Source organism: Astatotilapia calliptera, chromosome 10, assembly GCF_964374335.1.
Source record: "Astatotilapia calliptera chromosome 10, fAstCal68.1, whole genome shotgun sequence".
In the NCBI taxonomy this organism is placed as follows: Eukaryota; Metazoa; Chordata; class Actinopteri; order Cichliformes; family Cichlidae; genus Astatotilapia; species Astatotilapia calliptera.
Window position 1 is genome coordinate 19,131,747 of NC_137431.1, and position 144,179 is coordinate 19,275,925.

Genomic DNA, 144,179 nt, shown 5'->3' on the forward strand with positions numbered 1-144,179 from the left:
GACAGATTTTGTATGATAAGCTTCATGTTATGGACGCACAGTTTGAGCACTCAGGTCGCATCAGAGCATCAGGCCGTGTGAGACCCTGCATCGTGACCTATGAACTTCTAACCTTTGCGATTTAATTGTACAGTTTGAGGAGCTGAATAACGTGACTGAAAAAAAATTGCACAGTGTTTGCCCAGCTTAATGCAGACTGCTAAGTTGGCAACACTGGCTGCAGGAGATGTTCACACCTGTGCGTCCAAACTGCAAATGAACCGCGCATGAGCGAAGCCGCTGCTCCCACACTGACTGTAACGCAGTCAGTTCTTCTTTTACTGTTATGCTGTTTTGTGGATCACAAGGTTTAAAACTACTTATAAATACACACACACACACACATAAAGTAACTCCACCAGAGTGCCTATTTGTCACTTTTGCCGGTCGAAGCCCGGATAAAGGAGCAGAGTTGGAATTGTGACATTAAAAACAATAATTGTGACATTAAAAACAATAATTGCAAAAAGAAATTTAATTTGTAGTTCTAAATAAATTCTAAATGCAAACCATTTTTGCTCACTTTATGTCTCTTCTCTCTCCAACAGCGTAGGTTACAATTACATTAGCATGATCAATTATGCAAATTAGGTGATGACGTCATTTAGCGACTTTTAGGACAACCAATAGCGATTTTCCTTACTGAGGAGTTGGCAACACTGCCTGCAGCTGAGGGAGGACTATCCTCCGCCCGTGAGCGCTTTAGCACGGGCGAGGTGCCCACGGCAGCACCGCTGCTTGTTGAGAGTAAGAGCAACATGCCCTTTCACGTCAAAAAGTCGTCATAAATAAGTCTCCAATAACACCAGAAAAAGTCGCCAGATTTGTCGCTAGTCGCTTTTTAGAAAAAAAAAAGTCGCTAAGGGGTCTGAAAATCAGAATCAGAAAGGGTTTATTGCCAAATGTTGAGCAGGTTTACAACATTAGGAAATTGCTGCGGTGCTTCAGTGCAAACATACTGTCATCAAAATATAAAATAAGAACAAGAATTAAAAGTGCTAAGTAGATAGATATATACATGATATATACATGAGTGCAGGTGGTGATGATGATGATGATCAGTGCTAAACATGGAATGATGCAATGAACACAGCGTAGGGTCATGTGTTAGTGGTGGGAACAGTCATACGGTTATTGTTCATGTGTCCAACAGCAGAGGGGAAGAAACTGTTCTTATGGCGAGAGGTTCTGGTGTGAATGGACCGGAGCCTCCTGCCTGAGGGGAGCAGGTCAAACAGACTGTGTCCAGGGTGAGAAGGGTCAGCTGAGATCCGAGCTGCACGCCCCAGTGTCCTGGAGGTGTACAGGTCCTGCAGAGATGGGAGTCTGCAGCCAATCACCTTCTCAGCAGAGCGCAAAACACGCTGCAGTCTCTGTTTGTCCCTGATAGTTGCTCCAGCGTACCACACAGTGATGGAGGAGGTGAGGATGGACTCGATGATTGCAGTGTAGAATTGCATCATCGTCCGTGTTGGCAGGTTGAATTTCTTCAGCTGCCTCAGGAAGTACATCCTCTGCTGGGCTTTCTTGATGACGGAAGTGATGGTGGGCTCCCACTTCAGGTCCTGGGTGATGGTGGTACCCAGGAAGCGGAATGAGTCCACAGAGGTGATGGGGGTGTCAGACAGGATGATGGGGGGGAGTGGAGCTGTGTGCTTCCTGAAGTCCACAATAATCTCCACTGTCTTCTGGGCATTCAGCACCAGGTTGTTGTGGCTGCACCAGGACACCAAACGTTCAACCTCCCTCCTGTAGGCAGACTCATCCCTGTCCGAGATGAGTCCAATAACAGTGGTGTCATCTGCAAACTTGATTAGCTTGACAGACTGGTGGGTGGAGGTGCAGCAGTTGGTGTACAGGGAGAAGAGCAGAGGAGAAAGAACACAGCCCTGAGGGGAGCCGGTGCTGATGGTCCGGGAGTCCGAGACATTCTTTCCCAGCCTCACATGCTGCTTCCTGTCCGTCAGGAAGTCAGTGATCCACCGGCAGATGGGATCAGGCACATTCATCTGGGAAAGCTTGCCTCGGAGATGGTCTGGAAGGATGGTGTTGAAGGCAGAGCTGAAGTCCACAAACAGGATCCTGGCGTAGGTTCCTGGGGAGTCCAGATGCTGCAGGATGAAGTGTAGGGCCATGTTGATTGCGTCATCTACAGACCTGTTGGCTCTGTATGCAAACTGCAGGGGATCCAGGAGGGGGGCCGTGAGGGTCTTGAGATAGGAGAGAACCAGGCGCTCAAATGACTTCATGACCACAGATGTCAGAGCCACGGGTCTGTAGTCATTTAGTCCAGTGATCCTAGGTTTCTTGGGGACAGGGATTATGGTGGAGGACTTGAAGCAGGCAGGCACATGACATGCCTGCAGAGAGGAGTTGAAAATGCCAGAAAACACTGGGGCCAACTCGTTTGCACAGTGTCTGAGGGTGGCAGGAGACACACCGTCTGGGCCGTGAGCTTTTCGAGCATTCAGACTCACATCTGCTTCCTCACATCTGCTTCATGAATATGAAGAGTTGTGGTGGGAGGAGGTGGTGTGAAATCCTCTTTTGTGTGGGGTGAGGAGGGGGGTGTTGTAGGTGAAGTGATTGAAGGTGGTGATGGCTCTATGGAGGGGGGAGAGGTGGGGGAATGAGTGTCCAAAGTGTCTCTATTGTTGGGGCCGTTGGAGGTGTGAAGGCTGCCTGATGGCTCGTCAAAACGGCAGTAAAAGTCGTTAAGGGTGTTGGCCAAGAGCAAGTCGTCAGTGGAGTGGGGGGTTTTAGGCTTGTAGTTGGTGATATTCCTAAAACCTTTCCACACAGAGGCCGAGTCATTCTCTGAGATCTGCTGCTGCATCTTCTCAGAGTGCTGATGTTTAGCAACGTCCACTTCTTTAGTGAACCTGTACTTGGCCTCTCTGTAGCAGTCCCTGTCTCCGCTTGTGAACGCCTTACTCTTTTCCAGCCACAGCTTTTTGAGTTTAGGAGTAAACCAGGGTTTGTCATTGTTATAACTCACCCTGGTGCGTGATGGCACAATGCTGTCCTCACAGAAGTGGATATAGGAGGTGACAGTGTCCGTAAACTCGTCCAAGCTGTTAGAAGCAGCCTTCATTGAGTCCCAGTCCGTAGATTCCAAACACGTGCGAAGCTCCTCCACAGCCTCGTTGCTCCACAGTTTTTTGGTCCACACGACAGGTTTGGAGAGCTTCAGCCTCTGTCTGTACGCGGGGATCAGGTGGATCATGACGTGGTCAGAAAGTCAGAGTGAAGCGCGGGGCACCGCACGATAGGCCCCGCTGATCGTGCTGTAACAGTGGTCTAATGTCCTCTCCTCTCTGGTCGGGCATTTAATATACTGCTTGTATTTGGGAAGCTCATGGCTCAGATCGGCTTTGTTAAAGTCCCCAAGAGCAATGATGAGAGAGTCCGGGAATGTCCGCTCCATGTGCAGTATCTGCTCCGCGAGTGCGCACTGAGCTGCCTGCGCGTCCGCATCTGGCGGGATGTAAACAGCGGCCAGGATGAATGAAGCAAACTCCCGCGGACAATAAAACGGTTTGCAGTGAATAAAAAGGTATTCCAGAGAGGAAGAGCAGTGCTGAGCAATCACTGTTACGTCTGTGCACCAGCCACTATTAATGTAGAAGCACACACCTCCACCTTTGGTCTTACCAGAGAGAGAGGCCTGCCGGTCCGCGCGCAGCAGATGAAAGCCCTCCAGCTTTAGCGCGCTGTCCGGGATGTCCTCACAGAGCCACGTCTCTGTAAAACATAAAACACAGGAGGAGGCAGGAGAAAACTTGCTAAATATAGCGACAAAGTCGCTAAGTTGGCAACACTGTTTCCGTGTGTCCGCTACTTTGAAATGCTTGGGCTGCTCTGCCCGCCACAGTTTCAAACTGGTCATGTGACTGCATGGCCACATCTCATTGGTAAAAAAGTACCAGAAACTCCACTGTCCTAGCTAATGTGTTAAACTAATTTTTTTTTTTTAAGTAACGAGTCGAATTTTGCAAATGTAGCGGAGTAAAAGTACCGTTTCTTCTTCATAAATGTACTCAAGTAAAAGTAAAAAGTATCGTGCAAAAAAGGTACTTTAAAAGTACATTTTTTTCAAAAACTAAATACTTGATTGTCATTGTGAAGCTTAGCAGTGACTCCTTGTGGAAAAGAAATTACTTACAATCCTGACAGGCTGCCTTATTCTACTGTACCAGCACAACAGAAAGCTTAACAAGATTTCAACAAGCAATTAAGGATGTTTAACGTGCATCACATATTTTAATCTGAATATTTATGAAGCAATTGTGAGTACTAATATGTTTATTTACTTGTTAATCTCTTTTATATTTATTACCTTATTTGTAAGACTTATTAACTGGTGTTATGGTAATAGACAATTTCAGCAACTAATTGTGTCTTTCCAATTTTCTTAACACTGCTTGTGTGTTTGTTTTCTTTTTATATTTACTACATTTACCACTTCTCTTTGAATTGTTCAGTTCAATATACACAAATGTAAATACATACTTCTGTTTTAAGATTTCAATTCAATTTTATCTATACAGTGCCAAATCACAACAACAGCCGCCTCAAGGTGCTTTACATTGTACAGTAGATTCTACAATAATACATACAGAGAAGAATTCAACAGTCATGTGACCCCCCCCCCCCCCCCCCCCCCCCCCTATGAGCAAGCACTTTGGCGACAATGTGAAGAAAAAACTCAGTTTTAACAGGAAAAAGCCTGCGGCAGAACCAGGCCCAGTGAGGGGCGGCCATCTGCCAAGACCGGTTGGGGTGAGAGAAGGAAGACATGATAAAAGACATGCTGTGGAAGAGAGCCAGAGATTTCTATGAGAGTTCTATGGGTGAGAAAGGTGACTGAAGAAGAAATACTCATCATGGGAATCCCCCAGGAATATACACCTATTGCAGCATAACTAAGGGAGGATTCAGGGTTACCTGATCAAGCTCTAACTATGTACTTTAGCAAAAAGGAACGTTTTTATATCTAATCTTAAAAGTAGAGATAGTGTCTGTCTCCCGAATCCAAACTGGTTCTATAGAAAAGGGACTTGAAAACTGAAGGCTCTGCCTCCCATTCAACAAGTAAGCCTGCAGTGCAATAGCGAAGTGGTCTAATGGGGTGATATGGTACTACAAGGTCATTAAGATAAGATGGGGCCTGATTATTTGAAACCTTCACTAAAGCTGTTTCTGTGCTGTAATGAGCTCTGAAACCTGACTGAAACTCTTGACTGAAACAGCTAACTCTGTTAGCTGATTGACAACTACTCTTTCAAGGATTTTTGATATGAAAGGAAGGTTAGAGTTTGGCCTATAATTAGCTAAGACTGCTGGGTAAAGACATGGCTTTTTAAGCAACATTTAAATTACTGCCAGCTTGAAGGCATGTGGTACATAGCCGATTATTAGCGATAGGTTGATCATAAGATTGAAGCATTAATTAATGCCAGGACTTCTTTAAGCAGTTTTGTAGGAATGGGGTCTAAAAGACACGTTGATGGTTTGGAGAAAATAACTATCAATCGTACTGAAAGAAGCTACAGATAATGTTATATCTATGAGATGATTATCAGTAATTTTTTTCTGTAATGGTTAAAATTTTATTTGTGAAGAAGTTCATGAAGTCATTACTAGTTAATGTTAAAAGAATGGTTTGCTCAACAGAGCTCTGACCTTTTGTCAGCCTGGCTACAGTGCTGAAGAGAAAACTAGGGTTCTGATTTTCTTCAATTAGTGATGAGTAGTAAGATGTTCTAGCTTCATGGAAGGCTTTTTTCATAAATCAGTAGTTTATTTCTCCAGGCTAAATGATGATCTTCTAAACTTGTGACACACCATTTCCTCTCCAGCTTAAAAGGTATCTGCTTTAAGCTTTGTGTTTGAAAATTATAGCATGACAGCAAGTACTTCTGATTTGATGCACTATTTTTCACAGGAGCTACAGTATCGTCATAGGTAGTGAGGAGGTAAAATTATAAACAAGATAATCAACCTCTGTTGGACTAGTGTTCAGGTAGCTACTCTGCTCTGTGTTGGTTCAGGGCATTGAAGATGATAACATCAGATTATATTCTTAAACTCAGTTACAGCACTTTCAGAAAGACATCTACCATGATGAAATCTACTCCCCACTGCTGTGTAATCAATTATTGTATATTTAAATGTTATCAGGAAATGATCAGATAAGAGAGGGTTTTCAGGAAGCACTTAAATGTTTAGTTTCTATGCCATATGCTAAAACAAGATCTGGAATGTGAATAAAGTGGTGGGTGGGTTCTTTTATATTTTGAGAGAAGCCAATTGAGTCTAAAAACAGATTAAATGCCATGTTAAGGCTGTCATTTTTAGCATATATACGTGGATGTTAAAATCACCCACGATAATTATTTTATCTGAGCTGAGCACTAAATCGGACCAGGAGTGACATGGCCACATGTTCTCCTTAAGTTGCTGGTTGTTGGAGTGGTATCCAAAAAACAATGTGGGCTTTATAGATAACTGGAAAACCTGGAGAGATGGCATCCATCCCACTTTGGATGGAGCAGCTCTCATTTCTAGAAATCTGGCTAAATTTATTAAACCCCCCAAAACATGACTATCCAGAGTTGGGACAAGGAAGCAGAGTCGCAGTCTTACACGCCTCTCTGCAGCTTCTCTTCTCACATTACCTCCCCAAAACCCCATCACCTTACAGACTGTGTCAGCTCCCAACCAGACAAAAGAAACCAAGATGTGCTTGAGTGTGGCTGGGACTGTACACAGGGGGCAGGATGAGTCCTTTCCAAACCACAGCTGCAGATTTATTGGGGAGGTAGCACACCGTATGTGCAAAAAATGACTTAAATATAAAAAACTCACAAAATCAGACAAGGCTAAGCATCAGGGTTTCAAATAAATTAAAAGTCTTTCTTGGTCTTTGGTTGATTAACCCTTTAAGACCTACCATAGAACCAAGTCCGCCAGAGCTTATCTATATATTTTTGCATACATTAGTGCTTTTTTTGGGAGCATTTCAAGTTGCTACATATCAATACAACGTTATAGCCCAAATTTTAATAATATGTATGCAATTAATCCATAGTAACTACATAAATTGCAAAAAAGTGCAATAAACTACAAAAAATTGAAAATCATTTTTGTTTTGTCTTTTACATATATTTCTAGTTAGAGAAATTTAAGAGGTTTATCCCTCAAAACTGTAAATATACAAAAAAGTTGAACAAAATAGTTTCCAACTACAGGAAACTTATTTTGAGTGTCTTCATAGTTTTGTTTTTAAGATACACCTATTTTTATGTACTGCAGCAAAAATGAAGATAAATGTTATAATGCAAATTTGCAAAAAAAAAAAAAAGAAAAAAAACCCAAACAAAAAGAAACAAAACGAAAAAAAAAACCCAGCATTTGCATCAAAATAAAGTATTTCCAGCAGTGTAACTTGAGTTCTAAGCATCCTTTCGCTTTTTATGTTTGTCACTTGTGTTGTTTGTTGGTCTGTTTAGTTTGTAAATGCTTTGTTTTTTAACTTTTCATTCTCTTTTTGGCTGATTGTGAACCATTTTGGTCAACACTGTTGTTTTTAAAATGTGCTATAGAAAATTGTTTTGATTTGATTTGATACACTAAATATGAGTACATATGTGTGTATGAATATGTAGTTTCTCAGTTCCTTTCTTTTGAAAAATGTTTTCTTTGCCTCCCTACTCAAGTATTCAGTTGGAGTATACAAATATACAAAAAAACATGTGAAGTAAACATGTAAATCTTAGTCTGCCTTGGAATTTAAATCTGTATATTATTCTAAAATAATAATAAATATTAACAGCTCTGGTAGCTTCAACTCAAAGTTAGCTTTTTTAGAAAAACGACATCGCAGTTTTAAGTGACTTAAATGTATCTACTATTTACAGTGTTTAGTTGTGTTATTTTTAAAAATTTGAATAATTTTTCATTAATGATTCACTGCTCTATTTACAATAATAAACAATTAAATGACATAAATTCTAACAGGTTCACACTGAAAAATATTCCAAATTAATTCATGACAATGTGACACACCCACCTGAATTTCTATTTCCACGCTGTGATAGAGGTGAAATATAAATAACACATCTCTCACAGTACAATCCACTTTATTGCACTGCACACTTGACAGAGTCTCGGGTGAGTTTAGTTTTTTCCACAGCAACAGTGAAGTAACTCATTATGGTTTGTTATATTCTGCTCTTTTTATGTTTAGGGAAAGAAATATTTGCAATGGGAACAGAAGATAAAACCACTACCATGTTTAATAACACATTTGTTCGGCCTGCAAAATTTTATCTCAGTGGGTTTTCCAATATCCCTCATATTAGATATTACTATGCCTTCCTGTGTTTTGTCTACATCATGACTGTTTTGGGTAATGGTTTTCTTCTCTCAGTTATTTGGCTGGTGAAGACTCTTCATACTCCTAAATACATGATTGTGTTCAACATGGCTTTGACAGATTTGTGTGGGAGCACAGCTCTCATCCCCAAACTCTTAGATACTTTTCTGTTTGACAAGAGATACATCCTCTATGACGCCTGTTTAAGTTATATGTTCTTTGTTATGTTCTTTGCAAGTGTGCAGTCATGGACACTTGTCACTATGGCATATGACAGACTTATAGCCATTTGTTTCCCTTTAAGGTATCATAATATTGTGACAGAAACATCAGTTGCTGCAATTCTGCTGTTTGTATGGATTTTTTTAGTGAGTGTAATAGCAACCATGGTTGGGCTTGTTAATCGTCTCTCATTCTGTAGATCTTTGGTGGTTAACAGCTTTTTCTGTGATCACGGACCAGTTTATCGTCTGGCTTGTAATGATACATCTTTAAATTACAACATGGCATCTGCACTTATCACTATACTCATCATCATTCCTCTTATATTCATTATAGCCACATATGTCTGTATTTTCATTGCACTGAGCAGGACTACGTCAAGAAAGGAACGAATCAGAGCATTAAAAACTTGTACCTCTCACCTGATCCTTGTGGTCATTTTCTTCTTGCCAATTGGAATCACTAACATAGCAACAAGGGCCTCCTACATCCATCCTAATGCCAGAATGATAAATTCCACATTGACACACACCATACCAGCTTTGCTCGATCCTATTATATATGCTCTGAAGACAGAAGAAGTGATGATTGCAGTCAAGAAGCTTTGCAAAAGAACTTATCTCAATTGCATGAAAGCAAAAACAAGACCTAGTAATCACTGCTGTATTAAATCATAAAAGATTGTTAGAGTAGAATAAAGTCTTGTGTTCAAAACATATTACAGTTAAAGTACTCATAAAAAAACACAATGGAATAGTCATACATTATTCCAGTTGTTGCGTAATCCATTGTAAATACAATTTAAATATGGAAAACTATGAGAAACATTTGCAGCGCTCATTCTATGGCCTTTGTATTAAAGAATAGGAAGAAAAATCAATAAAAACTTATTTGACTGTGTCCAACAGATTATCTGCTTATTTTTTTTATGTGACTACATGAACATGTATACTGAAAATACTTTAGAACACAAAAGTTGTTTTAAAATACAAAAAATATTTTTGTAACATTCTTGACGTGAGGTTGTATTTTAGCATTGATTAAAGTTTTCAAAATAAAACATTTAAAGAAGAAGAAGTGTTTAAGTGTCATTATGTAGGTGTATGGGGAGGAGGAAAGTTGTAGTGGGGAACTGAAAATATTTTGATCTAAAAATTGGGGCACTGCAGCAAGACGAAAGGCTACAACATTTTTTAATCAGGATTATGCAGGAGGAGTAGTTATGTTACATCAGTGGAGAGTACGGGATAGAAATAAAATGTCTTGAAAACTTGAGTATTATTATTATACATATTGTATATATTTCCTCTCTTTCTCTCTACACACACACACACACACACTCATATATATATATATATATATATATATATATATATATATATATATATATATATATATATATATATATATATATATATATATATACATATATAATTATGTCTTTCTGTGTTGTCTCTGTATTGTGACTGTTTGGGGGAATGGCTTCTTCTCTGCTGACTCCTGAATGCATTATTGCTGTTGGAAAACCTTGCAGTGACTCTAAGTATCCCATCGTTTCATAGTTCATAGTTTGGTGTGTGTGGGGACAGACAAGACAGACCAGACAAGTTGCTCACCACGAGTGGTGTGGAAAACTAATCAGAGCAAATAAAGAGGTAAATATAGAGCATAGCAGCAAACCACCATTCTTCAACAGGAGATCTGACAAGGTTAAGGTGCAGACTGAGAAGTAGCAGTGTGGGTGCGATAATAAACTTTGACTGTTCTACTTACAATCAGCTGTTCACTGTTTCACAATGTTTCTGCCACCATCTAGTGGTTTGAAATTGTACTTAACTGTATTAAATATTAAAAAAAACTCAAACACATTTTTAATATTGAATTTTTTTCTCTCTACTTAAGATAAATTTGTAGGAAGCTTGCCTTTAGTTCTTGGTCTGTGCATTTAGTGGTCTTCTATGGCAAACCTCTACTGATTGGCATATTCTGTCACATTTTTTGTCCATCACATCAACACTGTGGTGCTGTTTTTTCACAGGAAACTAAATGCAATATGTGAAGTGCATACTCTGTAAAATTCTAAATAAAGACTCTACTTTACAGACTCTATTGTAGATCGGTCAGCAATCTGCTAATGAATCTAAATCTTAAAAGAAGTTTATTGATACATAAAATATTGATACATAACGTAATTAATCAAACTTACCTTTCAGGGATTGTTGCAATTTCAAATTTACCAGCGTAACTCATGAAACCCTGCACTGTACACATAAATCCACTAGAGGGCACGCTCTCATCATAATACCAGGATTACTGTCTTTCACTGCATCATGTGAATCGTGAACTACAGCATAATGTGCTGATATAATTGTATACAGAAGAGTACAGAACAAATGGCACACTGTTTGAAGTGTATGTTTTGATACCCATGTTTAAGTTATTCCTGATGACCTGAAAAAAATGGTGACAGACATTACAGAATGATATGCTAATATTAAATAATGAGTGTAGATTTATTTTATATACACTCAACAAAAATATAAACGCAACACCTTTGTTACTGCTCCCATTCCCCATGGGATGGACGTAGAGACCTAAAATTCATTCCAGATACACAATATAACCATCCCTCCCAAACAGTGGTCACAAATCAGTCCAAATGTGTGGTAGTGGGCACATCTGCTATATTGAGATAATCCATCCCACCTCACAGGTGTGCTACATCAGGATGCTGATCTGACATCATGAGTAGTGCACAGGTGTACCTCAGACTGCCCACAACAAAAGGCCACCCTGGAATGTGCAGTTTTTTGCACTATTGGGGGTCTGGGGACCCAGAACCGGTCAGTATCTGGTGTGACCACCATTTGCCTCATGCAGTGCAACACATCGTCGCATGGAGTCTATCAGATTGTCAATTGTGGCCTGTGGAATGTTGGTCCACTCCACTTCAATGGCTGTGCGAGGTTGTTGGATATTCGTGGGAACTGGTACACGCTGTCGTATACGCCGGTCAAGCACATCCCGAACATGCTCAATGGGTGACATGTCCGGTGAGTATGCTGGCCATGCAAGAACTGGGACATTCTCAGCTGCCATCTGCCCTGAACAATGTGAACCATGATTCATCCGTGAAGCGCACACCTCTCCAACGTGCCAGACGCCATCGAATGTGAGCATTTGCCCACACAAGTCTGTTACGGCGACGGGCTGGAGTCAGGTCAAGACCCCGATGAGGACGACGGGCATGCAGTTGAGCGTCCATGAGACGGTTTCTGACAGTTTGTGCAGAAATTGTTTGGTTGTGCAAACCAATTGTTCCAGCAGCTGTCTGGGTGGCTGGTCTCAGACGATCTTGGAGGTGAACCTGCTGGATGTGGAGGTCCTGGGCTGGTGTGGTTACACGAGGTCTGCGGTTGTGAGGCCGGTTGGATGTGCTGCCATATTCTCTGAAACGCCTGTGGAGACGGCTTATGGTTGAGAAATGAACATTCAATGCACGGGCGACAGATCTGGTTGACATTCCTGCTGTCAGCATGCCAATTGCACGCTCCCTCATTGCTTGTGGCATCTGTGGCATTTTGCTGTGAGACAAAACTGCACATTCCAGGGTGGCCTTTTGTTGTGGGCAGTCTGAGGTACACCTGTGCACTACTCATGATGTCAGATCAGCATCCTGATGTGGCACACCTGTGAGGTGGGATGCTATATCTCAATATAGCAGATGTGCCCACTACCACACATTTGGACTGATTTGTGACCACTGTTTGGGAGGGATGGTTATATTGTGTATCTGGAATGAATTTTAGGTCTCTACGTCCATCCCATGGGGGGCAGTAACAAAGGTGTTGCGTTTATATTTTTGTTGAGTGTATATGGTAAATGGCCTGTATTTATATAGCGCTTTTCTAGTCCCTAAGGACCCCAAAGCGCTTTACATATCCAGTCATCCACCCATTCACACACTGGTGATGGCAAGCTACATTGTAGCCACAGCCACCCTGGGGCGCACTGACAGAGGCAAGGCTGCCGGACACTGGTGCCACCAGGCCCTCTGACCACCACCAGTAGGCAACGGGTGAAGTGTCTTGCCCAAGGACACAACGACCGAGACTGTCCAAGCCGGGGCTCGAACCGGCAACCTTCCGATTACAAGGCGAACTCCCAACTCTTGAGCCACGATCGCCCCATATATATATATAAGCAAATAAAAATTGTGTAATGGGTCCAATTTGTAATACCATGAGTTCACAGTGTGGCACGGGACAGTTTAATCCAGGACTAGAATTCTCTCATAATGAGTGTTTATGCCAAATGATATCAAACAGCTCTTTTTAGAGTTCATAAATGAATTTTTAAATCATGTATAAGAGGGTAGGAAGATTGTACACTAGGTTTTACAAGACACATTTTAAGAGGAAGAAGACCTATCCTCACAAATTATCCTGCCCTGTTTTACCTAAGACATGATTACTTATGGTTTATTGAAAGTAAAACTTAATCCTCTTACCATCTATGCTACTTTTGACTCATCCCATATTCACAGGGGTTGCGCACATGTCCCTTTTGGGAATATTTCTCAACCTGTCACAGTCCCAGCTTTTAGCTTGTTAAACTTGTTAAAGACTCTCAAAATGTGAGAATAAATGTATCCAAAGGTTTCACTTGTCTCTCTCCAAAAGTTGATTCTGTTCATCTGGACATAGCGTTTTGTGGGAGAAACGTTTCGTCACTCATCCAAGTAACTTCTTCATTCTCCTGGGTGAAAATCAAATCTCAGGACGTACTACATTGTACGGATCACATTAACTTGGTGGACCGACACATCAAATTCACCAGGGAGAATATGAAAGTGGAAGGTTAGCCTTCTTAGACTGTGAGATTTCCATCAGTAATGGGGGACATCTAAAAGCTGATGTGTACCGTAAACCTACACATACGGATCAGTATTTAAGGTTTGACTCTCATTATCCACTGGAGCACAAACTGGGTGTCATCAGGACGCTACAACACAGAGCGAACACCATCCCCACTGACACAGCGGCCAGGGAGGCAGAAGAACAGCACATCAAGAAGGCCCTGAGTAAATGTGGTTATTCCAGCTGGACTTTTGTCAAAGCTGGAAAGGCATCTAAAGAAAACTCCAGCCGATCCAGGAGAGAAGGACAACGGCTGCCCAAGCAAAAACCTGTAGTGATCCGTATGTGTCAGGAGTATCGAAGCAGTTGAGACACATTTTTTCTAAACACCGGGTCTCTGTGGCTTTTAAACCCCAAAACACGCTGCGCCAAAAAATTGGTCCACCCCAAGGATCAGGTCCCCCGACACAAACAGAGTAACATACAACAGTATGTATGTAACAACAGTGTATGCTGTTAAGTGCTAGGAGGATTGCCAGGATTTATACATCGGGGAAACCAAACAACCTCTGGCGAAGCGGATGGCACAACACAGAAGAGCTACCTCGTCAGGCCAGGACTCTGCAGTCTATTTACACCTACAGGCCAGTGAACACTCTTTCAATGATGAGGATGTACACATCCTGGACAGGGAGGAACACTGGTTTGAGCGCGGAGTCAAGGAGGCCATTTACGTGAAAAGGGAAAGACCATCTCTGAATCGAGGAGGGGGCCTAAGGGTACATCTTTCACCATCTTACAATGCTGTGATTGCAGCCATTCCCCAACTCTCTGTGAATGGTACTCATGGCCAATGATCAGTGGTCTTTGATCAGCAGGTTTTGGTCAGTGGTTGTTGTTCAATGGTCATGAGAATTTGCATAATTATGATTAAGGAACTGACCTCCCAGCCCATTGTTCCTTCAGTGGGCTGGTTTCAGTCATTATGCAAATGTACTGTTTATAAGATTTGGGGAAAACTGCAGTCAGCTGAGACTGAAGAAGTCACTTGGATGAGTGACGAAACATTTCTCCCACAAAACGCTATGTCCAGATGAACAGAATCAACTTTTGGAGATTTACTTTCCTGGATGATTGAGAATGCATCAAGACGCTTCACTTGTCTGTCCAAATATTTCACCATGAACCTAGCATAATGAAAGAAAGGGGACGAAAAATAATAATTAACACAAAGCAAAGATACAGTCCACCACTGTGCTGTGTAATGTATACAAGGCCACCCTAAACTCTAGCCAAAGACATCCGTAGAATGATACTCAATTTACAATTTAAAGCAACTTTTGAAGTAATGTGTTTTAATGCTCTGTAGTACACTTAAATATGTTAGCTGAAATTAATACTCAGCTAACTAATTGATCAAACTTACTTTATCTAAAAAAAACGTAAATTTTGTTACATTTGTAAGTACGACACTCGAGTTTGAATGAAACACTGAAACAGATCATGTGTTAATGATTGATTAATTTGGACAATGATGCTTAGTTAGATGAATTGGGGAGAAGTGTACATTTTATTTTTTTTAATGCGGAGTAAGTTTACATACTATAATTTGTGCACATTTACAATTGTAGGATATTTATTTTCAACTATTTCAACTATTATAACTACTGTAGTATTTAAAATGTTTTAATTTTATATCATATACATCTGTAACATGTCTCCTGCAGAAGAAAACAAAGCACATGTTTGAGACATATTGTTGTTATGGAGGAGTTTGAAGACTCACGGGAAAAAGGAGTTGACAGTAGACCATCATTGCAGAATCCTATAATCTACTAAAGTTAAGGCAGAGCTAATATCCAGCAACAGCAGACTCTACAAGCTCTACAAAGACTGATTTAGAATTGATTGTTATTTTATGCATTAACTTTAGTTAGTTTAGTTTTAACTTTAGTTCTGAACAGTGTCAGTGCTCTGGTTTTGATATCTTTGGTTTTCAAAGAATATACAACAGGATTGATACAAGGTGGGATGCATGAGGCCAGCGACAGACTCAGAACCCGCTGATCTGGATGAACAACACCCAGAAAAAAACCAACTGTGAAAATAACAATAAGAGGAATGTAAAATATAGCAACAAGAATGAGATGCTCAGCACACGTGGCCAAAGCTTTCACCCGACTGTCCACAGATTTCATCCTGAACACTGTGATCAGGATGCTGACATAAGACAGAAAAATGAAAGTAAAGGGGAAAAAAAGTAACAAAACACTGAGAAAGGAAGCTGCAAACCACTGCATTGTGTTATCATTACAGGCAAGCCGAAACACAGGTGCATAGTCACAGAAATAGCTGAACACTCTCACAGACCTGCAAAAAGAGAGTCGAGTCATTATACCTGTTGTAAATCCAATTACTCCCATAACAAGAAACCATGTTATACTGATAGTACAACACATGCTTCTCACAGTGTTGATGGAGTTTTGACGCAGAGGGAAACATATTGCAATTAACCGGTCATAGGCAAGTATAGCAAGAGCAAATGACTCCAAAGATACAAACACATAATAAACATACATCTGTAGCAAACACAAGTTAAATGGAATGAAGTTGTTTTTGATGAGAAATATTTTTATCATGCTGGGAATGGTACAAGTGTTAAGAAACAGATCAATAACTGCAAGGTTGACAACAGCCAAAAATTTTGGAGTGTGCAAACGACGAGTAGAAGCAATGACATAAATCACCAAAATGTTAAACAGCACTGTAACACCATAAACAAACACCAGGAAGATAAAGTAGACACTGATGAAAGGAAATGTCTCAAATCCAATGATATAGAAACCTGGAGGATGAATGATAGCAGAGCTGTTTAAAACAGCCCTTTGAAAAATCATAGTTGAACTCCACCACCTGTGTTTGAGGACTACCTTAATAGTCTAAGGAACAGAAAATCATATTGTTACGTTAAATTACAGGTACAATTCACATGGCAGTTTAGTGAGCACATTTGAAGTCATGCATGTGTTAAAGGAGTGAATGCAGCTCACCTGATGTTTTCTGAAAGGATTGGACAGCACAGGCTGCAAGCATGTGGCTGCATGTCTGACCTCTTTACAGCGAAATATATACAGTATTTCTACACAGATCTCATGAGGCGATGCTTACAACTGTACCCAATTATTTGCACTAATTTGATCCATAGAGAGAGAACTGTGGCTTACTTTGATCACCAACTTTTCTTTTCCTCAAAACAAACTCATTCTAATTAATGTTTTAATGTTTTCTAAGTTGAAGCGTCTCACAGGACTCATTTTAAAATGTGTCTGACCAAGTTGGGGAGTTGCTGAAATATTATTGAGGTTGTAAACATGGGAATAATGTTTCTTTGACCAAAAAGCCAAGGAAAGTTTCTTAACATTAGTCCAAACAACCTTGTTTATTTAACAAATGTCAGAGTTTTACAAAATGGACAAACTATTTGTTGCTTTTCTCCTCTTGTTTGACGAGGAATATAATATACGTATATGTAGAATGAAAGTCTGAATATATTGAATGAAAACGGATGTTAAGGAGGCTCTTGCACTATCCTGTGTTTATATATGTACGTAATATTTTACTATATACTATAGTATAATATTATATATGTGATGTCGTTCTATGAGAAATAGCACTATGAATAAGTCTACAGGGAAGCAGTTTCTAAGTAATTAAGACATAATTCTATGGAAAATGCTAATACTAGTAACAGGGTTCGGTACGGTACTAGAGATGATAAAATCATAGAAGTCTGTATGTATTGAATCTGTAGGAGTGCTAAATAAGGAATATGTGGAATGAAATCTGAATTTCCTTTTTATAAACTTGGTAAATAGACTGGTTCTTATGCTGGTTCTTTCTACTCTGAGTGCTCAGAGTGATTTTATACAAGTTGTCTCATTCACTGATTCATACAAGCATTTTTTTCTGTTCTTTTCCTATGTAAGTGTTTTCTATCTAACATTCACAGACATTCATACTGCAGTGGAGCAGGATACAAACCAGTGGAGAAGCAACTTGGTTTGTATGAATTACTGAGTGAAGTGTAAAAAATATATGTCCAAATGGGATGCTGAAAGAAATGCAGTTTATTAGTCTTTTGGGGGGAAAAAAACATGTGAAAAGAAGAACTATGTAAAGCTACACTCCCTGAGGCCTGTTCAACTGCCAGGCCTGGCCAAAGTTAAAAGAACTCATGGGGTCTCTGTATTTCAGCCAATATTTCCAGTGACTTTAGCACTAAAGCACTGTACACTCAGCCTTCTGACCGAACACACTGATTTACTCATGAAATTTAATCTTTTTTCATCAACAAGTTCCTCTTCGACCTGTACTCTTCAACCACCTCCTCCACCTTCACCTAACTCAGAGCTGTTGTTCATTTAACGTCAAAACTGAATAATACTTCACTTAAATAGGACATGAAGTAAATATAACTCAAATTTGCTTACTACTCATACTTAAAAACAAGGAACGCAATTAAAATGCAGGTCACAATTTTATTAAAAATGAAACCAAACTTTAATTGTGCAGATTCTGTGTGGAGTTTGCATGTTCTCCCCGTGTTTGCGTGGGTTCCCTCCGGGTACTCCGGCTTCCTCCCACCGTCCAAAGACATGCAGCTTGTGGGGATAGGTTAATTGGATAATGCAAATTGTCACTAGGTGTGAATGTGTGAATGAATGTGAGTGCGAATGGTTGTCTGTCCCTGTGTGTTAGCCCTGCGACAGACTGGCGACCTGTCCAGGGTGTACCCCGCCTCTCGCCCTATGACAGCTGGGATAGGCTCCAGCGCCCCCCGCGACCCTGAAAAGGATAAGTGGAAGCGAATGGATGGATGGATGGATGGATGTTTGGTAAATAAAAACGGTTAAGTGCTCTCTGAATATATAAATATTCCAGAACCCAGAGAAGCTTGGAGATTGGCGAAATATATATACATCAACAATTTTCCAACTAAATATATTGCTAAAGGTGCTGTTGACATGGAATTCTCAGCAGATGTCAGTAACAACTCATCCCATCCACACATGCAAAGCAACAAAAACCATAGATTTCCTTAAATTATTTGCAATAATGAGTAATGACAAAGGGAAAATGTACTGAACACGCTAACTGAAATTTCTTTAATATGTCATACAGAAGCCTTTGTGGACAATGACAGCTTTTAGACGCCTTCTGTATGGAGAAACTAGTCCCATGCATTGCTCGGCTGTGATTTTGGCCCATTCTTCTACACAAACAGTCTTCAAATTCTGAAGGTTGCCTCCTAAGAACTCTGACCTTTAGTTCTCTCCATATTTTCAGTTGAATTCAGGTCAGGTGATTGGCTTGGCCATTCTAGCAGCTTTGTTTTCTGTCTCTAAAACAAACAGAGAGGTCCCCTGGCTGTCCGCTTAGGTTCATTGTCTTGCTGAAGCTTCCACTTATGTTTCATCTTAATCATCCTGATAGAAGGCAGCAGATTTTTATAAAGAATGTCTCGTTACATTTTTCCATTCATCCTTCCTTCAGTAATGTGTCGTGTTCCAGTGCCACAGCCCAACACCATGATTTTCCCACCTCCAAATTTCACCTTCAAACTTCACAATTAGTATGATGTTTTTGGGGTGATATGTGCTGCCTTTTCTCCACCAAACATAGTGTTTATTATGGCATCCAAAGAGTTCAATTTTTGTTTAATCTGACCAGACTATATCCTCCCATTCTTTTACAGGCTTGTCCAAATGTTGTTCAGCAAACTGAAAAAGCACATGCAACATGCTTTTTCTTTAGTAATGGAATCTTGTGTCATGAGTGTGCATATAGGCCATTGTTTTCTTTGACACAATTGTACCTGCTGATTTTTTTCACTCCTCTGTGTGAAATCTTGCGGTGAGCACTTGGTCGTGGCTGGTTTATGGAGAAATTGTGTTCTTTCCACTTCCGGATTATGGCTCCAACAATGCTCGCTGGAACCTTCAGTAGTTTAGAAATTCTTTTGTAGCCAGTGCCATCTGTATCTTTTGGTGCAATAAGGTTGCAAGGGTCAAGGACTCATTGGTTTTACCCATGATGAGATGTTTCTTGTGTAGCATCAGTTGGGACTGAACCAGCTGACATTAATTTGCACAAAGTGGCAGGATTGCTTACTAATCACTGATAGATTGCAGCTGGTGTCAGGTTTTTTTGCACCTCCCTTTCGTCATGTGTTCAGTATCGTGTCATGTGTTCAGTACTGTGTCATTTCTAACTAATTACACATATTTTATGGACATCTGTGGTTTGATTAATTTGCATGTGTGGACTGGATGGGTTTTCCCGACATCTGCTGAGAATGTCATGTCAATAAATAAATAAATATATTTAGAAATATATTTAGAAAATGGTGACAAGTTCAATACTTATTTTAACCATTGTATACATATGGAGTGTTACTTATGATGTGACAGTTAGTTAGTTTAGTCACAAAATTAGTCTAGTTAAATTAAATGAAGCTTATGTGTAAATCTCCTTCTAACAAGCTCTCCTTATTGAAATAACAGATGTGAAATCATGATTGGTTCATAAAAAAACTTTCAAATTAATCCAAATTTTAAAACTTCAATATTCACATTTAAAGTTCCATAATTTATCACAATGCTACTTATTACCTCATAAAAATGGTGTAAGTATTATGAAAAAAATTCACACAAGCCACCAAATTAATAATATGAAAACATAATTAACAGAATAGTGAGATAGATGGATTTCTTAAGTAGTACTTTAAGTAGTTTAAGAGTAAAGACATCACAGACTTTGTCGCTCCTCTTCTTGAATGATGTAAACATTATAGACTCAGGTTTACAGCACATTACCCTGTTGTCAGCCTTCTTGACACTGATTCTCTAAACTAAAGGTTTCAAATATAAGGTATGGGGGCACAAAACAGCATAATCCAGCCAGGCTAGAACATGTGAAGGAAGGAAAAACATTAAAACATTTTCATATGATTAACAGCTTTTCCTATTAAAAAAAACCTCCCCTATTTCCAATCATGGTAAACCAGAAGAAGTAATAGATAAATAATTAAAAGACAGAAAAGTTCCTGTTTTTCACCACCTATAGATAACCTTTGTTTTATAAATACAGGACAGTCTGGACAATAAGGTACCAGAACTTTTTCTTTAACTCTACACATGTAGAAAACCAAGTCATACAGCTAAAATACCACCTTGTTTTCTTGTATTTAAAACTTTATACACTGAAATAAAGGACAGTTTCATTCATCTAGCCCATTTAAGAACAAAGTGCCCCATGACGTGAAATCAGTTTGACATTTCAAACTATTTCAGTCTATTTATTATGTTATGCATTAACTTTTGTTTTTCTGAACAGTTTCAGTGCTCTGGTTTTGATATCTTTGGTTTTCAAAGAATATACAATAGCAGCCTGTGCTGCTATTGTTCTGTGGTGTTCAAAGAGATGAGGCCTTTGCAAGATGTTTTTTTGTTTTAGAAGCCCTTCAGTCTCAGATGCCATCTGATAGTTATTGGGCTGCAGTTGGCACAGGTAACGGCCTTAATTTGGGACAAGGATCGTCCAGTGTCTTGACGAACAGCCAATTCGATCCTCTGGCTCAGTACTGGTGAAGTTTTTGGTTCTTCCACTTGACTTTTTTGTTTCATACCCCTTATGATCATTTAAGAAGTTCCAAATGACTGTCTTACTGCATCCCCCCTCAGTAGTGATGGCACGCTGCGAGAGACCCTACTTATGCATTTCAACAACCCGACCAAGTTCAAAAAGGGAACTTTTTTTTTGTCTTTCCCATCAGAACATCATGACAGTGTGACTACCTGACAGAAAATGACAATGAATCGACAGTTTTGCACAGACTTGGCATTTTAAAGGCACGCGTTCCTAAACTTTTGATCAGCTGTATTTTTTAAGTGGTCTTAAACTTTTGATAGGGACTGTACGAATACAGCTCACATTTTTTGATCCGTGCACAGATATGTACACAGTTGATCAGATATTTACGATTTGTGTGAAATTTGTCTCAAAACTCACATTGCATGTAGGACATGCACAGAAGTGTTTTTGACAGACTCGTGAAGCCGAAATCAATAAATTGTGCGTAAATGATCTTTTTCTTACAGGCTTTGATGCACACATTTGTAAAATAGTTTTATGTGTTCAAATTGCTTTGTATTTGTGTGATGAATTGCAGCACGCATTTGTGAATCCTCAAAAGTTACACACAAATTACTGCACACATTTGTAAATCTTAGTTTGTGCTTGTGGATCATGCTGTACACATTTGTAACACTTTTGAGGCAAATTTCTCTCCAGAGAACTCTTAATAAAGTCTTTATAACTCTTTTTTTTGGGGGGGGGGGTTACACCCATGGCTTGAGTTAATGTTTTGCTTGTGATGCTTAGACAGTGATTTCATAGAGGAAACAAAACTTTTTCATTTCAAAGAGTTTACAGACTTCATATCTGTGGCTTGCACAGTTTTGTATCTACCTAAAGCTAAACACCAAAGATTCCAAGGGTGTTTTATTGCTTTGGCTTGAAGTCATGAAAAATCCCAAAGTTTCAGATTTTCCGCTAAAAATGTATTTGTGGCAAGAGTCATGGTAATTTCATGCAACTATGAAAAGACTGAAAACAATCTTTTCATTTTTATTTAAAGAAAATACATTACTGACCAAAAATAAAGCGTTTTACCTGAAAAGATAACTTTCAAAAGCACTTTGATTCACAAATCACATAGTATGGCATCTCTTTACATACATACACGCTTAAACACAAGCTAACTGAAGTTAAGTGATATTTCATGTTGCCTATTAAATCCCAATTATCAGTCAGGCTCTAAATCACACACTTGAGACTGTAAGTAGGGATTTTATGATACTGCTAGAGCTTTATTTTCAATTCTAATGATTAAATTGGGTACAGTCTTTGCAATTTAAGGTTGTCAGTCAAGTCCCAAACACAGCACTGTATGTGTTTGCAAGATGTTCTGTATTCAGCTGGCCGCAGACTTGGTGGAGGGCGGCTGATGCTGCCTCAGCTGTTCTTTTCGGGCCTTTTGGAAATTCATCATGCAGTCTTTGAACGTCTGAACTTGGCTTTGACATGCTCGCCAGTCCTGATGTTCAGCCATGCATTCCTGGATGGCGTAGTGAAGCTCAGCGCAGCCAGTGCGCGATATCATCTGTTCAACAGGGTCATCCTCGTCATCTTTCCGGCTGCGGTCATGAGGTGAAGCCATCCTGTGTGAATACAACGTCCTGACTCAGTCACACTGCTGACAAGAATACAGGCTGTTTCTAAATAATGAGAACACAAAAGAGCTACTGCTCAGGCCTGTAGGCATCTTAAAATCTGTAATGTGAGAGATCTGTATCTTAGGAGTTTTATCTAATAATACAGTTGTTAGTTTTCGTCATTTTTATGAATTATTGTGGTTACTTTTATACATCCGCCCTTTCTAAAGGTCCTTTGTAACCTATACAAATGCTTTTTTGTTTCAGAATTCAGTGTTTTGACCCGAGTTGTGAAATATCAATTCAATATTTGCTGAGAAAAAGTATTTTTGCATCTTGTCACACGTTTCAGATCATCAAACAAACTTTGAAAGAAAGATAAAAAGAGTAAATACAAAATACAAAACTTTGATTATAACTCTTTTTCTGGTAATGTTTACCTGAGTGAAATAACACTGAACTCTTCCAACTTTAAATTAGTTAAGCAACGTTGGCCTAAACAGTGTCAGGCTACCCTGGACGTTTAGCTACACTGACGTTACAACACAGCTGTGCCGTCGTTTCGTGTTCCTGGACGACGCCTGTTAAACACCTATGAGGATAAAGAAACTACCCCTTGTACCTACCTATTAATTGTCTCTCGGCGAATGTCTCTATCGAGGCACTTTTGTCCTAATCTTCATAACTTCAGGCTTTTTACAACCAACCTGCACGGACGCTGCAGGGGGTAACATTTCAGTGACGGACGAAAGTGTATCAGTAAAGTACTTCCGTCGCTGGTGACTTTGGTTCCGCTGAGCAGCGAGAACGTGCACGTCATTGGTTTCTATCACTAATAATTAGTGATAATGCAAAAAAAAAAAAAAAAAAAGGTCTGTTTTCAGGGTCAGCGTAGAACTGCTGATATATTATATTATGACACACCATTCTAATTCAAATTAAAATGCATAATTAATGATACATTGATTAATGTTACTGATACATTAATTAATTTCTAAGTGAAACTCCATTCAGCGTTTAGTTGAAATGTCAGCTGTACAAATATGTACAATTGTTGGCAATGTTTATGCAAAGTTTCATCAAGATCAGTGCCCTTGTCTAGGAGGAGATAGAGAACACAAAAAGGGTTATCCTGTTTGCTATGATGTTGCCAATTAGTGTAACAAAAAAGACAAATGCTGGAGGGATAATGTATATTGTTGAGATACGTCTCAAAGACACAGAAGACCCCAAGGGAAAATGGCAAGTGAATAAGAAACACTCATGGGAAGCCCTCAGCAGCCTTGACCTATTGCAGCATAACTAAGGGAGGGTTCAGGGTCACTTGAGCCAACCCTAACTATATGTGTTGTCAAAATGGAAAGTTTTAAGCCTAACAGTTTATAGCCTGTTGGTTGACATGCTTGTAAAAGCATTCTTGTAAGAATGTTCAGGTATGTTCATAATGCCAAGGAGGAGCAGTAACCACCAATGATCCTAGATAAGCAAGTGAAAAGGGTTGTAAAGCCATTTCCAAACAATTTAGTCATTTGAAATGACAGACACTATTCAAGTAGAAAACATCCAACACAGCTACCAGTCCTCCCAGGAGTGGATGTTCCAGCAACTTGAGGTCAAAGAAAATGAAAAAAAAAAAAAAGCAATATTGCAGACTCTACAGGCCTCAGGTAACATGTCAATCTTAAAGCTGATGGCAGTATAATTAGAAAAAATTGTAATCATATATTTTTATATTATTAATAATGTATTAATATTTGGGGGTGGTCTCAAGGTCATTTCAAAATGACTTATAAAAGTATTCACATGACTCTGTGTAGGGAAGGGGAAAACAAATTACATATAAGTAATCAAGAGAGCAGGTATACCAGTCAGGAGCTGCTAAAATAGACTTGAAAAACTGGTCGTCAGGAAGTGCGAGCACCTCTATAAAAGCAGACATCTTGGCAGCTTTCAGGCCTGGTCTGTGTGTTAACACAACCCACAAACTTCCAAGGAGTGAACATCTCAGCAAAAAAAACAACAAAACAAAACATAGCATATTAGCACAAACAGCCTCATACTAACTATCAGCACGGTGGTGAAGGGGTAATGATTTGGTCTTGTTTTGCAGCCACAGGCAACCTGATGTCTCTGAGTACACAGAGGAGTTGACCATGAACTGATAAAATCATACAAAAAATGATTACTTTAAGTTATTGCTTCTAAACGTGGTTATATTGAAGTTACTGACTCATCAGGTGTACTTAGTTTGTTACAGAACTGGACAGAGTTCTGTACATTACTGTACTCCAGGATTGGATGGTACATTTCCTAATGTGATAGCATATAACATTTTATGAGTGATTATAAAATTGTGAATTTTCTGATCTGCCCTCAAATTATGAAAAACAAAAACAAAACTCAAATTTCTAGCGAAGTTATCACTTTCTTGTAAATTCTGTCTGCAGCACATGATTTATGCCAATTGCCACCACAGCAAGTAAGTGTGAGCACAATGTAATCTTTTGCACCTATTATTTTTCACAGTCATTATAAAGACATTATAAAAAGTGTGACTTGAGAAAGCGGGTCATTGTGTGCAGCAACTGAGATTACAGGCTTATCTTCTACAGCTCTTCAAAGACGAGATGACTATTAGACAATTAGAGGTTTACTTGAGCTTTTCAAGAACACTAATGAGTCATTAATATCACTCTACATCCTTTCCCTTTACACTGCAGCTTTAATTACATGAGAGCAAAACCTTCTAATGGATGCAGATGAGATTAATTAAGCCTAAGCTTGAACAGTAAAAGCTTTGTTTGTTACAGGCAAGGTCATTAGCCAGCATCCTCTGGAAATGACATCACAAATAAGGACTCATTAGTGGGGCTCCCAGGAGTCGAGGAGGCTGGAGAGGATCATTTTTGTCTTGAGACAGAGTTTCTCGTGGGTGCAGAAATCCAAGTCCTAATGGATCTGCATTCATTGTTAGTTTTATCAGGTTTAGCCATTTAGTCATTTCATACAGACGTTTGTTTGGGCAAAATTACTGTGTTTGTATTATTTATGCAAAAATAAAAATTACATAATATTATATTTCTCAGTGTGCTCAGGCCTCAATTTTAAACCAATTTCCCTACAATTTTGAGAATTATACATATAACTGAGATTAATTACAGTCATGTGAAAAAGAAAGCAAACTATCTTTCAATTCTAGGTTTTACCTGTCACTAGATTAAAAATATCATTTGATCCTTAGCAGTTCTTAAAATTAGGTAAATACTAACAGCAACTTACATTAATGATGGGTTACAAAAATTAAGCCAAAATGCAGAAGTAGTGAAAGCAGCAGAAAAACAAAGTACACCCCATGATTCAAGAGCTTGTAGAGCCACCTTTGGAAGCAATAAGCTGAAGTGGTTGTTTTCTGTTTGACTTTGTCAGTTTCTTGTTGTGGAAGAATTTTGCTGCACAGTTTTTTCAGTTCATTGGAGTTTAGGAGCATCCAGTTATCCTGAGCTCTTAAAGTCAAGGCTGAGCTCTGGACTTTGACCAGACCATTGCAACAGTTTTATTCTTTTCTTTTTCAGCCATCCTGTTGTAGACTTGATGCTGTGCTGAGATCATGACCCAGTGCCAGCAAAGCTGCCATGCTGGCCAAACAGCAGACCATGGCTTTGATTTCGAATGCCTACCCTTCTATGATTAGCAGCTCCTTGCTGCTACTTATCATCTTAATTCCAATGAAATAAATATGTACTTGGTTTTCCATCCATCCATCCTCGTCCTTTTATCCTTATCAGGGTTGTGGGGAAGCTGGAGCCTGTCCCAGCTACTATAGCGCGAGAAGTAGGGTGCAACCTGGACAGATCATCAGTCTGATGGAGGGCTAACACAGAGAGACAAACATTCACACCTATGGGCAATTTAAAATGATCAATTAACCTAATCACGCTAACTGCATGTGTTTGAACTGTGGGAGGAAGCTAGAGGACCTGGAGAAAACTCGTGCAACCAAGAGAGAAAAAAACAAACTCTACACAGAAAGGCCAGAAGTAGAGTCGAACTCATGACCTTCTTGCTGTGAACCAACAGTTAGTTTTCAATTACATAAATACAAATATAAGGTGTGACTAATGGGATTTGAGAACCCCATTGTGACAGTAAAATAAATTCTATAATCACAAAAATGATAATGATGATCATTTATACTGACGATTCACAAATGTTTGGTGAGGATTAAGGTGTATTTGACAACAGGAAAAATAAAAAAATGCTAAAATTTTCCTAAAATCTAATGTGAAACTCACAATAAGTAAAGGATTGGTGCTGAACTACAATTTCTATTATTTATATTTTGTATTATTTATCATTCGTACTCTGTTATTATGGGATGCTGTAATTATTACCTTCAAATGTCGAGGGTTTATTAAACAGTGTTGATGTTTGCAAGTCTGTCTCTTTGAAATACTTGCATTCCCATATCCCCTGCCACTTCTAATGAACTACAGAAGAGATTAATTAGACTACAGTGTTTGTTTCCAGTCAGGCCTTTAAGCTTCATTCCCCAGTGATGTTAAAAGAAGGGGGACTCATTAGAAAGACTCTGGGAGTTAAAGAGACACAGTCCTTTTTCATTTTTCCTCATTTAATCACTGATGATGAAATGATTCTGTTGTAAATGATTATCTTATGAAACTGTCAGACTCAAGTAAACACAGGTGGATCAGAGACAGGGCAGCTCAGTCTTTGACTAGTGAACTGACCTTAGCTAATTTATGCAATAAAACTGTGGATAATCCTAATTCAAGCAATCGTATGATGTTGGGCTTTGATTTAAGAAGGTTAATTGGTAAAAACAGATGAGTATATCTCCTGATCAGAGACATTGCTCCCAAATTAACACTGCCACAGAGGAGAGGTCCAACCCGTGTATGGGAACACTTTAGAACAGGGGTGGGCAATCTCAGTCCACGAGGGCCGGTGTCCTGCAGGTTTTAGATCTCACCTTGGGTCAACACACCTGAATCACATGATTAGTTTGTTACCAGGCCTCTGGAGAACTTCAGGACATGTTGAGGAGCTAATGTAGCCATTTAAATCAGCTGTGTTGGTTCGAGGGCACATCCAAAACCTGCAGGGACACCGGCCCTCGTGGACTGAGATTGTCCACCCCTGCTTTAGATCAATAACACGGGCCAGATGGCCGTGGGCCATGTGTTGTCAAAATGAAAGACATACTAATGTCAAAAAAGTTTAAAACGCTATCAATAGCTTAAGTATTATAAAGTAAGTATTTTTCATCTTTTGTGGTTCTAACTAGCATCATCTATGATTTATGGCAGACACTTCTCTAATTTCTCTAATCCTGACGTTGATTTATGATTCTTTTCACTCCAGGAGACCTGATATAAAATGAGCACAAAGATTAAATGAAACTGAAGCATGAAGCTCAAAAATAATTAACTTTCACTTGGGGGGATAACAGTCAGCCCAGGTGTAACTCACCCGTATTAGGCCCACACATTCCTTCTAACTCTGCTGAAATCAACACTTACAACAAAAGTTTACTTCAATGCATTGTTTGGGAAATGAAGGGTAGAAACTTGGACTTAATCACTGACGAGTACCACACATATAGACATTTTTCCACATGTAACCTAGAGTCAAGCGCAAAGAAAAGAAAAACAGCAGTAGGCTATTCAAAATTAACCAAATACAATAAAGAGAATCATTCTTTATATTTTCTTTGATGTTAAGAAAATAAATCTTAATTTTAGTCCAGTTTCTTTTGTAGAGCATTGGTGGGATGTAGCTGTTAGTGGTTAACACATAGCTAGTTAAATTAAGCTATAGCTTCTTATCTCGACTGAAGAAGTTTATAGCAAGACATATTTCTTCCTTAAATCTCTCCTTCGCATCTTTAAATGTTTGAACTTTACGATATTTTAAGCATTACATTTGACTTTGTGCAGGTGCATTTTGTCCAGCTGGCCACATGAGGATGCTAATTAACAGTTTAATGTCTGAGCTGAGTCTGAAGGATCGAGACAGATTGTTGCAGTCATAAATGCTTTTTGTGACTGTATTATAAGATTCTGAATGACCAGTGTGTTGTTATTGTTGAAACACACCATATTTAGCATTCAGTGTTTGCTCAAGGCTACTTGAATGAAACTGGCTCTTAACTTGCACAACTTTCATTTTTTTATAATTTTTTTTGAATATATATGTAAATGCATACAAATCCATTATACTGTAAAGGCATGTACTGTGGTTGTAGCTGAAATTCATGTTGTGATAGTTGGGTTGAGCCTCTACTGAGATCAAAGAGCTTTCTTTAATACATCAAAAACCTTGATTGACAGGCTGTCAGAGCTGATGCAGTCTCAGTCTGTCCGCTAACGCACCACGCACCGTTATGACTGGTCAGAGGATCAGCAGCTTCTCCTGAGTGAAGGACAGCATGAAATATTCACACTGCTGAGACTGCTTTTTTTTTTCTTTTACACAAGCATTTGAATAAGAAACACACACACACATGCGCACACACACGTACACTGACAGCTAATTAGCAGAGCTACTGTAGATGCTTGTGTGATGAATTGAAATGCAATTTAATGAGCGATCAGCACTCACTTCCAAGTAATTAGGATGAATAATTTTTTATATAGTAGGAGTTAAATGCTTTCTTTTGAGTGCCTCACTGATGAAAAACATAAATATTATTGTGACTTGCTGAAATTAAACCAAAGCCACAATGGTGAATTCTGCCACATTAAGCAGGAGAATTAGAAAAATACATCAAGTTGTTTGTCTGATGAAGTCAGGACTTTACACAAAATTGTTATTTTTTATTTTTTTTACATCACGGTGAAGCTTATGTAACTAGTGAATTTCACTAAATGTGTGGGCCTTTTAAGAAGGCCTTTAACTATTTGTCCTATTGAGGGTCATGTGAAGGTGAAAGGCAGTCTATCACAGCTACGACACACAGTGACACACTATTCACACCTACAGCCAGTTTAGAATCACTAATTAACTCACAATTATGTCACTGGACTGTGGGAGAGTGCTAGACAGGACCCATGCAGGGACAAGGAGAACGTGCAAACTCCACACAAAAAGTCAGCTGGTGGATTCGAACTCAAAAGGTTCTTGATGAGCTGGCACTGCAAAAAAAATTTATACTAAGCAATCAATGGCATAACTGAAAACTATGTGATTTCTATATAAGCTGAATTGGGAGTTTTATTTTTTAAGCATAATTTTTATGTGAACCACCCATTTTTTAAGCTCTAGTGGTGACTAGAGCATTTTCCACCATTTTTGAGATGTGAAAGATGTTGGTGGTCCTTGTTAACCAAATTATTGACTCTGAAGTGACCATCTGTGCCCCCGCTGGAAAGAAATTGATTGAAATTAAAGCGTGAAATCTAAGGAATTAAGGTTTGCCCTACAGTAAGGTCAAAACCTTTCCTCCTGAGCTCACTCAATACATCCAATCCATTTTTTCACTTATCCAATTCAGGGTTGCAGGGGGGCTGGATGACATTGGGCAAAAGGCAAGGTAGACCCTGGACAGGTTGCCAGTGTGTCACAGAGCTTATGAGACAGACAACTGTTCCCATCAACAGCAAATTTAGAATCACCAATAAACCTTAACCCACGCATGTCTTTGGACTGTGGTAGGTAGCTAGAGCTCACAGAGAGAAGCTGGGGGACACATTCAAAAAGCACACAGAAATTCCCCATGCTTGCTTTTTTTTTAAAGCCAGGACTGAAATTTGGAAGGATAAAAGGAGAAATCAAGGATATCTTGCTGCAAATCAATTGTGCTAACCATTGTGGTGCCCACATTGCTGACTATTTATTGTTAAATATTAAGTAAGTATCAAAGATTTATGGTCTTAACTGGTGTAAAGATCTGACAGCTGTACAGCTTGTTAAGAAAGAATTTGTTCTCTTGGTCAAACACCAGTCGACCTTTATCTCACCTAAGTGTTTCCAATGGTTTGTAAATATAATGCAGTGTGTTCAGGAAATTTAAAAAAGATAGCTGTGGTGTGTTTAGGGTGGGATTATTGGATCGTTTAATAATTATCTGAGATATACTGTATGCATATTAATTGTGTCTCATACTAATCACATTTTACTGTACATTAGGTTTATATATACAAAGTAAGTAATTCAATGGGATACGAGATACACTGAATTCCCTGTGAGTGCATAAAAAAATCAAACAGGACACAGTGACCCTGGACAAAAAAAATCGCTTCTGCTTCTCTGACTCCTGGGATTTTCCCAAATGAGCTCCATTTGTGATGACATTACTACAGGATGCTGCCTAATGACCTTGCCTGTAACAAACAAACCTTTTGCTGTCTAAATTTTGCCTTAATTAATCTCATAAGAACCTGTTAGGATTCCCAAACCTGCTCTCTAACAATTAAAACTGGGAGGAAATATTTGGGAAGGCCACTAATGATGTGTCATTAAAAAGTGGTCATTTAAAGTAAACATAGCCATTTTTAAAAGGCTAATTATACATATTAAAAGTGTATGTTACTCTAAATCTGGAGTCACATTTCATGTGGACCTTGAAAAACTAAAAGAGATGACAGATAGAAGCGCACACTTGCTCTGAGTGAATAATGAAACCTTTTGCTACATCTTTTCTACCGCTGAATACCAAGTGAAATAAAAGCTTTCCACACTAGGATCAAGAAGATATGGCAGTCTCAGTCCTATTACAAAGGCATTAAGCAGATGTTTGTCTAAAAGAAAGAAAGAACAAAAAACATCCTAAATTAATGTGCTTGATTTGTATTTATTTAAAAAACAGAATAAAATGTGCAACATTTTAATCTCGTTCTATTTTTTGAGCAAAATTTAATGAATTTTACCTTCTTGCTAAAAAAGCACATATGGTTCATGTATCTTACAGTGGAATTAACAGCATAAAATTACAGTTCAGGTATCCCAAACTAGGTTGATTAGAGGCTGATGACTAATCTTGAACCAATTCTGCTAACAATGAAATGTAACAGATTCATCAAGCACCAGTATGGCACGAGAATATTGAGTAATCTCCTCATTTGAATTATGCCTGTTGTCACAGCACATCTGTGCTTTGCTGTTGTTCTAATCCTAAACCTTGTGCATGTCATTATCATTAATGCTGAAAAAATGCAGCAGATATTGACCCCCAAAGTATACCTGACTGAAGTGACATGCTATCAGTCAGTCAGGTATTTCCATACAACTTAATTGCATCACATGAATTAAGATATACACTTACCAACCACTTCTTTAGATAAAACTATTCACCTGCTTGTTCTTGCAAACTTTTAATGTTATCACCCAATAACATGGCAGTAACCCAGTACATTTAGCCATGTAAACGTGGGCATAAGCATGAAGCTCAAACTGAGCATCAGAACGAGGGAGAAATGTGTAGTGTGGGATGAAAGGTGAGGTGGCTTTGCAGAAACTACTACTCCTGGGATTTTTTTCTCACAAGCATCTCTAGAGTTTACAGATAATGGCCTGAAAAAGAGAGACTTGTACAGTTTAATGCATTTTTAGCATATATATTATCAATTAAATAAGTTGAAAGGATAAAAGAAGAAATCAAACTTTTAGCTGCTCAGAGTTTTCACTTTCCTGTTCTGATGTTTGACCTTCCTCCACCTCACCCCCCAAACAACAGTAAAATTCACTCCCCTTCCATAGTTTGGAGGAAAATCCTTTCTGCCTCATCCTGTCCTCTGATTCCTGCAGTATGGACATGGTTGAAAAAGTGAAGCAGTAAGTCCTGCTGTTCAATACAAAACAGAGGGACTAAAATAAAAATTTCTGAAATCCTACTAAATCAAAGTTATGACTCTCAAATTGAAGAAACAATTTGAGGTTAATCACTTGTGGCGATAAAATGTGGAAGCTACAATTCACACGGGGTCACAAAAATTTAACAATAGATTGGAAAAATGTTGTCTTGTCTGAAGAGACTCAATTTCTGTCGCAACGTTTGGATGGCAGGGTCAGATTTGACATGAACAACATTAAAGCATGGCTCCATCCCGCCATGATGCATCTGTCAGTGGCTCATATTGGTGGCAATGGTGTAATAATGGTGTGGGGAAATTTTCTTTGCACACTTTGGGTCCCTTAGTATCAACTGAGCACATTTCAATGCCATGTCACAAAGCTCAAATAAAATGAAGTACTTTCATTATCCTCAAATGTCTTCCACAGTCAACAGATATGGCACCTTTGGGATGTTGTTGAAAAGGAGATTCACATCATGGATGCAGGAACTGTGCGAGGCTATCATGTCAATATGGACCAATAATCTCTGAGGAATATTTCAGACATCTTGTTGAATTTCTGCCACCGGGAATTACGGTCATTCTAAAGACAAAGTGAACAAAGCCTGGGTGTACTAAAAAACACTACCTATGGGTTTGAGTAGATAGCATGTATAAAACTCAGAAACAGGTAACAGCATGTCATTTTTTTCTGTTCAGTCATTATTCCACATGAGGAAAACTGCCATTCAGCACTCATTAAACACATTACCACTGAAAACCCCCTTTAGCTGCTGGACATTATAATAAGTTTAACTCGCTTGTGTTTACAGTCTACCCCAGTCTGCAGCAACATTGCTCCTTCCCATATCCTACAATCCTACAAAGCCAAACTGTTTCTCTTATATTCAAACAGAAGCAATCAATAACCAGTAATCAACAGAATACAAACTGGCAGACTCATCTCCATACACACTCAGCAGACCAGGAAACCAGTTTTACAGAGACAGGGTGCAAACATCTTATTTGATTGTGACTCATTGCATCTTGATTTTGTCACATCTAGTGATGCATTTGCAAAGCGAGACATCCGAATGCTCCTATGAAAGAATGACAGAGGTCATTTAAAAAGGTTTAGGTGCTCATGATTGAGTTAAATAATATTCAAAGATAACATTTTTGCTGTTTGGTCTCTCTTAGACAGCAGTTGTGTTTGGCTTCCCAGACATTCATATATAGAGCAAGGCGATGAGTCATCGTTTTGCATAAGGCAAGGGCATTTGTAGCCTGGACAGTAGAACTCTAATGAATCTTTTCTCTGTTCCCCTTTTCTTTATCTTTCTTCCTCTGTCCCTCCCTTTTGCTGGGCTCAGTTAAACCCTGTCTCTGCATCCTTACAAAGTCACTCAACTGGATAAAGTCATTTACCTGAATGAAGAGGAGCGGAGGGAGCGAATAGGCAGAGCGGGGAAGGGTGGGGGTGCAAGCGTACAGAGGTCTGATATTGTAAGCAGAATGTAGAAAAATGAAGAAACCAAAAAGAGGAGAAATGACGGGTAAAGAAAACTGAGAGCGCTGAGCTGTGAAGCAAGTCTGGATACTTTAATAAGACAAAATAAGATGTTTGTTGTTTCCACCTGTTTATTTATGGCCCAGGACTCCAGAAAATAGAAAAAGGTGATGGTCAAAGAGGCAGAGAGCACGCAGAAGAAAGATAAAGGAGACATAGTCAAGGTCGGGATTAAACAGAAATTAGGAAGATCATTGATTTATGTTGATTTCAGTTTGGAATAAAATTAATTGCAAAGGAGATTATATTTTGACTAAATGAAGTAGCAGGACTGATCATGGGGGATATAACTGTGAATATCATAGAAATATATGATCCCAACTGGCTCTAGTCAAGTTTGTGTGGGTTTGTACTTCTGGATTTTTAAAGGCACACAAGCCCAGCATTTAAACTGAAACCAGAAGCACATACTGTAAGTTAAGAAACTCAGTTTTGTCTCATTATAACATTATCCCCTATATTCCATCAGTCTTCCTTCATTATTATTACTGTTGTTATCAAATGCTTTGTGTTCTCTAATGTCTAAGAACAGAATTAGTTTGCCCAAAGGCAACCCCCCGAACCATTAGTCTGGGGATGATTTAGCATTTCATTAGCTTTTTCACATTTATTTGCATTTGTAAACAACGGCTTAAAATCCACACATCCATTATTCATATTCTGGACCTCGTAGTAACACCACAAAGGCCTGAAAAATTCAGACAGTGTGCTTTCAGCAATCTTGCATTTCATTATGTAGCACATTGTTATGAGATTAAGCCGAATCTCTAAGAACAACTAAAAAAATTGGTTTTGACAGAATAACAACACACATTTCAAATTATGGACTTTTATAGGTTGTTACTTGTCAACAGTGCTCACTTTGAATTAAGCCTGGATTCTTCATTTTCAGGCACAGTGGTAATGTTACTCCGGGGATGGCCTGCCCCACCACTTTCCCACAAACTGAAATGCTGGAGAGCAATAAAACATTCTTGGTCACCATCCTCCAACTTTTTATCTAATGCCAAAGATCTTAAAATGTTCATGAGTCCAGTTTGTCCTTTCATGACTCGATATACATGTAAGCAATCAAATCTACATGGTTACCATCTTCATTTTCGTGAACTCTGACAAATGCTAACGCACTAAACTAAGGTTTGTAAATATTGTAAATTATACGCGCTTGACATCAGCATCATAACAGTGAACATGTGAACTGCTGGTAGCTTTGAGCTCAAAGCGCCAATGTGTTTCAGTGCAGCCTCGCAGAGCCGCTGGCATGGCTGCAGACGTGGAACATGCATATACAGCACACAAAAGCTTTTATCCTTGAACACTGCTGTCCTGGTGATTAGCTTTATCACCTCAGACTTCATATGCAACATGACAGCGTATGGTACAGTGGCATGTCACGAAGTGGCACGGTGTCACAGTCTTTTGTTACGTAAAGGTGCGTCCTCCTGCTGACATAATAAAATGGCTTTAAAAAAATCTGTCCATGTATTCATTATCTAATCCCTTAACTGGAAGTTTACGTTAAACATGCAGATATTGTAATATTTTAATCTGTAGATGAAGACATAAATAACTGTAGCTTGTCTAGAGAGGGGGCCATCTGTATCACAGTGATCTGTCACTGCTTGATCCCTCTCTCCACCGGAAAGTGCTAATCATCACCTCGCTCCTTTTGTTAGAACTGTTCATCCAGTGCGGTGTGGATGATTCTAATTTTCTCGCCTCATTGTCTTTAATCAGGTGTATTAATCACATTTGTTATGATTTATGAGGGAGGAACAGCTGCTACACTGATTCCTTGGTTAGTTGGTATGCCCAGTACGTTGATTTACTCACTCTCTTACCTTCCACTAATGATCTGACAACGGAAAATAACCTACTGCTTGTTTAGAAATCCATAGCTACAGTTTGTTTTCATTTCATATACACACAGTGATCCACCTGGGCCCTCCCTCTACCTTGTTTTTCTTTAGTAATTGACCTTGACTGTAATGGAGACCTTTAGCTAAGAAGGTCGATCAGCCGTGAGCCATAAAGATACCGACTACCATGATCAGTCTTTACAGGTTATTAGTCACAGTCCTGATGTGATTAACACAACTGCACTTTTATGTCATATCTCTCCAGTCTTTCCCTCTAGTCCTTAAACCCCGATGACAATGTGACACCTCACTTTAGTTTGTGAAGTCACATGTTCTGCAAATTTCACCGGGAGCTTGCACACTCATTCAGAAACACAGCAGGAAAAAAATACATTTAATGTCTGACATAGTGCTGCATGAAGTCTACATTCCCTGACAGTGATGATAAAATGTACAGACACACTGCAAACTCATGATTTTTCTTTTTTTTTGTTTGGCTTTTTATTAATGTTTTGGTTGGTTTTCTATGCCTACAGGAATCACATGCACGGTTAAAATTGGTCTCTCTTTCACTTTTTCCACAGTTTTACTGATAAGCTGATCTGGTGTCAAATGACACACGTTCTTCTCTGAGATAAAAGGGTCTTCGTGAAAACATGGTGTGTAACATATTCCACAAACATGGCACTCCATAAAAAAAATGCCAAATGAGTTTCCTTCTCTGACAATATGCACTCCCTGGTAGATTAAAAGCAGTCTTGCTCTCTGCGCAGGTTCTCCTGAATGTAAAATATTAAGCAGGGGCCGCAGCTTTGGGTAATAACGCTGACTCAGCTTTTCAAATTGGAAATTTGATGGACCTTTACTGTGCGCTTTGGACGGTTACTGAGGGTAAATACTAAACAAGTGGGGCTGTGTAAGATAACACAACAGATGGAAAGCATTTCTGCTATGAGGAGATACTTATATACAATATGTACAACACTGCTGAGAAGATTGAAGTATTTAGTTGTGCTGGATGAACAGTTACTTATATTTAACTGCCTTTGGCTCTGTGCATCTCCCAGAGTGAATTCATGGGCTGAACGTGATGAAACTAGTTTTAAAAAACCATCAGTTGTAGTTGTGACAGGTCAAGGCCACAGTCTTTGATAAATAAGTTATCCTGGTAATATCGTCTGTCCTCACACTATGTAGCACTGGATTGATGTTTCGACTGGTTAAACAGCCACGTTGGCCAGTCTGGGGTCAGAGTCCTGCTCATAGCGGTAATGATATACCTCCATCTGGTCACGGCAGGCCTCTCTGATGTTGTTGAGCCACCGTTTGATGCCTCCCCGGTTGAGATAAAGTACCATCAGGAACACCACCCCGATGAGAGCCAACACTATACCTAGGAAAACATATGACACCGCCTCCAGGTTCTCGTTCATACAATCAACCTCCTCTCCCCGGAGCTTTTCCACGGGAATCCCCCTCTTAGCCTCTGGCTCGCTGCACAGGAGACGCCCTGCATCCAGGCACTGGGACGAGTTCTTCAGCCAGTAGTAAAACGCCTCCAGTTCACAGCTGCACCGAAACGGATTTAAAGACAAGTAGACGCGTATGCGCCTTTGTTGGTACAAACTGGTTACATTTTCCTCCCCGATGATCTCTATTGAGTTATTAATCAGCACCAACTCGTGGAGGTTAAAGACATCTAATCTCTCGAGGGGGATAGACGTCAGCTTGTTTCCCGCCAACTCCAGTCTGTGCAGGTTGCGCAAACTTTGTGTGTTGAGCGCATCTGAGAGCTGCGCGGTGGCCGCAGGAGAAACGGAGTAATTCAGGTTAAGAGAGCGCAGATCGGGTAATCCATGGAAAGCCCTGGATGAGATAAACTCCAACTGATTGTGGCTAAGATCCAACGAATGTAACCGGGAAAGCCCCAGGAAGGCGTAAGGTTCAATAGCCTGTATCCCGTTATAGGACAGAGAGAGTGTTGTCATTTCCAACTCCGTGCCGTTGGTCATGAACGCATCACGCTGTAAAGTTGAGATGTTACTCCCCGTAAGTGTCAAGGTGGACGTCCACTTTGGCACGTCTCTGGGTACCTCGGTGTAGTCCCCGTCACGGCAGGTCACCGTCCTCAAACCCCTGGTACAGATGCAGGACGACGGGCACGCGTCGTCCATCCTTACGGGCGAAAACAACAAACACATCACTGCTGCGTAATACAAACACCACTGGTTCCAAATAGAAAAGATACACTTTGAATTGTCCGAACTGTAAAAGATCCACATCTTCTCCCTCTTTCCCCCCTTCTCTCAAAACAGGAATATGCCGATGGGTGTTGCAAAGAAGGTGACCGATCCTCTCACAGGCGTGTAAAGTCGTGTCAGTCGGACGTATTGCCTTTACTTGGAGCAGACGGGATAGAAATAAACGGCTTTCTTCATTGTCACCTTGGAGTCGTGTTTTTCTGCAGTAAAGATGAGTTTTGTTTGAGATTTGCACGCATGAGAACGGCTGAAGACGGCCAAGTGTGAAGTGTGGCTGCGTGGAAAGCTTCTGATCCGCGCTCCCTTGGTGGTATTTTTGACGTCTGTCACAGAGAGGAGGGGCGGGGGCGGGGGGTAGAGGGGAAGAGAGAGAGAGATATGCACGGCAAGCTTAATGTTCTTCTGAGCCCTCTTCCTTTAGAATTCATTGTTTTGCTAAAAAGGGAATATGAAGAAGAATAGATCACATGAGTCCCTGAAAATGGTTGGAATCACTGGAAGGATGGACTTTAATGTTAATGTTAGCTTTTCTTCCTGAAGAAATACTCTCTTAAATGCTCACCAGTGAAAAATCCTCAATACCAAAAACAAAATATTAATGTTCATAACAGTAATAATCAGAACTGTTCATTGAATCCATGGAGCTCATTCTACAAATTTTAAATGGGACACTGTTTACCATTACTGGATAGCTGTACAGTCATTTATCTCCAAGGCTATTGGTTTTTTTCCCCCTCCCCATTCATGCTGTTTCCATTATTACATTATTATAGGCTTGAATTACATTTTGCATTCATTGCAAATGAGTTGCTGTAATTATGCCTGGGTAGTGCAGAATGTTTAATGGGGCCTTGGTCAGTTCCTTCCAATTAATCAATTTTCCACAAAAAGAAAACTCACTTTTGGAGAGTTGGTCACGCTCCCCACGTCTACAGTACAGAGTTGGCAAACAAATCAATAAGCCTGAATAAATAAGCAGCTCCAAAATCAGAGTTTTGCATTGGCCTGTGATGCTGGAGTGACATGCGGGACTGATCGGTCATTTTGTCTCATTACTTACCCAGAAACCAGAGGATGAAAAAACTGATGTTTACATTTATTTCTGGGACTAATGAGGATGAAGTGAATTATACTCTAATTACGCAGTAAGGAATCTGGAAACATTAGTCCTAGGGTACCATGGCAGAGTACATTGTTCAATGTAGCTTGTATATTAAGCAGAAACTGTGCAAATGTGCCAGGAGTATTTATTCTTCAGTCATAATTATGTGTTGGTCAAAAGGTTAGTTAATAAACAAACTAGAGCTTCAGCACCCTGGACAGCTCCACAGAGCAGTACTTGACTCTAAGGGATATTGTGTTGTTCTGTGTTCAAAAGGAAGTAGCCTAAGTTGAAATGATCAAAGGAAGGAGAGAACAGAGGAGGAAAGAGGTTTATTCCATTTTAAATGTTAAGAAACTAAAGATCTAAAGATGAGAAAAAGGGGAAAGTCAGAGACTGCCCAGGGGTCAGTAGCATGGATGCCTCCATACGGCAGAGCACTGCAGTAAGTTCTGTGGGCACAAACAAAGAAGGAAAGTGAGGGCAGGAAAAAAAGAAGAAGAAGAAAGAACTGGAGAGCAAAAGAAACAGAAAAATGACAAACTAGGGCAGAGAAAGAAAGAAACTCTAGTAGCATTCACTCTCCCACCTGCTGCTGTTTCTGTTCATTACATCAGTCACAAATTTACAACAACGGCCTATCAACAACATAAAAGTTTAAATCAAACTTTGGCTTTCTTTTTCTTCTTTGTGTGTGTTTCTGTTCTTATACAGCAAAACATGTATCTGTAATCTCATTTTGATTGTAGTCTTATCCTAACAGTTGGACTCTGGCTGCGGTGATGTGTGTTCACTGCTCATCAGTTCATCTCAAGCCACTGGATGAGACTGACAGCAGGGCTATACATGACTAGAATCTTTCACACCAGTCTTAGAAAGCCAGTTCTTCGTGGACTTGGTTTGACTCTTTCTCCAAACTGACGCATAGTTGAAACCACACTCTTGCCCAAAACAACACTATGCACTTTGATATAGAACTTTACATAAAATGAAAATAAGAGTACCAACTCATGAAAAAAACAAACAAACTCCAGTTTAAAAGTAAATCAGATTATCTGAGCAAAAGCATCTGCACAGAAATTGTGTTAGTGTAAATACAATCTATTGATTATGATTGATTTTTTACCCTAAGTAAATAAAATTCAGTATAATATTGGTATTGATCTTTCCTCAAACCTGACAAGAAAATTAGATTCTCAATTTGTGATTTCACTAAATTAAAAATTACTCATTTAAGGACAGTTGGAAGACTGGTGCTTATCACAGAGACCACAGCACCAGGGGGAGTCTGGAGCTGATTGTAGTGCGCTGTCATTCTCAAGAGCACTCCATCAGCAACAAATGGACACAACTGGTTATGGTGGGGATGTAAATATAGACAGAGGGAGAGGGAGAACAAGAAACCGAGACACAGAAACAACAGGGCACAACAAGATAACAAATGTTGGAAAATGGTCTTACTGCTGTTGCTGCTGATAAGCAGAAATTAATGTCAGGTTGTTTTTTTAAAACATAGCAGACAGTATTTCCTCCAAACACACAAGGACATCTGTTCAATCCTCCTCTTATCCTCTCAAGACCTCTTTGCTTCCTCCACAACCTGGGTGTCCACTCTATCTGCCAGAGCTGAGAGCTGATTTAGTGGTGGCTGCTGTTCACAGGCTGCTGCTGGGATACGGTGCCCTCACCATGCTCTTTAATTTGACACTGAACCTCGTAATTGATTTTCTCAAGGCTGCCCATCCCTATCTCCTGACTACAGTAAGAGAGAGAGTGTGTGTGTGTGTATCTGTAAACTTGAGAGTGAGTGACCAGTTTTGGTCTAATCCTCAGGTGTGTCATTATTTCTGACAGGCCCGGCACACGTGCCAAATTAGCAGAAGCTTACTGCTGTCCTGTGTATGCATTATGCAAATCATTGCACATGCTGCAATTACATTTGATCACATGCATTGATGACTGGATACTTTTTATGATCTTGAATTGCTCTGTTTATTCGCTTCAAATGGTTCCTGCATTTACTTTGTCATTTTGGATTTCTCCTTCATCCCACCTGCATCATCTGTCATTCATTAACCTTGAGTTAAGAGCCAACCTGATCTTTCCTTCATCCTCCCTCCAGCTGGCACATGACTGACACATGCCGGACTTACTCATAATTACATATTATCCAAATAAGCCAAGTAAAGGACACAAGTGTGTGTATCTAAAGCAGGTGAGCGCTGTAAAAACAGTCCACTAAGCCTGAGGGTGTCAGTTGGTGTTAGGTGCTTAGATTTCCTATCATGACTCAACACAGCGTCTCATCACATCAAAGACATTACCTGCACCTTGATCATCTCTCTGGCAACACACAGAGAGAGGATACTGTGAGAAATGCAACTATAAAACTATTATGTTGCTTAAAATCTCCTGGTTCAAAATGGGCCTTTGTGAGAGTAAATACAATCAGCCCACATAGAGTATCCAAACCAAATCGTTACCTTGTCTGTGTTGACTTATTTCTTACAAAAGTCTAGGCATTGTCTTGTCTAGTATGTGTTTGTTAATAAAACAACAATCACATTGCTCTCTCTTAGATTTCTTTTTGTTGCATCAAAAATTCTTTTATCCAAAATATCCCTTTTTCCAACTTCTCCCACTTTAATGTTGCATTTTTAAGACATTTGTTTATTCACTAAATGGCTTTTCTCTTTTCTCTTTCACAGTGTGCAGCTTCTCTTCTTATTCCTTCTCTCTTTGATGGATGTTCATTAGTAAGTTAGCATGAAAATGACAAGCCAGTATATAAAACCATTATCTTATAGGCTTAACTCTGTTAGCTATGAAAGTGAGGAGCACAGGGAGGTTTGCACACTGCTGTACAAAATCATTACTGACTATGAGCATTCACTGCTTTGCACAGCTGCTGCCCACAGATGCGGGTGCCAGATTATGTACTGTGGTACAACTGCAATGCTCCTGGGTGATGGCAGTTCCATTTAAAATCTTATTTAATCTTTGTCCTTGCCCTGTAGCGTGGACGCTTGATATTGTCCATCACTTTAAAAAGCAGCTGGGGTAAGAAGTTGAAGGACTTTGTAGCAACTGTGAATAATGCAGTTTAAACCCACACACAGGGTTTTATACTATCTGTCTGACCCAACACAAAACTCTGCTGCGTCCGGAGGCAGGTGGAGTTCAGGGTTAATCTATCTCCCCTCCTGTGAAGATAGTCACATATCACCCACCTCGCTTTTTTTCTTTCTATCTCGCTCTCCCTCCCATCTCACATGGAGTCTGCACCTCTCTTTCTGTGTTCCACCTGCCTCTTAATCTGTCCATCAGTCTCTCCGCAGACCTGCTCCTTAAACAGTACTCCACCTCTGGATGAATAAGAGATGAGCAGAGGGCTTGGGGGGAGGAGGAGAAGATGGATGGAAGGGAGAAGCAAAGAAGTGCAGCGGCATCCAGTGAGAACCCTGAGGCGATGGGAGTGTAAATGGATCTTGAGGAGCTGGTGTCACCTGTCCCAGGACCATTAATTAGTCATTTAGACTTGTAATGGAGCGAGCTGTAGCCAGACAGGCACAATCGGCCAAACAAAGTTAGTCACTTGGGCTGAGGAGTGAGCTGTGGGTGGTGATAACACTGCGTGTCCAAAGTGGGAAAATACAATGAACACTAAGTTCATATTAGATATGTATAATACATACAGACAGGGTCTCTTTGTTGATTTATGGGACTTTACAAATACATTAAGTAAAGTATGTAGGGTCATTTATATGAGAACAGTATTACTTTACGCTTAGAATAATACAGGGCAACATAAAAGCCGCAGAAAATGAAAGGGGTTCATGAAAGGAGCATAAAAACATTCATCTTGGGAAGGTAAACACACCAATAGTGAGAAAAAATGAAAAACAATGTAAGGTATAATATTAAAAGTTAGATAAATGTGATGGTAATGACACTTGTAATTTGTTTTATTTATTTGTTTGTTACTTGAATTACATCATGCAATAATTGAATCCATTCTCTTCTGCTAATCCAGTTCAGGGTCACGAGGTGGTTAGAGCCTATCCCAGCTGCCATAGGGCACGATTTTTTTCAGAAGACATTATATTTAATTTGCAACATTACTATCTCAACAGATATTTAGAGTGAAAGGTGAATTATTCCATTTCAAGTTTGCATGTAAAGAATCTTAATAAAGCTCAGGGATCCACATTATTCACATCACTGTGCTTTCTGAAAGTATTTACTTTCATGTGAGGTATCACATTAACTCTGCACTTCAAGATTTGAAGTGTGAAGGCAATAGGATCTGGAAATTAAACAGGGAGTGCCTACGATCAGACTCTTTCGAGCTCACGAACACTGATTTCTCAACGATCAAGTAACAACTGATGCAGATACTTGACCTCTCAAGAACATATTAAGATTAAATTGCAAAGTCCATTAGAGACACCCAAGAGCCCTCTGGGGTTATTATGGCATTACACAATGTCTCTGGTCCTGAATGCAAAAAACAAAAATAGCAGCAGATTATCTGGTGTTATATGAAGTAATAAATCATCTGTAACTTTCATAATGCTCTCTTATATGTTCAACCCAAAATCATTCAAAAATGATTACAGAATAATAACTTCGTCAGCACCTGGTTGGGATTAGGATTAGTTTACACATCTTCCTGGTCCATAATGAACAATGAGTTTCCCAAGATCACATAACAAACAAATGATATGGATACTTTGCTTGCATTGCCTCTGTTTAGATTGAATTACAAAACGCTTGATATCTGATGTTCAGGTGACCGCTGTTTGTCCTTCTGGCTGTTGAACGATGATACTGAGGCCCTCGAGGCAATTCAGACACTCCTCCTGAGGGGTGAAGTGTATCAGGACACCTTGGAAAGTGAATGAGCTGCCCGAGTCAGGGCATGACACCAGGGTGCTGCCAGTCTTGTTAGACGGGGTTAATCAGTCAAAGTACTTGTTGATCCTGTTTCAGAACAATGCTGAGCTTTACTTTGTGTTTTTGTTCTTCTGTGTTCTACGTTCATTCATTTTTTTCTCCTCCTATTTCAGATACAATAGTGCAACTTGTCAACTTGTAGCCATGTGGCTGTTCCTCTGAGATTATCCAACACAGTATTAAATGTTAAACGAGTTTATCTTTAATCCTTGAGGTCAGGATTAACAAGGTTAGGGTTTGGTTAAAGTTAAGAGTTCAAGTGTCTAGACTTCTCAAAGGTTATTGGTCAATCGAGCGACATGTGTTCATTACTTCATCTTTACATACTTACACTGGGTTTTCCAAATGTAGTAAAATGCGCTAACTAATAAAGAGCTACTAGAGCTGTCATTTAGAGTGCAAGTTTATGTAGTGAGTGTGGGCTGGCATCGCTCTTTCAACATCTCTCGATAAAACAATTCCTGTCATTGGGCTGTCCTCAATGGGCAAAGTCAGAGACAATATTTATGCTTGGCAGGACTGTTCAGTCACACTCACAGTACACGCAATCCATCAGCAGTGCTGCTCATCACTTCTGTCCACAGTCATGGCGAACTTTCCAGGGGCAAATAGCTGCTGTGCTGCTGTGCACTCTGGACAGCAGGATCACCGCCAGCGCTCTGGCCTCTCATTTATTCAATAATTAATGTTCGTATAGGTAGTGAGACGTGAGGTCTCCTGGATGGTGAGGGTGTGGTGTTCAGCAAAAGTTAATAGACACAAAAGGACATTTATTCAAATACTGTACATTCAGGGAGACATTATTTATTTATATTTTATGCCACTTAATATTCTGCAGAGGACTTAACTTTTTGTGTTTTTGTTTCACTCAAATTTCATTTTAAAGAAAGATGAACAGTAAAAACTCTTGAGTCATCTCTCATTGTTAAGCCACACTTACCTATGAAGCATTCAACCATAAAAAGAGTGATGAATCTAGATTTGATGCTTTTGGTTCAAATTGTTCTCAATATGTACAGGGAGTGCAGAATTATTAGGCAAGTTGTATTTTTGAGGAATAACTTTATTATTGAACAACAACCATGTTCTCAATGAACCCAAAAAACTCATTAATATCAAAGCTGAATGTTTTTGGAAGTAGTTTTTAGTTTGTTTTTAGTTTTAGCTATTTTAGGGGGATATCTGTGTGTGCAGGTGACTATTACTGTGCATAATTATTAGGCAACTTAACAAAAAACAAATATATACCCATTTCAATTATTTATTTTTACCAGTGAAACCAATATAACATCTCCACATTCACAAATATACATTTCTGACATTCAAAAACAAAACAAAAACAAAACAGCGACCAATATAGCCACGTTTCTTTGCAAGGACACTCAAAAGCCTGCCATCCATGGATTCTGTCAGTGTTTTGATCTGTTCACCATCAACATTGCGTGCAGCAGCAACCACAGCCTCCCAGACACTGTTCAGAGAGGTGTACTGTTTTCCCTCCTTGTAAATCTTACATTTGATGATGGACCACAGGTTCTCAATGGGGTTCAGATCAGGTGAACAAGGTGGCCATGTCATTAGTTTTTCTTCTTTTATACCCTTTCTTGCCAGCCACGCTGTGGAGTACTTGGACGCGTGTGATGGAGCATTGTCCTGCATGAAAATCATGTTTTTCTTGAAGGATGCAGACTTCTTCCTGTACCACTGCTTGAAGAAGGTGTCTTCCAGAAACTGGCAGTAGGACTGGGAGTTGAGCTTGACTCCATCCTCAACCCAAAAAGGCCCCACAAGCTCATCTTTGATGATACCAGCCCAAACCAGTACTCCACCTCCACCTTGCTGGCGTCTGAGTCAGACTGGAGCTCTCTGCCCTTTACCAATCCAGCCACGGGCCCATCCATCTGGCCCATCAAGACTCACTCTCATTTCATCAGTCCATAAAACCTTAGAAAAATCAGTCTTGAGATATTTCTTGGCCCAGTCTTGACGTTTCAGCTTGTGTGTCTTGTTCAGTGGTGGTCGTCTTTCAGCCTTTCTTACCTTGGCCATGTCTCTGAGTATTGCACACCTTGTGCTTTTGGGCATTCCAGTGATGTTGCAGCTCTGAAATATGGCCAAACTGGTGGCAAGTGGCATCTTGGCAGCTGCACGCTTGACTTTTCTCAGTTCATGGGCAGTTATTTTGCGCTTTGGTTTTTCCACACGCTTCTTGCGACCCTGTTGACTATTTTGAATGAAACGCTTGATTGTTCGATGATCACGCTTCAGAAGCTTTGCAATTTTGAGACTGCTGCATCCCTCTTCAAGATATCTCACTATTTTTGACTTTTCTGAGCCTGTCAAGTCCTTCTTTTGACCCATTTTGCCAAAGGAAAGGACGTTGCCTAATAATTATGCACACCTGATATAGGGTGTTGATGTCATTAGACCACACCCCTTCTCATTACAGAGATGCACATCACCTAATATGCTTAATTGGTAGTAGGCCTTCGAGCCTATATAGCTTGGAGTAAGACAACATGCATGAAGAGGATGATGTGGACAAAATACTCATTTGCCTAATAATTCTGCACTCCCTGTATAGAGGAGGTCATGAGAGAGGTACAACAGTGAGCATCTACAGCCATCTGTGAAGGCTCACAGTGGAGGCTCTGTCAAGGAAGCTTGAAAAACTATTCCTAAAGACTACTTAGAAAATTACAAGAAACAATGCCTAAGAAAGTTCAGGCTATGTTGAAGAATAAAGGTTGTCATATCAAATATTACGTTTCAGGCTTAGAATTGCACAAAATTTGTTTTTGCCTTCAGTGGGTGACTCAAAAGTTTTCCACATTGCTATATATCGTGCCGCACTCTTTCTACCCTATCATCAAGACTGATTTAAGGGCTTGTGTCCCCTTAGAAGTTGACTTGCCCAATGTTGATTAAGTTGCAATAACCACTGTCCAGCTGCTTAAAGTTTCTTGATATTTTGAGTACACTCTGTGCTTTCTCTCTGAATCAAAGCATTTTACTGGACAATGCTGTTTCCCTGGTATTTAATCAGTCAAGCAATGAAATCTGTTTTTTGTTTTTTTTTGGGGGGGGGGGGGGGGATAATTTAGGAATAATTACAGCATAGTGACCAGTTATATTTTTCCCTCTGAAGTTGGGTGCCCTTGAACATGACACCAAATTTCTACCTTCTCTGACCCCATTCTCATCTTGTGAAGGGAGAAAATGGAAAGGAAATTTCCCTATCAAGTGCAATAACAGATCGCTTTACATTACAAGAAGGGTAGACTGATGAATGAGGAGCATGAGCAGTCACTGAGGTAAATGGCTTCATCATCCATTCATGCTCCTCCACAGTGCTGAAAATACTCGTGCCATTACAGTCGGGAACAGAGCGGGACGTTCATAAGAAAGAAAAAAAAGGAGGCTGACAAGGGGGAGGGGGAGATTATTTTACATTTATTATAGTGAGGCAAATTAAAAAGGAGAGGTCATTACTTTTATCTGGCGAGAAGAGAGAGGGGACCTATTCTTAGCTTTTTACCCCTATGACAAGATAGATTACAGTTTTATGTGAGAAAGTTTCAGAACATCAAGCTGACTCTGCCAAACTTCAGTTTCATCAAACACACGCAAAAGAGAAATAAACCTTCTTGGCTTGTCAGATGAATATACTTTTATGGCAGTTATAAAAAAAATCGGGGAGAAAAAAAAAAAGAGTTGATGGCCCTATATTTTTCACTTAACATATTTAGAGCCCCAGGTGGCAGAGGAGTATGCTGACACCACAGAATATAAACTAAGTAAATAAATAAATTTCCCCAAGGGCGACTTTCTCCTCAATATTTTTTATTTGCTTTTTGAGGTTCGAAGTATGTCGCACGCCTTATTGTTCCCTGGAGGTGGATGAATAATGTCAGCAATATTCAGCTTTCATATCTGGGAACATCATAACAAGAGAGCAGACAGCAGTCGGGGGACGGGAAAAAAGCCTTCAATCATGAAGTTCGTCAACAGCAGCTCCTCTTATTAGGATAATGTGATGGCAGTGAAACCCAAATTGTACTAAATAATACTTTACAGGTGTAAATATTAGATTATCACCTTTTTAGGAACTCAGAAGCAGCCAGAAGGTACATTTTACTTCCAGAAATGTTGAAAATAAGAAGCAGTGACAAGAGTCTTCATCCATGTGTGCAGCTCTGTGAGGCTGTGCTTGGAGCAATGATATTATGATAACAGTTTAATAATGGTGATCCTAAGCAGGACCAAAGCAGTTCATTCACAGACCAACACTGACATCCCCAGAGTCATACAGCCTGCAGATTGAAGTGTCAATCAAAACCTAACTTTGTATGTGTCGAGCTGCTTACTCATAAGTGTGTGACTGAGTTCCGGCAAGGTGAATAGGCTGTTTGGGAGAGCGATTGCCGGTGGGTCTGCTGGCTAAGCTCACCTTCACCTTGTCCTGTAGTGTGAACACCTCTAATGCACATGTGCCAAATTTAGCCTCTCCTCTATCCACAGCTCGTGATTCTTATTCAGCCCACAAGCGCTCGCTATCGCTCTCTCTCTACATCTAACAATGATTTGGATGCTGAGATGGTAGCCTGCAAAACAAGCAATAACTAATGAATGTTTCTATTTTTGGCCCAACAGAACTGGTTCCAATGCATCATCATTGTACTTAACATTCAGTCTTGATCGAGACTATGATTTACTGTCAGCGATTTTCATATTAGTTGATAATAACCTTGAGAGAGTGATGGAAATTTTATTTTTACATGAGCCCAGCCAAATTACCATCATCTGCATCATGATTCAAATTTCCTCTGCTGTAGAGAGAGGATGATAGATGGAGCATTGAAGACTGAAGGAACAAACCAGCTTAAAGGCAGACCGAGACACTGGAGAGGTTCGGAGTTTCAGAGTGAGTGCTCGTGTCAGGATGTGACAGTTTGAACATCAGGCTCTCCAAAGGGGCCAGCATCAGCAGGTTAAAACTGAAGGCTGATGAATAAGTGGGAAGGGGGGTTGATTGGATTATTCACATCCATAATGATCACAAACTTCAAACCAACTCAAAAATATTTAAGTACTGACTCTGTAATGGAATGCCTATCTATCCAGAAAGTGCCCCACCTCTCATCCAGTGTCTGTGGGGATAGGCTGACATTGGCTGGATTAATGGGATTTTATTGGGCATCGGCCCTGCTTTTGGAAGGGTAAACACTGCAAACTCAAATTAGAGCATTTGCTACGGTTCAGGGGAGGCTACGTAATGTCTGAAAAAAGAACCCCAGAGACTGAAGCTGAGAATGAAGCGTCAAGTTCACTCGTGGGCCTGCATGTGATTTTTGTTTTTGGTGCTTCTGCTTTCCCACACTGTAATTCAAATCACCACAGTGCTCCAATGGTTTTGGACTGTTACATACTCTTTTTATGATAATTTATGGAATATATAAAACTGCTGAAATACTCCTGCTCCTATGATTTTGAGCATTGTCCCAGTCTATTGTGCTCTTTGTATGCTTGGGCAGTTGCATTAGCTTGCTGTCTGGCTTGTGATCATACCAATTGCTGGATTTTATGAGGGGGAAAACAGTAAACCTGACAGGAGAAAGAGACAGATCTCTTAAAAAGTCTCTTAGAGGCATTTCTTAACAACTGCAGATTCCAAGATCATTAGATCAAACAGCAACCCTCAGATAAGAGGAAATTTATACGGATGTTAAAAAACAACCCAGGAACTACCAGGGTTCAAGTCTGTCATAAACTGGAAACTGCTGGAACACCAGCATCACTGTCCAAACTGAAGAGAGTTTTACATCGCCATGGACTGAGAGGGTACAGACAAAAAAAATAGCTTTTGCTCCAAAATCAACACCTTCAAGCTTGCAGACATTTGCAGCGGTGAACATAGAAAAGCCAATTCCTTCCAGAGACAAGTTTTATGGTCCAGCAGGACAAAGATTAAGCTATCTGCCCTAATCCCAAGATGTATGTTTAGAAGCGTAAAGGTGACGATTTCAAACCTAAAAACACGGTACCAGCTGTCAAGCACGGTGGTGGTGGTAGCATCATGTTCTGGGTCTGTTTTACTGTCAGTGGTACTACTACATTGCTCAAAGTAGATGGAACAATGAAGGAGGAGGATTACAATCTCTTCAAATTAATCTCAACTGAACAGCTAGACAGTTAAAACAGGTACAGAGTTGAGTGTTCAAACAGGAAATGATCACAAACATGTTAATCAAAACTGGTTTTGGAATGAATAAATCAGTCTAGCATTAAACTTATGAAATGGTTTTCCCAAAGCCCTGACATCAACTGTATTGAAAATTTGTGGATTATGCTTAATAGCCAGGTCCATGCCAGGAAACCAACCACTTTATTCTTTCAAGAAGAGTGGTTGATCTACATGTGAGTGTATGTAAACCTCTGCCTACAACTGTAAAGCTGCATGGTTGTAATTTGGAGAGATGAGTCAGGCGTCTCAGCTGGTAGTGGCTCTGTCAGACTGTTAGAGATATCACCGAATATGCACAGCACACCACAGCTTTTTGTCTGTGGTCTGTCCATTTTTGATTGCATTATGTAGGAAAACATCTGATAAGATCGCAGCCTGTGGAAATGGGCTCAAATGGCACTGCACAGTGAAAATAACAAATCCACTATCTGATACTGCAACAGCCGGCAGACATCTGCAGACCTTTTCATGCTGATTGTGTTTGTCTTTCTTGTGCTCCTTTTCACCCCCTACCTCAAAAATATTTACCTAGCTCGTGTGATTTGTTTTGGACATGGGCTTGCATGTCTCTCTCAGCTCCTATTGAGAGTGATGTACACACAACTTATCTTACAAATGCAGAAGAAGAAGCAAACAAATTCGAAGAATTTCCCATTTGGAAATGTAAACACAGATGCAACAATGGGGACCTGAGGTATTTGATGATTAGTTACAAATAAGACAAATTTGGCTCTTTTGATACGTCTTTCTTTGGGTAACAAAGATTTTACTATTCAAGATGCATAGCTGAATTATATGTAGGATTATTATGAAAACTCTGTTATCTCTGATGTAGGGGATTTCAAGCTGCATTAGTGTAAATCTCCTATTATGCACTCCATCAGCTTCTTTTCTAAAGCCTATAAGCTGTGTTAAAGCTACAATCACTTGCATATTTGCCTTTTAACAATATCTCAGTTTACATTAGCTTATAAGAGGACAAAACATACAAAGAGACATGTTTTTCGAGACATTTGACCAAAGAGTGAGAATACTAAATTAATTTCATTTAAAAACAAGCGATTAAAATATTTGCTGCTTGATTGGCTAAACACTGAAATTTAGCATGACTAAAGATCTGAAAACTCTCATGATTATTTTGTCAAAAGGTTTCTTCTTATAGAACATACATCACCAAATGTTTTTGACTGCTTAGTATAGATGTGGATAGATGTATAGATGTGACTGGCATAACACCCACACAGTAATGTCAAAAGTCTTTTTTTGCAGATTTAAGGTCATGCCAAAGCATCTCAATTAGATTTTAGTTCATGCTAGCTGGGCCCACGTCCTCAATTTAGGTTTGACAGCATTTTAGTAGATAATGAATGACATGAATTAAGCTGCGGTTTGGGGAAGGCCTCCAAAGGGACTGGCGGCGGCTCCCAGGCCTAGCAGATTCCCATGTACTAAATTGAAGTGAAGAAGTTAAAGAATTGGAAAGGGGAAGGTGGGTGGGGCACGTAAACCAGAATGAAAAGCTTGTAGAACTGGGGGAACATATATAGATAAGAACCGGAAGGAGCATGTTTGGAGACGTGGTCCCGCTTCTGAAATTTTGGTTCACATAAGGGCACTGTATAGATGTGGTTTAATAGTTCATTCACTCATTAAGGCCAGGCAGTCTAGACTTCTGTTGTATGATAAAATCTTTCAGATTGGCTGCTGTGTGACATCATTTATAACAAAAAAAAAAAAAGGAAAGCCATCAAAATTGATTTTGCAGACATCGGTTTCTGTTTGCAACACTGATTTTCTGTTGACCAGTATATTTGAATTTAATAAGTAGAGTGAATCTTTCGGCTCCTTTCAGGAAGTCACACGCTTTAGTCACTGACGTTTCTGATGGTTGTCAGACTTTTTGGTTTACTTTCCAGTAAATTAAACATCTAGTGGATTTGGACAGCTCAATATTATTAATGTTACTTTGTGCTCTGTGATATCCTGATGGACATTTTTCATTCTGGAATATTGTGATAAGAAATTTCTAACCACTTTCTAATGTGTTATAGAATACAGATCTGATTTTTTTTAAATCAGCACATTAATAGATGTTGAAAAGAATTTCATCTACAGTCTCAGTTTTCTACAGTTTTTAGAGAGAATTAAAAGTTGACCTGAATGAAGACGTTATTCAGACTTAACTTTCAACCTTCTTCCCACAATCATCAGCAGGAATCTGCCCCATGGACCATTCTGAGTTCACTGAGGAGTCACTGCTCCCCAGCTTCTTTCACCAGCTGCCTCACCAAAGTTTTGTCTTGACCTTGACTTGTACGCACATCTTCACATCTGTCAGATTGGCTGCCCTCCAGACACTTGTGAGGTTTTAACTGGCACATGCCTCGGGACTTCCAGCTGTGATCATGATTTTATTGTCTTTGCCCAACATGAGCTTCCGCTCCTTTTTAAAAGCTAATGAACCTTTACATCAGAGCTTACTGTGACCTGAACCCTTATTTCTTCGCTGTTGTGGTACACTAGTCTTTGTACTTCATCACTTACATGCAAGGCTTTTAATTGATTGACTGAAAGAGGAAAAATGCTCCAACACCTGAACATCACGCCTTAATGGTCCTATAAAGACTTTTAAGCTGAAGGTCTTGGAGGACATGGGCCATGTACTGTAGGTTCAGGAGTAGAAGCTACATCTTACTGTCCAGTCATTCAAGCATGAAATTGAATTAGTCACTGGACAATTGCTGCCATCTAAAGGTCAGACGGTTACCTATATTTATAGCATAGCTGAGGGTATGCACAGCACTACAGTGCTATAATATAATTTCTTCTTGTAAAAACAAGAACTTATAAAAAGACTATATGTTACCTGCAATGTAACAGCTTTTTAAAGACACAAAACAAACAAGGCCTGCAATCATGAAATTTCTCATATTTTAATGAGCTTCACAAAGTACAAAACTAATTATCGTTTGCTTTTTTTGAAAACTACCCTTGTAAGCAGTCCTCCATGGCCTTCAGCTCCTGTAATTCATGGCAGTGTGGACCGCAGTGAAGGCAGAGAAGTCGCCTGACCTTGGGGATGACGGAGAGAGCTGCCCCTCGGGAACCACTGGGAGAAGGAGAGGAAAATGACGCAAAGGTTGTTATTTCTACAAATAAAGAGAGTCAAAAACAGAACGTAGTAGAAGTTATGAGACTGTGAAGCTTTAGGCACTTGGCTCAGGTAGGGTTTGTCGTCTTATTAAACCAAGTATTCTAAGTTTAGGCAATTACTCTGACAGCTGCAGTGTGACTGCACATTTAGCACTAGACACTAAAAAAGAAGGAACGCAACCTGAAATTTTTTTCTGCCCACTCTCTGCACAACTTTTCTCACCCATTGAAGTGTAGCTGTGCTAATTTGAAGAGTTGTCGACCCAGTTCGACGCTTTCTTTTCCAAACTGGGAGGCAATGGCTACAGCGCTTCGCTCCAGATGGGATGCTGCACTATTCCAGTCACCTACAGAAACAGCAGAACACAAACAAAGCAGTAAGAAGACTGCAAAGATTATGCACAGATGCTTTTTGGAGGGTTTTTTTTAACTCCTCAGGGTGTTAAAAACACAAACACCATTAACCACACAGCTCATATGCAAATACTCCACATCATTATTATGCGTACCCAGAGAAGCATAAGCTCTGGCTGTGGCATCAGCTAGCTCCCCCTGTAGTGGGTGTGTCTCTGCAAGGATGAGACCAGACTGACACAGAGTCTTTTTTAGAAGTCTTAGGGCCTCACCTGGGGGAGGGTAGAAGAGAAGAATCACATGACAGTGATGTATTTCTATATTTGATTAGATTTGGATGTTTATTTTTTATTTTTTTACAAGCACCTGGCCTGTCTGTCTCCATGAGTTCCACAGCCTTCTCCAGGTTAACCCTGATCTCCTGCAGACTGTTGTTCACGTCAGATAAGGACATACAATGACTGCAGGATGAGCGTGAACATACAAATCCGGCTTCTCTGTCCTCACTCCTTTTCTGAAAAGTATTTACAGTATTTTTAAATGATTAACATGGAAATGTCAACAGACATTGGGCAAATGGCCAGAAGAATGGACGGATCGGTTTCCTTTAAAATTCTTTCATTTTCCCCCCCATCGTATCTAATTCAGGCTCATGGAGGGCTGGATATCAGCAGTCACAGGGCGAGAGGCTTGGCATACACCGGACAAGTCGTCATTTGGTCACAGGGGAGAAATAGACAACAATTCACACTCACATTCACACCTATGGTCAATTTAACATCACAAATCAATATAGCCCCGTACATGTTTTGGACTGTGGGAGCAGTTCAGAGTGCCCAGAGAAGATCCACAAGGACATGCCACACAAAAAGCCTCCAGTCGGCAAGTGGATTCAAACCCCTGTGAGCTGTGAGGCAAACCACTGCACTTATTGAATTTAGGGTCACAGAGGGGGCTGGAGTCTATTCAAGCTTTCATAGGATGAAAGAAGGGGTGCACCCTAGACAGGTTGCCAGTCCATCACAGGGCTAACACCGAGAGACACACAACCACACAATCTGACATTTAAACGTACGTCGAGAATTAGAATTAATAATTAACTAACCAGCATGTTTTCAATTGCAACACTGTGCCCCCCATTAATCCTGAAAAAAGTCAATAATGATCTCATACTTTGAGAGATCCTTTGCACTTGATGCACAGGAGTCCAAGATCTCTGCCCTCAGTGCCTGGCTCCTGCTGTCTGGGCTCCTCCACGTCCTGCTGCTGTTGGCTACAGGCCTCACACTGACACAAGAAATAGTACTGCTCTTGCAGAAGACAACGGCGTTCCTGGGTCACCATCCTGCTGCTATGAGGACCTGAAGGGAAAATAAAATGAATGGTGAAAAATTGCTTTTATACACAAGGTTATGATACCATATTGATTCTAATCTATCTAAATGTTCCATCGTACATCATACCATAGCAGTGCAGGATCTCTTGTCCAGGAGTGATGAGCTTGGCTGCTCTGACTGTTACAGTGACTCCCTGCGCCTTGTGCCTCCATTCAGCTTCACCCCCACTGAAGTCTGCAGACAGAGTTGAACCAGAAGGCTCAATAATGCCTCCAGTGCTGAACACCAGGCTGGTGTTGGGGCAGCAAGAGTGATTGAGAAGACTAAGAGTCGGGAATACTGCAGTAGCAATGCGAATTTCCCTGTTGGACTGCACCGGTGAGTTTGTTGCTCCTGTGAGATGCAAAAAGCCAAAACAAAATGCAATTAGAAAAAGGGACCTCCTGCGTAGTCGACACTACAGAGTATTCACAGTTGCAAAAATCAATAAGAAAAGTTTTATATATCCTTAAAATCCTTTTGAAGCAAAAATCTCCTAAATTTTCTGGTTGTGACATCCTAAAAGTAAACCTCTGTGGTCTTCTATGATAACCTGAAACTGAATTTTTGACCCAACAAGCAGTGTAAACATGTCCCATCATCCAAGCATGTTTAAATTGAGTTCCTCTTTAACTTCATTCTCACCCACATTTTTTATTACTGTTTTCGTTCCACTGAGTTAGAAAAAGAAGCAAAGTGAGTGCACTGTAAATCTTCCTCTGAAAGCGTCACACCTGAAGCACCTAAAAAAGACTTTTATGCCAGTGGAATCGTTTTTAGTTGTGTCATCCATCAATTTCATCAAAGAGGGAACACGATTTTCTTTCTCATTTTTCTGCCTGTGACACGCAGCTGCAGCTGTTTATTCTAACTACACTCAATCTGAGCCAACTTAACAACACATTTTGCGCCTGCAGTCACCTGTGTCTTGCAGCACGACTATTGCCTGGGCGTTACACCTCAGCTGTAGGATGTGCTGTAGAACTGCACTTCCCAGCATCCATAGCTCTGCATTCCAATCAGCGTCTCCTCCCTCCTTGTTTGGTCCCTGTGGGGTATGGCTCCATGATACAGGTGGTGGTCCTGCCTTGCTGAGCTTCAGGTAGAGTGTTGCTGCGGTGACCGCACACATGAAACGCAGAGCAGGGCTGTGGTGATTCAGGTGGTGCAGCAAGTTATACACATTCAGGTAAGAGCCCCCATAGGATGATGTAGAAGGATCACTCGAGTGATTATTAAAACACTCTTTGTGCTTGTCTCTGATTGGCTCCCTTGCTAGTAGAAAGTTTTTTAACCCTGCCTTGAGAGCTAACCTCAGGGCGAGCTGTGACATAACGCCCATCGCCATCAGATCTGCTCCCAGCGCACACTCCCAGCGATGATGTTCTTCCCAGGCTTCCTGCTGACAACCAGTTGAACAGTATCGGCTGTAGCTACACCTGTCACATGGTACAAGAATCAGCGTTTCAGTCAAACACCTATGGCAACGCCTGTCCTCCACTCCAAACAACACTTCTCTCTCTCTGCCATACCGTCCCACCTTCCCTTTCACCTCCTCCATTCCTGGTAGGAGGACACAGCTGTATGGCCTGTCAGTGAGAATCACCTCCCCGGCTGCTATTCTATTTACAGCCACCAGGTGTCGACCTTTCTCCACAGTGGAGTCAACAACAACTTGAGGACAAATCCCAACTGTGAGAGGCCCAACAGATGGTGAATTTGCTGTGTCTGAACCTTTACAATCGTTTGAGGCAGGGTTTTGATCATCCTCCCTTCCCTTTTCATGTACAGAGAGATGTTTAAAGCACAGAGTGCGGCGGTCCTCCAGTTTGTGTAAAAGATGAGAGGGATAGCCATTCTTCACGGCTCTGTCAATGTCATCAAGGCATTCCTGAGGAAAACAGAAAAGCTGGAGCGTAAACAATCACAAAATCAAAGACTGTGAGCAAAACATAGAGATGACAGACTTTTTACTAACTCATGAATTCTGCACTGAACCGGAGGGGTAAGGCTTGGAAACCTGTCATAAGAAGACTGAGAAAAGGAATACTGGAGGCATTTTTAAGGACAGTAAGCAGTGCTGTGAATGCTACATACAGATTGTACACAAATAAGCACTTTTATGAATCTGACCCATTTCACACGCCTGCTAAGCTGTTGCAAGGTTTTACATATGAAGTATGATTCTGCCAGTTACAGCTCTGGCTATGGTTAGGTAGCCTAGCTATCATAATGATGGTCTGTGCACTGTCTGTCGAATAGGCAGCTGAATTAGGGGGGTCAAAGAAGGTCTAGTCCAGGGGTGCCCAATCCCAGTCCTCGAGATCTACTATCCTGCAGCTTTTAGATGCATCCCTACTCCAACACAGCTGAATCAAATGGTGTGATTACCTCTTCAGCATGCCATCAAGTTTGGCAAAGGCCTGATAACAAGCCATTCAGTTGATTCAGGTGTGTCAGAAGAAGGAATGCGTCTAAAAGCTGCAGGACGGTAGCTCTCGAGGACTGGGATTGGGCACCCCTGGTCTAGTCAATGCACTGACACACACATCATTCACAGCTCTCTATTCTCATCAAACCTGCTGTTGTCTATGTAGAGGACTCGGAAAAGAGCAGTTTAGATTTAGGCCAACATGAATTTGAGAGAATTTTAGTGTGAGGACAGCATTTGAGTTGGTGTGGTGGTTGTGATTAGGATTTGCTTTAAGTCTGATGTTGAGAGTTTGTACCACACACTTAAACCCGAGATTGACAGTCAATGTGATTCAAAAATACTTTGTTTAGTCAAGGGACTGAGTATATATTGGAGAGATAGTGTACATATACTGGATTAAGGATGTTTAAGATGGTGCACGCAGAAGGAAAAAGGTGGAAGACCACAGAGAAGATTCATGGACTGCACTGAAGAAGGATGTTTAGAGGGTTGGTGTGATAGAAAAAGGATGTCAGGGAAAGGCTGAGATGGAGACAGATGATCTGCTGCAGCAACCCCTAAAGGAAGGAGGGGTAGAAGCAGAGGAAGGAGAAGAAAAAGAATCTGCTATGATTCCAAGAAGAGAAGTTAAAGAAAAAAAGCAAAAGAGTTCATTTTGTTCTGCGATCTGAACCTTGGATGAATGAAATATGCAGTAGTGCATTCTTTCCTTGTTGGATAGGTTTACTGTTGACTCATGGCACAAACGTTAAAAACCACGGCGGGTTTAGACCTATAATCCCAGTGATTATGGTTAGGATAATTAACTAGTTTTGTTTTAACTCTTTCTTAATCCATTAGGAGGACCCTTTCTGAACTGAGTGGTTCCTCTCATATGTCAGGTCTGCTTATAGAACAAAATGACTGTTTGCATCAGATATTAGTGAGGGTGGTCTCTGCTTATAGAGCTACCCTTGGAAAAACCTGAAAACTATTCTAATAGTCGCCAAACCACGTCTTTATTGACATATACAGAGGTGTCAAAACTCCTCATTACGGATACCGGGGAGGTTGTTAAATGTCATCTTTATTAGAGAAAAGAGTTAAAGCCAAACCAGATGGGGTTCGGTTTAGACAGTTATCAAGATTTTGCTAAACATGCACAACTTCATAAACTAGAATATCTAATTCACGCTTCCCATTTGAAGGTGTTAAAAATTTAATAAACTGATAATAACTTATTTGACATGTTAGGCTTAAACATGAGAAACTGCAGGAATTACTGCTTTTTAACTTCGCTCAGTTGAACTTTTTTAAAATCTTTTTATTCCTGGTTTTTGGTAGATTAATGTCCTCCCACAGACACTTCCTAACCATACAGGCTTATTATACATCACGTAATGGAGAACAGGGTTGTTACTGTGGACTCAGCTGGTGCTTCAAAACTCTTACCTGACTTGTGAGGGGAGAACAGTGTGGAATTAGCAGTCAAAGGTATTTTATAACAGCTTCAAAAGTAAGTAGGATAAATGAATGCCCTGTACAGTTTTGACTTAATCCTAGTGCCTGGCACAAGTTTGAGAAATAGGATATTAAAAAATATTATAATGCCCGATATTTTTTTATTTAATGAATCATGAAAAAAATCATTATAGAAGATGAGCTCCTGGTTGCAAAGCACCCGCAGAGGTACAGTGACTTATAAATGGTTCCAGGTAAAGCTTCTGTGATGGAAACGGGTGTGATGTGAGGAACATGGGTATCCTTCCTGTTGGCCACAGCAAGAAAGTCTTCAGCATTGTTAAAAAAAGAACACTTATGCAGTCTTGTGTGCAGCTCATCAACCGTTTGCATGAGGATTTGAACCAGCACGTTTTTCTGTGCAAGCTTCCTACAGGCAATTGTAGCTCACACCATGACAACACTAGCCAACCACTGAGCACAGCTGGTTTTAATGGTGAAGGTGGCACAGACTCACCTGGTAGTGCTGCAGATGGTAGAGCGTAGCAGAGCGGTTGGCGTAGCACAGAGACAGCTGCTCCGAAGTACTGGGAGCAAAACAGATGCCCTGTAATAACAGGAGACAGTCGAGGTAGGGGTTTATGGTGGGCAGTGTTTTCATGTTTAAGGTGCTTAATATCAAAGGCATGCTTACACTTTTAGAGTCAAAATAAAATCCAGATACACCTCAGATGTAACAGCGATAGTCACCAGCGTAGTATTTCTTACTTAACTTACATCAGAGCTAGTATTTCACATTGTTTCACTGTCTCAGTGTTTACACACCACTCTGCATTTAATCATTGCTTATTATTAATCTCTGGCTTTATTCCACAGTGTGTCTTTTGTCCTGTCTTCCCCCCAATCACTCCATTGCAGCATATAGCCACTCTCTTACTGAGCTTGGTTCTGCCGGATGTTTCTTCCCGCTAAAAGAAAGGATTTTTTTTTAACTTAATTAAAGTATCTAGGGTGCCTACAGTCCCAGAGTAAGATATAATATTGTTTCAAATTTACCTTTGAATAGTGCAGAGCAGCTGCAGTGTAGTTTTTAGTCTTGAAGCTGGAGTTTCCCCTCACCCTGCATTTGGCTGCTAGCTCTGCATCCTTCTGTACTGAATATACTGCAGATTCTTGCTGCAAGAAGTCCAGATCATCTTGTCTGCAAAAACAAAAAGAACCCTTTAATAATACACAGAAACACAAAATAGGTGCAGAGCACTGTTCAAAAGCTTTTCCTGGACTAAAGTCCAGTTCAAGTGGTCCAAGCTGTTGCAGCTGCCTCAGAACTACCAGTCAGTGTAAGGTTAATAAAATAGGTTCGTAGTCTTAAATTCATTGGTACTACATGAGCTGAACTGGGTGCTTACCTCACGAGACTTAGACCACATCTGAAAACGTCATCTATTTCAAGCAGGGACGTAAACTGTTCCTTTAGTTTGGGCTCGAGAGCGCGCCACTTCTGTGCCACGTGATCTTGCCACTGAACGCACGGCAGATCCATTATGGATTACAACAGAACCGCGTCACCCTGCTGACAGGACCGCAGAACCGGAGAGTAGTTTGGGTTTGTTTTGAATTAGTTTCACATGAGCTCTCAGCGCTCTCAGCACAGCTGTCACGTTAGAGTGGACCAAACTACAGTTCCCGGCAATATCTTTCACAATAAAATCAAAACTGCAAACCCGTGGCTGTTCAAAGACCATCCTGTATGTGAAAATTGAAAAATATTCTCCTTATTAGGTTAATGACACAATTCAAACTAATCACATTGTCGTAAAACAATATTTTTCGGTAGTATCCAAAAATAATTCTGAAGCTAGGTTTCATTTTAGAGGTTATAAAATTGCTTTTCGTGACTATTTTCAAGGCGCTTTTCACATTTTGCACCGGAATCTGATTTGCCATATGAAACAATATTCAATATTTTGATATTTGTAGTAATTCTGTGTGAGGGCAGAATTTAAATAAGTAAGTTTTGGAAACATGTGTTTAAAAGTAGTAACACAACTCTCCATACAAGTTGGATTACCTTTGGTGTTATTCAGTTTTGTTGCCCCTCGCCTTTGCAGTTTTGTTTTATTCATTTTTGGCTATTATACAAATACACACATAGTGGTGGTCACAGCTTTGTTGAATCTGTTTGTTGTATAAATACAAATAATGTAGTATGTATGTAGTATGTTTAGTTTTTAGACCAGTGCAGTAGCTACAGACTGAAACTATCAAATTAATATAATGTAACAGATTGGCAAAATAGTCAATGTCGTGCAGTGGCCTAGCATATCGTTTATTTTGAAGGCGTAAATGTGACACTTCCGGTCTTTTAACGTCTCGGCAAAGTGTCGTTTGCCTCTCTCCTATCGCGATAAGTGTCATGGCTTTTTTTGGAGCTACGTACCAGAAAAGCTAAACTCTGCAAGCTTTGAGATAAGCTTCACACGAGAGACATGAACGTACCTCTTACAAAAGGGGCGGTTGAAGTAAGCATAAACCTTAAACTGACTGAGCTGCTGTTTTCTCTTTGACTCCGTGTCTCAAGCTTGATTGAGACACGGAGCCCTGTGCGCTAATGTTTACCTTTGGTCCTAATGGTTCATCAGCTGTAGCATTACCAGATCAGTTAAAAAGAAACTTTGTTACCGGTTGATTAAAAAAAAAAGCTCTAAGAGCAATATTTGTGATGAAGAGCAAAAACAATCAGGCTGGGTCAACAGAACAATCTATTTTTGGGCTATAATGACATTTTACCTCTCGACAGTTTTTCGATAATATTTGACGTCTAGAGAAAGTGTTTGTCACCATCCACATGAGAAACAGAATAGATGGCAGTTTTGTCCAATGGTTGTTACACTGTAACTTTGCCTTAGCAACACTGTAATATGTAATGAGGACAAACAGGCAGTTGTAACTAACGACGACTATGTGTGTTATTATTGATGTCTAGGCCCTGTGCAAAGGCTTAGATGTGGACAAGCCCGTGCTGCAGCTGCTGGTGAGTGGCTCTGTGGAAACCCACTTGTATTTCAGATTACATGATATGCATAGAAGCCTCTATTATAGCATAAGTACAGAGTATATGTGAGTATATATGAGTTATAATTACAATACCATCTGGAAACTAAAGAATTTAGGTCTAGTTTTAGATTACTTATATTTTTCTTTTTGCAGTGCAACTTGACTTAACATTCAAGCACAAGCACAGAATAAAGACAGCATTTCCTTTTTCAATTTTGTGAGTAAAGGTTTCATGTTAAGTATTCTACGTGTTTTATTTTGCATTATGTTTAAATACAACTATATATCATTCAGAAATTGTCACTAGTGGTCTTTTCAATGCAAACATTTGTTGTTAGTCTTTATGCAAAAACGACATAGTCAAGCAGAAGGCTCACAGTGTTTGGAGATGGAATGATCCAGTGATGTCATTGTGAAACACCTTTGCCATTGCAGATGGAGACGTAATAGAGATTGTACACGATGTATCAACAAGAACCATCTGATTTTAAAGTGCTTTAATTCCACAGCCACATACTGTTAGAAAGAGGAGATTTGTGAGTTTCATGTGGTTGCTGGTAGGTAGCAGTGACTACAGACATGCTCACAAAAGTATGAGACAAGTTTAACTCGGCAAGGAATATGTTGTATGGAATGTTACATATAGAGGGGGACACATTGAGAACTTCTCAACAGTGAAAGTTTTGTATGTAAAATTTTATGTACAGCCATGTTTTTTTAGTTACTGCAAGCTTCTATTTTCATTACTTTATAAAAGATAACCTTTAAAAATCAGATGATTCTTTTTGTTACGCTCTGTATTTTTTCAATTCTTTGTTAAATTTGTAAAATGAATGAGCTTGCATCTCATCTTCTGATTTCATTGTATGATGGGCTCATTTTGAGCTGAGGCAAAGAGTGTTAACTCTGTCTCATGTGATAATTTCCTCTTCCTCACCTCTACAGCAGATCGTTTAGCATCTCATCTGTCCTCTGCTCTCTCCTGTTCTCTCCTCCTCTCACATCTCCTACTCACTAAAACAGCACAGTCAGCACATGCAGACAAAATGCCTTTCTTTTCATTAGTCTGTGTTATGCTTGTACTTGTGTGTTAAACAAACACACATCAAACACAGGTGTCCACTGTACCTGTTTTGTGATTAGAACGTTTGATAACTTCTCAGCTAGGCTAGCTAGTTAAACATTTCCCTTCTTTACCGCTCAGAGCTTACAGATGAGGCAGCAGAACCCTTAGGTCCTGACTCATCTGCTATCTCTGTGGAGATGTTCGAGGGAAAGGGCTGCGTAAATAAATGCCTGCTTGTTATAATTGATTTTATTGCTTCTTTGCTGTCATGTGTAAACAGAGCGGTTTAATGATTCCTATTAATATATCTTGGGACCTTTTGTTGTTTTGATTTTGACATCTTTCCTTCCCTCTCTGTTTGTCAGAACATCCGTCAGATCAGTAATGTCTCAAGCCCACCCAGGTTCCGACTTATGATGAGTGATGGCCAGCACTCTCTGACTTGTGAGTGTCCTCCAGTAGTACAACAACTTTTAAATTTGGAAGTGACACCAGAAATAAAAGTCAAAGATAATGTGGAGGTCTTAAATACTAAGATATAGCCAGTTAAACTGTGATATTTCTTTTTCTAGAAATTATATATGAAAATTTCTGTGTATTTTTGTGTCTAGCTTGCCTGCTTGCTACCCAGTTAAACTATTTATCTGAAGAGAACCTCCTGGTACCAAACTGTGTGTGTTTGTTGAAAAAGACCATCAACAACACTTTGGCTGATGGCAGGTATGTGTTGACTCTTTATTTCCTTTCTTCTTTTGTTTACTCATGTTTTCCCATTTGGTATAATTTTCACTTTGCTCCTTTTTTTTGTTCCAGGCGTGTGGTTGTTGTTATGGACATGGATATATTAAAGTCAGCAAAGGAAACTGGGGGGAAGATTGGAAATCCCACTCCTTATAATACAGATGGTATAGTACTTTTAAAGTGTGCATGGATGAAGGTAAGAAACTGTAATAAACAGCCTCTGGAAGCCCCTTATGGTGTTTGTTCCTCTTTTAGGTAAGACTTCATCTCCACAGAAGGTGTCATCAAGTACCTATGTTCCAGAGTCCCCTCCGTCTGCTGCCGTGCCTGGACCCTCCTATAGGAACTACAGCTGTGAGTTTTTTTGTCAAACACTTTGTATATGAATCATGGTAATATAAGATAATACTGCTGCCATTTCCTGCTTGTTATTTAGTCACTTGTGTGGCAGAAGCACCTTTTCATTGTGTTGACATCAGCACTACTTTATATCTCACTGTATCAGAATAAATCGCTTATAGTGCAAAACAATGGCTTTTGAGAACCTGAAGAAAAAGTGAGTGTACTTATTCATTTACAATATGTGCCATTAATTATATGATATGCAGCACTGTGCAGATGCTTTGAGGAACCCCTCATCTCTTCATATTTTGCCTCCAAGCAGCCAGATTTTCTTTTAGGTTTTTAAAGTGGTCTTGAGCAATAGTTCTCGTGTTTTTTTTTCCTTTGGGTGTTGTCTTCATTTTCTCTAATTTTTCAGTCAGTCCTTGTAGCTGAGCATTTTCAGAGGAATGTTTTTTTTTGAGCCACTTACACAGACCTATCGATCATTCATGCATAAAACAGCAACTTAGCTCAATATATGAACCAGTTTTGCATCTGCACGTGACAGGCAACTTAGCAAAGAAATAATTTTAATTAGTATTTGTAGTTGAATCCCCCCAAAAAACAAGTCAAAATTTGAGATGCATAAAGTGGTAGTTTTGCATCAGTAGACGCAGGATCCAAAAGTTTCTTCCCTCAAAGTGACTCGATCTGCTGTGTGTGTGTGTGTGTACTGCTCACACATTTGGGAAACAACAGCAGTAAAAGCTTTGCTTTCAGAATGATCAGGATGAAGCTATTAATAGTAAGGCCAAAAACATGATCCAACAAGCCGCAACATTAAGACGGCCTGCTATATATAGTGTATGATCCCGTCATGCTGTGTAAAAAGCTCTGGTGGCATCATGTGGTGTTTGGCAGGACACCACTGGGTTGTGGTTTGGGGCCTTTGTGGTTTGGGCTTGTTCTGGTGAATCCAGCAATTGCTCAACATGATTGGTTAATGCCTTAGGCCCTTTTCAGTGTTCCTGGTGTCAGTACCAAGCAGTGGGGTGCATTGTCTGGCTGGAGGAGGCCACTGCCATAAGAGGGATTATGCTTGGTCTCTAACATTATATATGTAGGTGGTGTCAAAGTGTGCCAAGGCCTGAGGTTTTCCTGCTCTTGGATTATGGATATCATTACTTGCTTTGCAGATTACAGTATTTAATTACCTCATTGATTTAAAACAAGTCCTCATTTAGCCGTACTTACCACAAGGTCTTTAATGAGCTACAAATAATTTTTGTCATCTACAATTCATATATTGTAGTGGTATAGAGCACCTAATCATGTGTGTATAATATTAACAGAGAACAAAGGAGGGTTTTGTTTTAGCTTAAACATACAATATTTGGTCCAGTTATTTCAGGGACAATTAGAATATTATTTCTTAATAAAACCTAATCTTGCCAACAGAGGGAGCCAAGCACCCTTTAAGCAAATGCTGCTGACAGTTGATTTGCAGTCTTCTCACTGTTTTCACCCCAAACTGCAGCTATAATTTGGTGGAGAACAGAGACTTGGAAAGACATTGCTAACCAAACAGTACATCCTGATGTCCATCCCTTTGATATTCATAGCAGTTCAGTGTTCAAAGGCTGTAGTCTGGGGGTGGGTTAAGAACTAGATAAAGCAGGATCATAAGGCACACTGTGGTAGCCACAGGAAATGCTAAATGAATGGTAGACTGAAGTCGCTTTAGTCTAAGTACCTTTTTTCATAACACGTTGGGTACTTAAATCATATTTACAGCTCAGCCATCAGAGCGGCAAACTATCTTGTTGCCCACTGGCCACTGGGGGAGTCCATAACTCACTTCTTCCTCTATTTTACCACCAACCAGAGTTTTGTAACATTTTAGGAGCCCCAAATGATACTCACTTTCCTGCCACAGTAGCTGTTGCCATGTATCATGCCTAAAGTAGTCTGCATTTTATTGGATCTGCTTTTATTAGCTTAGCCTTTGTTTCACTCAGTTGTTTTATACCACCACCAACTACGCTTAGCATTGACATTGATTTTGTTATGTGGCAGAAACATACCCGATAGTCCTTCTCGGTGGAGGATGTAGGCATGTGGGTGGATAATGAGTGCTTAGTATATTGCGCGTGTTTGTGCATGTGTAGGTGTGTGTCTGTGTGCTCGTGTTGTGACTGAGGGAGCTTGTGTGGGCCGGTGGCTCCTCCAGTTCATGGCTTCATGAATATTGTGTTGTGGACTGAATCCTGTTGTTGCGGTGCACACGGAGAATCGGCGCGGGGGGGTTGAGAGAGAAGTCAACTAATTTGACTCAGCAAAGACGAGGCTCCGTATTAACTAGTTCATCAGACTCCTTTCCTCATTACATCCTTTGATCTGTGTTGCTTCAGAGATTCAACCTGATAGATGAAAACTGCTCCTCTATTTAATTGTTCTGTTGATGAAGGGGTCTTGTGCATAAATTCTCAAGCCTTTTCTCCTTTTGAATGCGACTTAGTGATTGATTGTTTCATTATTTTTCTAAATTGCATTCTTACTAAGTCGATGCATTTTTGAGTGTTTCCAAGACTGCTAAATGCCACAAATCAAGCATTTCCATTGAGCTTTGGGTTATGTAATGGCTCATGGGGCTGTTGTTGTATTTGAGGGTTTTGATTCAAACCTCTGTGCAGACGTCCCAGTCTTTGAGCAACATACTGACTCCCTGGGTGCCTCCATTTGGCTAACTTGGCTCATTACTTCTTTCAATTATGTCTCTTTCTTGTACTGTAGCTCCGTGCAGCAGGGATCCTATTGGCAGAGAAGCCTAAGATGCAGGGAGGAGACACAAAGATGTAGGATATGTATTTACCAAACAGCACATCCTCTTTAACTCTTACACCATTTTCATGAGATGGCTATCACCCATGTAGACGTAAGGTTAAGAAATATTAAAACAAACATTTTAGAGGTATTAACTGAAACTCTACGACTGCTGCTCCTGTGCTTTATGTAGATATATATGTAGATATATTCATACATTAGAGCAGGGATGTCAGACTCTCTTTACATTATGAGCCACATACACTACACTTTGAACACTTAACCAGTGAAACGACATGATAAATTGTTAAAATTACAGGAAAAGTTCTAGTAGCTCCATGCCTAGACTGGTTTTCTTAATTCTCAGAAAATGTCTTTACTGTGGACCCACTAAAAATACGGAAATTTCTTTAGTTGATAGAGGACACCTTTCATGTGGGCCAGAATGAAGTCTTTGGTGGAACAATTCTGGCCTCCAGGCCTTACGTTTGACACCACTGCATTAGTGCATAATGAAACAAAACCCATTACTAAAACAATAGAAAAGGATGTCGCAGTGAAGTTTATTAATGGTTGGGCCAAACAATAATTCACTGTGCAGCTTTATACGACATGCATTTCTCCTGAATGAGCCCAAATACAAACACATACATGTTATCCATTTAAGAACTGGAACATATTTGATGATGCAAACCTAAGATCAGTTCTAAAATCACAGACCAGAGGACAGAGAGGACAGAGGAGTGAGAAACTGGAGGAAGTGTACAGTAATTGGCTGAATGGAAAGCTGCTGTAGGCATTGTGCTCTGTAGAGACTCCTGACCTTTGACACCTTGGGAGTAGGAGGATGCTGTTAGATAGACTTTTCCTGTTGAAGATTTTGTGGCATTTATTTTAAGTGTTTTGAGCGTCTAGTTGTTTGAGAGCACCTCTTAGGTTCGCAGTCCTCTCTCGCTTAAACATAACAGAACAGAAAAAACCCCAAAAAAACAGCAGTAGGTGTGAAGTCAGAGGCCACGACACAGTTGTCACAGGTAGTTCTGTGTTCCCATTTAAATATTCATCAGCAGCTATCTCTTGAAATAGTCTTCTCAAACTGCTTCGTAGATGATATTTAAATTCCAAAAAGATATCTGCACTCACTAAAGTGCGGTTAAAATAATATCCATAATTCATCACTAACCATTCTCTGTAGGTTTCTTTTTCCCCCACACAACTCTTTCCCTTTTGCCCTCACTCTGATGAACACACACACACACACACACACACACACACACACACACACACACACACACACACACACACACACACACACACACACACACGTTTTCATTCTTTCTCATTCACGTTCTCTTTTTTTGTTATTATTATTTCCTTTTCATCCATACTGTATATTCCCCTCTTAGTGTATACTCATCACAGTCCGCTCTTTAACAACAGGAGCTGTCGAATATGGTATTGGCATACATATTAGAAGCCTGCATTGATCTAAGCCACAGAAAACGAGCATCCTTGATAAAGCTCTGCCCCCTCTTTGCTGTTTTTCAGTCCATTCCCGATTCCCACCACCTATCATCTCCTCATCTTCTCTTTCGCCACCAGTTCTCTCTTCCTAACTCTCCATCCAGATAGCGTGTGTATGAATATTGATGTTAATTACCCCTCGGCTGAAAATAGCTGTTCAATCTGTGAATTTCCCCAAGGAATTTGATCATGAGGTGCACACACACACAGAAAGGAGGGTATCATCGAGGTGCATATTTGTTGTGCTTTACAACCGGAGCTTAAATCAGAGGGAGTGGTCTCGGTGGACCTGATTCGCTTTATCCCTGAAAATCCCCGCACACCCTCCTTTCCAAAAAATACTGCTGCTCAATATGGCATGTTATTCCTGCCAAAAGAAGCAATTGCATAAAAAATATTGTGTCAGCAGATAAGTGTTTGGGTTGAATCATACTGATGGGGCTGATGCTACTTCATTGTGGGAGGTGAGATAGCACCTTATGAGTCTGTGGGTTGGTCCAAACTGTTGTATCTTGCAAAGAAGAACACAAAACTTGTGGAGTTTTTTTTTTTTTTTTTTAATTTTATACAAAGAAAACTTCGTCTTAACTTAAAAAAATACAGTTGTGTTGATTTATTTCTATGTGAGGTAGTTAAATTAGTCCTGAGTTGAGTATGCACATAACAAAGACAGAAATAAGATCAACGCTGCAAAATTAAATTCCATAAATTCCATATTATGCTATTGAATCACTCTCAGCTTGAGTAATTACACATTAGCGTTCATATTGATATTTTCTGACAATTTTAGCATTTAGTGGTTGAAGTAGACACAGGACGAGAAATATGCAATCATTGATTATTAACCTCCCATATTCTCTCCTACTGATCTAGAATAACTGCTCTGTCTTTGACTCAGTCTAAGTTAAAAAATAATCATGGCGCATGAACATAATTAAGGCAAGTATGTTTGCTTTCTTGGCCATGAGACCGATAGTCTGATAACTAATTCAAATTATTCTTTCTCCTATGACTGAAAGGCACGTACAGATATAGTAATTATGAAATTAATAATTGATTGGCAGCCTTACCCGAAGAAGAAAAACATTTTTATTAATTGGCACAAACCGATGTTAACAGGGAATTAAGTAACTCTGAGCATGCATCTCTGTTGGGAGAATTTAACTTTTTCAGGCGTTTTATTATTTTGGCAGCTGCTCACAGATCAGATGATAATACTACCACTAATGTTTAATCCTAGCTGAAATTTTTGGCAGCGTGTTTCAGATTGTATTGCCTAATAGCAAACTGGCAGGTGCTCTACCACTGTAGTTGGGCTAATAAATACCTCACAGTGGTTGGAGCTTTGATAGAGTTAATGAAAAACTATTAACAAGCTACTTTTGCAACATAAGAGACATAGCTTATGCAGGTATTAAATAGAATGGAAACTAATGTTTGGTAGTCTCACCGGATGTGGGATGTGGGATCGTGCTACATACGTTAATAGTCCAAGTTTTAAACCTATAAATCAACAGTAAAATAACACTGAGAAAATCAGCAAGTCTTCTCGTTTCAGAAGTTTGAACCAGCCAGTGTTTGCCATTTCAGTTTGAAAATGGCTTTTGTGGTGAATCCATTTCCAAGATTGTTGATGATCTCTTTCAGCAACATTAAATTACCATGTTGTTAATGTGCAACACTCTTTTAAGTATCTTCTTTGTGTTTCAGCTCCCAGAGGCAGAGGAGGAAGTTTTACGGGAAAAACACCCATGAAAGCTTCTCCCATGAAGGCCTCAGCTATTAAAGCATCACCCAGTAAGGGCTTAACTATGAAGGTTTCACCCATGAAAGCTTCGCCCATGAAGGCCAACAGCGCTTCTCCAGGTTCTTCAGCAAAAGTGAATCCTATTGCAAGCCTCAACCCCTACCAAAGCAAGTAAGTGCAAGTGATCTCGGTCTAAATTTGCTCACTTTTATATACATCAGGGGTCTAAGACTCGTTTTAGCATGCAGCTCAAATGTATTTTAAGTTGGTCAGACCTAGGAGACAGTGACTATAAAAAAATAAAGACAACCAAATGCTTTCTAATTATTTTAGTGTGAAGATGAACCCTTAGATTGTGAGGCATTCAATTTTAACTGTCCAGTTTTGTATTTATTTCCACATTCAGTCGTATGTCATTACAAAGAAACAGAACTGTTGGAACGTGCTGACATGTCTCTGTAGCTTAACCACCTTACTTTGGTGTATTATGGTGGGCGGTAGATAGTGTTGTTGTATCTCAGAAGAATATAAAACAGATAAATCAAACATCTGGGTAAAAAAAAATGAACAATTTGGACATTTTGCTGTGGGCAGGATTGGACCTTTTAGTGGCCACTTGTACCTTACATTAGACACCCTTCACATGCATGTACTGTGTGTGAGTTAAGTTCTGTAGCAGATCATTGTAAAGTTGTGAAGTTGAATCTGACTTGCCCATATTTCTTCCTAATATCCAAACAAACTTTAAGCTGTATATGTTTATGATTTCACTTTGATTTTGTTGCTTTTCTGCTCATCAGCTAAACTACTTTCTCTCACGCTGTGACTCTGCTTCCCCGCTTGCTACCATTTCTTGGTAGCACTTTGGGGCATGTGTTGACGCATGCATGTATGAGCATTCATTTTTTTTCGCTCACAATGTGTGTGGCTGTGTGAACTTGAGTGTGCATATGTTATACAACCCATTTGCATGGAAATGAAATGAAATGACCGATATTGCCTTGGAAACGGACACTTTTGCAGCAGGTACTGCTGGGTCTTTATGGTCTGCTGCTGAGGTTTTGATTTTGTTATTTGGCCCGGTGGGGATTTGGCTAACCACGTTTTTTCCCTTTTCCTTCCCTCTTACAGTTTCACCTCCAGGGTTCGCTTTTACTGCACCCTCCCCCCCACCCTCATGTTTCTTATCGTTTCATTAGGCATAAGTCTCTGTCTCTGACCTTAAAGTTAGCTACAAAAAGACAAGAGCACAGAATAACAAGCTCTAGTTGTAGTGAAGGCACCCTGTCAACTCTCTCTGTGTTTGGGCACTGATAACGTAGCACTGTTTGAAATTGTAGGCTGTAAAGATAACTGTGCCTCTAGGTGTTGTAATAAACTGATGACTGTTCCTACTTTGAAGTTGGGGAGTACCTAGAGTGAGTAAAACAGATGACTTCAGCAGCTGTAGTCCTTCTATGAACATTTGGGTGAGATTAAAAGTGGAGGTTTGTTGTCGTTGTGTGACACAGTGTTACATGCAGTTGATTATATAGTGATGCTTTCTATGTGTGCAAGGTCTTTTATGGCTGTTCGCATGGCTTTCCCCGTCCCATTCTGGTATTGTTAAGTAAAAGCATCTAGAGCAGACTATAATTGGCTTTTGACTGTCATAAACCTTGGTGTAGCAGTCTTATCCATACTGAGCAGGAAATAGGGTTCACTCGAGGCCAGCAGCTGCTCTTATGATAGGGGATTTAATTGCAGGCAAAGTTATAGTAAGAATATCCTCCACTGCAAAATTATCAATGCAGTCAAAAAGAATCCTGCTTCATAAAGCGCAGAGCATGGCTGGCTGTTGTTAAAAACAGAACAAGAAGCACATCCAGGACTTGGCAGATGTACAACAACCAGTTCACTCTTTGAAAAGAAAGTTGTGATATGCTTTATTTTTCCCTTTCACTGAACTTTAAAAAAGACTGTGAGACACTCATTCAATTTCCTAGGAAATTGTTCTTTTTGTGCAGTTGTGTTACACATTGGTGACTGATGTGTGCCGAGCTGGAATGCTCATTAACAAAAAAGGAGGCTTTTTAAAGTGTCTGCCGTAGGGCTGTTCGATATAACGATATATATCGGATGACGATATAAAAACGTCTGTCGTTTCATTTTACGCTATCATTTGTTTCGTGGTGTCGCAAAATACACTGTTTACGGCAATATTTTTTTCATCGTTTTGATGGTCACTGTAGTGGCTATATTCTTAAAGTTCTCTCTTTCTCTTATATTTAATATAAACACACTACGGACGGAGAAGCGCCTGTTTTTATGGGTTGTCGTTAGCAACAACGATGGTAAAACCATCGCATGTCCACTTGTTTATTTTCCACATAAACCTTTCACAATAAAGCTCAAGATCCTGTTGAGACTTTTCAAAATAAACTGAATCACGTGAAAAAGTATGCAGAGTATTGACGGATGAGAAGCAAAAAAAGAGTCATCAGGTGCTAAAAAAATCAACCTTAGACTCAAACGTTAGAACAGGCTTTCCCCCGCAGCACGCCGTGTAATAAATACTCACAAAGAAAACGGCGGCCGTTACAACCTATGTTTAAAAATGTGTAGTTTCATGCATCGGTTAAAACACTCGACTCCAGGTACACGACGCCCAGCTGGAAACACTTCACCTACCCGAGATTCACAGAATTTACAGAAAATATTAATTCTTTTGTGATTTATATCGTTATCGGGCGATAAAGGTTTTATATCGGGATATGAGATTTTGGTCATATCGCACAGCCCTAGTCTGCAGTATTATTTACTGTTTGACCTTTAGACTTATTCCTTTAGTTAAGTTTCACACAGCTGTGCTGTTAAAGGCAACTTATTTGCAGTAATTTGTTATTTTTAACAAAGTATTTATATTAAATGTCCTGTTTGTATTTGCATAATGAATATCTGATGATGGAACACGGTGGAAGGGATTTGTGCATTTACAAGGTACAGGGCTTTAATGAACCAAGGACTTTTATTTGACAAAAATTCTCCACTTATAACGTCTCATTCATTCATACAAGCACTTTTTATACAAGTGCTTTCTATCTAACATTCACAGTCTAATGAGTGCATTAGGAGCAACTTACAACACTCTTCCCTTAAAAGTAAATACTGTCCAGAAAGTGAGCTACCTTGGTGGAGGTTTGTGTGCTTAAAACAAGAGTGCTTTTTTTTTTAAAGTGAAATCATACCAGCAGACTGAGCAATTTTTCCATTCATACAAAAAAGGAAGTTTCACATCGAGCTTGGTCTAGGTGAACCTACTTCTACCAGCAGACACTGGAGCCAGTGAAGCTGTAGCCATAGCCTAAAGCATCAAAGATTAAAGTTGGTGGAACATCATGCAGGCTAGTTACAGTAGCTTAACTTAAATGGATCAGCTCTGTATGGTATAGATGCTTTTTTGCCTTATGAAAGTAGCACCGGTGATTTAGTGACCAATTATCGGGCCAGATGAGAGCATATTGACCAAACAATTGACAATACTTTGGTAAGTAGTTAGTGTGCCAAGGCCAGTGAGTTCTCAACAAGTCAGTTTTTTATGGTTTGTCATCTAAAATAACTTTGATCTTGTGTTAAGAGGATATATTTTTGACATACGACTGGCATCCTGTCCAGGGTGTACCCTGCCGCTCGCACTACGTGAGCTATGACAGGCTCCAGCCCCCCAATGACTCAGAATTGGATGGATGGTCGAATGGGCTTTAATACAATCACTGCCAAAGACAAAATTATCTAGCAATCAGTCTTTTAATAATAAACAATAGTGTTATTTGTTTTATAGTCACAGAACAAAATTGCTCTAGGAGGTCTTGAATGATTAGTGATTTATCAGTCACTGATTAATACAGATTCATTTTTATTTTTTTTCCATAGGTGGACTATCAGAGCCAGAGTCACCAACAAGTCGAGCATTCGCACGTGGAGTAACTCCAGAGGAGAGGGCAAGCTCTTCTCCTTTGAAATAGTGGATGAGAGTGTAAGTAGAGGAGTAGAGAGGTCTTATTAAATCTGACTGTTGCATCTTAATATGGTCACACATGGCTGATTTTTGCCTTCTATGTGCAATGAAATGGTGTTAAATGGAAACGTGCTTGTCAACAGGGTGAAATCAGGATCACTGCTTTCAACAAGGAAGTGGACAAGTTTTTCTCTCTAGTGGAGCAAGGCAAGGTGAGCAGATCCCAGTCATCTGTATTCACACTTGAAGCGATAAGTGCTTCCTTGGAAATTTCAGGCAAAAAATTATACGTTTTACATGTGTTTACACTGAGTTTTATGACTCAAGAGTGTAAAGAAAGGTTTGCGCTTGCATTCGCGCCAATAAATCTGACTGAATACTCATTTTGACAAAAGAAAGATTTACACACTGCTTGCGGCTTAAGTCTCAGGTATTTATTTTGTATGCACACACAGGTCCTCAAACAACATCGGTGAAATACTGCCTAATAAAATCCTTCTGTAAAATCTTCTCATGTCTGGAGGACTTTTCGATTTTATAGAGGAGACTCCTTAAGTCATTTTTGCTAAAATAGATACCTGTGTGGTTGAGACATATTGAGCACTGTAAATATATGAAAGATACCCATGAAGCTGACATATTTCAAGAAAATCTTATGGGCTGCTAAATATTTGTGTACATTTACCTGCAGATGAATAATCTTTTAATATTTTTACGGGATGAATTGCTAGATGTTTCTTTATCTATTTGCTCCTATGTTGCTTACGATTTGTGTAGTCTTTTGTCTTATTCATCCATGCTTCTGAAAAACTGACTTGGCTACAGTTACTTGAATACATACCCAAAGGTTTACCCTTTATTTAAAGATTCAGTCTAGTGGATAAATCCTGTGGTAATTTAAGTATAAAAGAGGCTTTCGTCACACTGAGTTTCATTGCACTACAAGCAATGTCTCTTTTCGCTTCAAGTTTAGAGGGTGAGCATGATTAAAATGACCAGTAACCCCCCTCAATGTGCAAATGGGCATGTATGATTGAATACTAGAAAGTCGAGCACTGATGCTTATGTGTGTCTCTGCCAAACCAGATGGTCTTAAAGAATCTTGGAAATATCATGTGGTAATAGGATCATCTTTTGACCAGAGGGCCCTGGTTCAAACCCCGTGTCAGAGAGTATCCATATTAGAAAGAAATGCTACGCCTACAAGCTCCAGCTGCACTCACATAACTGACACAGACACTGATCCTTGGGCTTACTGCAGGGCTGCAAATCAAACAAGATATTTGATCAAATTTAAGTATGGTTATAAAAATTCCAAATGATAGTAAGGAATAATTATTTATTAATTATAAGAATTTTATTAAATCATTGCATCTTGCTTTCAAGTGGCTACATTCATAAAAACACGATCAGTGAGACAGATTCATGTAATAGTGCTGCAGATAAGTAAAACAATCTTTCAAAAGTGGATACAAATGCCAAAATTTTCATGTTTGTCTCTATGCAGCCATTAATCTGAGAAATCCCATTAGCCACTTCAATTTTACGAATTTTAAACATTTCCAGTTTGGCCATTATTTCTATTACTATTACTACACAATTTCAGCCAATACATTTCTGAGGTTTTAGTCTTGATTTATAAGCTCTGTACTTCACTATACGTAAAAAACTTCTTCAGGCCTTTTTTTTTTCCTTTTTTTTTTTTTTGCCTGTCCCGTTTGGTTCTTTTGCCATCAGAATTATTGTCTAAAGGCAAAGAAAGATGCCCAACGGATTTACTTTACCAAATTGACCATCCCAGCCTTGCCATAATGGTCTATTTGATTCACCTTTTATTGTTTATTTTATTTATTTTTTTATTTTCACCTGCTAGATACGGGACAGACTTGAATGAGGAAAAGAAAAGGGAGAAAGGAAGAGGGGGAAAAAACAGCGGAGAAGAGGGACGGGGATAAAGGGCAAAAAAAACAAAAACCAACTAAATAAGCAGACAAAAAAAATACATATATCAATCACCTGGATCACCTGTTGAAAAAGAAAAAAGAAAACAAGCAGAAGAAAACGAGATCAATACAATAAACAACATCACGATGATATATGGGAATATAACAGTAAATACTAAATATTAAACATTATTGTGCAGCACGTAATATCGACAGCGCACAGTGTGCTTTGAGGTAGGAGCCAAAAAGGGTGTAGTTTGTGTGTGTGAGCACCCGTGTGTACACCTGTGAGCATGGACGCGCTTGTTTTTAAAAGGTTCCTTCATGTAATGATCTGCTAGAGGGTGTGGGGAGCCACAGCCCCGTCCTCCAGGGCATGAAGCAGGTATGGAGGAGATCAAGACTCCAGACATCCAGAGGCCCCCAGAACACAAGAGACCAAGGAAACTCAGCCGGGGGCTCGGTTTCATATGCAAAAAAAATTATTGCGCTAGCACCTCACCCCACCTCCGAAGTGGCCCGAGCGAGCCCCAGGCTCCAGTCCCCGATAAGCAGCCACCAAGGAGTGAGCCGGTGTGTACCTGGGCGCCCATCCCCGGACACAAAGAACCACCAACGCACCGACGTCTGAGGGCTTCTGCCACTGGCAGGGGAAGTGGTGGTGGGGGGAGATAGGCCTCCATATCTTAGAGGTCCTGAGATGTCCCCAGAAAGGTGGCGTCAGATACCCAACCTGACATATAGACACAGGCATACAGGCACACACAGATACAAACATCCATTCCCACCCTCATGCTCTCATATGCACTTACTCAACACTCAACCAACGTGGAGACAGACATAAAGAGACACTGTACACACGATCACACTCCCCAAGCGTACTCTAAGAACCGGGTCTAGGTACCCTTGCCCCTGCAGGGGGAAACTGCACCCAGACCCAGGTGGTGTTACCCTTTTCCCTGCGGTGGGGAGAAGCAGACCGCCCCAACTCTGCAGCAGCAGGGAGGTCCCACATTCCAGACCCCAGTCGGACGGCCAACTCCTCCTCCTGGCCCCCTGCTCCAGCAGGTCGCAGAGAACGGGGGTGTGAGAAGACTCCAAAACCTGCCTCCGCCCGCTCATATGTAGTGTTGATGCATGTGTGTTCTAAGGTGCAATTAACCCTTTAAAACCGGTCAGAGTGGGCACGCTCCATTTTGCGTAACTATTTTTAAATCCTGGTAGCACTGCAACCACGTGAGCTAGCACAATAATTTTTTTTGCATATGAAACCGGAGGAGTTGTACTTACATCTTATGCCATCAGCTTGTCCTAGGTCACGGTTTCCTTCCACATATAGCTGTGCAAAAACTGCATAAAAAGCGCTTGCAGCAACAAAAACATAATATTCCAGAAACTTGCTTTGCCGTTCCTATCAGCTGTTCATAACACTTCCTACTCCATCAGCTTGAACTATCGCATGTCCGCCATGACCTGCCCAAAACCGGAAGTGACGTCATTTTCGCGGAAATGTAGTTTTTTTTTTACCACCAGGGCCTCATGAGCCTATACTGGTGTTTTTAAAAGTTATGTTTGACTTTATGACTTTCTGTGTCGTTTCTGGGATGCTTAGGACTCATATTGCACTGCTGGAAATAGTTTATTTTGATGCATATGCTGCTTTTTTGCAAATTTGCACTATAATATTTATTTTCGTTTTTCCTGCAGTGTATAGAAATTGGTGTATTTCACAAATAAAACTATGAAGACACTCAAAATAAATTTCCTGTGGTGGGAAACTAGTTTGTGCAACTTTTTTGTATTTACAGTTTTGAGGGATAAGCCTCTTAAATTTCTCTAACTAGAAATATATGTTAAAAAACAAAAACGATTTTAAATTTTTTTTGTAGTTTATTGCACTTTTTTGCAATTTATGTAATTACTATGCACTTAATGCATGCATGTTATTAAAATTTAGGCTGTAATCGTTGTATTGATGTATAGCAACTTGAAATGCTCCCAAAAATGGCTCTATAACATGTAAAAATATAATATAAGCTCTGGTGGACTTGGTTCTATGGTAGGTCTTAAAGGGTTAAAACCCAGGAGGGCATGGAGCTACCTGCCACAGAGCAGCAGGTAAGCGCATAGCCCCTCCTGATAGCCCTCGATGTCTACGTGTATTTAAAATTTAGAGGTGGGCAACGACGCCAGGGGTGAGGTGTACACCCTGATGGTCTTTTGGAGTCCGTGTAGCATGCCCACCCCCAAGATCCTATATGTATGTGTGATGAGAGTGTGAGTAATGTGAATGTCTAAGTTGTGAGATAAAACTGAGGCACAAGAAGCCAGAAGGGGACAGAGGGGGGGTAGCCTCCCCTGCACCCTGGTGATACCCCAAGGCCCTGCATGTGTGGGTGATTGTGGCGGGAAGAGGGAGGCAGCTGGAGATGGGGAGGGAAGGAAGGGAGGGGCAAGTGACCCCTCCCTGGGGCCAGCTCCCCCGCTGACCCCAGTGGGCACCCCCATACTCCGCAACCCTCCAGGGAAAGGGGGCCCAGGCCCATCCGGACCGGTGCCCAGAACAGCAGCGACGCCCGGCCCCACAGAGTCCGGGACAGCCCACCCAACCCCACCACGTGCAGAAAACTGCACCCACCCCGTCATCGACTCATCTTCCAGACTACACAAGACAATAGACGCCCAGGCTGAGATCTTCCTCCACCTCTCCTGTATCTCCCCCTCCTGCAGAGTGAGTTCCTGAAGAGAGGAGAGCTCCTGCAAGGTGTAACAACCTCCCCCACCAGTTGAAGAGCCCCCCAGGTGGCTCTGTTCACTGGCGGCACCCTGCGCCAGGGCCGGGCCCCCATACACCCACCCGCCCACAACCCCAGCAACATACCAACCAGGACCCAAGCCCCCGAGGCCCGGCCAGGGCCCCAACCCAGAGACTGAGCGCCCCCAGAACCTCACGCCCGTCCCGGACCCACCCAGGGGCAGCCAGGCTACCAGGTCAGTAACCCACGTCTGTCAGCACAGACCCTCCCCTAGCCCCGCTGCCCGCAGCCACGAGGAAACCGATACCTTAGAGCCAACAGAGTCCCTAATAGGCCATGACCGCTACCCCGGGTTGAGCCCCCCAAGGAAGATGCTCCTGGGGAACCCCCCCGATGCCCTAAGCCTGTCCCTACCCACACACCAATCACAACAGCGAAGGTGGGACCAAACTATGACCCCCCACCCCCACTAGGTGATGGAGCTAATCAAAGGAGCCCAGAGCAATTGATCTGATGTGGTGGCAGAGGCTATATCGAGACTAATGTAATCTAATAGATAATTCCTATATTGGTTAGAATTAAGATTATTTTTATTTTTCCAGTTCATGAGGACTGTTTTCTTTGCTATGCATAGGGCAGTGAAAACCATATGGGCGATATTCTTATCTGTAGTGACATTATCTAAGCTGCCCAACAAACACACTAAAGGGGAAGTTGGAATGTTCTTCAGGCCTTTTTTTGTCAAATGTTAAACAAAATAATTGCAATGAGACATTGACAGTGAAGCTCCAGTGGGCCAATAAAAATTGCACTGTGCTGTGCAAGCAAAGGGATTACCCTTTTACCTCTTTGATAGCATGCTTACGACTAGGTTCAGACATTTAACAGTCATCCGATGCCAATTTATTCTTGATTTATTCTTAATTTTTGATTGAATGAATTCCATGTGTTCAATGCATGAAGGCTTCTTTACCCTTTGCTCAGCTCTCATGCTCACACACCCTGTCGTCAATTTTCTTAATCATTTATTTTGTAACATGCTAACACAGAGATAACCTTTTACCATCACACCAAAAGCTACTTTCAGTGAACTACAGCTCTTTGGATAGATTCAAACCTAAAACCTTAATGTGAGGCAACTAATGTAACACTGTGATGCCTAGCTGTTTGTTTCTTTGGTTAACTAATGTAAGTAGTTAAAATACACTGTCAAGATTTAATGTTAGTTCATCTTCTAATGTCTCCTAGTTTAGTTCATGGGGAATGACTGTAGATTACACTTACCTAGCACCCAAGCACTTTTAAATATGCACCTACAGACACATTTTTAACACTCACATGCAATCCAGAATGGATGGGTAAGGATATACCAATCCATTCTCTATCTTATTCAATCCCGAGGCACTATAAACAACATGATTTTTGGTGGTAGTAGGTAGGGCTGTGCGATATGAGCAAAATCTCATATCCCGATATAAAACCTCTATCGTCCTGATAACGATATAAATCACAAAAATGTAACATTTTCTGTAAATTCTGTGAATCTCGGGCAGCTCGACTTGTGGGAAGTTTTTCCAGCTGCGGGTCATGTAGCTGGAGTCGAGTGTTTTAACTGATGCATGAAACTATACATTTTTAGACATAAGTTGTAACGGCCGCCGTTTTCTTTGTGAGTATTTATTACACGGCGTGCTGCAGGGAAAAGCCTGTTCTAACGTTTGAGTCTAAGGTTGATTTTTTAGCACATGGCGGATCTTTTTTACTTCTCATCCGTAAATAATTTGCTCTTTCACGTGATTCAGTTTATTTTGAAAAGTCTCAACAGGATCTTGAGCTTTATTGTGAAAGGTTTATGTGGAACATAAACAAGTGGACACGCATGCTGTTACCGTCGTTTTTGCTAACCACAACCCATAAAAACAGGCGCTTCTCCGTCCGTAGTGTGTTTATATTAAATATAAGAGAAAGAGAGAACTTTAAGAAATGAATATAGCCACTACAGTGACCATCAAAACGATGAAAAGTATATTGCCGTAAACAGTTTATTTTGCGACATCACGAAACAAATGATAACGTAAAATGAAACGATAGACGTTTTTTATATCGTCATCCGATATATATCGTTATATCGAACAGCCCTAGTAGTAGGTGAGAATTGAGTAACCAGTGAGGAGTGTAAAGGTCCATGCAGGAGATGTTTATTACTACACCCATATTTGCAAATTAAAAAAAAACAAAACAAAACAAAAAAACAATTCTGAGTAATTTCAGCCTTCTATAGTTGACTTTTATGTGTTCAGTCATGTATGATTTGACATCAAGATCATTCTGTCATGGCCGTGTGCAGGCAGACGGAGAGAAAGGACCCAAAATGCAGGACTCGAAGGCAGACATAAACTCAAAAAAAATCAGCTTTATTGCTGATAGCAACAGAACAGGAACCTCACTAAACTGGGAATACAAAAACCGAACTAGGCAGGCAGGCGAGCAGACAGAACACACAGTTAACATGAGAGTAGAAGCCGTTAACGACGTGACACTGACACAAAGACACACTGGGCTTAAATACACTGAGGGAGTCATCAAGGAATTAGAGACAGAAGGGGAACACAGCCGGGAGGAATAAGGCCTAACGAGACAGGGAGAGCAAATCTGGAACACTGACATCAGACAGGAACAAGAACCTTCAAAGTAAAACAGGAAGCAAAACACACTTTACTAAGACACGGACTAGACAGAGAGAGACAGACTTGACACTGACCAAAACCTACTAAATAATAATCATAATCAAAACAGTATCACTGATTAATCAAATCATAAATCATAATTTAGAAAAACACCAAAACATGAGAAACAGAAAGCTGGGTCAACATGACCCCGAACCGTGACACATTCTTGGATTTCTAGTTTACTTTGGAAAACTATTATGTTTTCTTGCCTTTTTTGACAGCTAACATGAAATTGTCTACCATCTTGAGTTTTCAAATAACCAATGGGCTTCATCAAAAAAGCACTTATAGGAATCTGTGTACCAGTTTTTGGATATTTTGATGTTTATCTCCACCTGTGAATAATTTCCTTGTCCTGTTAAACGTGTCAGCTGCATTGTAATGATAAATCTTTCTATAATGAGCGTAGCATATTATAAATCCTAATTCTTTTGATTTCCATGTATATATTATATTCATTGTATCACCACCCTGCAAATGTGATGTTACCTCCTCCGTTTGCGTGTGTTTGATTTATGACGTTCAGTGTACGTTACAGAACATAGGAGTCACCAAGAATTTTATCTGCAACAAAATTTTGTTTAACCCACTACTTAATACAGAAGGAAACATTTTTGCGCTTTCAGCCCTGTAAATGTTTTGTGGGTAAAAAAAATAATTGAAGACATTCATTTTGTCTCAAGAATACAAATCATTTTGGCAAGTAATATAAATATAATTTAGTTTTCTGTGTTTTAGAAGAAACCTCAAAGAACTGAGTACATTTTTAATCAAGTAAAAATAAATCTACTGCACATAGATTCCTTCTTTCTATAATCACTGACAATAATTTTTTTCTAGAAAGATTAAGTAAACACCAGTCGAAATCATCTCAGCCACCTGTTCCTGTCTTATCTACCTGTCCGATTACCTGACAGGTAGAACAGATGGTAAAGCGCTTGCGTATTTTAGTCCCGCCCACAGAGCTTAATAACTCAATTAACCCTCGCTATCATTTTGGTATTCACATTGGCTCAGGTATCAGCCACTGGCAGTGACTCCCAACACAGGCTCATATCCAATTTGTGTCCTCTGCCCTCCAAAGATAAAGGAACGAATCCATCGTCTCTTCGTGATCTGGGTATTGACAGAGCAGTGAGTGGGTGTGACTGGCTCTGAGCAGCCAGAATGCTTATCACATTGGTTTCATGCTCCCATCTCTGTGTGGGGTAAATCAGAGGGGGAAGAATGAAGGAAAAAGAAGAGAGTCACAGAGACAAACTGGGAGGCGGAAAGAGAGGGGGGATATCGGAGACTTGGGAGAGTAAATGAAGAAGTGAGCCTCGCAGATTGAGTTTAAATTATGCTGTTTAGCAGCCTCGCTCTCAGCTGCTTCTCATTTTCTGGTGAATTAGAGGACTGATGGGGCTGATATGGCACCACATTTTAGTTGGACCTGAAGGTTTTCAACTCTTATTAGGTTTTGGTTGAACACAAGCAGCCTTTTAATAATTATTTCCTTTTACACGATCAATAAATTGGTGACCCACTCAATCAATCGCATTAAATATACAGGAAACTGCAGATTTTCAAGTCAAATTTTTATGATGTCAACAACTTTGATCTAATGTTCTCGGTAGGTGTACTACATCTCCAAGGCTACACTCAAGCCGGCCAACAAACAGTACACCACGCTGAAGAACGACTACGAGATGACCCTCCACGCTTACTCATCCATCGTGCCATGTGATGACAATCAGAGCATCCCCACAGTGCACTGTGACTTTGTGCCCATCGCAGAGCTGGAAAATCGAGACAAAGATGCTATCATTGGTAGGAGACAACATTCATCACACTTTATTTATACATTTCTCCAATTTAACAGATAAAAGGAAAACTTAACAGTGAGTGAGCAGGTAGAGCTTCAGTGTCAAGGATGGTTAGAAAAAAGGCAAAAGCAGGAGACGTGACTACTTGCTTCTTTTTCTTTTTTTTAAGCCTCACAAAACCAAACTGCATCTGACAAGCTCGGTTTTTGCAATCACAGCTCAGAAACATTACTAATGAACTCATCCAGATGGGAATTTGTCACACCAATTGGCAGACTGCAGTGAGCGCTCTGATGATGACCTGACTCACAGCCCCTTCAAACTTTGTGGAACAACTGCTTAAACAGAGCGTTAAAGATAGAAACTTTAGTGTGATTCAGCAACTGTGTTGTGCGTGTGTATGTTTTACAAATCAGAAGCCAAAACAAAAAACATACCAGTGACTGTTGTGTGAGTCAATCCAGGCAAAGAATACAACACATTTCTCAACCATGAAAGAATATTTTTATATATTTTTACCTAAAACAAAATTTTAGGTAATTTTTTTTCTCTGTGATGTTATCTTGTACACCACATTCGATTGACTCCATTAACAGGAAAACCTTATGAATATTACTCATTTAATTAGGATTCATTTTTTGTCTTTAAAATCAAAAATCATTTAGATAAAGGCTTTATGACTCTGGTTCAGTTAGTGTTTTTTTGCCCATGGAGTATCATACTATCTGATTGCAATTTAAACTGGTCTGGCCCAGCCATTTTGTTTATACTTTTAATTTGAAAGAGAAATTGCTGTATGTCACAAGTGAATTTAAATTGCTTGTGAAATTAGAATGGTTTATGGTTTTTAGAAATGGGCTGTTGTTGACATGACAAGACATGATTTTCTGCTTCTACTGTTTAGGCAATTAGGCCATAGGTGTAGATGCTACAAAAAACGAATCTATTTGACAGGCACGGTCGTGTCAGTTGTAAGCCAGATTTTCTGGGAAAATTTGTTACGGCAGGATCAAAATCAAGGTTAATTCAGGCATACTGTAAGAGAAGTCATAGGAAGACGATTACGTTTATTCTGCTGTTTTTATTAAGTTTTGTTGTGGCTCCTGGACACAGTGTGCGTGACATTTAAGTTTTATCTTCATGGCAGATAAATTGGGATGATCCAAATGAAGATTAGGTTTGAGAGACAGTAATTTGGTAGTGTTGTCCGTTTTATTAGTGTCACGATGTACAGGTATGAGTGACATTTTTATAGTTAGGGTAATAGAGATTAAAAAAAAAAAACTTTTTCTAGGCGGTATGCACGCTACATCCTGCAGTTTTAGAGATCTGCATCTCCACCCATAAAGGGAGGAAAAAAAAAAAAAAAATATATATATATATATATATATATATATATACACAAATATACTGTTTTCCAGGCTTTATTTTCTCTGAATGCCCTCTAGACTAATAACTATAAAAAAAACAATGCATAACATTTGTTTAATCTGCGACTTGTACAACGAGACTGAGCTCTGAATGTGAAAGCGTCACAGAAGTTGATGTTTATAGTCTGCACAAGTACAAACAAGGGCCTTCAGTTAACAATAAAACAAAATAGCAGTCAGACTGGAAGGAGTCCAGAAATGTGCAAGGACACTACCTTGAAGGGGAGATTTGTCAAATTTAAATCAGTTTTCTCTTTTGATTTTTATTGGCCTGACTTCACTTTAGTTTGTGATTTTTGATGTAATTCTCACAGGAATATGTTGTTTTTGTTGCTTAGTTGTTCTTTATTTATTCCAATACATTTTTTGTGCAAGCTAAAAACAAACAGCTTTTTAAAACAAGATTAAAGAGGAATTTTACACTAAATCCTATTTGGATGAAACCTATTCTGCTGGCGTCTGTAGGTTGAAAAGTTCAGGTCTGTTGCGTTTGTCTTATGCTAGAGCTGTGCGTTGTGTGAGATTTGATTTTTGCATTGCACAGTAATCCAGTGTTGTAGCGTCATGGGCTAACAGAGCAAGTAAGACAACTGATAGCACAGAAGCAGGCATGTTGAATCTTTTAAGTGCTGGACACACTATAAAAGAAATTAATGGTCAGAAAGAAATATAAGCAACTGGCTGTACCCTACCAATTGAAAGCTCCATGTAGGTTTACATCCTGAACAGTTATATTACATGGTTACATTATTGCAAACTACCAGCACAGCACCACACTAAAGAGTTTAGAGATGCACTGAGCAGTTTAGCTGTAGGAGTGTGTTTGCGTTGGTCACAGAGGGGCAGTGTTACATGTCCCGTGTGTCATCTGTTGACTCTCTATTCGCTCTCTCCCTCGACTGCCTCTCACTCTACTCCTTTGTTAAATAGGGGATTATAACATGGTAATGAGAACTGTCAGCCTGTTCCTGTGGTGATAATGGAGTTCAGAGGTAGATGACGTCTCAATCATAATGGAATTAAGGAGGGCTGAGAGAGCACTGACAGAAATACCGGGAGGATGGGTAGGAAGGGGAGAGTTTAGAAAAAGGCTAGCAGAGAAGGCAGAAAGGCCAGATGAGTGATCTGAAAAAAGGTGTTGTTATTCAGTGTAGTTATTTTGTTAAATACATGAACACAAATGTGTAAATCCTCAGGACACCATGAAACGTGCTACAGACCCCCCCCCCCCCCCCCCCCCCCGTAGATTTTTTTGTGTTTTATTTCACGTACACAAGGAGATAAATAATGTTATAAACATCATTTATCTCAAGTGAAATGGCAACGGTCACCCGCAATGAGGCTTTTCAGAGATGGCAATATTCAAAATAGTAATAGTAAAATAGTAAAAACAGTATTTGTAACAGTATTTTGTACCAAAACTCATTTCTTCTCTTTCAGTAATGGTTAATCCACCTTTATGCACAAGCGTTTTAATTCAAATGTTGTTTTTAACACTAAAATATAATTATTGTTGTTATCTGTGCATTTTCACATTTGCTTTTTTATAAAAAACAAAAAAACCCATTGTAAACATGATTATTTTTTGATTAAAAAATAGTTTAAATGGATGGATGTCATACTTGATTAATTTCTGACTTGTCTAGATTTTGGTATAAAACATTTATTGAGTTTGTTATTTGCTTAATGAATAAATATTTGTGTTTTCTTATGACAGGTAGTCAACGCCTGTCTGATACCTATAATCACCCATCAGAGATATGATGTAAATGTCTGATCTTGTTAATATGACAGCTTGTTGTTTTTACAGAATTTAATGCATGGAAAAGATATTTGGGGTAATTTATCAGTGGTGTCACTACATAGCAGCATTTTTATAATACTACAGTACTGTTTGCAGCACATGTAGCAGACTACACACCTCAGCAGATGCTGGTACCAAGCAGTTTCTTCACAGTGTGACGATAATTACTTTATGAAATACACTGCTGGAGACAATGACCGCAAAACACAAAATAGTACCTGATTTACATGTTGATGAGAGCTGGGTTTTGACCCAGAAGCCAAACGGCTTTATTAGCCACAACCAGAAAATGGTACACTTCAGGTACAGGTACTTCAGATTTAACTTCAGGTGTATTAGCAGGAGTATGTTTGTGCACTACCAGTTTGTCCTCCATGGTTAGACTATCAGTGCACAATTCTGTCATTTTCTGATGTATCTGAGGGAACAAATGATCTGAATGCCACAGTGAATGCCATCATGTGGCTGTTTACAGCACTTTGAAACAGACAGCTTACAGGGAGTGATCCAGTTATAGCAGGAGGAAATTGTGATGAGCTTCTTAAGAAGACTACCTAGATGGAGAAATCTGCCATATTCAGTCATGTTTTCTTTATGCTTTTTATGGGTGGAGTCATGCCATTTTGATTCCATCTTGTAAAGGAACAAAGCAATTGTTGACTCAAGTCGAACTGAAATCTGTATTTGAATATTTTGTTTTTATCATTTTTTCTTTTTTATCTTAGAGCTTCTCATTGCTCCTCAGTGCAGTAATCCTGAATGAAGTGTTTAGGCCTTGACATGACAAGAAACTTGAAAGAGGGATGAGTGTGTTTGTTGTCATTTGGAAAGTGGTGCTGGGTGTTAGCCAGCCTGGTATGACATTTATGTCACTCTGCTGTAACTTGGCAATATCAGAGGGGTGTCAGCTCTGTGCTCTGTTGGGCCTTTACTGCTTATGATGTGATAACACTTCACATTATGTAGAGTATATCCAGGGGGCATTTTTAAATTCTACACTGTGTAGAGACATCTCAGGAGGTGCTCTTCACATAACGCTTTTTTTCATGCCCAACTGTAAGGATATTGTCTTCCTGTTATCAAGAGATGGAGTTGTAAAATGATTTTCTCTACCTCTAGATGTGATTGGAATATGTAAGAGTGCTGAGGATGTATCCCGTATCACCACTAAGAACAGCAGAGAAGTCTCCAAGAGGGCTCTCAGCATAATCGACGAAACAGGCAAAGTCGTGACAGTCACACTGTGGGGCGAAGAGGTAATAACTGTAATCTCTCTCTCACTCTCTGTCTTTTTGTATCCATGGATTGATTTCCAATTTGACATTAAAAAGTGTTGAGCACTCTTTAATTGAACGTGTTTATGTAGTTGCCCATGTATGTGTGTGTGCATACAGCCATGCATGTGTAGTCACACATCTCTCTTTGGGTGCTCTCGAGTACAAAAACACTCTGATTAGGTTTTCTGGGCTGTAAAATTTGGATCGGTCAAATCATTCCTGTGACCTTCAGTGATTTTTTGGACGAGAGTCTCCTATTTGAGACAGAAGGCTAAATAACTCTCGAATGTGCATGAAATAGCACTATTCTTCTCTAAGCTCATTCGATCTGCAAGAGCTAATCCCCTCCTTTTTGCAGAAATCCAAAAATGACTTTCAAATTAACTTGTAGGTTGTCCAATTATGAAAGCACACCATACCAAATATTACTTTCTGGTGTCTTCAAGCTGCAGACACAGACTAAACAAGTAAGAGACAATAACACAACTGCTTTTGCAGCCTCGCATTCTGTCTCCTGAATTACTTTCTTAGACACTTTTCTTCTTCTTTTTTTTTTCTTTCTCCAGGCAGAAAATTTTGATGGCTCTACACAGCCAGTGGTTGCCATCAAAGGAGCTCGATTGTCTGATTTTGGGGGAAGATCTCTCTCTGCATTGTTCAGTTCAACAGTCATGGTCAACCCAGATATACCACAGGCCTTTAGACTGAGAGCCTGGTGAGTCACTCTGATGTGCAGCAATACACCAACAATTATACACTTGCACCGATAATCACATCAAGAAGTTCTTTGTAAAAAAAAAATACCCTACTGCATTGCTCATACAAATGAAATGAAGTATGGTAAATTCCACCAGGCGTCTCACACATGAATATAAATGCAAAGCCCCAGTGATTACTTGGCTGGAGACTGGTGGCATGTGCCCCCTCAGTCCCAGCAGGACTCGAGACAGGATGTAGACAGAAGGGCGGAAGGAGGGAGCACCACAGAAACAAAGCACAAGTATTTGTGTTTTCCAGCTCCTAACTGCTTTTGTACTTCCTCACAAAGATGGGAACGTGGTGAGCAGCATCAAACTGGATTCTTATTAGCAGCTCCTGTGGAGGGATTTTGAATTATGACTCATTCACTCATTAAGGCTGTTCCCAAGTCTGGACACTGTTGAAACAAAAATGCTTTTTCCCTTTTTCTCCCTCTGTGTGTGTGTGTGTTTGTGTGTACATAACAATCCTTCTGTGTGCATATGATTTCCTGTGTGCTACTCTTGAAATCTATTCGTAGGCACTAAATTGCGTCAAACAGCACTCATACCTTCAAAGTGTAAATACAGTAATTTCAGGCGTGTTCCCGAAGGCATGGTTCTGTTCACACTTTTAAATTGTTAATGACTGCATTATGAATTCTGCTAATTGTTCCATGATTGATCATTTTGGCCACTTTTACGGGTACGTTATATTAGTTATGCCAGTTACTTATGTGTGCAGGAGAAAGTGAAGGGGTAGGCTGCATTGATCTAGCTTTAATCTTGGTCTTATTGGTCTCTGGTGTTGATATTTAAAGGGCTAAATAAGTAAAAGAACAGCACCCTCCTTCCTTTCATCACTCCTTCCATTCTCCTCTAATCCGCAGCTTTTCCTCTCGATCTCAGCTGCTGTTTGGTGCTTATTCAAGTTTACATGCTGGCAGCAGTCAATGAATGACAATGAAGTTAGTCAAGTACCAGACAGTTATCCACTTCTTTTTTATATTTAGGTCTGTGCTTTAGAAAGACAAAGGAGGTCTGTCTGACTCTACTTCCTGTGGCGATGCAGTGCTATGTGGGATTGTTTGGACCAGACTTCTTTGCATAATTCAAGGAAGCTGATGAATTTGGATGATGAGTTGATTAGATTGCACTGCTTAGTTAGACTGCTGAGCAGGAGTCACACTGATCCATGAAGATTTTAGATGGTATATTAAAAAGGTAGATAAATTAATAAAAGGCATGCATAGACAATACTCGAGAGGTTTTATTTATTTGTATTTTTCACTTGGTGAATGAACTGTGTATGTGGATGCTAATGTATGCAGAGAAAAAATGATAAATGGTCTGTTAATGCATTTGGCAGCCATATGTCAGATCATATATTTTGCAGGATGTTGTGTCTGGAAATCAGTTACAAGAGCGATTCAGACATGTCTGAAGATGCTTATTTGGATTATAATTGATACAGTGCAGTTAGTGATTGAGTTTAGTTACTCCTCAAGAAAATGCCATAGAACAAACATGTAAAAAAATATACACACATTTGCTTTGACACTTTCTTTTTCACAAATAGATACACTGCTGAACATATTCAGGTCCAGTGTTTATGGAACATCTAGTGTAGTTTAATATTTTCAGTATCCAGGGATCTTTACTTGTGTCCTCAAGCATACGGTGTGCTTTCTTTTGACTTATCAAATCCGTATTTCTTTTCCCTGCTCTCTGTATAATGTGCATGACAATTTAAAAAGAATATACCAATGTGTTTTGGTTCATAGGCATGCCTGGACATACACCCATCAGGCATAACATTATGACCACCTGTTTAATATTGTGTTGGGACCCTTTTTGCTGCCATGTAGCCCTGACTTGTCATGGATTCCACTGGATCCGTGAAGGTATGCTGTAGTATCTGGACCAAGATATTAGCCTCCATGGATCAGGCTTGTTTGTCCAGCACATCCCACAAATGCTTGATTGGATTGAGGGCTTTGAAATTTTGAGACCAAGTAAATACCTCATGCACCATTCCTGAACCATTTTCGCTTTGTGGCAGGGTGCAATGTCCTGCGGAAAGAGACTTCAAGGAATGCTATTTCACTGAAAGGGTGTACATGGTCTGCAACAGTGTCTAGGTAGCTACTACATGTAAAAGTAACATCCACATGGATGGATCCAAGGTTTCCCAGCAGAACATTGCCCAAAGCATCACCCTGCCACTGCCGACTCGCCTTATTCTCATAGTGCATCCTGGTGCCAGGTGTTTTGTGGGTAATCAATGCACACAAAGTTGGCCATCCACATGTTGTGAAAGAAAATGTGACTCATCAGACCAGGCCATCTTCTTCCATTGCTCTCTGCTCCAGTTCTGATCCTCACTTTCAGTGGTGAAGAGGGGCCATAATCACCCTAACTGTTTTGCAGCTATACAGCCCCGTACACAAGAAACTGTGATGCACTGTGTATTCGGACACTTTTTAATCAGAAATTCGCATAAACGTTTTCGGCAATTTGAGCTACAGTAGCTCATTTGTTCGCTCTCCACATGCATTAGTGAACCTTGGCCGTTAATGACCCTGTCACTGGTTCACCAGTGTTCCTTCCTTGGGCTGCTATTAATAGATTGTGACTGTGAACACCCCGCTGACCCAGTCATCGAGCCATCATAATTTGGCCCTCGTCAAACTCACTGAAATCCTTAAACATGTCCATTTATCCTGCTTCTAACGCATCAACTTTGAGGACAAAATATTCAATCACTCCCTAATATATCCAGCCCACTAACAGACGCCATGATGAAGAGAGAATCAGTATTATTCACTTCACCTGTCAGTGCTTATAATGCTATGCCTAATCGACGCATATTTATTCATGTACGTGTCATCTCTATAGGTATGACCGGGAAGGCTTTGCAGTCAACAGCCAGTCGCTGACAGAGACCAGGTCAGCAGGCACAGGATTAAACATGAACTGGAAAACACTGAGCGACATTAAGAATGAAGACATGGGCCATGGAGAGAAGGTGACCTCAACACATGCAAACATACTTACACACACATTGCATTACCTTATTTCCAAAGATATTATCATTACATGCATTTAGATTTAAAAGGGAAATAAAATAAAAATCACTGATGGTTTACTTTACCCAAATAGCAGCCAATATCAGAATAAATTTCAGGAATGGTGTTCTGTCCTTATTGTGCGTCCCTTTGCCCAACTTGACAGACAGCTAACGGTTTCAATGAACATTGGAGGCGGAAGTAAGTTTAAGGCTTTTTACTTCGTCAGTAGTTCAATGATTGACATCCTTTTCTTCCCATAAAAAAGCAATAACTCTCCAAGGCAGAAACGTTTTAAAGAGCAACAACATATCCTGCAGGCTAACAAGCGACCAGCTTCCTGTTTCTTCTACCCACAGGAACACAGAAAAACCCCACCAAAATAAAAGCAGGTGAGTATTTCCACTATGACCAGCAGAGGGTGCTGAAGAGAAAGAACCTATGCATGCCATAACACTCCCCGTCTCGTATTGTAAAATACCATTATGAACCAACTGAAACATCATAAACTGCAAGATTTTACAGATTATATCTGAATACAATGTTTACCATCATGACACACATACTTCTCAGTCCTTTGGGGACATCAATAACACTGTCTCTGACACAGGTCTCAGGTAAGTATTAATAGTTCCATTTCTTGAGACCCTCACTTCAATCTTCCTGACCCTGCCATCCTTATCCGGGAAGATCTGGTTGACAAGTCCCATTGGCCATTCATTGCGCCTCGCTTGTGCATCTTTGATGAGCACCAAATCTCCCACCTTGAGGTTTGCATGGTTACGTTGCCACTTGTTCCGGCTTTGCAGTGTCCCTAAGTACTCCCGTCTCCATCTGGTCCAAAATGTGTTTGCAAGGTGTTGAACTTGCCTCCACTGCTGTCGATGGAGATCCTTCTCAATAAAACTTCCCGGAGGGGGAAGAGGAGTGCACACCTTCTGAGTGAGAAGCATGGAAGGTGTCAACAGGAAGGGTGTGTCAGGATCTGTTGTGATAGGAGACAAAGGTCTAGCATTAATGATGGCTGTTACCTCTGCCATTAGAGTAGAAAGCACCTCATGTGTCAAGTGAGAGTGCGGGGTTTGGAGAAGCATTGCATCCAGGATACGTCGGGACAATCCTATCATACGTTCCCAGCTTCCTCCCATATGAGAAGAGTGAGGTGGATTAAAGATCCAGGTGCATCCCTCTTCTCCCAGGTATGTTTTAATGCTTGACACGTCGGGATCTGTCAGTGTGAAACCTAGCTCCCGGCAAGCACCAACGAAATTAGTCCCACAATCGGATCGAATCTGCTTAACAGGCCCTCTCAAACTGAAGAATCGACGCAGGGAATTGATGAAACTTGATGCGTCCATCGACTCAATCAGTTCAATGTGCACAGCATGTGTGCTAAGACACGTAAAAAGAACAGCCCACCTTCTGCTATTTGCCTGGCCTCCTCTTGTGCGCCTTGTGACCACAGACCAAGGGCCAAATACATCCAAACCCACGAAGGTGAAAGGAGGTTCGGTGCTGATACGATCAGAAGGCAGATCTGCCATTCTTTGCTCAGTTGCTTTCTTCCCAAGTCTGTTGCAGGTGATACAGTTGTGGATAATCTGTTTGATTAGCCTCCTTGCTCCTGTAATCCAATATCCAGCAGTACGGACTGCACCTTCTGTGAACACCCGTCCCTGATGCATTACTCGCTGGTGATGGTGTTCTACTATCAACTTGGCAACATGGCTACCACCTGGAATAATGAGAGGATGTTTCTCCTTGTAGTCGATGTTGGCGTGTTTGAGCCTTCCACCTATCCTCAAGAGTCCTTCATCATCACAGTAGGGATTGAGTTTTTGTAAAGAGCTGTGTTTTGGTATGTCTTTACCATTAGCAATACAGACAAGTTCCTCCTCAAACATTTCCTTCTGCACACTTTTGATGACGACAATCTCAGCCTTTGTCAGTTCCTCTGCTGTGCGAGACTGTTTGCAATGATGCCATGAACTGCAAGAGGGACCTTCATCTTTGCTCTTGAAGACCTTTGCAATATGAATGAGCAAACTAAGGGCCTTGAGGAGTTTCTTCAAAGAGGAAAAACGTCTGAACCTTTGCGATCCAAGCAGAGACCCATCATTACTCGTGTGAGTGACAAAGCTGCGTATTTCATCATCCAACTCAGGGTCCACAAGGTCATAGGTTTCAGCTTCTCTTGTAACACTAGCTTGTAACAAGAAGGCAGGTCCTTTAAGCCAGGCACTGTCACCAAGCATGGCGGCAGGCACCGAGCGTGTGCCTATGTCAGCAGGGTTAGAGCTCGTAGGGACATAGTGCCATTGTTTTGGTTCTGAAATCCTCCTGATTCGCTGCACCCTGTTGCCAACATATACATAGAACCTCTTCGTCTGGTTGCTTATATAGCCTAAAACCACACGACTGTCTGTGTAGAATTCAACTGCCTCAAGATTTAGGTCCAGTTCACTTGTGATGACTTCAGCAAGCTCTGCAGCTAAAACAGCAGCTCCCAATTCCAGTCTTGGAATTGTATGAGCAGATTGTGGGGCCAATTTTGCTTTCCCTAGAACGAAGCCCACCTGATGGTTCTGATTTTCGCCAGTGGTCTTTAGGAAAGCAACTGCTGCAATGGCTTTAGTGGAGGCATCTGAAAAGATGTGTAACTCTTTTCTGATTGCTGTTGACATCGTAGCAGAAGCGTAGGTCCTTGGAATATGTACATTCTTGAGATCGACAAGAGATTCTTTCCATGTATCCCACTCGGCCTCCCTTTCTCTAGGCAGTGGAGTGTCCCAGTCTAGGGCCTCACTTGAAAGTTCTCTCAGCAGCATCTTTCCCTGGATTGTAACCGGTGAAGCAAATCCTAAGGGATCAAAAAGACCATTGATTGTAGCTAAGACACCTCTCTTTGTAAAGGGCTTCACTGTCTCTGCTACTCGAAAGGTAAAGGTGTCTTTCTTTAGGTCCCATATCAGACCAAGACTTCGCTGTGTAGGTGTCACATCAGTCTCCAGATTTAGCTCTTTAAGCCCCTTTGCACGGTCATCTGGAGAAAACGCATCAAGAACCTCAGAGCTGTTTGATGCTATTTTATGCAGGCGAAGGTTAGATGTGGCAAGCATTTCCTGTGCTCTCTTCATTAGATCAATAGATTCACTGGCTGTGGGCCTTGACATAAGCGCATCATCAACGTAGAACTCCCTCTCAATGAAGCGTCGTGCATCTGATCCGAATTCCTCTTCACCATGAGCTGCTGCACATCGAAGGCCGTATATAGCTACGGATGGTGAGGGGCTGTTGCCAAACACGTGAACCTTCATTTGATACTCACAGATGTCATTGGCAGGATTGTTGTCTTCATGCCAGAGGAAGCGCAAATAGTTTCGATGGTCCTCTCTTACAATGAAACTGTGAAACATCTGTTCAATGTCAGCGGTTACTGCAACAGTTTCACATCTGAACCTCAACAATACTCCCAATAAGCTATTATTGAGGTCAGGTCCAGAGAGGAGAACATCATTGAGAGAGACGCCATGGCACTTTGCACTTGAGTCAAACACAACCCTGATCTGATCTGGCTTCTGAGGATGGTACACCCCAAACGTAGGTAAGTACCAGCACTCCTTGTCCACCTCAAGTGGAGGAGCCAGTTCAGCATGGTCACGATCAAATATGTTCTGCATGAAAGCAAAGAAATGCCTCTTCATTTCAGGCCTTTTTTCAAGGGTGCGCTGAAGAGAGGATAAGCGTTTGACGGCCTGGTCGCGATTGTTGGGCAGCCACTGGCGAGGTCCCTTAAATGGAAGTGGCGCCACCCAGCTGTTGCTGTCATCTATGAACATCTCTCTCTTCATGACCTCTAGGAACAGTTTGTCTTCAATAGAAAGGCCGATTTTGTTATGGTCCTCGGATGTATCAAAGATGGTGCTTCCAAGAGTGCATGCCTTAACTATAGGTGTTTCGGTGGTAGGGAAGGCTTTACGCTCAGACTTGGACCCATAATTCTCTTTGATATGAACCATATTTGGACATGGTCTGAAATAGGATGGGCGATTGTTCTCAAGCACATTAGTGTGATAGGCATCCACAGCTGCAGGCTTATGAGCATCACCTAAACAGACGTCACCAATGATGACCCATCCCAGGTCCAGTTTCTGTGCATATGGGGCATTGTGAGGACCGTTTCTATGCTGCCTCGCTTTGTGGACACTAAGTAGGTCACGTCCAAGTAAAAGGAGGATCTCAGCTTTGTGATCGAGTGGTGGGATGAGATGGGCTATTGGCCTTAGATGAGCATGTTCTGCTGCCACCTCAGGGGTAGGTATCTCAGCTCTGTTACTCGGAATGTTATTACATTCAATTATTGTCGGCAGTGTGACTGATGTGGCTCCGTCTAGTGACTGCACTACAAAGCCTGTAGCTCTTCTACCCATCATTTCTGTTGTTCCCGCACATGTACGAAGTGTGAATGGAGACTCTGACCCCTCTATGCCATAAACATCAAAAAACTCTGACCTGGCAAGTGACCGATTACTCTGATCATCGAGCACGACATAAGCCTTTGTCACTCGCTCTGGCTGCGCTTTTGGGAAAACCTTTACCAAGCAGATCTTAGAACAGGATCTTCCTCTCTGAGCTTCTCCACATACTTCGGTACAAGTCGATGTTATAGCAGGCTGAGTTGTCTCTTCTGTGCCCTCCCCGCCATGACCAAAGAGAGTTGCAGGAGGTGGTCCTGGATGAAGGGCAGAGATATGATTCCTGCTTTCACATTCTGTACACTTGATTGTTGTGCTACAGTTCTTGGCCATGTGACTAGTGGAAGAACAGCATCTAAAACAGATACCATTGTCCTTGAGGAAGGTCTTACGCTCCTCAATGGGTTTATTGCGAAACCCTCTGCAGCGCTTGAGGGGATGTGGCTTTTTATGAATAGGGCACTGCCTTTCCACATCACAGGTTTGCTCTCTCACGCTGTCTTGGCCAGCTTTCCCCTGTGATATTTCCGTCTTGTGAGCAGAGACCAAACCCTTATAGGTCTTCCTCACTGTAGTATCTGATCTAAAGTGGTCTGTTGTAGATGCTAAGAGCCTGAAGCCTGGATCATTGCGGGCTTGTGCCTCTCTGCAGACAAAGTCACAGAGAAAGGAAAATGGCGGAAAAATGACACTATGGTCAACTTTATACCTAAAACCCTGAGAGAGCCACTTTTCCTGGATATTGTGTGGTAACTTGTCCACAATTGGAGCGACACCACGTGCAGTGTCAAGATAGCTTAGCCCTGGGAGATAACCCTCTGATTTTGCTGCCTCAACCTCCTGCAGCAGGTCACTAAGCTCTCTCAGCTTAACAGGATCTTTGCTACTGACCTTTGGGAAGTTTGTAAGCCTGTCGAACAGTGTTTTTTCAATTATCTCTGGAGAGCCAAAACATTCCTCCAAGCGCTCCCAGGCTTTGTCCAGTCCAACTTCAGGACGACAGACATGCACCGTCTTTATTCTTTTCACATGCCGTGCTGAGTCGTGCCCTAGCCACTTAATAAGGAGGTCCAACTCTTCACTGGGGCTGAGTTTTAGTCCACTGATTGCATTCAGAAAGGAGGATTTCCACGCCCAGTAATTTTCAGGGCAGTCATCAAACTTTGTGAGACCAGCATTAATAAGATCCCTCCGTGCCAAGTACCTTGCTATATCACCCACCTGAGCACTGCCATCTGGTAGGAGTTGAGGTGTGACTCGATCAGGCGACCTTTCCCTTGTGCTCTCTGGTGGGTGCGGTGTTGAGTGGGGATAAATACCAGACTTTGGTTCCTGAGATAGCCCTGATGTTGGAATGGCTTTGTTTCTCATTTTGAACAAGTGAGATTCAACATATGGAGTACCAAAGCTTTGCCTGGGTTGAATCGTGGGCTTCAGCTCATGAACAGTTGACTCTCTATGCTCTTCCTCTGGTTTAGCACTCTCGGTTGGCTGTAGATGCTGCTCCACATACTGCCGTGTCCTTTCAGCAGTCTCTTCAAAGGCTGGTTTCCTTTCAGTTTTGACAGACTCCTCTGCTGCAACCTCAAGGATGCTGGCTTCAGCCATAGCTGCTGCTACCTCCTTTTCATACTGTAAAGTGTTCAATTTGGCTTCTATGCGAGCCTTTTCAATCATCATTTCTGACTCTATTTTGGCATAATCAGCTCGTGCGCGAGCTGCCTCCAGTTTAGCACGAGCTGCAGCAGCGGCTCGACTGGCTGATGATCCACTCGATGCTATAGAGGCCACTGACCTGGTCTCTAGAGCCGACAGCTGCGTTATTTCTTTTGTGACTTGTGTGTCCTCCATCCCACAATGCTGCTGTGTGGCAAGCGTAAGCAGTAGTAGAGATGAGACGTGCTGGCAGACGAAGTTGCTGTCTTTGATTATCTCTGCCTGCTGAGAAGCTGCTTTTTTACTGTTCTGTTCTTATTGTGCGTCCCTTTGCCCAACTTGACAGACAGCTAACGGTTTCAATGAACATTGGAGGCGGAAGTAAGTTTAAGGCTTTTTACTTCGTCAGTAGTTCAATGATTGACATCCTTTTCTTCCCATAAAAAAGCAATAACTCTCCAAGGCAGAAACGTTTTAAAGAGCAACAACATATCCTGCAGGCTAACAAGCGACCAGCTTCCTGTTTCTTCTACCCACAGGAACACAGAAAAACCCCACCAAAATAAAAGCAGGTGAGTATTTCCACTATGACCAGCAGAGGGTGCTGAAGAGAAAGAACCTATGCATGCCATAACAAATGGGGTGGACGAGACTAAAGTAAGCTCCATGGACGCCATTAAAATGTTCTTTGCAGTTAGGATTAGGTGACTTTGTTTTACAGTCTTTGATTGTTTTATGTTTTATTAACTGTTTTATGAACCACAAGCAGCTATAGTGCTTGCTACATTGAATGCACAGTGTGAGATCTGCAGTGAATCTGATCAAAATTAAACCATAAGGTGTTAAACAGCAAAAGGGTAAATCTTGTTGTTTGTGTTGCAGTTTTAGTTTGATTTCTGAGTCAGTTCTTTATGAAAATCTTGGTAGAAAGCAGATTGATATGTGAGTCAGAAAATCCTTCTCTCACTCAGGCAGCTGGCTACTGTTTGAAGAGGAATGAAAGAGACCCTGTGCAGATGATGTAACATCAGCATAGCTACAGTACAGCCAAGGTTGATAACAGAAAATCATTCCGGCGTTGTAAGACAAGCACTGTAAACATTGAGTTTTGGCACCAGCCCCAAAAAATCAAAGAGTTAAAGCTTTAATGCTTTGAAAGTTTCCAGTCACACAGGGACAAATCCATCATGTTGACGGACTTTGACGTCAGGAGTGTAATGCTGTTTTTAAATTTTTTATTTCTTAACTTTAACTTGCTTGCTCTTGTTACCTTCACAGTGTGGATTGGGCTTTCTTGAATTACGTATACAGTAGGGGTGCAACAATACTCATATCGATATTGAACCGTTCGATACAGTGCTTTTGGTTCGGTACGCATATGTATCGAACAACACAAAATTTTTTATTTATTTTATCAACTTTTCTTCTGACGATACTGTCTGTGTTGAGCACTCACTGGATCTGCATTCGACTACTTCGCCTAGGCTGCACTGTCGAGTGCAGATCCACTGAGCGCAGCGCAAGCTAGCAAGACAGAAGCTAAGCTCGTTGCAACATGGCAACTGCCTCAACGCTACCCGAAATTGAACCTCCCCCACCAGAGCTGGCGTTTGGTACTATCTTGGTTTTCATGTGAAGTATGACCCTGAAGGTAAGCGCGTCATGGACAAAAGTAAAACAGTATGTCGGATGTGCCACGCAATGCTCAATTTGTGAGAACTAGTGCGTTAGCACAGTTAGCTTGTTAACGTGTTGACACCGTCCAGCCCCACGCACGGGGCGATCCCTGGTAACTCGTTAACGGAGATTTGCCGCGTTATGGCGTTAATGTCATTTTAACGAGATTAACGCTGACAGCACTAGTGGGAACACAACGAATATGACTGCACATTTACGCCGACATCATCCTAGTGCAAAGACAAGTGGAAGCAGACAAAAACAACAAGCAGGCATGCTACAAACTTTACCCGAGTCATTTAGACAGCCGTTAGCACATGATTCTCCTTATGGGGACCTGATAGGTTTAATATGCTGCTGAGAATATAGACCAGAAGAAGCGTATACTATAGCTTTTATTTTGGAAAGAGCCATTTCTCTGTAATAAACTCTTTTCCAAAGTTGAGTGATTTCTCGATCAGATAGATTTTTTTTATTATTATTATTTTGTTGTTTCAGCAACATTAAATTTAAAAACTGTACTTTTGAGTTAAAATATATATTTATAATTTTAATAAATGACAAATTAAAAAAGCATGAACATTTTTTTGTATCGAAAAAATACCGAACCGTGACACCAAAGTATCGAACCGAACCATGAATTTTGTGTATCATTGCACCCCTAGTATACAGCTGCGTCTGGAGAAATTAGAATATTGCAAAAATGATTGTGTTTTGTTTCATATATTCTGTATTCATTACACATGAATGGAAATAAATATAGTGATATGTTTATTTAGGCGATTACAGTTTTTAGGTCGTGAAAATCCAAAATGCAGCATTACAGAAAGTGTATCCTTTGGTGTAGTGCATTACATTCAACTGCAGTCACTTGGAAGACTGCTGACTTAGCAGTTTTCCAGATGACAATGCTTGACCCTCCACAAAGAGAGTAAGCTACATAAGGTTACTGCTGAAAAAGCTGGCTGTTTGCAGAGTGGTGTACCAAACCGTATTAGTGAAAAGTTCATTGGAATGGGATGACAAGCAAGGAGTTTATTAAACTTCACCGAAACAATCTGCAAATTTAATTAAACTTTAATAAACTATCATCTTGTCTTTATTTTTAGTTAGTACATACCTTAAACACTTAAAGCTGTAAGCTAATGATAGTTATATAAGAGCAGATGCATGCTGGTGCAATAAGCTGTACGTTTTACGTCCAATGGATGCACGATCTGATTAGTCGACTAATCGCAAAAATAATCGGTGACTAGTCGACTATCAAAATAATCGTTTGTGGCAGCCCTACTCACCACGCAGATGTCTTTAGGAAAGGAGGTACAACTGTTGCATTGCTAATATCAGTGATGTAAAGCCACTACTAAACCAGAGATGGCGTCAGAAGGAAAAGGAACTGGAGTGGTCCAAAGTCCTCTTTTTAGATGAAAGTACATTTTGCATTTCATTTGTAAATTAAGGTCAAAGAGTCTACTTGAAGAGTAAGGAGGCACAGAGTCCAAGGTGTTTGAAGTCCAGTGTGAAGTTTCCACAGTCTGTGATGATTTGGGTGCCATGTCATCTGCTGGTTTTGGTGGAGGTTGGTCAGGTGTATTTAATCAAAGTCCAAAGTCAATGCGGGCGTAAAACAGGAGATTTTGAAGTACGTCATACTTTGCCAAAAGCTTTGCTGACCATGTTATTACTGTGCTTCACTGACCAGCCAACTTGCCTGACCTGAACCACACAGAGAATCTATGGGGTATTTTCAAGAGGAAGATGAGGAAAATCCCAAAATCCAGATGAGCTGAAGGCAGCAAGCGATCTGGACTTTAGTAACACCTCAGCTTTGCCACAAGCGCCACTCCAATGCAGTAAAAGGAGCCCCAACATTTTTTATCTAATCGTGGAATAATAATCTGAGATACTGGATTTCTGAGCATTAAGAGCTGCAAGCCATCATCTTCAAAATTAAATTAAAAAAAGGCTTGAAATATTTCACTTTGTATGTAATTAATATGCAATGTAATACACTATATGAAAGGGAAATTGCTGAAAAATCAGGAACTCACAAAGTGCAAATAACTGACAGGGAGTTAGAAAGGAAAAGTTACATTTAATTCTGAAAACAAAAATGCTGTATTTTTTTCCCTCTCCTGTAAGAAAATAACCAGAATTTCTTTTAAATTCATGTCAGAATTCATACACAGCACAGCCGAGTCTGAATATGGTCATGCAAGTAAAGCCATTATCACTGAACTGAACCCACAAAATGCACGATGAAAGCAATCCTTACTGCTAAACATCACAGGATCATAATGTGATTGAAGGCCTCTTATTAAAAACTATCAAAGAAGCTTTTCTGTAAACAGACATGGTTCCAGCGATTTTTAGACCTGACTGCTGCTCAGCCTCATTTAAATGTAAGCATTTAGACAAACACAAATCCACAGTCAGTCTTCCATTCATTGTAAACAGAGCAGCTGTAGGCTGTGCCTTGCTATGACTTCATGGATTAGAGTCATGCTTCTCTTGTTTTAGCTGTGGGAGGGAGATAGCGATGCTTACGTATTAGCAGTAAAGCCAAACGCCATTGGATGAGCACGCAAGAACCTTCAAATTGAATGTGTGCCATTTTAAGAGGTGTCATTGCACAGAATTATCAACCTTTTGACCAAAAGCAGAGTGCATCTAAATGTGATGCGCCACTCCTAAAATTTCTAATTAATGAGATTTAGTTCAGACTAGTCTGCCTCATTCCTCGCATTTAATTGGAAGCCACTTACGGGTAGCTTCAAGATCAATGTCGCTTCTAATAAAAATTTCTAATTATGTTTTTTGAGGTGTGGGAAGCCTATAGGGCATAACATTACCAGAAGGGAAGTGGCACAGATAGAAAATGTGGGAGACTGAGAGCTGATGAGTGGAAAAAGGCAGGCAGAGCCACTCAAGCTACATGTCACTTACAAAGCTGCACTGAGGGATGTTTTTTTTCTTGGGGGAGGGCGGGGACCAAGGCCACAGAAGAAGGTGTAAAGAAAGTAGTGAAGAGTGGACTGGATAGAAGTGACAAGGGTTATTAAGAAAAGGTAAAGTCAGGATGAGGGTTGAAAGGTGAGAAATCCCTCTTTTTCCTGTTTTTCTTATTTTTTCCCCTCTTCTTATCCTCTGTCCTGTCCTCTTTTCTGTCTTCTTAGCTGTCTGCCCTGCGTACCACCTACTGATTCTGTAATTGAAAGGCTTTAAGAAGCTTGTCTCTCGCGCACTCTGAGGCTGCGGCTTTGGTTATAATAATGGAATTCAAATCATTAGCTTATAGTTTGAAGGAATCTAATTTGACATTCTACCTGTTTTCCTCCATGTAAGTGTGTGACTGTTTGCGTGTGTGTGTGCGCGCACACAGATGCAAGCATACAAGCTATTTCTAATTAATGTAGCAATGTGTGTGTTGGGGTTTGGGGACAAGCATTAAAGTTGGCATGTGCAGCCACGTCAATTATGTGAAGTAGATTTTCACTTGGTTGCCCTTCCACATACAAATTTTAATTGCATTTAGGTGCCAGAAGGTGACACAGGGATTTGGTGTGATAAGAATGAAAACTATTTTCAGAGCTATGTGTGTGTGTGTGTGTGTGTTAATGTTTCTGAATCTTTAGGTAAGTGTGCACACGTATTTTTGCATTGTAGTGTGTGTGTTTTTATGTGCAGCGTTAGTCATGCTACTCTTCCAGGCGCTCCTCAGTGTGCTTAAGGTTAAGACTTTGCCCCAAGGCTTTTGTGTATACACTGGAATACTGAGGGAGAGAATAAAACACAAAGGGAGAACTGGAAAGATGATGACAAATGCAGTGGGATTTATTTAGAGTGGTCTAGTTTTGTGGGAATCACTATGGTTCAGATCGCGATGACCTCTATCTGCTCATTGTCTGTAGCATCTGCCAACATTAGGAGTCCTCAACAACCCCGTGCTTTCAAAAAGCATCCTGTTTTCTTTTCTCTTGTTACGTCCACCCTTCTACCACCTTCCCCACTCATCGCCTTCCCACCTCTCCAGCCTTCCAGCGCTCCAATCTGCCCAAGTCTGCAAAACGTGATGAGGCAGGCGGAAAATGGGAGTGGAGTGTTGAGGGGGAGAGCGCTGTTGCTAACGGGAGGAATTCTCCTAATTAAAAAAAAAAAAAAAGCCTTACTAAGTGTTCAAGAGGGGTTCTTGCCGTGTGGCATGTGTACTGGGTAGATGGATGGGTGGACAGATTATGAGGATGTGAGTCAGTGTTAGCTAGAGGGGGAAAAAGTGTCAAAGAGCTCCAAGTCTGACTGGCAGTATCTGTAGAGGTCATGAGGACAGAGGACATCATCAACCCTCTCATGAGTGACGCTGTGAACACAATGGCCTTTTCACATTCCATGCTCTTACTAAACAGTTTACAGCGAGTGTGGGCTGTATAACGAAGGAACAGCATTGCTCTGTCAGCGTGTGTGTGTGTGTGTGTGTGTGTGTGTGTGTGTGTGCACACGAATTTGGCCGGCATCCTAGAAAGAGTCTTTGATAGACTCATTTAGGCCAACATTAGTAATGAGTCTGGCCCAGCTCTAGCTTGTAGTTGTTGTTTAGAATGCATTTTAAAGCATTTCATTTTAAATTCTGGCTTCAATTCCAACATCTTGTTTAAGACCTGTTCTCCTGATAGAAGAAATACCCTCTGGTGAATCGAAGAAAAAAAAATTTCTGTGGTTTTTCCAAGCATGTGCAGGTATATCACATTCATCACCCCGTGCTTAACCGCGTGTATGTTTGCATGCAGGCACGTCCACGTGCGTGCCTTTTCCCAACGAGATGCTGTTCCTGTGCTGTGTGCATTCTTTATATTTATATTTATGGAAATCAAATGCCGAGCGTCTCCACAGGATGAGAGAATAGCCTTTTCCCCCCATAGAATTAGCATTTCTTTCCTTTTTAGCTGTTGATTTTACCAGTGTGAGTTCTGCCGCCTAAGGAGCTAATATCTGTTTAAATTACAGCAATATCGCTGCATTTTAATTTGATGCTGTTTGACTGTGTACACTTTAATTTAAATTCCTAACAGAAAGAAGTTCAGCTCATTGTATGTGTATTGCAAATGCACAAGTTTGGGTCTTTGCATATAACCTTGCACCGCAGCCGTGTGTATATGTCAGCGTGCTTGTGCGCGCGCATACATTAGCACATTAGCACTATTTCAAAACTAGAGAGGAAGAGAGAAAGAGATCCGTCTCATCTTGCATTTATTATGCAAAGAATTCTCAAACTCCCTCTGCTCTCTTTTTAAACAGTTCCAAGATTGTTTGGAAGTCAAATAGAGATGTGTAAACAGCATGCATCTACCAGCTGGGCCAACTTGTTGGCAACAGTTTTACAGTTGATGCCAAATTTGATCTGAGTTTATTTTTATTTTATTTAATATTTCTCTTTCACCCTCTTTAAAACTGTCCGCTCTGAAAGGTCCACTTTTATTCCTCTCGATCTCACATTTCTTTTGGATTTTATCGTTTAATTTCATCACTTTTAAGTCACGATTTTAAAAGTAAGGCAGCTTAAAACACAAGAAAATACCAAAAGAATACTTACAATGTTTAGATGAAAACAACACATCCACTGAGGGTTATTCACCTGGAGCGCTGATGAATGTTTCTTTTAATGTGCTGCTCAATATTAATATTAGTGCACTCCTTTTTTCTTTATCAATTTAAAAATCACAAACAGTAAAAGGGATTGTGCATCAGTGCTGCTTTATAGAAGCTAACTTATTTTTAGCTTCACTCTTGATTGACTGCGTGATATTTGCATACAGATTTTGGTATTTGTTGAATTATTCCACTCCTGTGTTCTGCTGTTTTTTGTTTGTTTGTTGTTTTTTTAAATGCTGCTCCTTTTTTATTGAAAGATTACATGTTCAGTTCCCGAATGAGGTAGCAGTCCATGTTTCCTACTGATAACTTGTTTTGTGTAAGTCTTGTTTACGCATCAACACTGCACAAGGGAAAGGTGCACCACCTCTTCTCTGTCTGCTAAACCTTCCTCAAGCTCTTGTATGGGAGGTTTGTTTGTCTTTTGTGGTTAGCTTCAGTTTTAGATCTTTTGTCAGCTGCCTTAAAGCAGCCTGCAGTTGTTAATTGCTACCACAAAATGTAAGGAATTATAGAATGACAAAGCACTGGAAATGTCATCAGCTGTCAGTTTGTAATGATTATTGTTGACCTGTCTTATAAGTCCTGTTGAGTCAGGACTATTTTTATAACTTTATGAAAGAACAGTGCATTTATATTTACAATTATTTGTTTAGACTTTTGTTTCAAACTTTTGTACAGATCTGTTTTTTTTCAGTGTCCATACGCATACCTTTAACTTTAATCTTGGCTCAAGAGTCTACAAGATGGTGTAACAGTTTTATTCAACTCTAGAACTCCAAAAAAAAAAAAAAGCAATCAGATGGCTTTGCTCTGAAAGCTTGAATGAAAGGAGGCAAATATGAGCCAGCTACAAGGACGGCTACAGTTAATTTCTTGTTTTAACATCTGCCAGCTCTGCAAACATTCAAAGGAGAAAGCTGCCAGTTAAACAGGAAAACTAAATGATCCATAACACTGGCACTGACTATTATTCTGCCAAGAGTTCCTTTCTCCTCCAGCTGTATGCTGTCAATTTGCCATATTTTTACTGACACCGACTTAAATTATGCTTTTGAGGACTGGTGTTAATTAGCTGGTGAAACAATGCTAGATTGTCTCCCGGTTCCAGCAGGAATAGTTTGACTGTTGCAAAAATTGCACATTAAATGCAAAGTTCTTAAAACAAGTCTCGGGTGATTTGGTTGATTTGCCACATTCACATTTAATATGGAAGAGTAATAGACTGAAAAATATAATAGACAAAATGCAGTTAAACTGCTGCTGGTTAGCACAGCACCTACAGATTAACTGCAGCTTCCGAGACAATCCGATTGCAGCAATATGATTTGGTGTTTATAGCAATCGAGCTCAACCCCTGTAATAAGATAAATATGTTTTTGTGTTCCATTTTATACAGGCACAGTATTTCAGCTGCGTGGCGACAGTGCTGTACATTCGTAAGGAGAATTGTCTGTACCAAGCTTGTCCATCTGCAGACTGCAACAAGAAGGTCATCGACCAGCAGAACGGGCTGTACCGCTGCGAAAAGTGTAACAAAGAGTTCCCCAACTTTAAATACAGGCTCTTACTTTCTGTAAGTGTGCACAGTGCACATCAATAGTGGTTGTTATACATACTGTGATGAGAATTATTGTAACCTACATGAATATGCATGACCACACATACACATATAAATAATCTCTCGCCCACTCATCATCTCGGCCTGTTCCTCTCTCAGGCCAACTTAGCTGACTTCGGGGATAACCAGTGGGTGACGTGCTTCCAGGAGACAGCTGAGGCCCTGTTGGGTCACAGCGCAGAAACTCTCGGACATCTCAGAGACACAGTAAGACACATAGGCGGACAAGAAAATTGCCTTTGCAATTTTGCCAGAAGGTTTAACTGTAAAAGACTACTTCCTGTGCTTCCTGATGTTGTATTTCCCTTGTTTTTTGTTTCTAAGGATGAAGCTGCCTTCGATGAAGTCTTCCAGAAAGCCAACTTCACAACTCACATCTTTAAAAACAGAGTCAAGCTAGAGACCTACAACGTAAGTGGCTAAAAACTGCTGTGCAATATGAAGTGGTACAGTGCAATACAATTTAGCAGCAAAGCAGAATATACTGGTACACACTAGTGCTCATCATTGTCCTACAAGCATTCTTTCAGTGATCCTGGAGGAATATTCAACGCTGATTGGCTAGTGTCACAAACAGCCGTATTATCGCTATATTCAACAAATACACCAACAAGCATCTTATTTCCCCAATACAGCAATAATAGGCTTTCAAAATGCACAAAAGGTTTGCACACAAGTCACATTGTTGTAGAAGTCAGTAAATGGTTTATCCCCTGGGTCAGTTTCACAATAAAAAGCAGCTACAATACACAGATGTGTTTGTGTGAGCTGTTTCTTTTATATGACAGCGACCAATTACAATTATGTAATTGTTTTGGGAAATTACAACATTTTCTGCTTATCAACTCCACAGCCACACATGATAATAATAATAATAATAATAATAATGGATACTAATCAGGAAGCCTTTGGTTTGAATCCAAACCCCTCCAGTCCGCATGTCGAAGTGTCTTTGGTGCTTTGATACTTATATAAAGCCTAATTATTAAAAAATTATATAAGGAAAAGCTTGTAGTTTTAGCAATGGACGGTATTTACTGATCAGCAGGATCCTTAAGGATGAAATTAAAAGAGGCAATATGAAGTGTTAGTGCTGACATAAACCACAATTTAACCAGCTGTGTTAACAAAGGCTTCATTTACCCAAGCATAATTGGCACTTTTCTTTATGAAGTCACGTAGAAATGAACAAATTTTCAAATTCTCATTAATGTAAAGACATATAACAGAAAAAATATTTCTGCTTAGATTAAGGGAACATGCATTATTTTTGTCAATAATAACCTATTGCAGTGCATTAATGAATGATCTGCATGCCATTCATGAGTTTGTTAAAGCACTCATCATCAGATATTGTCTTCCAGTCGGTTGCACTCCAGACCCAAGCATGTAAGGCTACATATGCAGTTGTGGTGTGAATGAGACATGGCGGGTCCAGGGATCATAGGTTTGAGCCATTTTATTCAATATTTGTCACACCACAACACCCGCCAACCCCTGAGTCCCCGTGTTTTTAACTAGGCGGGCGTGATTAAGGATGCCGTGCAGGTGTGTCCGCCCTCCCTGCACGGCACCGCAGACCACGCCCCACCACAGCAGTATAATCACGACATGCTGTCAGTCACATAACATGAATCCGAACTCATTTCAATTAGTATAAGAGTGACAGGGGAGTTGTTTTATAGCCAGTGCACTTTGGATAACAGAAAACAAATACAGCTGTGAATTCATTTCTCTTAATTAGTCGCTAATTAGCATTTAGCTATTGTCTTTCTAAGCCTAATTAGCGTAATTATTCAGAGTCTAATTTGCTGCTGGGGCACATACCGAGAGTCTGAGTGGAATGATTGAGATGTAGGATGAGCTCTGAATGGTCTGTGTCCTGACCTCGAGAAAATCTACAAGGAAAACTATGCAGAGTTCATAAACCATAAAGTGAGGAAAGTCTAACTTCACCAACAATAATGTTTATTTCAATAAAGTGTGATCTTTATGTAGAAAGCGGAGGAAACTGTTTACGCTCTGTTTCAGCATATCACGTCTACTTGCCAGCCTGAAGTTAGAGGAGCAAATAGAGGAGGCTGCAGTTTCCATTATATTGAACAATGCAGACGCTTTGGTCAGAACAAATAGCATTTTGATGATTTTGCTTTTCTTGCAGCCTTACCACCGGTGGGGCTTAAAATGCCGTCCTCAGGGCTGCATTACAGAAGGAGTCATAGTTTTTCAAAACAAACACTACTTCACCTTGGGAGTATGAACATTCTGTGTAAATTATCCACTGAGAACCATCAATGTCCAAAGGAAATTTCAAGGTAATCTGGGCTCAAATTGTGAGACAGAGAAAAGGGGAGTCATCGCAGTTCAGAGGGCCCTGGCTGGCAGCAAATGGAAATGAAAAATTGAATATGTCAACAGTGTTTTAGACACAGTTTAAATGATCTACTGAACAACTAAGCAGCTCTGAGAACAGCTAACTGAGCAATCAGGTTTTTTTTCCACCCTGAACGCAAATGCAGGCACAGTAAGCGCTTGTCATTACAGGCACTATTTTGCCATGCATGTCTGTGTTTGAGGCAGAGACTGATACAGATTTATTCATGTAATTCAGTGCTCTGGTTATTCAGTTAATTCAACAATATTAAAAATAAATGAATTGCAGCTGGCACTTAATAAAAAGAAAATCATTGATCACCTGTTAATTATGCATCAAAGGTGATACTGTGGAGAGACATAGAGCATTTTCACAACATGTTTTTTCAAGACCACAAATGCATCCAAATCAAGTTGTTGTTTTTTTTTACTTTTTAGGTAAATACTTATTTTTCTATTGCAGGATGTGTCAGGAAGAGTTCAAGACAAATAGGAGCACTTTTTTGATCGTTTCAGTTTTCAACAAAGTAGATATAATGAGCTCAGAATAGAAACGTGTTCTACATAAGGCTTATCACTGTATTCAGACATTTTTTCCGTCTGCATTTGGCACAGCCTGCGATTCAAAACACGAGCTGTTCACTTTGTCTTTCTACCGAAGCCTTCATTCTTACACACTTGTGTGACACAAGGCAAAAAGTCCTACCGCATTGTTTTCACAAAAATAGAACAACGCAATGAAATGTCAGAACCTAATAAGATTAATGAAGTTGTAAAGTGTGTGCTTTGTCACTTGTCATAACAGAGACACGCAGAGAGAGAACGACCTGGCTTAGGATCATATTTTAAGGTTTGTCTTATTTTTAGGAACAGAAGCGAGATGACAAACTACCAGGTTTTCGACTTAACAAGCACATGTTTTTTTTGTTCAGTCATCAACTCTACCAGTGTACTATCTATCTATCAGTCACTCTTCCTATTTAGACCATTATCCTGTTTAGACAAGGTTATGATAAATTCTTTTCTTTCTCTCACAAAGGTAATTCATATTATATAATCGCCTATTTTAGGAAAATAATATTTTAAAAAAGGGCCCGGCCAGTAAAAGCATATATATTGGCCAAGAAATGGGATCTAGAAGTAAAAAGGAGACCCTTAAAACCATCGCATGAGTCTTGGCAGTACTTAGTTTGACCACCAGGGGGCAGTCCTGAAGAATGTAAGCATGTAAATAAATAGCTACACATAAGAGATCTTAGCTAAATCTGTTTATTTCGTGTGGAAGAAAAAAATGTTTCATATGTTTTAATATCAGATTCCTTAAGCATATAGGTCACCCTAACATTATCAACCTATGAAGGCCTATAATTTGTGTAGTTGTGTCTACTTTTTCTAGAGATTTGAGGAAATTGAAGGTAACGTTTCACAGAACCTTGAGTCCATCGTGTTCTTCAATCAGTTCTTGAACAACGGGCAGTGTGGCATAGCCCGTTTTTCCTGATGGGGGAAATCACTGAGTTGTACCTGGTCTATAGCAGTGTTATGGACCCATGTGGGATGCTCAGAGCATTCGCCAGAGCAGCACACTCACCAAAAGCAAACACCAGCACTGACGTTATTTCCCAAAGTAAATAGCACACGAGGGATTTAAAGGAAAACAGGACTCATCAGACCAGATGACCTCCTTTCAGTTTGTTTAAGGCTTCTTTTGTTGCGTGACGATGGGTAAGGTTAGTTTTAGGGCTGTGGCAGCCGTCACGATGTGGCCAAAGTGCTCTGATTTTCAAATCCAGCAAAATGGCTCTTTAATCCCAGGACCGTAATGTATATGGTTTTGTAAGTAAACAAATATTATTCACACATAAGCATTCCAATTGCTAACTCGTGTATATGTACGCTTTTTTGTGATTAATGAGAATTACAGAGAAGCCACAATAATTGTTTAAATATGGTGATGACGGTGCTGAAGAGCATCAGTCTCTTTTAGCCCTGCTTTAAAGGTGACAGCTGTGTGAAGAATGATAATTGAGAGTTTAAGAATGAAGGTCAGACTCCCTCTGTCCCCCTTCTCACCTGGCTAATCTCTACATGAGGAAGACGTGATTGACATTTTGTTTTGTTTTTTTGAAAATTGCAGAAATTGCTTAAGGCAACTTGACTACCCCTCTGTCGGGGGGTGTAGTCTCTGAAAGCTTTGGAGTTTTTCACATTTGGCATTTAATAAATATTATATTAAGAATAGATTACTTTGCTCAAGTGAGCTCTGAAAGCAGAAAGTACAAGAAGCAAAGCAGTAACTGATAAAATTGGCCTGCTTTTATACTTTACGACAGGTATAAAAGTGGGAGACTCTTATACAGATGTTGTGATGATAAATGTGCATTTATCATCACAACATCTGGTCTATATTCACAACCAGGTAAACAAATTTACAAATCCTTCACACGATGAAAAAGTCCAACGCAGCTGGCAACAGACGTAAATAAAAATGTAAATGCTGCATTTAAATAAAGTTCTGTCTTAACTGTCTGCCGAGTTTCATTAAGGTGGTGCCTTACAAAGGCAGGAGCATGTGCAGTGAATCAGAAACTAGTGCTCCAGAACTGAGTGCAGTAAAGGCTCATCTTCCTCTCCTACACACACACAATTCACAACATGGTGAATTGGATTTACGGAGCACTAAAGAGCGCTGTTTACACATAATCTTTTAATTTGCATTTGTTTAAAAGACAATCCAAAGAAATGTGTATCTGATTTCTGATTTCGAACCAGTACTCAGATGTGATAATTAAGTTCAAGTCTTAGTCTTTGAATCTGTTCCAGGCTGGCTGATTATTCATCTTAAATATGTGTTGCTGTATTAGTGCACATATATCTGTGCTTGTGTCAGAGTCCAAGTGCATCAGTCTGAAGTGAATACATTGATTGTGTCTCATTTAATCTATTAGTGTCATAGGGGATCTGTTTTTCTTTCCCTGTTTTAACAGACAGGCCATTCAGAGTACACTCGTAACACAGCATTCACACCACATTACACTCAGACCTTTTTGCTGTCCTTGAGTGTGGAAAAAGATTTCTGAAAATTCTGAAAGAGAGAGAGAGAGATTGTTTCCAAGGAGCCAGACTTTCTAGAAACTTGTGTTCCTGGGCAATAGTTTTCCAGTGTTTTCTCGCAAATAGGCCAAAATAGTCCTTTTGACCCAAAAGTCCTACAGTAGAATTTAACAGAAGGTGGTTGGTGACCTTGTCAGAGGCTTAATTCACTTTCAGACAAGTTTTAAGAATCCTTTATCAAGGTTGCCTTGCATATACATTTTACTGGATATATGGGAAAAATGGTAGTAGGATTTATCCTATTCATTTCAGTTCCATAAAACCTATTGTGTGGATGTGTTAAGATATTTCAGTCTTGACCTAAGTGCTGGATTGTTAATGAATAATATTTCTCTGCAGGTAGTTTTGGGTTGTTTTTTTTGCTCAGTACAGTACAGCATCTTAATTATTCTCTTTGAAGATGTGGCATCAGTAAGTGTAAATGTTTATTGGCTAGTTGTGCGCTGTACTTTTGCATGTGTGTGTGTTCTGTTTTTTTTTTCTTTTTGTCTACACATCCAGAAGTGCTGGTATTTATTCGTTCAGTGCACCGCCTGAAATTGAGTTAGAGAACAAGGGTGAATGTTTGGCTACGAAGTAATTGTTTTCTCCAGATGCGATTGCAGTATTAGTCTGTGCATATTAAATTACCAAGCTTTCTTTCTCTCAGTACCCTACCATTTGGAAAACCATTATTTTTAAATAAGTTGTCACCTTTTGTCAAGTGGAACCTCCGATTCAAACCCCCCTCCCCCCACGTATTGTTTAATTTGCCTGAGGTAGATGCAAATTGAAAATACGAGTAGAAGTGTGGAATCAACGTGTGAACAAATGTTCAATCCTTGATGCTGGTTATCCTAAGTGAATTGCTAATTCTCTCTGGATTGAACCCTTTAATAATTATCACTGATTATGACAGAAAAGAGCTTTTGACTTTATGCTTTCACTGGAAATCATGCCATTGTTTGATGGTACAGAATCTGACTTACTGATGGTGACTCTTACTGCAAACAGTTGAGACAGCTTACATCTGCGTACACAATTATCGATCTCAATTGTTGTTGTGTTTGTGAAAGTACAAGCACGCATTCACACCGATGGGTAATTTAGAATCTCCAGTTAACCTAACCAGCATGTCTTTGATCTGTGGGAGGAGGAAACCCACGCAGGCACACCGAGAACATGCAAACTTCAAACAGAAGCTGGCCTGTGGATCCAGGAAGCCTCAAGCTACGAGGCACTAAACACTGTAGCTCTGTATAATATGGCAGATTAGAATATGTTTTTATTGATATAATTGTTATTAATATAAAGGGAACAGGTGGAACATCCTTCTTTTTGCTTACTTTTGTAAATGACATGGAAAGTGTCACCTTTCCTGCTCTGCTTCCCGCCTTGGGGCCACATAGGGTCAATTTATAATCACACAGTACATTGGGTTTGAGTAATCACACGAGTTTATGCTAAATATTGCTGAAGTCTGTGATCGTGCAGTAGCCAGTGTTTGTGTTCTTGTTTATTTTTTATTTTTTTAGTCTTGCGACAGTCAGGACTCAGTCTGACTTGCTGAATTTTCATTGTTTGAGGTGAAATGCTTAAATTCATCATCAGAGGTGTCTGGTTCCCAAAGAGAGTGCTTTGATGACAAGATTCGCTTACATTATGGGGGGGGGGGGGGGGGAAGCCGCTCTCGTTTTCTTACATTTGTGAGATTTTCCAAAACAGAAGAAGCAGGCAATGCAAATTAAAATCAACATATTAAATACCATGTAAATTATGCAGCTCAGCTCGAGATGACTAACGACATCATGGCTCACACTTGCCAAAGGATCTGAAATTAGACCATACAATAAAATCTACTGGCCTTGCGGCTTTTTGCATAGATTTTGAGAAGAAGGTTGTTGGTACAAGTCTGAGCTGACAGCAAAGCTCTGTCAGTAGCAGGAAGTTTCAGTCCTAAAGCAGACTTTCCACCGCTTGGGTCTTAATTGGTTCAGTAGATTAATGATTATGTGCAGTCTTGAATCGTGCTGATCACAGAGGTTAAAGTTGTTGTTTCCTTACCCGATGCTGTGCACTGAACTCAAACTCTCTGTTTCCTCCACAGGATGAGAGTCGAGTGAAGGTAACTGTAATGGAAGTCCAGCCGGTCGACCACAGAGAATACAGCCGGAGACTCCTGCAAAACATCTACAAATTGGCTAGATGAACTCAGTCCCACCCATTCAAATGTCTGTCTGGTCATTAAACGCATCTTTCGCCATTCTGCAACCAGTGTCCGACTTTTTCCTACCTGCGAGATAACAGCATATCAGGCTGAGACAGGAAAGGGGGCGGCCAGTGATTCATCTAAATGGCAGCCAAACAAAAGACTGATATTTAGCAGATGACTTCCTTCACAGAGCGGAGGGGAAAAAGGCAAAAAGATCTGATGGAAGTGACTTCCAGCTTTATTTTAATGGCAATTTAACTTTGTGTTTTCAGTTTAAAGAATTTTTACCGTGTCCTGCTTACATTTTCACGTCTTATGCATCATGTAAATACTATGATTGTAGTGTTTTCTTTTTTCTTCATCAACGTGACTTATTTCTTCGGTTTTGTATTGGTGATGCTCAGTGTTAGTTGAGTAAGACGTAGATGAGTCACATTTATTTAATCTTTGTTGTTTTTTTTTTTCTTCAAACAGAGTCTTGGAAAAAATGCGTGGGGGGTGCACGTGTTTAAGCTGCGTTCACAGCGTGCGCCTTGTTCTTAAAAGATACCCTGGGTGTGTGCGTGTGCGCGCATTTGTGTTTGGTTTCCTTTTGTGCTTCCAAGAAATGTCAGACAAGAAAAAAACAGGCATTAAAAGGACATTAAAATAGAAAGTGTCTTTGTCTTTATCTGTGTTGTCTTAACAGGTAGGCTTACAAAACGAAAAATTGCATTTGCTGGGAGATCAGAAAATATTATATTTTTTAGAGATATTAAACACCTGGATTTCTTTCTGAAATATAAAGTTTTTCACCTCACCGGATAAGGTGACCTGAGGCAGCTGGCATGCTTTGTAAATAATCAAATTGAAAGCTAAAAGTTTTAGGAAGGAGACGTAAAAACTTTTTTTCTTTTGCTTGTCAGCAGTCAACTGAGCTAAAGGCTGACGGACATTTTTCTGTGGCGTTTTATCTCAAGAACCAAAAAGGGCACTGGAAAAAAAAAAAAATAATATATGTATATATATATATATATATATATATATATATATATATATATATATATATATATATATATATATATATGTGTATAATATTTTGCCTCACAGTTTAAGAAAAATACTCTCATACTGTGACTGGCGTAGCCATGAGACAGGTGGGTGAATGCAGTGATTAAAAGTCACACTCGGTTCACTGATAAATCAGGCATTTCAGTTCGAAATTACTTTCACATTAAATGTCTCTATCAATATTAGAGAGTCCTTTTTGCTCACTGAGTATGCATTAAGACACTAGAAAGCAAGGGAAGTGCTTCAGTGGCATTCCTCCAGTAAGGTGTGGCTCAAGGCCATGACACTGATTTATGTTGGCAGCAAGCTGCCTGCTCCCTCCTCTCCCAAGCACCAGCAGTAACATCTCCTGCCTGCTGCCTGCCATGTGTGGAGATTTGGGAGATTATAATGCACACAGTAATCTTTTTATCCATGTGTCAACTCTTGCCCAACTTATTCCATTATCTCTGTATGAGTTTTTTGTTGTTTTTGTTCAGTGCTCTGATGTGTCACTCTCTAATAATCACTTTCTAAAGACATAAAAATTAGACAGCGTACATTGAATGTAGTGACATTTACTAACACAGAAAGCATTTTAAAGCCAAAGTGTGAAGGGAATTACGTGAGTGATTAAAGGTTGACTTTGAGTCATACTACTTTTTTAACAAACATAAATAGTCCCACACTGGCCAAACCACTTACAGCAGAAGTGACTCCAGCTTTTGAGGTTCACTTTACTCCCAAACTCTTCCAGGTCAAATCAAATCAAGACTTTTTTTTTTAAGTATTTTGTTATTTGCTAGATTAAGTTGGTAGAGTAAGTGTAACCCTCTGTTCTGCTCAGAAAATCTAAAAAGGAGTCCATGAGATCAGAAAGTCATTTCCAACTTAAAGCCTTGCTGATGATTGAGACTTAAGATGGAGACATGTCAATCTGGAGCCTTAGCCAGCCCCAAGGCATTGTGGGACAGAGGAGGACACAGCGAAGAGATTAGGAGAATTTTTATTATCCTTTGAGAACTTTATCTGAATGTGACGTGCGAAGAAGTAGTGAACTGAATTGCCAGTGAGGCTGGCATATCTTCTTTGTGGGAATGTGGGAGTTTCAGTCCGGTGAATACACAGTCTGTCTCTCTATCTGCGCGAGGTGTGTGAGGCAACAAGGACAGCAAATGGAAATGAGCTGCGGTTATCACGGAGGTCAAAGTCCTGATCACAGTCAATCTGTCCGCAGGCCATCCTGTCTGTGCGGATATGTGTGTGAAGTGGGGAGGGAAGGTGGGGTGTTAGAGTGCAAGAAGGGAATATTTGCACATGAATATTTCATGTGCATCTACATATTCTACATCACATGCTTGTCTATAATACTGTACTTGTGGCATTTGAAAAAAGCTATTCATTCAGCTGTTCTGGGCTAAACCTTTCTCATTATTAGTGTTCGTTGTTACAACATGAAGACCTTTGGTATGAGCCACAGATGTCATTGAAAAACAATTCCTTATTTCTGCAGCTTGTTCACTTTAGTTTTTCTTCAAATCATGACATGCAGTTTTTCATCTCAATGCACTTTACAAACAGAGGTCAACACCTTACAGTACCAAGAGAGAAAGCCGGCAGTTCATCCTTGAGGAGTAAAGCTCTCTTTGTACTGAAAGGAAACCTCCAAGACAAGATCCAGGATAAGCAGCTTTCTGCCTTGAATGGCTGGATGGAAAAGAATAGCAAAGAGAGAATATATTAGGATCTGGGAGACACCTGGAACAGCTTTCAATTCAAAAGGTGTCAAACTGGTTGCCATACTGATGATGACGACCATAATAACAAATATACTTATTGGTTTAATAGCAGTAATCTTACTATCTCCATCTGCGTGTTTGTTTGTGTCTTTGTCCTCCAACTCCTTCTAAACCACCAGGAGCTGAGCACACATGTACAATTCAGAGTCCTTGAATAAGTCGGAGTCCTATCAGTGGGGGTTCCCAATTTGGGGTCATAATGTGGGTCATGTAGCCTTCAAATAGTTCCTCCAACTGCTTAAAGGGCAGTTGAAATGTGTGCTGAGAACATACAGACTTGTTTTTTAACTTCCTATATTTTAAAATTGAATCTCAGACTGTGCTGCTATATCTCTATGGCGCACTTAGTTTATGACGCTTCCTTTGGGATCTATTGTGAGGCTCCATGAGCGGCCATTGCTGTGAAAAAGACGCAACTCTTCCATTCAATGGCTTTGGTACAACTTAGACCCTTGAAAATCCTCCACTAAATGAGATAATATGATGTCACCTTGTTGCCTTGTAACCAAATAGCAATGGACTAAAATGACAATATTTAGCATTTAGGCACCTGTAGCACCTTATAAAAACATCCTATCCCAACAGCATCTCATTTATATTCACAAAATTAGTATTACACATGATGTATTATGGCGCTATCACATTCCCTGGCAACAGGATAAAATGACTTGGTTTTAGCCTTTATGCACCTCTACCACCTCACGAAGTCATCCTGCCATTTTAATTTCACAACAATAATACCTCATTTATATCCATTAAAGTTGAATTTCACATGCCTAGCAACTACCTAGCAACAGGCTGAAATGACCCATTTTAGGCATATAAACATCCACCACTCCTATTTTTATTTTTTATTTGTTTTTACTTTTCTCAGTATGATTAAGAACAGTTTGCCAACAGCATAAACAGGCCAAACAACACTGTAGCATGGACTACTGATAATAAAAATAATGGGGATTAAGCACGACAACAAACACTGAGCAGGCTCGTGGGGCTGAAATTGGAAGTGGACAGCTCTTGAGATACAGATACCTGCTGAGAGGAACATTTAGCTAGCTAGAAGAAAAGAACAACTAATTTCACGAAGACGAACACATCAAGATCACATCACTGATACCTGTAAACCTGTTGCTTTCAACCCATGATTACTATGTAGAGATAACTAAATGACAATTAAACAATTACAGGACCTGGCATTACTTGGACCACGCCCACCTATCATTTTGATTTCACCTTACACACCTCTGGATGTTCATGACTGTATCTACCTGTGCTGTTGTGACTCTATTATATAGACAAATCTGTCCACAGTACTCAAAGCCTCCTTTGTGTTGGCATGCTGCAGGCATCTCCTAGATGACAATTTTCCAAAACACACACACACACACACACACACACACACACACACACACACACACACACACACACACACACACACACACACACACACACGGTGAAAAAATACCAGCTATGTTATGTCTTGTAAAAACAAGTCAACCAAAGCTCTGTGTGCAGTCTGCACGAGTGTATGTGTTAAACTCAAGGCACAGTTTCTTGTCATTTTAATAAGACAGACTGAATGACAGCAGCAATTACCAGCCGCAGTAAATGAAAGCGTGTTGGCTTAGTTCTCTCCTTATGAATCTGAGTGTGCATGTATACACACATAGACACATGCAGAGATAGACAGGACTCCAATTTTGGAAAAACAAAAGAACAACAACAACAACAAAAGCAGCCCTGGAATTTGTTGTCAATTAGCCACAATTTGATACAGTAAATGTGAAGTGACACAACATGTTTGTTAGTCCGACATCCTTAAAGAAAACTCAGAATTCCCCCTGTCTTCTTCAGGTTCATCTGATGCCTAAAGGAAAACTCATTGGGACTTGTGTGACAAGATTATCAAATATCGTTGGATTCATGAAATTCACAGTAGTAAAGGTTTAATAGTTGAACCTTGACACGGCTAGATCATGCAACACAATTGTCATTCATTCTACAGCAGTCTATCTTGCAATATACACTGAACAAAAATATAAACGCAACACTTTTGTTTTTGCTCCCATTCCCCATGGGATGGACGTAGAGACCTAAAATTCATTCCAGATACACAATATAACCATCCCTCCCAAACAGTGGTCACAAATCAGTCCAAATGTGTGGTAGTGGGCACATCTGCTATATTGAGATAATCCATCCCACCTCACAGGTGTGCCACATCAGGATGCTGATCTGACATCATGAGTAGTGCACAGGTGTACCTCAGACTGCCCACAACAAAAGGCCACCCTGGAATGTGCAGTTTTGTCTCACAGCAAAATGCCACAGATGCCACAAGCAATGAGGGAGCGTGCAATTGGCATGCTGACAGCAGGAATGTCAACCAGATCTGTCGCCCGTGCATTGAATGTTCATTTCTCAACCATAAGCCGTCTCCACAGGCGTTTCAGAGAATATACGACAGCGTGTACCAGTTCCCACGAATATCCAACAACCTCGCACAGCCATTGAAGTGGAGTGGACCAACATTCCACACGCCACAATTGACAATCTGATAGACTCCATGCGACGATGTGTTGCACTGCATGAGGCAAATGGTGGTCACACCAGATACTGACCGGTTCTGGGTCCCCAGACCCCCAATAGCGCAAAAAACTGCACATTCCAGGGTGGCCTTTTGTTGTGGGCAGTCTGAGGTACACCTGTGCACTACTCATGATGTCAGATCAGCATCCTGATGTGGCACACCTGTGAGGTGGGATGGATTATCTCAATATAGCAGATGTGCCCACTACCACACATTTGGACTGATTTGTGACCACTGTTTGGGAGGGATGGTTATATTGTGTATCTGGAATGAATTTTAGGTCTCCCATGGGGAATGGGAGCAAAAACAAAAGTGTTGCGTTTATATTTTTGTTCAGTGTAAAAACAGGAACTGGAATGAAGCCCTCCAATCTGATCAGTTCAAGTATATCGTGCTTTAATTTTCTTACAACCCGTCATTCAATAATGCACCTCTAACTGTGTTTGCTCCAGCCTCCTCCTCCTTTGTTTCCCTTTTCTGTAGAGAGACATGTTTACCTATTTGTCTAAGTTGCAGAACAAGTGTTTAACAAATTATCTTTTATTACTGGGCTGAATACCAAATATTGTACATCAAAAACTCGCATAATTACTAAAACAAAAGAACAACCTCTAAAATCAGCTAATTAACTGGGACCAGTCGAATGTGTCACTGGTGTTTTTTGACAGTGTGAAAGCTGACTAAAGTAGCAGGGGTGGATTCTGTTGTGTACAGAGATATTTTTTGTTTCAGTCAAGGACAAATGTTGCATTGCAGACAGACGGTGATGCAAAACATTCCAGGAAAGTAACATAAGAACTTATTAAGATAAATATTGGACTGTTCTTAAATGTTAAAGTAAAGTAAATACTGATCAAAAGTCCTGAGACACCTCTCATTTTTAAAAATATTTTTGCTAGGAAAAAAGGAAAAAGTGTCAAGGTTTTTATGACCATCTTTATTCTTCAACACAGCCTGAGCTCCATTGTAATATAGACTTCAGGAATAATTCTCCAGGCTTCATGAATGAAGTTTCAAAGCTCTTCTTTGGATATTGGCTGTTTTTTGTTTTGTTCTCTGTCCCGATGATCCAAGCATGCTTCAGTGTTGATGTCTGGGCTCTGGGGAAGCCAATCCATGGCTCACAGTGTTTCACTGTGTCTTTTCTAGGTACATTTGCATTGCATTGCTTGTGTGTCTGGGATCATTGTCATGATGAAAAAAGAAGCCAATCAGATGCTTTTCAGATGGAACTGCGTGATGTTTCAAAACCTGTTAGTACTTTTATGTGTTCATCACTCCATCAGTTTTGACACTGTGTCTCCAGCACTGTCTTTTCTACACTGTATCTTGTAGATGGGTGTAGACACTCACTGCTGTACGTCTCTCCTGACTTCTTTACAGTTCTTGAGTGATTTGGTATACCTCAGATGCCCTCATTGTTACCCTTCCTTAAGAATTTCTTGTTCAAAGTCACCCTTAAACTGAGGTCATTTATTATGAGGCCTCAGTGAAGAGTAGCTGGAGCACCTGAAGGGTCAGATCTCTCTATAGGAGTCTTTGTAGCCATATTTTGCCCCTAAAAATGGGGCGTTGGCCAAACAGTTAATGCAACAACTTTATTAATCTCCTTGAATGAAAGCGGAAACGCTGCACATCAATCACATTTTGACTGTTTGGTTTAAAATTCATTGTAGTGGTGTACAGAGGCAACATTAGGAAAAAACAAAGCAAACAAAAAATGCATATTGAAGTTTCTGCTGTATATATTGATCTATGTTTAACTACTAAAGCACTGGATAGTTTAATCCTCAGTGTTGTATTATATTTTATACTCATACAACATCTGTGTGATGAACATAGACTATATTTGTATCACTGCTGCTCTTTGAAAACCAAGTCTCTCCATAACAGCCCTGGTTTCTGTTCTCTGACAATGGATTTTACATCTACCTCAAGAGCTCAGTCTTCCTGTTGATCAGAAACTTCAGATCAATTAAATTTTGACATTTGTGAATTATGCATGAACAATCTAAACTAATTGGTCTAACTGCATATTTCTCTAGGGCAGGGGTCCCCAATCCCAGTCCGTGAGGGCCGGTGTCCCTGCAGGTTTTAAATCTCACCCTGAGTCAACACACCTGAATCACATGATTAGTTCATTACCAGGCCTCTAAAGAACTTCAAGAAATGTTGAGGAGGTAATTTATCCATTTAAATCAGCTGTGATGGATCAAGGACACATCTAAAACCTGACGGGACACCGGCCCTCGTGGACTGGGATTGGGGACCCCTGCTCTAGGGTATAAAACTGAAAAACTCAAAGCATGTATGCAAGTGTTTCTGGTTGACCAGTAGTTTATTTGAGTAACCTTAGTTACAGTCCATCACTGGTTTCAATGATGGTGTGCTGCTGTGGGCATATATGCTGCTACCACATACTGATTACTAATACACCTAGGAGGCTTAGGATGGTAGTTGCATATGGCTGGATTCCTCCAGCCTCCAGTTAGGTTAATAATAACTTTCCTAACCCATAACTGGCAGTACGGGTTAGGAAACTGAGTGAATATCTTATTACCATTTGCAAAGACAAAAATATACACTCTATGAAGAGTATTTACAAAACACAGAACCAAAATGTCAGAGCATGCCAGGTAAAATATGTGTCCGAGTCAACAATCAGAACACTTTTATCTCTAGAATGAAAGTCTTTATGTTTAAATCGGCTGGACAGTCTGTACCTGAAAGCTGTGGTGACACAATAAGAGTGAACCAGGCATTTCTTTGTCTCTGCCAAAAGAAGAATGAACTTTTAATTTCACAGACTTGGTTCATAGAATGTTTATGGATGTTTGATTGATTATGTGATTTAAAAAATAAATAAAGAATTTAAAAGCAGCCTGCACACAGAACCCCATCAACTATCTACATGTTGTGCTTTGATGTGAATAACTTAAAATTTCTTTGATTAATCCACAACATGCGTCCGCTGGCAGGAAGATATTTTTCCCCCTCCGAAGCTCTGCGAACGTTCCCCTTTGGTTTGCCAACTAATTCTCTGCAGAGCTTACAGAACATTTTAACAGACAGTTTGACTGTCCGTTTCTGTTCAAGGATTTCACAGTGTTATCAAAGACACTTCATGCTCGCAAGGGTATTTATAGGCTCTGCTCTCTCTCTCTCTGTGTGTGTGTGTGTGTGTGTGTGTGTGTGTTGAAGCATGAATGCATGATCTCAGTTATCCCAGTCAAATGGAGCTCCAGAGGTAGCGGCACAGGTATTCTGCTCTACTGTCTCACCATTCATGCTATATGTTTGTTTAAGGGAGCTGTAGGTCCAGATTTCTCATTAACGGTGTCGACTTTTTTCTATTGTAGGAGGCCATTCTTTGTTTTATTCAGTCTTCCTTCATGCCTCCTTCCACTCTACATAAATTACTCAATCCCCCTTCAGCTCCCTACTCATTCCATTATTCTCCTCATCAGTCTTTTCTTCTGCCTTCCTGTCCACCTACAGTATCTGTTGTTTTTTTATACAATTTCTACAGAACCATCATCATTTCTCTCTGAGCTCCTCATCGATTTCTTTTTTTCACTCTGCGCTGCCTCTCATCTTCTCCCGTCTTTGTTTCTCTCCTACCCACCACCACTTAAATAAACCTTGCCTATTGCCCTCTCTCACTATCATAAACAGATTTGGCCTGAGGGCATCTATGTTTTTTTTCTGCTCCTCTTGAGGAGCCAGAGGCCATATCAACACCAAGGCCAGCAAGCACTGTGTGTCCGTACTTATGCATGGTAACTCTTCAGAGATGGAAAGATTTTAAATTGCCAGCATGAGCATGTTTACGACTCTGTGAACAACATTAATCAAGGAATTTGATGGATCATAACTTAAATCACCGGGTGCAGTGATGACATAAAGTTTTAGGTGCCTATCGTTGGTTAATCCCAGTAGGTAAGAAAAAACTGAAACGACACTGACATGTTTATATGGTGTGCATACCTGATCAGTTGAGGAATTTATAAGATAACATCAGATGAAGTGACACAAACTTTAAATCAAGCACTTGTAACATTGAGACCTGTTATCCAATTATAATGCATTTATACAGCATTTTGAAAATTGAGTAGGGCAAATATATGTGTATGACTGTATCAGGTGTATTCTGGTTTTGATTTAGAGAATGTCTTTCTTTATATGACTCATCTTTCTGATCTGTTTTGGAAATAAATTTGTTTCATTGCACATTCATCTCAGTGTACACACCCACTGGACACAGTATTAAGTACAACTTACTAGAACTGCCTTCATTTTTTGTGGCATGGATTCAACAAGATGTTGGAAACATTCCTCAGAGATGATGGTCCATGTTGAAAGGACAGCATCACACAATTGATGCCGATTTGTCAGCTTCATATCCATGATGTGACTCTCCTGTTCCACCACATTCCAAAGGTGCTCTGTTGGACTGAGATCTGGTGACTGTGGAGGCAACAGTAAACTCATTGTTATGTTCAAGAAACCAGTTTGAGATGATCTGAGCTTTGTGACATGGTGCTTTACCATGCTGGAAGCAACCATCAGAAGATGGGTACAGTGTGGTCATAAAGGGATGTAGCCTGTGGTGTCTAAACAGTGTTCAGTTGGTACTAAGGGGTCCAAACCGTTCCAAGAAAACGGTCCAACCTGAACTGTCGACACAAAGCAGGCTGGATCCATGTTTTACACCAGATTCTGCCTCTGAATGTTGCTGCAGACAGCGAGACTCATCAGACCAGGCAATGTATATTAATGATGATCATCATCTGTGAATTGTAGCCTCTGTGTAAACTACCATCCAGGCCTCAGAGGGTTAATAATTTTAGTTTACATTTCTCATTGTTATGTGACTTTATTTTCAATAAATTACAACATTTAATTCATTAAAGAAGTTGAATATTTTATTCATCCAGATCTGATGTGTTATCCCAGTCTTGCCTAACTTTTTGTGAGCAGTACATAATGTATACTGGACATATGTTCAAATGGGAGAGCAATTTACTTTCCCATTTGTGTTGTAAGACCAAAAACATTACTGATATGTCAAGACCTTTTATGTTAGCAGGATTTTAAATTTAGTTTTAAATTTAACGTGGAAACAATGAAGAGAAGCTAATTTTGGAGAAATATGGTTGCTGGACCGTTCTGGGTCAACTAAAGACTTTACAAGGAGGTTTAGGAACAACCTGATAATAATGAATTACACAGTCCAGCCTAGAAGTAATACATGCATGAACTATCTTATCAGCATCACTCTAAAACAGGATGTTTCTAATTTACAAGATATTGCGCAAATGCAAGAAAAGTCCTACATATTTACTTAATATCCACACTGAAGGACAAAATGACTCCAAAAATTTTCTCACATCACTGGAGGTCAAGTTAATACCATGTTAATATCTGGTTAGCCACCACGTTTCTAACATTCTTAGGGCTGAATAAAATAACCTCAGTTTACTTAGTTAACAGAAGGCAAGACTTTTACTACTGCAAAAATAAGGCAAAAGAATCCCCAAAACTAGCATTAATTGTTTTGTGATGAGGGCTAACTAAAGCAACAATACGTATTTCTTTTATTAGAAATGCTTACATGTTGTGGATTGAATGAGCCAATCAAATTTAGTCTGAAGGACTTTTTGTGCTTTTTACACACATTTTACATAGCAGCGCAGTGACAGTAGAACATGACAAAATACAATCTTTCTTACTGAAATTACTGCCAACAACCTGCTCAGCAGTACTGTTATAGAGTGTTATAGAGTTATAGTTCATATAACTGAATGTAGACTGCTTCCTTTTTGGTTAACAGTGTAATGAATAAATTTCAGAACCCTTCAGACTTGACAAGCTGTTGCACTTTTTTATATAGAAGAAGAGCAATGACAGCAGGGGAGAGAGAAAGAGAGGGAGAGCAGAAGAATTAGAAATTTATGTGTAGCAGAATAAGAAAAATGTGTGAATGGTACACATTACTCAAAACACTGCATTGTAGTTTGGTCTATCGTGGCTGCTGTTGACGGACAAATTGGTGTCTCTGGGCTCTGTTCTAAAGAGTCAGTGGTGCAGAGTGCTGCATTCATGCTGTGGTGGTGGACTTTTTTGATATTTTATTGCTGGAGGCATGTGGTACCATTGAAGTGCAGTTGGAAACAGGGTGTGATTATCAGGATGTGATAGAGACTCACTTCAGTCAATCAAATTTGCCTTTTGCCTTTCATTTCTAGAGGATTGGTCTCTGCTTCATGGAGCTCAAGTCTGTGGCACAAAGAACAGTCAGGAGTGTATTCACAGCAAAAGTTTCTCTCAAGAGGAGACTGATGTGCTTGTGTGGGAGGTGCAGAACTGCTGTGAGTGAATATGCGACACATTAAATTTAATTAGCTTAGAAAATATAAAAATGTTATATTCCTGAATATCTCTTTTAAGAAGATGTCTCATGATATTTGAGATTTTTGGAAGATCAAAAACACGCTCCAATGGTTACCTCATGATGTTGTCAACATTGCATATGTGATTGGAAAAAACTGGAAGAATTATTGTGCCTGGATGCCTTCCAGCAATGGCACGTAATGATGTACCATTCAGAAGGAGTTGGACTGTCTGTGCAAGCTCTGTGGGATCCAGGTATCGCCCCATGCTGCCAGTAGTGACACTGACCCTACCCCAGTGCACCTGTTTTTAATTTCATTATAACCAAAAGAGTTGAAAGTGATTAACAACCATCTCTGCTACTTAACTGACCAGATCAATATACCAGAAATTTAACTGACTTGATGCTGTACTCTGATTATAAGTGATCCTTTACCCTAGCCCAGTTTTTTAACAGTGCACAGTGCAGGTGGAGAGGTGGGGCAGCCATTCAGGGAGCAGTGTCAGGTGGGTTAATTGTTACGTTAATTGTTTGCAGATAACCTTTTCACTTAGCAATGTGCTAGGACTGCAGGACAGAGCACTTATGGCAGATGGATGTCCATTACAAATAAGTTCCCTGAGTTACTGTGGTGGAGTTGAGTGCACTGCGCCCACAGAGCAGGCTTCAGTGGGGTGCACGATTAAACCCTCTCATACTGTTTTTTGTCCATTTTTGATCTGTTGTGAAACTTGATGGCAGTATAAATACCCTAAATGGCATTCTTTTGGGCTGAAATTTGATTATTTTTGTAAAGTGACCCAAAATACACAAAAATTCAAATATCTTAAAGTTTTACACTATTGTACAGATGCTACAACTTTTTATACAGTAGGTTGTTCTGGGTCAAATTAGACCCACATCTGTTGACTGATGGATTTTAGATCCATCAAACCAAGAAAAAGTGGGGGTTTGAGGAATCTTGAAACTGTGAAGCTATACATTACAGGTCTGTGTGTATTTTTTATGGGACAGTGGTAAGTTCAAGGGGGACTTTGACACTGTCATGAGACCTGTCTGTGCTCCTACCACATTTGGCCAGGTTCCTGCAAGGACAGGCACATGCTGGTCTTTGAATGATCATGAGGGAATCTGAAAATAGCAAAACAACATAGGAGTGATGTGGTGCAAATAAGGAAAAATAAGTTATGCAGAGGCCCTGAGAGAACGACAGCAGTGTGCACCTGTAAGTATTATCGAATTAAAATTTGCTATGAAATAAGTAATTACAAAATATCTATTAACACACAAGCTCATTACATAAATAAATATGCAACTAAATACTGTTTTAATTACCTACTTAAACTTTATAAATGATACCATGAACATGTTATAAATGAGCTTATTAATCAAGAATTAAATATAAATTTTATACTAAGGAGGAGGAATGCGTTATAAATTATGAATTATTATAAAGTGTTACAGAAGAAAAAATAATAAAAGAAAAGCCAGTTTTTACCTTATAGGGTTAATGTACCAACAAACTGCTAGTTATTTATTAAAGAGCCATTTAGTTTAGATGCAAAACAAATAAGCAATCTCTCTGGAAAAATTTGTGTGCCATTTTGCTTTTCAGTCCTGAAAAATTAAACATCCCCTCGAGGGTTTTTTTTTTTGAAGACACAGTAAAATATTCTTCTTTTGAATAACACATTGGTTCATATGTTTATTCAACAGCTAATGCTTTTAAAAGTGTATGATATAAAACGTAAAATGCACATTTCTTTTCACTAATTCTTTTCATGAAAATCAGTCATTAGTATATATGGTCTGGAGCTGTTCACACTTTTAAGTTAGACATTGGACCGTTACAATCCTCGAGAGTGAATATGGATATGTGGGCACAGGCATCATTCAGTCAGTTAAGCTTAAACATTCTGACTGACAAACAAACTAAGAAACACAAGGTTTGTTTGTTTGTTTGTTCTTTGTTGGATTAAGGCTTAAATAGTCCTAATAATTAAATTGAAAGGTTTCAGAGTTCAGAGTTTCAGTTTAAATTTTGACTACATTTTGACACAGAATGCATTTGATCAGAAATGTGCTCTGCTGATTTACACCTACCATCAAGCAGTGCAGAATACCAGTGCACCAAGGAGTGAACACTGTGTTATCTTACTAAATAATAATACATGGGTATGAAAATTAGGTGACTCCTATGACCTTTATGACCTATGACTTTTATCACCATGCCTGAATTCAGACGATTACCTCCAGGAGATGTTTGACAGGATGTGCCCTTCATCCTGGAAACACTAATGCAGATGTTCCCTCCACCCCGGGGCCTGTAAGAGTGCTAAGTTCCACTGAAGCATGTCCGTGAACCCCCCCCCCCCCCCCCCCCCTTAAAAAAAAAAAGATCAAAACAAAACGCATGCTGTGCTACTGTGTGACAGGTGGGTGGGCATGAGCACTAATACCTGTGATGCATGGCATCCAAATTGCGCTGCTTCTCATGATTGCCACCGCCGCAGCTATTCAGCCACCTCTTCTCGCTTAAGCTGCATCCAAGTTCAAAGTAATTCGGCAAAATATCAGTGGGTGGGAAAAGAAACTGTGTACAGCTAAAGAAAATGTCACTTTACTGGCATCAAATACAGACTGTCTTTCTATAAAAGCTGCTTCCTCCTACTTGTTGAACATATACTGTACATGAGGGATGTATATGACCATTCAATAATGCTCCATTGGGAAACCTGCTAATTGGGCTAATCTGTAACATCTTACTTTTGTTTAATTTACTACATAAATAATAATGATATTAATAACAATACTGAATAAAATTATTTAGTTAGATAAATACCCCCAAATAAAATGTGGACGTGCCAAGAACTGCAATTTCTAAACTTCAGGTTGACTCTAAAAACAAGTCAGTACTAACAACTTGTCCAAAACTTCAGAAGAAACAGACATGTTTAATGCCTGGTACAAAAAATGCTTTTAAACTAGCACTGTGGCTACCGTGTTCCATGTTACTGTAATCACGTTGCACTTTTTAAAAATGCAGTAATGTAACGTGTTACTGTACTAAATTCAGTAATTACATGATAATTATAATGCGTCCTTACTTGCATCACAGCGATTCTTTGGTTATCTGGAGGCTGGGAAGATACAAAAAACAATTCAAACAAACATACCTTCTTCTTCCCCTGCACTCAATCAGCTGATATCAGTTTGTGTGCCAGGCAGTCTACAGCGTTTGTGGAGAGGCAATATGGACATTACTTTTATTTTTATTCCATAATGCTGCTAACACTTTCTGCCACCATTTGCACAGACAGCATGCTAACAGAGAGCTACTGAAGAACCAAGAGTGATGGTAAAGCTGGGTGTCCACAGCCAGAGCATGAACTTCAACCGGTAACAAAGGAGGTGATGACCAGTCAGGCTTGCAGCATTATAGCCTCGGTTTCTATGGTGGCCCCTAGAGACAAAGCACGTACAACCTCCAAAACACATGCAAACTACAAAACACTTACATAATCCAAAACACATGCAAACTCCAAAACGTGTACAAACTCCAAAACACCTACAAAATCCAAAACACTCACATAATCCAAAACACATGCAAAATCCGAAACACGTGCAAAATCCAAAACACGTACAAAATCCAAAGCACTTACGAAATCCAAAACACTTACATAATCCAAAACACATGCAAACTCCAAAACGTGCACAAACTCCAAAACACCTACAAAATCCAAAACACGTACAAAATCCAAAACACTTACGAAATCCAAAACACTTACATAATCCAAAACACATGCAAAATCCAAAACACGTGCAAAATCCAAAACACGTGCAAAATCCAAAGCACTTACGAAATCCAAAACACTTACATAATCCAAAACACATGCAAACTCCAAAACGTGCACAAACTCAAAAACACCTACAAAATCCAAAACACGTACAAAATCCAAAACACTTACGAAATCCAAAACACTTACGAAATCCAAAACACTTACAAAATCCAAAACACGTGCAAATTCCAAAACACTTAAAAAATCCAAAACACTTACAAACTCCAAAACACATGCAAACTCCAAAGCACTTACGAAATCCAAAACACTTACATAATCCAAAACACATGCAAACTCCAAAACGTGCACAAACTCAAAAACACCTACAAAATCCAAAACACGTACAAAATCCAAAACACTTACGAAATCCAAAACACTTACATAATCCAAAACACTTACGAAATCCAAAACACTTACATAATCCAAAACACATGCAAAATCCAAAACACGTGCAAAATCCAAAACACGTACAAAATCCAAAACACTTACGAAATCCAAAACACTTACAAAATCCAAAACACTTACAAACTCCAAAACACATGCAAACTCCAAAAAACGTACAAACCCCAAAACACATGCAAATTCTAAAACACAGCGGAAGTGCTCCAGGACGCTAGGGGCAGTGTTGAGCTTTTGTTACCTAGTAACTACACAAGCCAGGAAGTACCAATGACCGGATTTGGGCTGCTCACCAGAACGGCCGAAGAGTAAACTTTCAAAAGTAAGTACTGAATATTATGTTCCTTATTTATGCGCAAATGTTTAATGATGAAGAACATTAAAACATTACTGTTGGCCACATGTTGGGAAAGTTATGTGACATTAGCGATGTTTGTACTAACTTGGTTTTAAAGCTTTTACTTCAAAATATACGCCGTTCAATAGTTGACTTTAATCTTACAGAGAATGTGATGATTTTATAGATAATTAAAGTCAGTCATACAGGGAGTGCAGAATTATTAGGCAAATGAGTATTTTGTCCACATCATCCTCTTCATGCATGTTGTCTTACTCCAAGCTGTATAGGCTCGAAAGCCTACTACCAATTAAGCATATTAGGTGATGTGCATCTCTGTAATGAGAAGGGGTGTGGTCTAATGACATCAACACCCTATATCAGGTGTGCATAATTATTAGACAACGTCCTTTCCTTTGGCAAAATGGGTCAAAAGAAGGACTTGACAGGCTCAGAAAAGTCAAAAATAGTGTGATATCTTGCAGAGGGATGCAGCAGTCTCAAAATTGCAAAGCTTCTGAAGCGTGATCATCGAACAATCAAGCGTTTCATTCAAAATAGTCAACAGGGTCCCAAGAAGCATGTGGAAAAACCAAGGCGCAAAATAACTGCCCATGAACGGTTGAGGATGGAGTCAAGCTCAACTCCCAGTCCTACTGCCAGTTTCTGGAAGACACCTTCTTCAAGCAGTGGTACAGGAAGAAGTCTGCATCCTTCAAGAAAAACATGATTTTCATGCAGGACAATGCTCCATCACATGCGTCCAAGTACTCCACAGTGTGGCTGGCAAGAAAAACTAATGACATGGCCACCTTGTTCACCTGATCTGAACCCCATTGAGAACCTGTGGTCCATCATCAAATGTGAGATTTACAAGGAGGGAAAACAGTACACCTCTCTGAACAGTGTCTGGGAGGCTGTGGTTGCTGCTGCATGCAATGTTGATGGTGAACAGATCAAAACACTGACAGAATCCATGGATGGCAGGCTTTTGAGTGTCCTTGCAAAGAAAGGTGGCTATATTGGTCGCTGATTTGTTTTTGTTTTGTTTTTGAATGTCAGAAATGTATATTTGTGAATGTGGAGATGTTATATTGGTTTCACTGGTAAAAATAAATAATTGAAATGGGTATATATTTGTTTTTTGTTAAGTTGCCTAATAATTATGCACAGTAATAGTCACCTGCACACACAGATATCCCCCTAAAATAGCTAGAACTAAAAACATACTAAAAACTACTTCCAAAAACATTCAGCTTTGATATTAATGAGTTTTTTGGGTTCATTGAGAACATGGTTGTTTTTCAATAATAAAATTATTCCTCAAAAATACAACTTGCCTAATAATTCTGCACTCCCTGTATATCCACAAACACAACAAGCTGAAAGTCAGTGAATGCTGCTCGGTTTGCAGTCCTGAATATCACGGCACAAGCAGGATTCACCGCACTGTTAATGTTAGCTATGTTATATTGCTGCCTCTTGTTGCGAAATCAGTTTTACCCCGGTTCTTTTCATTCCTCGAGCGTCCAGAGACGGCACCGGACTCAGTAGTTATTTTCACAAAATCTTTATTCATCCTTACTCATCTTCATTTATCTTTACTCTTCTTCATTTATCTTCATTTAAGCATGCACTTCTAGAAGGGAAGACGAGGCCGGTGTCCCTCTGCAAAAGTCTTCACTCCTTTGTTAGTTACAGCCAGCTTTATAGAGGCTGTCCCCATCATAAAACCCCCTACGATGTGCTGCAAACTCTGTGTCTGTGTCTATGTGCACGAGCACATGAATACCTACATGTGCGCGTTCCCACGTGTCTATGTGAGTGCTCGTGTGTGACTGTACGCATACCTGTGTGTATGTGTGAGTGCACATGAGTGAGTGTGCGTGTGGATGTGTGTGCATGACAGTTAAAACACTGTGGGTGTAGGTAACTCCCTAAAGGTCATAAAACCCCTCTCCCTTCCAAACCACAGTTACAAATGTTGAGACCCCCACCCTAAAACATCCTCTGGGGAATTTCCACTCAGTGGGGGAGAGGCCTCCTATAATCTACTCCTAAGTTCACGACACAGTGAGGCCTTTATACTGTAAGGGCAGTATCAATGTCTCTACAATAGTTCTACATTCTATGATAACACATTTCTAAACTCTAAAATAAGCTAAACATTCTACACTCTGTTCGGTGGTGTCGAGCCAAATGGACTTTAACGTGTGTTTGAACGAGCTGACGGTTCACTCATTAAGCTGAAAGAAAAAGCTTTAATCACAGGAGTCACACATGTGTCCACTGTACTATCTGGGAACTCTTCTTGTTTAGCACTCGTAATAACACAAACACTAAATCCTCCTTCTCTTGTGCTGTTTTGTAGCAGTGTATACACATGAGACTGTCACCTGTCTGTCTGTCCTGCACTCTCTCTCTTTTTCTTTCTCTCTGATTGTGTAATAAAAGTATGAACATGTATTTATACGTTACACTTGTGTTTGAATCCTCACTCTGGACACTTGCAGTTGTCACAAGTGTCCAGCGTGAGGACAGACTGAGGGACCCACTGCTGCACATCATCTGTGAGGCTTTGCACCCCTGATGATCCACCAGGACAAACTCAGCAGTGTGTGAGGAAGAGGAAGAGCCAGCAGCAGCTGACAGATGGAGAGAATAGACAGACTGTTCCCTGTTTGTGAAGGACTGCTAGAAAAGTTTAACATAACTAATTGTCTGTCCTGAATCAGTCTTATTAGGTAATGTTCAAATAATCTTATCATTCCAGTGTTTTCAGTGTGGGAGAAAGTACTCAGGGCCTTCAAGTTAAACACAATGAAAGGCAGCAACAAGTTTAATATTCAGAAACCTTAAGTATGTATCAGCAGCAGAATGGACCTAAAAATAAATGTTTGTTTCAGTTCTATGAAGCTTTGAGTATATAACCAGTTTTTGTCTGAGCGTGTTGCTGGGTCTGAAATACACTGGGATGTCGTGCTTGGATCCCAGTGTATTTCAGACCCAGCAACATGCTCAGACAAAAACTGGTTCACCCCAAAGACAAAACGCCAAAACACAGACTTAACAATGTGGTGTATGCTGTACAGTGCAGCGAGGAATGCCCAGACCTCTACATTGGAGAGACCAAACAGCCACTTCACAAGCGCATGGCACAACACAGAAGAGCCACCTCCACAGGACAAGACTCAGCAGTCCATCTGCATCTTAAGGATAAAGGACACTCTTTCGAGGATGCCAATGTTCACATTTTGGACAGAGAGGACAGATGGTTTGAAAGAGGAGTGAAAGAAGCCATCTATGTCCACTGTGAGCGACCATCTTTGAACAGAGGCGGTGGTTTACGACACCAACTCTCTGCCATATATAATCCAGTTTTGAGATCCCTTCCCAGACGCCTTAACGCCCACTCACATCCTGGGCGATCTGATCTCAGGAATTTGCATGATAAGGTGGGGCCAGGTTTCACAATGAACTCACCCAGTTTCACACCTTGGCTCAGGCGATTAGAGGATCATGAGGGGGTCATTTTGTCCCTCTGTGGGGGGATACTCCCACTAGGTTTATATCTGGGACTCTCCACCATTTGACCTTAGAACTGAAGAAGCTTCTCGGATGAGAGGTGAAACGTCTTCAAGCAACTTAAAGAAGTCCAGACGCTTTTCTTTGCAAGCTCCTTTGACTACGATGACCTGGATGACTGAGAACCTTCACAGACATATTTTGTACAGTTATGTTTTGTGTATGTTGCCATGGTGACGGGTGACGCCCTCTCGCTGCGACGGTGGAGGAGGAGGAGGGTGCGGTGTACCGAGGGGACCACTGCTCCAGCTTCCTGCCCATTGGCCTGGATCTGCTGAGCCGCTGGGGGGCCTGCGTCGACACCGCGAAGCTAGCTGTCACTCTTGGCGCAGAGACTTTTGCCCTCCAGCGCGGCCAAAAGCAGGGAGCGGGGACCAGACGAGTCAGGCGTCAGGCAGCTGCTGCTCAGCAGATTTCAGATGCCAGTGGCTCAGGGTCATCTCCACCCCCAGTCGCCAGATCTCCACTCGCCTCAGTCTCAGCCTCTCAGCCCGACAAACCTCCTTCGACCGAGACCATCAAGGCTGTCGATGACCTTTGGCAGCGCAGTTGCGTAGGCCTCAACGCCAACCAGCGCCAGCGGTTGAGGTGCCTCCTGGACGAGAATGTGGACATCTTTGCCGCCAGTGACAAGGACTGTAGGCAGACGAGTCTGGTCCAGCACACCATCGACACCGGCTCTGCTCAGCCCTTCCGTCTGCGCCCACACTGGCTGCCCCTCTCAAAACGGCAGGTAGCGGAGGAGAAGATCCGTGAGATGGCTGCGGCTGGGGTGATCGAGCCGTCCAATAGTCCATGGGCGGCACCCGTGGTTCTGGTGGGGAAGAAGGATGGCAGCCCGAGGTTCTGCGTGGACTTTCGCCGTCTCAATGCAGTCACCAAGAAGGACTCGTACCCGCTGCCGCGGATCGACGAGGCCCCAGATTACGTTACCGGCTCCAGTTGGTTCAGCTCCCTCGACCTACGCAGCGGTTACTGGCAGGTGGAGCTAGCCCCCGACGCAAGGCCTAAGACTGCATTCACCATTGGACAGGGGCTGTGGCAGTTCAGGGTCATGCCATTTGGGCTCTGCAATGCGCTAGCGACGTTTGAGAGGCTGATGGAGAGGGTGCTCGTGGATATCCCTCGTAGCCGCTGCATTGTGTACCTGGATGACCTGTTGGTGCACGGTGGCGACTTGTTGTGACGTTATTCTTTTGTGCGCCAAGCCATTCGTGCATTTATGAAATTCCAATGTTGCAAGGACAATATCAATTCTGCTTACTGTTTATTAAAGGGTTACGGTTAGGGTTAGGGTCAGGGTCCGTTGATCGGCGGACAGAGGCGGTTTTTCGCAGCTTAAGTACAGTTTTTTGTTTTACGCCGGTTTTTCCCGAAGTTGCAAAAGTATGACGTCACAACATTCTGATTGGTCACTTGCAATGTTGATCCTGGAACAACATTTAGTATGATGATCTGGGAACAACACCAACACGAGGATATCAGATCGTGCTGTCCATGTTTGCTCATCCACTACAACCTACCATCTGATTTGTATTCTATATGAAGGTTCCTGGTGTCAGGTTTCCATTGGATTGTTCTTTATTCTGTGAGTACTGCTAGGAAAACAAACCACACCAAATTTTTTAACACCCCACTCTGTTCAACAATGTAGGAGACAATGGTACAAGATGAAGATTTTCATTTAATATGTTTTTCAAATTTACATTTATTCTCTATTCTTCTCTGCTGAGTCACCCATCAGGTGGGGCTGCCATCCATGTGTGCCTGTAGTGCTGCTGGATGAGCCAGTAGATAACTGTCTTAAGCCTCTATCTTCATACCCTCAAATCTGATCACTGAGATACGATATGGATAACTCCCACTTGTTTGTTTTGCTTATCTACAGGATTAAATCCACCTACTGGGGAAGCTCTACTTTTCCATTACTAGGTGGAGAGAAGAAGAAAAGAGAGAGCCTTTTCCGCGATATCTCAACAAATGGCTGTCATTTATCTTATAATAAATTCATAAATGAGCAGCATGTTTTCCACGGCTCAAATAGCCTTCATCTGATAATAAAACATATGTGAAGCAAGAGTCATGAGAATACTGCATGCTTGTCAAACAGCTAACAATGCTAAACCCACTGGGGAAAATAATACAACAGCGCCCAAATGCAACAACCTTTTCTTTACTCAAGATTTAGCTCTAGATACGATTGATTTCTGTGACATATGCAAGTCTCTGCAGGAGTGGCACCTGTCCTTAAAGGAAAAGGAAGTTGTTTTGTTCTTGCAGCAAGTCAGCTCCACAGAGCTCCCTGCTGACATGTTTTCAAGGATGCGTCTGGAAAGTGTATGCCTTTCCCCAGCTGTTCCAGATGGTTTCCAACACCAGTATTGTCCTCCAGGGCTAGAAAATCAAAAATCATAAAATTTAAAAATAATGATTATAGACCCATCACTCACACAAGTCTTCTCAAGAAATGCATAAAAAGTTCAAAGTTAAACTAATGATTTCATGCAGTTTGCCTACCACACATATCGAGAACATTAATTGCTCCTTGGGGATTATGCATATTTGGACAAGGCCAATATACATGACTTTGAACTTTTTTTTATTATGTTCTTCCCTGCTTTTCAAATTTCAAAACTTACATTAACTACTGATTTTATCTACTGTTCTGATTTTATCTGTTTTGATTTTATATACTGTTTTGTTTGTTTGTTTGTTTGTTAAGTGGGTTTAGAGCTCTGGGTAGCTCCCCAGCTGGGTCTAGACTGGGTCTAGAGAGTATTTTAAATTCAGGGAATTTAAAATAGAAAGTAGCTCGTCCACAGAAGGACTGGTAGCTCCCCTTACGATAAGGGTTCAGATCGCGCGAACAGGTGTGAAATGTGTGTGTTTAGTTAATTTGTTTGTTTGCTTGTTTTTATCAATTTTAAATCATGCTTTTTATTTGTTTTTGTTTCTAATGTCTCTGTAAAGCACTTTGAATCACCTTGTTGTTGAATTGTGCTATACAAATAAATTTGCCTTGCCTTGACTTGCCTTGCCTTGCCTTTTAATTTTCTTCGAGCCCCATCTTTTTCCAAGGTGCCTGTGACATGAATGTCATTAGTAGACCACAAATTTGCTAAGAGAGAGAATCACACAGGCGTGTATCAATAATACTTCCAGCTGCCTTGGCCTGAACACTGGTGATCCACAGGGCTGCGTTTGTACTCCATATATATAAAGATGAGATAAAATGTAACACCAAGACTACCTTCTCATAAAGTATGTGGAGGAAATGGCCCTAGCTGCCAGTCTGTGAGTGTCACCCGCCCTTCCTACTCCTAGCACATCAACCACCTTGTCACCTGGTTTGACAGCAGCTTCCTTGAACTTAGTGTCAGCAGGTAGCAACGAGCTGAGGCTGGGAGGCAGGAGAGGAGCAAGCAGCAAAGGAGCTGTCTGCAAACCAGTTATCCTAAAAGAGCAGCAAGTCAGCCCGATCACTCAGTTTAAGTATTTGGGAAAAATCCTTGACAATAAACACACCTTTAAGATCAATGCAGACTGCACTGAATTTAAAAGAAAACCTGGCCATCTTTTCTTTCTCCTTGGGAAAAGTAGAAGCTTCAACACAACCAAAAATGATGTTCAGGATGTGTTTTCAGTTTTCTTAATACTGTTTTCTGTTATGTAAGCACAAAAATAAGCTGACCTATGTGATCAAGAAAGTCAGCAAGACCTTTGGAAACAACCAGCTGCACCTCCAGGACCTATAAGATGTGTGCATAACCATAACTACAACTCCTTGAATCCCTTGTGTTCTCTGCTGTTACCATTCTAAACAGCCCATGAGCACTACCGCTGCTGAAAATGCTTTTCAAATGTTGTCTGCCTACTGGTGCATAGTGTTAACTGTTTATATCAGTTAACACTCAAAATCGTCCTGAATGTTAACAATATTACAAGATACAGAAGTGAAATACAAGGTACTTGCCTCATATGTAAATAGTTTAGACTAGATTTGTTAAACAGGTCCTCCAAAGGGTCCAATAAGGTCCACAGGATGGCTTTAGAAAATGTGAAATTTAGAGTTTACAAATTTAGACTTTTAATTGTATTTCTCTCAATTTTATAGCCTTATTACATAGAAAGACATCATCAAAGTAAATAAGTGATTAAAAAATGGCATTATAGCAGAAACATTTCTGTTTCTCACTATTTATTATATGAATTTCTGTTGTTTCCCAGTAAAATAAATAAATAAGACATGCTATGTGAATTAACAAAACAATGTAATGTTATAAAAGTCCACAGAAAGAGCTGAATTTTCTGCAGTGAAACATATTTATTTCTTAAAGTTACAGTGTGTACATTTTGTCACCACTACATATGAGTACATTGCAGACTGCAGCAGGGGCGATTTTAACCCATTTTTGGACTCTCACAGATTTCTTACTTTTTTGACAATATTTGCTGTTTGTGTGAAACACTGCTAAAAATATAAAAAGCATACAGTACCTGGTTGAGACGTAACATTTTAACAACAAAAGTATAGATACCCCCCCCCCCCATAATGGTTTGTTCCAGCTCACCTCTCCCCTACTCTGGCTCTAGCACCGTTGCTGCTAGAGCGATGGTGGCTCAGCGGAGCGGAGGTGTAAGTGCCTGGCTTAAAACAGGACATACTAGCTACATTTAACCTCCAGTTACTCTTTATATAGTTAGGTAGGAGTCAGACCATGAAAACATTACACCCAGGTAACCTGCAGTGTTGAAAACATGTTTTCCGTCAATGTTTGCTACCCTACAATCCGTCCTGCTCTGTAGTAAAATCAGCAACATTTGACCTCCTGTTGCTCCCATTGAAATGTATACAGCCTATTTAAAATCTAAAACTTAAAATTGTCCGTAGCCTACTGTTTTTACCACTGTCCTGTTTTAAATGGATACTAACTAGCTAACTGACTGGAAGCACCAGGTAAGAAAACAGACAGGGAATAGTGACAGGCACAACAGAAACTGTTAAACTGACAAAGAGAAAAAACCTGATTTTACTCACACAATCAGGAAGTTGTGTTCTCCCTATATTAAAGCTGCTATACAGAATTTGCTAAACAAACTGGGTTGAAACATTTTTGACCCTCTTTAACAACATTCCAACATAACATTATAATTGATTGGGGAGATCAATTATTGGTTGATTGGTTCAGCCACAACTCTACTAAAACCTCAGCCAGTAATAGGTAGGCTAACTTTTGGACCATCCAGTTGTCTGTATGACTGCCGCAGTACATACATCACATTTGCGCACTATCAGAAAGTGCCAAACAGAGCCCTGGTGGAGTGAGGAGCTGTAAAGAGAAGCAAAGGGCTCTGTTTATATTCTAAAAATGTTTCTGTACAGCAGCTTTAAATGTTTTCCAAAAGCACACATACACTTACCTTATCAGTGTTTCTCAAACCTTTTACAGTGTGTACCACCTGATAAAAAATGTTAAGCTCTCCTAAGTACCACTATGAAAAAAATGAAACTCATAACTCTTACAACACAAAATTAGTATTATTAAAATAGTAAAATTAGCATCTCCAGTAAAGATTTTTTCATGCATGGTATACATTCTACCACAGGCAAAGTTGCCTCCATTTTTATATATATATTTTAAATATTTTGTAATAATTTATTTGTAATCATTTATTCTGTTTTGGGAGTATTTTTTAATGCATCTGTATTATATAATACATACACATTAAAAGTGAATCTCTGTCCAAAAAATGCACTCAGTTTACCTTTCACTCACTATGAGCATCATTCATAATTTTCCCCCAGTAATTAAGGAACTATATGTATTTTTTTTTATTCCAATCCATTCTTCTTTTGCAGCATTTAAATAACCTTTATCAGATTTGATGGTTTTGTTACAGACTTTTCAAAAAAGTGTTTTGCTTTTCTTTAACAAATGTGCGGGTTAAATTGCGTTAAAATGCACAAAACAGTGATGTCATGTTTTGTGACGAGGACCCAGGCACAGAGAGACTTGATGAATTTAAGAATCTTATGATTTAATAAAGAAATTTGCAGACTTGCACAGAGATGGTAAAATTATGATGACTGATAACGGAGACGAAGATAACACACGACGAGGACAGGGAGGATGCAGGGACTGACAGAGACAGGGAAGAAGTCTCATTGTGACGAGTAAAGTGTATGTTGGCTGGCTGGGCAGCTCTCTGAGTGCTCAGCACCCCCAAAGCTCTGATCCTAGAATCGCCCCTGGACTGCAGTCAACTGAGGTTTATTTTCTTACCCCTCCTAATGCAAGTGCATAATCCTAGCTATAGTGTCTGCTATGTGACAAATATGTATTCATCAGGAGAGAGGTTAAAACCATGACATTTAGACTCTACCCCATAATGGCTGCAGCCACATTGTGTTTTTCTACTACTCACTGGAACAGATCCAGATCCCGAGTTTTTCTCTATCTGTGTGGCTGTCAGTCCCCAGTTTACCGCAGCTGTCAATGCCGGGTGAGAAACATCCACTTTTATTTACTCTGGAAGAGGTTGTAAAACTTTGTGAAAGGTCTTCGATACAGGTCAATGAGTCAGAGAAGCACACTTCTGACCAATGACAGCTACTCGAGGTACTGAGTTGAGTTAGCTGTTAGCTACTGTTAACCTCTGTTAGCTGCTATTTGCAGGGATTAGTGAAACTATCTTTGAAGTTGATTTAACTTTGTTAGTTTTGTTGTGTGTCTCAAACTTAATAAACTCACATATGATTTGACAATGTAATAAAACTGTTTATCAGAGGAGCTGGCATAATGCTAGCTTCTAAGCAGTCATTGCGGTTGTTTAGCTGGCTCTCCAGAGACAGGACGGTCACATGCCCAATCTGATTGCAATAATAATTGCGACACTATCGTGAATAAATGAGCACCTTTATGCACGCTTTCATGTGTTAGAACCCTGACTTTACTCAGGAGATGAGGCTCAAGGAGGAAGAAGATATTTTATTAAGATGCCAGTGGTGCTGTCTCTTTCCCTTCATGTTTTAATTTCTTTGGTGAATGGGACCCCTTCTCTGATGATAAAAAATAGTGATGATCTCCACAGCAGGCAAACACCGTCAGTTCTCCTCGACATCTCTGACATAGTACATATGGAGTCTCTTGCTACATACGTAGTACACCATTACTGCCTCTGCAGTAATGAGGTGTATTGAGATGTTCAAATATGCTTAAAGAACATTGCGGCTTCCATAAACCGCAAACTCACTCCTATGTATTTAATACATGAATTACGCATTTATATGAGAATGCATCAGTTTGTTGGATGTTTTTTCCCTATTTAACGTAAAGAAAACTGCATAAAAGTAAGCCCAGAGAGCAATGCTGGCAACGTTCTTCGATTTTCTACAACTTACAGCATTTCTTTATAACGGAGAAAAACATGTAGAGTATTTCTGAAACTGCACTTCTTCCTCTTTAGACTCTTATGACGCATAAGTATACTTAAATGTCTTGACAATGAAAGAAAAAGTTTCACTGGCCTGGCAAACTGAAGACTAAACTGGGCTGTACTATATGTGGCCTGCTATGTAAAGTGAATTTAACACCCCTGTTTTATACAGTCACTGTTCAGTAGACAACACTGGGTTTCTCAGAGGATGTTTCAAAACACGAAAACATATGAATAATTTTCATTGCACTGGCATGTGGTTGTGAATGATTTGTTTAGGAACTGCATTAACTTGCTGCAGAATCAGAGTCAGCAGATGTGATGTTTCTGTCTGCTGCTTTTCTTGCTCTAAGTGGTGATGCCGCTAATTACCCAGTTTACACCACAAACATAATTATACCCCTATGAGAAGTTACATGTTGAGTACGTGGTGCACACTAAACTCAAGGAAGTGGGGTGGAAGCTCTGTACTCTATGCATGTGTGTGAGTGTGTGTGCGTATCTGTGGATTCGTCACAGGTACATCATTGTGGATTGTAGTTGGGAGGATCCTCTTAAAGCTTTCTGCCCAGTTTAATATTTAATTAAGCAGTCAAATACCCTTTAAAACAGGATTATTAAAAAAAGAAAAGAGGCTTTTGAAAGGGCCAAAATAACACAACACAGCTGCCTTTCTAGTGAGCTTCTAATTCTTCGTATCTGACTTAGAATAAAACAATGCAGCTTGAAGCTCATAAATCTCCCTCCCAGAGGGAAATAGCTAATCACAGATGCACCACATGTCTGAAGCTCAGTTATTTAGCCCGATTATCAGTGCAGGAGGTAGCCAGAAACAGTGCTGCAGACCCAGTTCCTAAACACACATCCTCAGGAGGTGGTGATAGCTGAAAGATTTTGCAACCTTCTATTAAATTAGATTTTAAAGAGGGGAAAAAAGCAGAAAGCTGTTATTAAATAGGGGTTGGAGAGTAAAGGCTGTCAGAGTGGAGTTAATATGTAAAAATGATCTTATGCTTGTCTTCTGTTATATCGATATGAATTTTGCCAACATATATATTTGCTCACACATGTAGCCATCTGTTATTCAACAGCTCAACTATTATTATTATTTATAAGTCTTGTGTGTGCTTAGGCATTTATGAATTTCACAAAAAACACAAACATAAGTGACAACAGAAATAGAAACTGGAACAACAGTGAGTGATCGAATTAGAATTAAACCTGTTAGCTCAGATTAAAATGCCGTCATCACCGCACGTAAAGTGTAAAATCGCTTCTTTGTGTTTGAGAGTGCTCGAGCCGAACCTTTCAGCTCATGTTAAAGAGGCGAGGAGAGCAAATGCAATTGTCTCTGTGGGGAAATTTGGTCTGTGTCATAGAAAAACAATTACAGTGCTCATGCAAAAATAGGTTACAGCAACGTGTTGCTCAAACCAATGCAACAGAGAGAGAAGGAAAAAGACAGATGGGTGTGTCATGTCACAGTACTACTCTCTTTTCTTTGTACCCTACATCCTTAAGTCTGCCCCTCCATCCTGCTGACCGTCCCAATATTGTAAGAAGAGGGAAAAAAGTGTCACCTTTACTGAAGGACACATCGAGTCTCCTTTCTTAAAGTTTCCCTCCTCAAGTACAGTATTTTGGCAGCTGCAGCTACTTTAAAGGTTAAAACTAAGGCACCGTGAGGCCATAAATCACCACCATCAGTGTTGAATAGTTAAGGAACAGTTAGCTATTCACACAACACACACACACATGCGCGCACATACAAGAGGCCATATGAGCATACTGAAATGCGTCCGTATGTCATGTGGTGGCATGATCCACAGCTGATCCACAGTTGGCACAGAGGACAAACTCTGTGGTGTGAA

At 40.3% G+C, this 144,179-nt stretch overlaps 5 protein-coding genes and 1 non-coding gene across 8 annotated transcripts; 2 read left to right on the plus strand and 4 right to left on the minus strand.

The window, feature by feature from the left end:
* Positions 1-7,679: 7,679 nt before the first annotated feature.
* On the plus strand, positions 7,680-9,318 carry LOC113030953 (olfactory receptor 8G17-like). Its single transcript, XM_026182764.2, has one exon. The coding sequence runs from the start codon at positions 8,257-8,259 to the stop codon at positions 9,316-9,318; it is 1,062 nt and encodes a 353-aa protein (XP_026038549.2). The 5' UTR covers positions 7,680-8,256.
* A 6,098-nt stretch (positions 9,319-15,416) lies between these two features.
* LOC113030954 (olfactory receptor 2AT4-like) lies at positions 15,417-16,397 on the minus strand. Its single transcript, XM_026182765.2, has one exon. It carries the CDS (start codon positions 16,395-16,397, stop codon positions 15,417-15,419), a length of 981 nt encoding a protein of 326 aa, XP_026038550.2.
* Positions 16,398-22,146: 5,749 nt separating this feature from the next.
* Positions 22,147-23,575, minus strand: coa4 (cytochrome c oxidase assembly factor 4 homolog). The gene is made up of 2 exons (XR_013911922.1): positions 23,402-23,575; positions 22,147-22,816 (listed from the first exon to the last, which is right to left on the minus strand). It is a non-coding gene; the product is annotated as a cytochrome c oxidase assembly factor 4 homolog (transcript).
* Positions 23,576-36,374: 12,799 nt separating this feature from the next.
* On the minus strand, positions 36,375-38,579 carry tpbgl (trophoblast glycoprotein like). Its single transcript, XM_026182339.2, has one exon. The coding sequence runs from the start codon at positions 38,275-38,277 to the stop codon at positions 37,216-37,218; it is 1,062 nt and encodes a 353-aa protein (XP_026038124.2). The 5' UTR covers positions 38,278-38,579; the 3' UTR covers positions 36,375-37,215.
* A 14,896-nt stretch (positions 38,580-53,475) lies between these two features.
* smyd4 (SET and MYND domain containing 4) lies at positions 53,476-60,999 on the minus strand. Its single transcript, XM_026181180.2, has 10 exons — positions 60,725-60,999; positions 60,372-60,516; positions 59,833-59,922; positions 56,363-57,332; positions 55,529-55,795; positions 55,239-55,426; positions 54,432-54,579; positions 54,221-54,337; positions 53,935-54,058; positions 53,476-53,667 (listed from the first exon to the last, which is right to left on the minus strand). Exons 1-10 carry the CDS (start codon positions 60,856-60,858, stop codon positions 53,544-53,546), a joined length of 2,307 nt encoding a protein of 768 aa, XP_026036965.2. The 5' UTR covers positions 60,859-60,999; the 3' UTR covers positions 53,476-53,543.
* Positions 61,000-61,691: 692 nt separating this feature from the next.
* On the plus strand, positions 61,692-115,554 carry LOC113030088 (replication protein A 70 kDa DNA-binding subunit-like). 3 transcript variants are annotated; one of them, XR_013911717.1, is made up of 18 exons: positions 61,692-61,837; positions 62,302-62,349; positions 63,804-63,882; positions 64,050-64,158; positions 64,252-64,343; positions 64,435-64,533; positions 70,561-70,768; positions 74,510-74,612; positions 74,738-74,806; positions 83,642-83,834; positions 88,184-88,320; positions 88,908-89,056; positions 91,977-92,106; positions 99,762-99,928; positions 107,000-107,176; positions 107,321-107,428; positions 107,546-107,632; positions 114,795-114,958. XR_013911717.1 is itself a non-coding variant. In XM_026181181.2 (17 exons), exons 1-17 carry the CDS (start codon positions 61,805-61,807, stop codon positions 114,894-114,896), a joined length of 1,923 nt encoding a protein of 640 aa, XP_026036966.2. In that variant the 5' UTR covers positions 61,692-61,804; the 3' UTR covers positions 114,897-115,554. The 3 variants fall into 3 exon arrangements, 2 of the variants coding, with proteins under 2 accessions (XP_026036966.2, XP_080163269.1); XM_026181181.2 differs by lacking the exon at positions 99,762-99,928 and having other exon boundaries at positions 114,795-115,554; XM_080307143.1 differs by lacking the exons at positions 61,692-61,837; positions 99,762-99,928 and adding an exon at positions 62,526-62,589 and having other exon boundaries at positions 114,795-115,554.
* The last annotated feature ends 28,625 nt before the right edge of the window (positions 115,555-144,179 follow it).

Bases quoted from the DNA above. Each gene is read 5' to 3' on its own strand.
- tpbgl (XM_026182339.2), bottom strand. From the start codon at position 38,277: ATGTGGATCTTTTACAGTTCGGACAATTCAAAGTGTATCTTTTCTATT.
- LOC113030953 (XM_026182764.2), top strand. From the start codon at position 8,257: ATGGTTTGTTATATTCTGCTCTTTTTATGTTTAGGGAAAGAAATATTT.
- smyd4 (XM_026181180.2), bottom strand. From the start codon at position 60,858: ATGGATCTGCCGTGCGTTCAGTGGCAAGATCACGTGGCACAGAAGTGG. The intron at 55,427-55,528 runs GTATGATGTACG...TTTTCCCTTCAG, and splicing joins AGAGATCCTGCACTGCTATG to GTCCTCATAGCAGCAGGATG. The intron at 54,580-55,238 runs GTATGAGATCAT...AATACTTTTCAG, and splicing joins AGTGCAAAGGATCTCTCAAA to AAAAGGAGTGAGGACAGAGA.
- LOC113030088 (XM_026181181.2), top strand. From the start codon at position 61,805: ATGAACGTACCTCTTACAAAAGGGGCGGTTGAA. The intron at 61,838-62,301 runs GTAAGCATAAAC...ATTGATGTCTAG, and splicing joins TTACAAAAGGGGCGGTTGAA to GCCCTGTGCAAAGGCTTAGA. The intron at 89,057-91,976 runs GTGAGTCACTCT...TCATCTCTATAG, and splicing joins GCCTTTAGACTGAGAGCCTG to GTATGACCGGGAAGGCTTTG.
- LOC113030954 (XM_026182765.2), bottom strand. From the start codon at position 16,397: ATGATTTTTCAAAGGGCTGTTTTAAACAGCTCTGCTATCATTCATCCT.